The 114331-nt window shown below is 46.0% G+C and overlaps 4 protein-coding genes across 14 annotated transcripts in view; 1 reads left to right on the top strand and 3 right to left on the bottom strand.

The window, feature by feature from the left end:
* Positions 1-28120, bottom strand: part of NCMAP (non-compact myelin associated protein) — a 31129-nt gene extending 3009 nt beyond the window's left edge. The window contains exons 1-4 of one of the 7 annotated variants that reach the window (XM_014605731.3): positions 27933-28120; positions 3290-3384; positions 1961-2045; positions 1-1586 (exon numbers count right to left, since the gene is read on the bottom strand). The exon at positions 1-1586 is cut by the window's left edge and continues 582 nt beyond it. In XM_014605731.3, coding sequence (XP_014461217.1) covers positions 1445-1586; positions 1961-2045; positions 3290-3377 — 315 coding nt within the window. In that variant the 5' untranslated portion in view covers positions 3378-3384; positions 27933-28120 and the 3' untranslated portion in view covers positions 1-1444. Of the gene's footprint in view, positions 1587-1960; positions 2046-3289; positions 3389-17356; positions 17462-25775; positions 26005-26047; positions 26439-26616; positions 26886-27473; positions 27789-27932 lie in introns of those variants that run through there. The other 6 variants (XM_014605727.3, XM_019498866.2, XM_019498865.2 and 3 more) reach the window with 6 other exon arrangements.
* Positions 28121-46654: 18534 nt separating this feature from the next.
* On the bottom strand, positions 46655-69411 carry RCAN3 (RCAN family member 3). The gene is made up of 5 exons (XM_006267983.4): positions 69268-69411; positions 62291-62532; positions 51823-51996; positions 50828-50999; positions 46655-49865 (listed from the first exon to the last, which is right to left on the bottom strand). Exons 2-5 carry the CDS (start codon positions 62483-62485, stop codon positions 49657-49659), a joined length of 750 nt encoding a protein of 249 aa, XP_006268045.1. The 5' UTR covers positions 62486-62532; positions 69268-69411; the 3' UTR covers positions 46655-49656.
* Positions 69412-73658: 4247 nt separating this feature from the next.
* NIPAL3 (NIPA like domain containing 3) lies at positions 73659-92137 on the bottom strand. Of its 5 annotated transcripts, none has more exons than XM_019498905.2 (13): positions 92006-92137; positions 91591-91759; positions 90242-90670; positions 87966-88034; positions 87695-87866; positions 87531-87590; positions 86698-86819; positions 85824-85920; positions 83946-84081; positions 82730-82818; positions 81594-81657; positions 80118-80212; positions 73659-78191 (listed from the first exon to the last, which is right to left on the bottom strand). In XM_019498905.2, the coding sequence occupies exons 3-13, from the start codon at positions 90338-90340 to the stop codon at positions 77992-77994; spliced, it is 1203 nt and encodes a 400-aa protein (XP_019354450.1). In that variant the 5' UTR covers positions 90341-90670; positions 91591-91759; positions 92006-92137; the 3' UTR covers positions 73659-77991. The 5 variants fall into 5 exon arrangements, with proteins under 5 accessions (XP_019354450.1, XP_019354447.1, XP_019354448.1 ...); XM_019498902.2 differs by having other exon boundaries at positions 86698-86843; positions 92006-92136; XM_019498903.2 differs by lacking the exon at positions 92006-92137 and adding an exon at positions 91913-91996 and having other exon boundaries at positions 86698-86843.
* Positions 92138-93725: 1588 nt separating this feature from the next.
* STPG1 (sperm tail PG-rich repeat containing 1) lies at positions 93726-111473 on the top strand. Its single transcript, XM_014605753.3, has 9 exons — positions 93726-93904; positions 95673-95819; positions 96651-96754; positions 101024-101125; positions 101957-102130; positions 106634-106745; positions 108518-108683; positions 109712-109902; positions 111222-111473. The coding sequence occupies exons 2-9, from the start codon at positions 95738-95740 to the stop codon at positions 111296-111298; spliced, it is 1008 nt and encodes a 335-aa protein (XP_014461239.1). The 5' UTR covers positions 93726-93904; positions 95673-95737; the 3' UTR covers positions 111299-111473.
* The last annotated feature ends 2858 nt before the right edge of the window (positions 111474-114331 follow it).

Here is a 114331-nt window from a genome sequence, read left to right on the forward strand (position 1 = left end):
GTGGCCTGCTAGCTAACTATACACCTGGATCGGTACTAATACAAACTCCAAAGTGTAATTTAAACTTGCAGAAGCAAGCAAATTCAGAGGTAGAGATTATGCTTTATTCAGTTCATTCTCTGTTGTGCCTAGGTCTTCAAGCATGTGATGCATTGTTATATGTAGACTGGGTGCGGAAGGGAAGAGGTTGCCGTTCTTTAGGACTCTACCACATACATCAATGTCTAGAGGCTTTTTGCACAAGGTGGATATTAGATGAACAGGCTATACAGCTTTCTTCCAAACCATTATCATCTATGCTGTCTGCCAGCATTTAGGCATGCTTTAATATCTGGACACAATGGACCATAGAGTATGTGACAAAGCAGCTGCTGTGTGTGCTAAGCCAGTGGGCCTGCAAAATATCCTTGGGAGATTTTTGCTGAATTATTGGACACCCACAACAGGCACTCCTGCAAAGCCCAGGCACTTGCGGTTGCTTTGAAAAAAAACTATTTTTACTCCAAAAAAAATAGCTGAAGTGTAATCCGCGTTACAGACAACAGGAAATTCAGGGGTGTGTGGGGGGTTAAATTACAGAAAAGTGCACGCGCGCACACACACATACATGCACACACACAGAAAGTATCACTCACTTTCCATTCCCATCCTCTCTTGCCCTGTTAATTTAAAAATAGAAGATTCCCCTGCCGCCACCATTCTGGGAGTTTGTAAAAAACATATATAAATAAAATAGTTCCCAAGCCAAGAGCGGTTTCAGCTGCTACCTTAAAACCCCCATAAAAAGGGGGGTTCAGGTGGATACTGATAGAATGATCATAAGAGTTTTCTTTTCTTTACAGAAAATATCACATGTGCACCCTCTTATCTGAATCCTTCTGTGTTTGATTAGAAATAGGAGAGACAAACCGAGTTTGTATGCAACCGTTACTTCACATTACTACCCCTCATGCTTAATACACAAAATAACATACAAGCAAATTCACAAGTAAGTCTTAATGCATCCAAGCATAAAGTACAACCATAACATCTTCACCTGCAGATCTTTCTGCTTCCCCACTGCCAATCACTACAGGAGAAGCAGCGGCCCAAACTCCTCAAAGTAATCAAGGCTACAGGAAATGTATAAAGATATTTTTGGCACTTAATTGTTTTCTATCCAATTGGAGATGTTAAGTCTTTTCCTGGTAGCTTGTGTCCACCACAGTGTTAGATCAGCCACATAAAAATGGTACTCAGGCCTTTTATTTTTCCTTGGAAAGAAAGGCAACATGGCTAATTCCTTCCTGTTTGGTTTTGGCTTCATAGGCAAAAATCTTGAACAATGATTATTCCAATGCCAATCCTCCTCCACTCGAGTCACAAGCCTGCGTGAATAAAGGGTCTATCTTAGTTTTCATTCTTCCAGGAAAGCAGTCTTTTGTAGGCAAGATAAAACATCCAGTCATCTGTTCTGCATGTGGATATCCACTGGTATAAAAGTTACTGTTGTGGGCTGCTTTATGCTGTTGCTATTTGGTCCTAAAGGAGGTGGAGTTGTGGCTTTGGAGCTCTTGGGTTCCAGCTCCCGTTTTACTCTCATGCGCCTGCAAAGAGAAATATGGTTAAAATCTCATAGTCATTTGTTGCTTAAAGGGACGTAGCCTCTCCTAATCTCAGTGTAAGGAAGGACTGCCAAAGCACATAACATCCACTGAAGAGGGCGCAGCCAGATTTCATCTCAACATCACTAATGACCAAGCAACATGGACCTGAGAGTCGCATTATCTGATGGATCGATAGATCCTTATCTCTCCCAGTTTTTCCCACGGAAGTTTTGACACAGCGTAGTTTGGATTGCCCTTGGGATTTCAGCCATTAAGTACTGACGTGGCATGATAACAGCTGACATGATGACAGTCTTTGATTTATCCTGTTTAAATATAGCAAAGTAAAGGACATGAGGAACAAAGTCCTGTACCTGTTATACGTTTTCAACAGGAGCAGAACCACTGTAAAAATAATAATCACTCCAACTACGATGGCAGCTACTATTGCTCCAGAACCTAAGGTGGGGGGGAGAAAGAAAGAGTCTTGTTTAAATTAGTCTTGCAAAATTCTTTTCACATAGAGCACAACAATTATCAAATTTAAACTTATTTAAAAAAAAAACCCCACAAAAATTAAACTTGCTGCTACGATCTGTTTTCACCAGAAAAGCAGTTTGAAATCCTGGGGTGGGGAGGGGGCAGGTTACCAGCAAATACCGAAGCACTTAGCCAGTGTATAAGAACTCCTCATCCTGAATTATATACAGTAAGTAAAAAAAACAACAAAAAACACTGAGAGGGGGATTCTCACATCACTTGGCTTTCATTTGTGGCTTGTCTACTTTGCTGTGAGACAACGGGCCAGCCTTTTTTGTTTCTATTTTTCCTTCCACTCTTTGTCTAATTTGTATGTCTGCGGGGCAGAGACCATCTCACAATGACTGTATAGGTGCCTAGCTCAAGGTGGCTTGTACTCTAGGTTGGAGCCTCTAGGCATTAACTTCACACAAATAATAGACAGCTTCTCATCATGCCTGTGGTTAGACACATATGTCACTTTTGCAGGATCAGGCTCTATGGATCAGATGTTCTTAATTAAGTGATCTTCATCCTAAGTGTAGGGGAAAGCTCTGTGCCTGGGCTAGTCATTTTTTATTCCACTTCTACAAAATTAAGCTTTTAAAATTCTATTCTATTAAATTAAGGACTTATCTAAATAAGAGAGTCAGGAAAGTCTGCCGGAATTAACTTGTAAGCAGATTAGTTACAACCGAGTTAAACAGCTGTATGGACACTTACTCAGAATTCGAGTGGTTTGAATGCAAGGTAGCTTTATTCACTTTCAAAGTTATATAAAACGCTCATCTTTAGTTAATTCAGATGAACTTTCCTAAATGGCTCAGTGTATTTTAACCTAGAAGTTATCAGTAAACGTTTCCCCCACTAATTTTAAACTACCAACATCTGTTTAATGGCCAAAAGCATCAAAATAAAACTGGACTAGTTGGACTATATTCCTGCTGGAATACCAGAAGGATGCTGAGAAGCACGTGTTCACCAGAAGCCATGATCTTACTCTATCGAATACTGAGTCTCTCAAGATGAATTTTCAAGCTGTTAACAAGGGAGCTTGCTTAATTCCATTGTTTAACAGTATTTACACATTGGAATATTTTCAGGAGTCTTTTCAAAATCCAACATAGATGCATGGCATTTTAAATAGTTTAATAAAAATAATCAATCACAATAAGTTTTCTTACTCTGATAAAGAATTTGGTCTCGAGACTTTGTAGTCACATTTCCTGGAAACTGGGGATCAACACTGACTGCTGGTGCAGCTGTCGTCATCTTGATTCTGGCTAGACACACAGAAAGAAGACTGATTTTACAAAACACTGAACTAGCAATTGTTACCCCCCATTTGTAATAACTGGACAATTGCCAACCAGCTATTTTGATCCTAAAGAGCCGTTTGCGATTGTGTTACAACATGAGTGCTTCCATTGAAACAAATGGGTGAAATCCAGGCACCGAGGAAGTTTTGCCAAGGACTTTCATTGAGGCAGGATTTCACCCGCAATAAGTAGAGGTATCAATCTAGTCCTAAGCAATTGATCTGCTTATAAACGTACAGCATGTAGCACCAGAGATGCATGGGATGAAGTAAGCAATTCCAGGCACTTGAAAAATGTGTTATTGCCATTTCACAGTACGAGCTTCAGAAAAGAAGTTACAGCACTAACAGGAAGCAAGCAGCAGTAGTCAAGCAAACTGTTGCCATGTGGCACAGTAAAAGCATCAGACAGACTATAGCTCTGGCATGGGACATAACATTTTGCCCTTGAAAGTGAAAATATAGTAAATCCCATATGAGAACCAACAATATCCTACTTGTCCAGCGCACAGCCGATGGTAATGACGATACTCCAATGTCTGGGGCTTTGCTTTAGAAGTCAAATAACAGAAGCTTTTTAAGGACAATTGTATTACACACACCTGCACAATACTGAAAGATACCCTCCAGGATGACAGATTTTTTTTCAACTTCTAAGCCAGTAAATAAGACAGATTTGAAAATGAATCAAGGGCACAGCATCTCAAGCATAATGGCTAAGTACAGTCAAAAAGCCTGAGGCTGAATCGATTCAGTCTTTACAGGCTAGTCTAAGATGCAGAGATGAAACTGAGAAACAACTGGACACACATTTACTTTTGATTCAGGAAATGCAGCTGCATGCCTGCGGTTACCAAAGCTAGTTTCTTCTTCCATTACAGCTTGGGCCTGCTATTACTGGAAGTTAAGTCACCTTACATTGAAAATCTTGCCAAGTACTTAAAATAAAGAGCCAGACGCTGGGCTCCCAAACTAGCACTGTGATTTTCAGAAGTAATAGGACACCCAGATCCAACAGGAACTGCTGGGTACTTGGCCCTTTAGAAAAAAAATAATCAGACGACTTCTGTGGAAACTTCAACACAGAATGAATCCCAGCCCTAAGGTAATGGCCAAACTCCCACTGATTTCACTGGGGCAAGGATGTCACCCTAATTTTGAAAACTTTGCCCCTCAGATGGTGGAACAGGAGGATCTGACCCCTGTCTCTGCCACTGTGAAGTGCTATGTGGTCTGCCTGCACCATAGCAACAGTGCCTCATCCTAAATTTATGACAGTAATAACTCGTTCTGTTAATTGATATCAACTAATGGGAAGAGGAATTCAGACTGTTACTGGCAGGAAGGGAAACAGACCCTCTTCCCAGTGTCTGTCCCAGGGTATCGCAAGGTTGATTCGGTTAAATGGCTCAACTCTTTAGTTTAGAAAAAAAATTGAAAATAACTCTCTCCCGGAATCTGTAACTGGGTCATTCTCCTCCGACTGAATGATTCCTTTGTATAACTGAGGCCAAGTTACTTTTGTAACATGATGATCTACTCTGGTCATAGATCTTTTCCCCCTGAAAAGATTTTTTGGATCGTAAGCTCCTCCAGCCCTAGACCATGGCATTTAGCAAAGAGCTCACGGTGCTCATAAAACCTATAACTTGGTGTCGAAGATACCGCAGCTTCTCCACAAAGCTGCATTGTCATCATCCCCCACCACCCGCTGCAGTTGAAAGACCACCGTGGAGCATGGTGCGTGCACCCAGTGAATGAACACAGTCAAAAAGACATCTCAATTCTTCTGGATGGCAGCGATAAGATAGAGCACGGGGCGATGCTGACCAGGTCCTCGAGTGACACAGCAACTGCTCAGCTCTGTGCGACTCACGACAGCAGTCCCCGGTGTCGCCAGAAAGTTTTAAGGATGGAGGGGCCCTGTCCCCTCCTTCACCCACCATATCCACCCCAATGAGGCTTTACAGGCTGGGGAAGGCTGAGCAAATATTTCCTTTAGGGGCCTGAATCAGGGAAAAATATGCTGAGCTTTCAACCTGCACCTGACTCTTCACTGGATGCAGAAGCACATGCTTCAGATCCTAGCTCTTCCTAAGGACTAATTAATAGGTTATTAAACCTTTCACTTCCTTGTCCTTGGTTCAAACTAAGTTACCACCTGGATCAGTAGCATAACAAAGAATGGCTGAGAGTAGGGTGGTTTTGATTTAAATCAAATCGAGCTAAATCATGATTCAAATCACTGGTCAGGAAGCCTTGATTTAAATCATTGTTTTCTACAAGAAGTGCATTCTTGTTGAATAAAGGACATCAAACACTTAACTTTTTGAAACCTCGCACTTTTGGAGAAAGGCAAAGGTTTGACAAACTTGCATTCACCCAATAGGGCTGATGGATGGGTAATCATCAGGTCTGTCATCTCTCATCTCCATATACTGCTCTTAACAAGGTTGTCATCTCTGGAGACAACAGACTCTCCCTATGCCTGAAGAAGGGCGTTTGTGCCCGAACGCTTGCAAAGAACAAGTTTCCCAACTATTCATTTGGTCTAATAAAAGATCTCACATCTACCCAAAGAACCTTGTCTGTCTACGATCTCTAGAGACACAAATCCACAGTTTGAGAACTGAGACTAAGCATAATGGAGATGCTTAATGGGATCTTCTAGAGTGAGCACTCAATCCCACTGGATAGAGTGGTTTTCTTTAATCTTTACTTTAATCTAATCTATAGAGGAGCCTCTGGGAACCCCATAAGATTAGGCCTCTAGTCCATGGCCACTTGTGACCTACTTATAACACTTCTAAAAAGGTTACATTAATATTTTGTCTCAAATAGTATATAATTAGACATTATAATCCCTATTCCAGGATGATATCTCTGAGTTTTAATTTATCTTAAATTAGAACTATCTTTATATATACTTTTTTTAAAAGCATCTTAACAATAAAACCAAAACATTCAATTAAATAAAAACAACTTTAAATTTAAAAAAATCCATTCTTAAAATTAAAAAACATCATCGATTTTTATCCACCCTGGTTGGGGAGAGGGGAGGAAGGGTGATCATCATGGCAGGAGCCACGGATGCCAACATAGGTGGGGGGAGTTGCATAAAAATAGCAGATTTGGCTCCTGCTTTCCTGGTTGCCACACTGCCACCAACAGCCTAGTTGGGGTTGCTGCCCCGTAGCGATTCAGGGTGCAGAACTGCCCAGCTGTGTCTCTGGTCTGGCTATGCTAATAGCAGCTGGTGCACTGACATTTCTGCCCTAGAAGCCTGTAATCTCACCTGAAGTCATAGATACATAGGTTAGAGGAAGGATGAGTTTGGTCTGCAGACTAGGACTGGCTTTGAAACAGCCAGCTTGGGAAAGTTGAATGCGTTGCAAGTTCCTTTTCATAACGCTATCATAAACCTCATGGACATGAAGTTGGGGCAGCTTTTGAGAACTGAGACTGGGAGCGAGGAGCAATGAGGAGTATTGGTCTCAGCCTCGCCCCTGTGCCTTGGGTAAGCCTCTCTGCTTGGTTTCTCACTTGTGAAACTGGGAGAGCTGCATGTTGCAAGGATAAATCACAATGGAGTCAGTGAAAAATATCCTGTCAGCTCCAGTGGGCTTGGGATCGCATTCTCCTTTGCTTGAAAAAAGTGTTTTAAAACTAACACCACTGAGTAGATGCTACATAACAAGGGTTGTATGGTTTACAGCCTTCAAATCCACTTGAAACACTCCCTCCAGGTTACACACAGCACTGTACTTTACTCTGTGTACACACACCTGCTCTCGACCCTGAAAGCTGCTAATTTATGTGTAATTTGAGACATAAGGGGACCTGAGCCTGGGGAAATATTTCGAGGTGGATGCAAACATAGCCAAAAGAGTTATGCCTTGGGCACATTTCCATTTAAAACACCTTTGCAGATACAGTATGTTGGTTATTTTGGCACCCCTTCCCTGCACCCCTCAATCCCGGGGACTTCAATCTGAAGGGACATGGCTCAGTTGCCAGAGAGACCAGGGTTGAAATTAAGTAGACAAACAGCTCCTGCTACTGCCTGAAACACCTGGCAATTATAGAGGAGGGTGGTGGCAGTGGTAGAGAAGAGATAGGGATGGATCGTGTTTTTCCATCAGAGCTCAAATTCAAGCGTTTACTTTCTGCCATGGGAGGCAGGTGCTGCTCGGGGAGAAATGTAGACTTCAGTGTTGAGTAGCCTAGAAAAAGGGGTCTTTTATGTCATGAATTAATACTGGGAAAATTCAAGAGAGACTATTGGCATCAATTCCCAGTTTAAATGCTGGGTTATAACGGTAGCCAGTTTTAGCTGAATATCAAGCCAGCCATTGTGTCACCTGCAATAATATTGATACTTCTATCGCAGCTGCCCTCTGTCTCCAAGCACAATGAAGTAATTGTTCCGGCTCCATGGAGACATGGTTAAGAATAATATCATTCCTGTTTTCCAAGTGGGGAAATAGATGTTGAAAGAATAAGTGATTTGCCTTCCCCCATTTACACTACCGGTCAGTAGCAAGGTAGGGCTTTCGGCTCTTGCTTCTATTTCTCTTGACTATCACTCTGCTCTCATCAACCCCAGCTGGCAAAACCCATCACCTAACCTCTGGACCACATTCTCCAGTAATGCACAGGACAAACTACGAGCCCTGAAAGCACTGGATAAAACTAAACAGCCTATGTAATTAATTCATTTCTTCATTAAGAAAACTGAATCAATGGCCATGTTAGCTGTTAGCAAGGGAAATACTCCGTGACTTTCAAACTTAAGGGCCTAATTTACTTTTCAAAAATGGAATTTGGGGTCCTATGTCACTTGGATCACTTCACCAGAGGGTATCAGCAATCTCAAAGCAGCGATCAGCAGGCAGCCTGCGAAGGCGGTGTTATAACACGCACCGGCTGAGCAATTCCAGGGATATAAAGAGTTAAGTGTTCAAATCTCAGATTTTCAGTGAGATTTCTGGGGCTTCTCTAAGGCCCTTTTAAAGTCCCCACCTTACACACGGAGTTGTTCCTTTCTAATGGCTATTGGGTGGTTGAAAGACAGACGTTTAGTCTCAATCCAATTTTCTTTAGCAAAAGATCAAGGTCCAAGACTGCCACCACACTCCAGAAGAGAGGCCAAGGACTCAAATCCAACTCCCCTTTCTCTATTGGAGATGCTCCCTCCAGGTCAGTGCTGAGAAGCATTGTTGGTCGAGACTCACATTGCTGTTAAAAGACTCCAGTTCCCATCAAGTCAGGGCCTTTTGAAGCTACAAAATTCACTTGCGCTCAAAAAGGAAGAAAAGTCACAACTTTTAATGCAATTGGGAATTTTCCTCTTCTCCAGGTTCAAACTAACTACAGACAAATGACCTGCTCCTGTCTGCACTGCACGTGACACTCTCCAGCTCCTTGCCTGCCCCTCCAATAGCCTCGGGGGTGCTGGCTGCAGCCGTGTTGGTCTAAGGACGTAGGCAGACCAGGTGCTTTGGGCAAATGTGATATCTTTTATTAGACCAGCTAAATTGTTGGGAAAATTGTTCTTTGCAAGGTTTTGGACACAAACAACCTCCTTCAGACAGAGTGTGCTGGTGTGTGCGCTCTCCTGGGTGGCACAGACACCAGCATGCAAAATGCAGGTCTGAAAATGCAGATGCATGGCAGTGAAGATCAGAGGCAATGGGACAATAACCTGGCAATCACCATTACTAGCTAAATTACAGAAAACCTCCAAGTTTTATCTTGTTGGATCATAGTGAATGTAGAATTGATCCCTCACACACATTTATGGCGCTCTGTGACTTTTCAAGGGTGAGGGAATCAACCAAGTATTCATGGCAGGACACAGAGAGGGAAAATGCATTTGTTTAAAAATCATAAAATTCAGTTCAGTCCCCCAAAGCTGACAGGTCATCCAGACTCAACCCAAACAGACTCAACAGCCAGTTCAGTCATGTACTACCGGGGTCGTAGCATAACAATGAAAAGGAAGCTACGAGAGCTCTAAGAACACGGCCTTAAAACTCAGGCAAACTGTCTTTTTCAAACAAAATAAAATAAAGAAAATGTGGCTCGGTAAGCTTTGAATGTGCCTGAATTTACCTTGCAAGGTTCTCAGGAGGAGGCCGAAATCCAGGTTCAAACTGGCTGGCAGGCAATCTTGCACAAATGTGGCTGCAGGCAAAAATAACAAAGCTCTGTATGGAGTGTGTGTATGAAGTGTGGATTCTGATGTCAGACCAGCGCCTTTATGCAAGTATTTGTCTCCTCCTGGCTCTGGCTCTTCGCCCTCCGGGTTTAGCTGTTGTTAACACACACACATTAAGGAGCACTGTGTTTCCTTGCTGAGGCTGGGTGATAATCACATAAAAGCTACAGACCGTTTCTGCGTCCAGCCGACAGCAGCTGCAGCCAAAGGAAAAAACAAACCCGAGCCTACAGGTGGAAGGCCAGATCCTGCAAAGAGCTAAGAGCCCCCAGCTCCTACCAACTGCAAACACTAATTGAAATGCTCAGCCTTCCTGAAGAACCTGACCCACATTTTCCTCTTCTGGCCCTCAGGAAGGGCCTTATTTCCCCTTCTTGGGTTTGAGTCATCATTACGGCTGGGATTTTCAAAAGGAGCCCAACTCCCACATTTCATCAAGATCTGGCCTCCTAAATCCCTTGGCTCTTTGAAAACTCAACCTTGATTACTAAGAGCTGAAAGCTCAAAAAGCTGAGGGTGCTCCTTTGGAAATCTGCATATTTCCATAATGGCACCATTACTCTAGTTGCCAGACTCCACATGCATAGTTCAAGAGATGCAGTGAGTGCATCTACACGTGCACTAATGCACTTTAGTTAATATACATTGAATCTAGTACCTCTGGGTGCCTATACAGGAGCGCGAAGGCTGTTCTGACACACTGTAATTACAGCGTGTCGGAGCAGACTCGAATAATAGAGTCTGCTGGAGTGTGATAATTGCTATGCTCCAGCAGCCTCCCGTGTCTCATGCATCAGCATCCCTGCACTTCAGTATGGTGGTAGGCGTGCTTGAACTAAAGTTCCTCAAATGAGCTGTCAGAGCCACTCTAATTAAAGCAGTGCAGCCCCCACACACACATAAAAGTGTCTTCCATTGCGAACTACTGAGAAAACATGCATTAGCCTATCTTAATGCGCATTAACTAAAGAGCACAGGGCATTTTTACACGTGCAAGTGCTGCAGCGCTGGGTGCTTTGAAAAGCGCCCGGCGCTGCGATGCTTGCAGTTGTGTAAGTGGCAAAATGCACACAAGCGCTGAGAAAATGGTAGTGGCGCGCTTTTGAACTATCAGAGGTGCTTTAGTTCAAAACTGCACCACCACCATTTTCTGCACCCTGACATGCATTTTGCCACTCATACAACTGCATGCAGCGCAGCGCAGTGCACATCAGCTTGTGTGCAGAGCAGACTCAATGAACGGAGTCTGCTCCGAAGCAGTGGCTCTCCGGCGCAGCGCAGGATGAAAAAGTATGTGTATAAATGCCCACAGTTTTCAAATAAGGCTTAATGCACATTAACCTATTTTAATGCACATTAACTAAACAGCACGTTTTGTGACACTTGAATGTACATTAAAATAGACTAATGCTCATTAAAGCACACATGTAGACATGCCCAGAGTCACCTGCTCACATGCCAAGCATGTATGCTGCTTTCTAAAGAGTTCTCGTCTGGCAATGGTGTCTTTCATCTGTCTGGAATCCATGGCAAGCGGCGTATGGGAACCTGTGTAATGATGACACACACTTATACATCTCCTGAAGTGTCTAGATCCACAGCGTTATGGGCACAATCCAGAGGAAGTTAGCAGCGTTCTGGGATAATTAGGTCTCCGGGAGTTGTGTGGTAGACAGAAGTAGTCTCAGGAGGAGTCCAGTTTGGCATCACCGATCCAGTATGCAGAGGGCTGAGTGTCCTCAACTCCCCTTGGGGTCCACGGGAGGCTCAAAGACTCAGCTTCTTTAACAGAACAGGCCAGAGACTTAAAGGACACTTCTGAAAATTTGGGTCCAATTGCCTTGCCCCAAAAGGCTGAAAGAGTGTGCATCAAGGCTGGATTGGAAATCATGATTGCTCAAAAGTTCAGACTTCTGCCTAAACCAAGGGACCATAGGCTCCTTCCCTCCTCCCTGCTGTTGTGAACACACTGTTTCTGCTACAAAACACCCTAGAAACCCCAGCATGCTATCTATGCCCTTTACATAGTCGTAATAAGAAACAGTCCCTGCCCTGAAGAGCTCACAGCTTAAACAGACCAGACAGAGGTTGGGAGAATGGCGTTTTTATCTCTGCTGTACAGATTAGGATCCAAAGCGCAGACAGATGAAGTGACTCAGTCAAATTCACAAAGGAAATCTATGGCAAGGCTGGGAAGGGAACCCAAGTCTTTCCAGTTCAAGACCATCCTTCATCTCTCAGGATACAAAGCTCACACAGTTCAAATACTCCTTCTGTTCCAAATGAGACTTCCATTTCCGAGATAAACTAGCACACTGAGTAGTTTATGCTGAGCTCTGGTGCCTTTTGCTGAAAGAGCGTTTTAAAAAAAGAACCACAGTAGGGGAAGAAAGTCCTGGATAAACTCTCATTGAAAGCTAAAGCCATCCAAAGAAGAAAATCTGCTCAGTTCAGGGTGTGTTTCGTTATATAGTACAGCTCTTCAAGAGTCATTTACCAGAAATTGTTTGCTCTCAATGGCTGGATTTCCAGAAGGTTGACTTACTTCATTGTTTAAGCTTAAAAATGATTCATTTTTTAAAAATCCCAGAATCCTTTGCTTTTTAAACAAAACTGCCTATTTAGATGCAATAGCTGAATGCTGTGTCAAATATCAGTGGATATCTGGGAACCATTTTGTAGTATATTCCTGACATTAATGATGGAGGTTTTCCTTTATTGTCAACACTTTTTAATTAGAAGGCTCCTTTAAAACATTGGCTCTTTGTCCAGACCTACTGTATGTATTTAGCTTATGAAAGGACACACGAGAAACACTAAACCAACTGTCCACGGGTCTCGTGTCAGTCAGAGTCGCAAAATGGATGGTATGGTCAGAGGTCTCAGAGTGCTTTAATCAATCCCCACTGATATAAAGAAGCATGATACATTTTACAGTAGGACGAGGAGATGAGAGCAAGAGATTTGTTATAAAATATAACCCACTTGTGTACATCTCAGCTGGGACAGCCCTCAGCACGATGCCAGAACAGGAATAAGAACCTGGTGTCCCAGTTTCAAGTCCCCTCCGCTAACAACTGGATTGATCTTTGGTGAATTAAACAGGCCTCCTTGGTGCTGTTCTGATATATAATAGGCAAGCCATAGGAGGATGAATGCTTTATTCTTGCTCGTACATTTGCTTTCCTTCTTTAAAAAAAAAGAACAAAAAAACCAGCTTTGAAGAGTGAAAGGTTTGATCAACTCTTACCTGAACTCAGAAATAAAGGTTAACCTGGATTTTCTGTGATTCTGAAGTCAAGACAAGCTATGATGGCTGAGAAATCCTCTTCTACAAGACCCAACAAAGCATTAAATGTAAGACTCGAGTGATAAAACCAGTACCTACCTATATACCTTAAATTGATGTAAAACAGTGAACCAGTCAACGATTCAAGGACGTGTTCAGCCTTAAAGGTGACATAACTTCATCTCACAAAAAGGGAATTTTGAGCACTGACAGAGTCAAGCATTTATAGGTCACTCCAGCAGTGGGGGATGTGTATTTTCCAGTTAAAGATTATCTTGAGAAATTGATTCAGGCTGGAGCCAGAAAAAGGAAAAAAAATGCCCTACAGTATCAAGCTGGGCTCAGCGAGGCAATGCCTCCTGTGGGATAAGGAAAAATCAGGGTGCTATTTAGAAATCACCAGCTGCCTCTCAAAGGGAAAGCAGGATTGGAGAATAGGATACATGTCTACATTTAAGCCTAAATTAAACTTTTTTAACCAAGCCTGGTTTGGCAATCGACTTTGAAGTCAGAACGGTTAAGTGTTTGTCTCTACTGCCAGCACAAGGGTGACCAAGGAAACCCGAGTTAAGTTGCATGTTGGTGGGAATTGATCTGAGTGTCACTTGAGCTACAAGGGCAGCCAGCCCTGGACCAAGCCCTGCTACCTCCAGATCTGGCTTTTGTTGGCAGGAAAGGGCTGGAATAATGCAAAACATCCCCACTTTTTATGAAATTCTAGGTTTTGCAGAAGGGTTCAGCCAGCCTCCACCTACTTCTGCTCACTCAAGTACAAGCACTCTCGGGCTCCACAACGTGCGAGACAGAGACCAGTGCTACCAGTGCTAAGTGTCCAGAACAGCAGCGGGCTGCAAAGGACCGCGACAGGAACCCTTAACGTTCCTTCTACAAACTACAGAAATAATAAAGCCAATGCCCCTTCTGCTTCCTCCTCCCACCATCCTGATCTCTGACCATCCAGATTCCAGATGAAGCAGGAAGCATTAGTGAGGTGGGAACAACAGCACCCCGGGAGATTTCTAACCCAGCTCCGCGGAGGCAAGGATCAGAGGTTTTGGTGCCTCCAAACCCACTCTCAGTGTCCTGTGTCAGTTCTTCTGCAGCAGTTTTCTACCACAGAAGAGCACTTGGACCCTGAAATCTCAGGAATTAAACCACTGGCTTAAACTGGAATTCAGACTAAGAATAGAAGCATTGACTAAAAAGTCTTTTTTGGCCAAGCAAAAGAAACTCAGATTTTACAAACAATCTTACTCAGCAACAGATTGTAGCAAACACTATAATAAATCCAAAAGAGATTAGGAAACCAAACAGAAGTACTGCAGTCTCAGACACGGCCAGCTTTGAAGGCTATATTTGGATCCAAATCTAAACAGGCTCAGAGCTGGGATCCAATCTCTCGGTCCCCATTTTAGTTTCAAAAGCACCTGTGGGAGAAATACCTCCTGGTTGTTTGTCTAAATAGAGAGTGGATTGTCGTCTTCTGATATTGCTACAGCACCTTGCACATCATGAGCTCTACTATCCTGAAAGTAACAGTTCTCAGTATGGGGAGACCACGTAAGGCTTGTGCTTTATACTGTAAGCGAAGGATAGGGTGGGTGGGCACTGAGGAGATGCCAGTTAGGAGCTGCATGTAAACCGTGGATGAATTCACTGCTAAGATACAGAAGGGCAAATTCTAGTCTGGTGGCTTTGGGTGCTACCAGGTTGAGGCCAGGGCTGTCTGCTGATGAGAAGCCTTCATCTGGTCCAATGGGAGTAGAAAATCCAAGAAAAGGACTTTATCAAGACAGGCTTCTTTACTGCAGGAGATTCAGGTATGACCCTCTCTGCAGAGCTTCCCCTTTTATTCCCAGATCAACTGTTCTTTCCTTTTTGCATCATCCTTTTCTGTAGGACTAGTCTACACCATGGTAGTGGCAAGTCGCAGTGTGGAGAGGGCTGTAGCCCTCTTGCACCCTACGCACCTGCGTTACCTAGGCAGGCTCCAAGCCTGGGAATTTACTAGGGAAGCAGCCCTTTACCCCACTCTCCAGCCCTCAGTCTAAGGTGTGCCCAAAGGCAGCTACTAAAGACAAGCCCAGCATGGCCTCACTGCCAAACTTCTGGGTTTGGAGTGTGCTGGCAAGGGTGGAGGAGCAGGGCATAGGGTGGGTGCACTCAGGGTAGGGTGCACATTCTCCGTGAGATCTCTTGTGGCTTGTCTATACCGTGGTGGCAACAGGTCCCAGCAAAGAGACGGCTGTGGTTCAATCCAGCAAAGAGTCGGCTGTCTCTTTGCCAGGACCTGTTGCCACCACGGGGTAGACAAGCCACAAGAGATCTCACAGAGAACATGGTCCCTACCATACTAGGTGCTGCCCACACACACACAGTAAGAGGCAGCCCAAGTCCTGACAATTGTACACTCTAAATACAGACGGCAGGTAGGTGACAGGTAGCCTCATGTATCCCTTTGACAGAGAGATTTAAAGGCCCTATTTTCAGATATGATTGCTCTTCTGAGTGCTGAGCTCTTTTGACGCCGTAGCTCCAATGGGCTTGCCCCAAGGTCACACAAGAACTCTGTGGTAAAGCTGGATTGAACCACGGTCTCCAGGGTCCCAGACCAGCGCCTGGACTATCAGAAGACATCCCGCAGGGGTAAATCCGGGGTCAGATGCAGTGGTGCAGCTGCACCCCTCTGATTCCAGCTCCACCCAGACTTTAAAATCAACTACCTGGGAGGGGCAGCAGCATTTCTGTTTAAGTAAGGCTGAGCAAGTCAATTGACTTTATGTCTCATTCTGACCCTGATCCTTGTTAATCTCTCTCCACATCACAGGTGTTAACACACCTCTCTCCTTTTTAATGGCATTGATCTTCCACTATTCAAACTATTCTTTCTTCCGCAATGTTGCTGTCCATTCCTGGTAATGTCTCGTGTTCATTTTATAGCCCTGCAGACTGTTTTTAGCTCTAGTTAAAAACATTACCACACCCAAGTTGAGGTTAACTCCCATACATAGAAATGGCTGCGTGAAGCATTGGAGATGCTCAGGAAGGCTAGATTTGGTTTCATGAATTTGATTAAGAGATGTACATTTAATTGTAATGACCACAATGATACAATATCCTTTGAATACTTTTTGCCTAGTTTGTTGTGGTTTTTTTAAACTTTGCATACACTCTAGCAAATTAGTGTGCATTCCAATATTTATATTTGGGTGCCTATACAAGTGCTCTGACATGTTTTAATTAAAATGCAATTAATCGAGTCAGCTGGAGTGTTCCAATTAGAACGTTCCAGCCTGCTGCAGTGTCACGTGTATTCAGCATCCTGCATTTCCAAATGGCAGTGGGGGGGCTTTAACTAAAACTCGTTAAATGAGTTTTAGTTAAAGCTCCACACAGCCATTTCAAAATGTGGGATGCTGAATACATGTGACGCATCAGTGTTTGAGAGCTGCTCTAATTAAAATGCCCCCTCCACCCCAGAGCACAGGTATAGACACCCTTTGTTTTTTTTCGCTTTGATATTAAGCTAAATAATATAGTGCCAGCCCCCTACCATATTAGTAAAGCGTCTCGTTTCTCTTTAACTGGAGAAAAGTGCGTTATATGTGATGACATGCTACACCCCTCTTTTCAGAGCCCTAGATCTGCCCGCGCACCCAAGTTACAGAGAACTACATGCAAAACAATTTTCAATTCCAGTAAGAGACTGAATAGCCCAATCTCAAAACCTGCCAGAACCAAGTTGCAGTTAAACCTGTAAATCAAGAATGTCCCAAAGATTACACTGAAGAGCTGAAATAATAATAATAGTAATAAATAATAATTTGTCCTTCTCTGTTTCCCATCCAATGATCTGAAATCCCATTACAGACATTAACCCTAACAGCAGTTCTCAGCAGCAGGTATTAACCTGATTTTAAGAGGAAGGGAGAAGCAATTTGCCCACAGGCTGTCACAGCTTGGCAGCATTTGGGTGCAGAATGCACCCCAACTCCCAGCTCCTCCAGGTAAGGATCTGGTCATGTTCCCTCCCGGCAGTCAAGACACAGCTTGTAAAAAACAGCTGAGGTCAGAGGTGCATTTCAAACATAGTAGGAAGCAGCATTTTACAAGGCAGTTTAGTTTAGTTTAGTCAAAGATGTGTTTCTAGTCCATGAATATTTCCAAAGATGAATTTAAAAAGTCAACACAGACACAGTTGCTTTGATCTCTGGCCCTTTGCCACTTAAAACTGCTGAGTTTTTAAACAGCCAGCAGCCATGGTGCAACTTCCTAGCAGATAAGTGGAGAATATAGCAGGAGTTTAAGGACGGAAACAAGGGCAAGGGGCCTCACAGAGACCAGCGCATGCAGTGCCCCAGCCCGTGAGAGGGTTTTTGTGCACGAGAACAAGCCTTTCCTAGCATGGAACAGTATCAACTCACAGGTGGATCCCTCCTCCTTACACTCCCTGCAGGTGAGTCAGTCTCCGCTGCTCAGTACATTGTTGGAGGCTGCATGTCCCAGCACGAAGGTTGAAACTGCTTTGGTTTCAGCTCAGGCACACGTAAAGCTGGGATCCTGTGCCTGGCATTTAGCCGCTTGACATGTTCAGTAATGGGTTTGAAAGAATGATTAACACGAGCTGTATAACCACAGAGAGGGGGCCATTTCCTGAAAGGCAGCAGCGGTTTGGTATTGGTCATAGCTGCACAAAGCTTGCCCTGGCGAGGTTTCCTTTCACAAGCATCTCCCCTGCTAGCTAGTCATGATTCCTGAATGCTTCATTCAGACCCCAGCAATGCAGCCGGAGAAAGAATGACAACCTTCATCCTTAGCACGTGCAGCACTGCACCAGCACCTGGGCTCTGGGGGCAGGAGGGAGAGTTTACAACCAGCATTTGCCATCACCCTGCCCGTCCAGTATTGTTAATGTGGGAAAGAGTCCTTACAGTTAGATACAAGGGGAATCCCACAGGTGGCCTGGTATGGAAAAGCTAGCTAATAATAACCGCTTGACACATGCAGCTGGTTAATGCTTCCCATGACTTTAACAAAGTGTGTCACCTCAACAGAGAAATCGGGTAACAAAAACGTGTTCCACTGTAGTCAGGTTTCTGATCCTGAAACGTCTGCACCTACCTCACCTACGCACGTGCCACAAGGGTCGGAGCTATCTCTGATCTACATCCCTTCGCTCTAGCATAACCCTCTACTGCTGAAGATGCTCTCTCTCTTCCCCACTCCCTCCTTTGGAGAAACGCAACGTTAATCAAAATAACGTGGAATGAGACTGACCCGGAGCAGAACTGAAGAAAGAGGCATGGGACATAAAGGGAAATACCTTCTTGTGGCCCCAGTCAATCCTGTATCTTGTGTAGGCTGGAACCCATGTCCAGAAGCCAGGCTGACACACGGTGGATGCACCCTGCAATATCTGGTGCAGATCACAAAAATGCACCCCCATTTTACAGATGGAGAAACTGAGGTGCAGAGATGAAGGAACTTGCCCAGCATGAGGAAGTCAGATCTGGCAGATCTGGCAGATCTGGCAGATCTGGGAACAAAACCTGCCTCTCCCAGTCCCTGTTTGTGGAGTGTATCATTACCCTTCTCCCTTGCTAAAGGGAGTGAGTAGGGCAATGAATGGGAGGCCCTGAGTACTTATTGTGCAAGGGCTGCTATACAGACCCAAGTCAATTATGCCTTTGGACACATTTCCACACCCATTCGCTTCAGAGACTGCACACACAGGCTCTCAAGGGCAAACACAACCCTTTTGACAAGGGCACTTTTAGCCCCTTCATACATAGACGTTCCAGCTGTCCTTTCCTGCTCTGGACAGAGAAGGACTTCTCTCTGCTCAGCACAGACAGCTCAGTCCCAAGCAGGCACAGATCACTGGCAGTACATACAGCAAGTGTGAATGGGCTTGTAACATCAAGCAGCACGAACATGCAAGACGGCCTCATGTATTAGCCAGGAATCTGCAGCGCCCAGAGAGGATAAGGGGGTGGCTGGCAGGTGGAGTCAGAACCAGAGAGGCCTCGATGAAGAGATGGGTTTAGGCTGGAAGAGCAATTTACACCCGGCAGCCAAAGACTGGAAACGCTCCTCTGACTCGGACACTAATAATCACACAGGGGGGCCAGCCTGCATCTTGTTTTATGGGACAACAGCTGGGGAGGCAGATTTCAGTGTGTGTTTTAAGAAGGTCAGGGGATGTTAGTGGGGTTACAAGGCTGATCTAGTCCAACCTGGTCTCTCAGCATCAGCTCCCAGCCAGAAGTCACAATATCATGAGAATGGAGACACAGAGCTCTATAATCAATCAACTGAAAACACAGCTACTCCAGCTCTCACCCGGAGAGTTGCATTTCATGCCCACGATCTATCCTGGCCTTGGAGGCTGATGGAAGGGGTGGAGAGAGGAAGAGTGGTGTATTGCCACCCACCCACACTTCACTTGCCACAGTTCAAGTTGATCAGCGGATCAGGAGTCCAAACTCCTGAATCCCCAGCTCGGGCGCTGGTCCCCTGTGCACCCTTAGGCAAGTGAATCTAGGTTTCCTTTCCCCTCGCCCCCAACTACAAAATGCACATTATTTTCCCTGCCTCTGAAAAGCACTGAAAGATGGTTTGATAACACAGGGCTCCTCATCTGGATCAGAGCAAACGTAGTGCTGAAGAAAAACACTGGACAGACAACCCTGGTGTCTGATATCCATTTTAATCAGGTAACAGCAACTGCACCCAAAGCAGCGGTGCAAGCGTGTCCCTATCCTGCCCCACCCCTGCCCGGGGGTGATCACTTTTAGGTGCAACAACAAAATTTGTTCTCCACGGCCTATTTCATCTTTGACCTTTTAGACCAATCTGTTCATTAGTGCCAGTAGCACCACTGTTGTGATTTGGACACTTGTTTCCAAGGACATTATTGTGACCCAAATTCACTTTATGCTTGGCTACAGAAGAGTCAGACTAACGAATATGAACCACAGCTAAGCAACGTCCTGCCACCTCAATGCCAGAGACGAAATTAGTTAATATACGCTCCAAGGATCCTAGGAATAGTACTCTGCCCCATGCTATGGAGAAGGGCAAAGACCCCCAGTCCTAGCCATTCTGACCTAGGAGACAAATTTCTTCTTGGACTCAAATTGAGCCAGCAGTTTGACCCTGAGCAACAGAACAAGACCCTCCAGCCAAAGCAGCGGTTCAAGCAGCGTCCACATTAGAAACTAGACTTTTAGAAACAGTCATGCTTTTGCACACCCGCTGTCGTAGCCACAACCCCAGATCCGTTTGCTCAAATAGCAAAGTGCACAGACAAATCGGAAGCTTTGGAGTTCAGCGTACCCAAAAGGACTCGAGCAGCTTTGCCTACGTGCTTCTGAAACCGCACCTCTAAGTGCAGGCAGCTTGCAAAATGTTTCCTTGTGTTGTCACAATGACTGATAAACACAACTATCGCAAGGCCCGTTTAGAGTACGGGAAAGCCATTCAAATCCAATCCCTCTCGCACGCACACATGCCCCTTCCCCACTCTCCCACGCAAAATAAACTATGGCTAAGGGCTCAGTCCTGGTTCCTGCAGGAGCTTACGGAGTATCAGCAGTGCCCACGCTGGCACTGGGCACCAAGGCTGTTAAGCACGGCACTTCTCCTGCCTCCGATCACCCCGCAGGCCGCTCTGATCCCTTATGAGGTCCAGATTGCTGCCAGCAGCCCGGTGCCTGTGGAGAACCCCCTTGCACAAGGGCACGTACAGATTTGCACTCTGCATGCACACAACCATGCTCCCGCACATCTCTTGCACAATTTGTTTACTAACCAATTTACTTTACTGAAGCTCAGAATAAGGCTACACCCCGAGCCGCCTTTGATGTCCGGTCAGCCAGGCTCTCCAAGTAACATCTTCCCTCTATATTGTATTTTTGCAAATCAAAGAGGTTGAGTCAACAGAGCCACGGCTTGCCAGAGGAGGGATCTTTCTAGTTCGGGAGTGGCTTGCCCCAAGTGGTATGGGCACACATCAGACCGGGGAGGCAGCAGGGAGCAGAAAGCAGAGCAGCAGACTGGGCAGGGGAAGGGGATCGGAGTGGCATGCAGGGAGGGCACAGGGCTTGACTTGTGACAAGCCTGCCAAAAAGGTTGCCCCCCTCTGCACCCCCCATTCTAATCCACGATCATGTAAAAGGTTAAGGCCTCCACCAGAGGCCAATACACACGAGCCAGGAACCACTCTCCGCCCTGATGAGCCACGTGCAAAACTCAAGAGATGCCAAGCAGCTCTGCGGGGCTTTCACACAGTTCACATTAAGATCTGAAATGCCAGCTCCCCGCGCACACCACTGAGGGCTGCAGCTCTGTACACCAGCAAGGCAAATCCAAGGGGCAGTGAGGAAGCCACAGTCGATGTAGGCTTTGCACATAAACCCCATCGCCGCAGTGCGCTGGCTTTGCTACATCACAGAGGAGGCTGCAAGGACAATGAACTTTGTATATTGACGGGAAACTAGACGATTCCAATAGCTTTTCCCTTGTGTGGGTCACTGACTATTCCATTTGATATTTTTTCCATCTCTCATTTCATTCCTGTCATTGTGGGAAGCTGAGGGGCTCTATAGTTTGTGGCTGTATTTCCTGATTCTTTGGACTCTCAATAGGAGCAACGTAGTCAGTGCCAGCTAGATGTTTCCCTCGCCTCACATAGCCAAGGTCAAAGTTTTAGCCATCTAAGCCAAATCCCATGCTAACTGGGCAGAGGAATTAACACCCCACTTTCAGGAATCTCCATCCCAGGCGCATGCCTGGTTCATGAGAACACAACACATCTCTCTCTCCCCTGGGAACAAGGACCGTCCTCCCGGGCAGACGCCAGTGTTTTGCACTCTGTTCAGGGTCTGCTCTGCTGTACAAAGACAGTTCAAAGGATTTCTGGTTTGCAACTAGGCTCTCTTCCTCCCCCCAACATTTCTCACCTCTCTCTACCCATTTCCTCACTGTACTGTTCGCAGGGTCCTCTAGCTTTGTTGTGTTTCCTGGCTTTGCCTTCTGGGAGCAGCAAACAGTGCATGAGAGAGCAGGACATTCATCAGCTGGACCCTTGCTACCAACATGGAGAGCCATGGGGGCACAGAACTAAACCTCTCTGTTTTGTTGGATAATGTTGCAGGATTTGTTTCCATATTTTTCTGTTTCTAAAAATATAGAAGTGTTTCACTTAAGGTTCCTGATTCCATTTAAAATGCCTCGAAGACAACAATTGGAGACTGTTAACAAACAAAATAGCTTTGATTTGACTTCTAAGCCCCGCAGTTCAGGATTGGAGGAGATGGGGTCTGTTGTGCAAAGCAGAAGCACAGCTCTGGTCCTCGTCTTTAAAAATTCCAAGTTTCGGTTAGTAGTGTTAGGTGGGAAATACTATTCATGTCCAGTGACATTTTCTTTTTAGGTTTTAAAAAAAATATCCTGTCCCAAACTGGGCAGAAGTCAGTCTTGGACATTTCTGCAGCCAAAACACACACCTACGTATGGTGGGAGCGGGGGCGGGGGGGGAAATAATCTTAGGCCATTGAAAATGTTTAAATTTTGATAATATCAAAATATTTCCTCCCAACTCCACCGGTTTTCACTTTTAGTGCAGAGTTAGTCTTATTTCAAAGTAAAGAGCTGTTTCAAAACAAAACTTGTTTCATTTAAAAAATATACTGAAAGTGGAAATTGATGATTTCTAAGCCCTTTTCCTTCAAGCAACAATTTTAAGTCAGGAATTTAATTGGAAAAAATAACAATCTTGTCCCACAACTTTCCATTAATTACATTTCTAATTCACCCCCCCCCCCAAAAAAAATCCCATAAAAAAAATTCTCATCCAATTCCACAATTCTTTAACTTTCTTCTTAGGCAACAGTTAGAAGCCTAGATGACCACAGTCCTGCAAACACTGGAGTAAGCAAAGAAGTTACAGTGCACGTGTTCATCGGTGTTTGCACCCCAGATCTTTACAAATACAATCCTTCTGCAGAAAAGAGCCAGAAGTGGGGCTTTTTCTCCCACTTTAGTGTCCACTACCTGCCACTGCACAAAGGCAGAATATCTGTGCTCACAAAAGGTACTAGATTAACAGCTCGGAGAAACAAAATCCTCTCTACAGAACAAGCACAGTTCAGGCTATGGATGTAAATGTCCCTCTCTGCAGGTGCATCTACACATGCGTTAAGAAGCTTTAATGTGCATTAAATCTAGTACCTCTGGGCACTTTTACACGAGCTCTGGGGGTAGGAGGGTGGTGCTTTCCTTAGAGCGGCTCCGAGAGCTGCTCTAATCAAAGAGCCTCCATGTGTCATGTATCAGTGTCCCCGCTCTTGAAAATGGTGGTGGGGGCAATTGAACTAAAGCTTGTTTAATGAGCTTTAGTTCAAGTGTCCCTGCCATCATTTTCAAGCGCGGGGATGCTGATACACAAGATGCCGGAGGCTGCTGGAGCGCAGCAATTGCCATGCTCCAGACTTGATTAATCCAGTCTGCTCCAATGCAATGGAATTCCAGCGTGTTGGAGCAGCCTCCATGCTGGTCCATAGGCACCCTCCATGGTGCAGTACTAGGAAAATGTGCATTAGCCTGTCTTAATGCACATTAACTAAACAGCATGGTTTTTAAGTGCTGTTTAATGTGCATTAGCCTATTTTAACGCACGTTAACTAAATCACACAGGACATTTATACACACATCTTTTTGTCCTGCGATGTGCCGGAGATCTGCCGCTACAGAGCAGACTCAATCAAGTCTGCTCCGCACGCAAGCTGACGTGCACTGTGCTGCACTGCGTGCAGTTGTGTACGTGGTGAAAAGCACGCCAGCGCACAGAAAATGGCTGCGGTGCGCTTTTGAACTAAAGCACCTCTGACGTGTTTTAGTTCAAATGTGCACTGCTGTCATTTTCTCAGTGCTGATGCACATTTCACCACTTATACAATGGGAAGCATTGCAGCGCTGGGTGCTTTTCAAAGTGCCCAGCACTTGCATGTGCAAAAATGCCCACTGTTTTTAGTGACACTTTAATAGGCATTAAAATAGGCTAATGCACATTAAAGCCCACCTGTAGACATGCACTTCAAACCTGATCCTAAAAGGACCATCTGTAAGGTAGAAAGCAGAACTAAGCCTCAACGCTCTATTCATTTCTTAGCACTCTGTTTGGACACCAATAGACGAGGAGAATGCTGTCAACAACCGGTGACAGCGTGTGTGACGTGCGCTTTCTCTACACAAGCTCCAGCAGCCCCCACTCTCATGCTAGTTTGAACCACAGCAGCAGGTACTGTTCTGCCTCCACCCCAGTATGCACGTCACTGGGGTTTTTGCTTTAAGGGCCCCACTTTTCTACAAGATTCAGGAGCTAACATTTAGCTGCTTAAGCAATCTTCAAATGTCCATTGGTATTTTAAGAGACAGTCTCACAGTGCACTGGATTGGGGATTCAGCTAAGCAAAAACTCATTCCAGAGCCTCCAATTTCCCCCATCTCCACAAGGATTTTTTACTGGATAGACAGACAAAGCCGATTTCCACGTGCAGTACAGAAGTCTGGCAACTCCTTTTGCCAGCGAACAAAAGGATGAAGCCATAGTGAAAAGATTTCCCCAACTACTGCACATTTAAACTCATACAACAACCTCACCTATAGAGGGGCACACTGCATTTGAACCCATCCACACATCACATAATACTTTGCCCTTTGTGCCCCCTTCATCCAAGAAGATTCTCATAATGCTTTGCAGGCACTCATTCACATCCCCTGAAAATTAAATAGTATTATATCTATTTTATAGGAGGTGACCGGCCCACCCAACAAGTCACTAGCAGAGGGGAGCATAGTACCTTCACCACAACTTGAGTTGCAGAAAGTAACCCGCCGTCCCTGCTAATACACCATCTAGTACAATGGACGGCATTAGTGCAATTGCATTCACAGAATACCTTCTTTTAGTCACTTCCTGGAGCATGAACTATATTAGTAACCATGAAAAACGAGAAGTCACAGTTCAAGTTTGTTAACTTCACGTTCCCAGAGTCATGAAGTTAACACGCGTTCCTATGCGCTGAATCAACTATACATTAGGGTGACAACAACAATATGTTCCAAGTCTTTAATCTCACATCACATTAAGTGATCGTCTGCCAGTCCGAATGATTGAATTTTATGTGTTAGGACTGGCAATCTTGAGGAAACACCTTCTTATTGTGCTGGGGGTACGCAAACTAGAATGACAGGCTCGGTGCACTCGCCGCTGAGTGAAGATTGTTAATCAAAGACTTCTCTTTCTTGTAGACATTTCAAACTCCCTAGGGATACAATAACTTCCTCCTAGATTACTCTCAAACATTATAACATAATGGTTTTTAGATTAATGAAACAAGTACCTGCTAATGTAATAACTTGGCAGAAAAATCTCTCCCCATCGACATCAGGTTTCTTTCCTGTTTACGGGCAGTGTACAACGAGCTTAGTATGTTCAACTACTAGCAGTCTGCATTCTGCCATCATTTAAACTGGGCTGACGCCAGAGTAAGTCAAGTGAAGTGATTGTGTACTCGGAGCTACGCGCACACCAATTGACAGCAGAATGTGACTGACAGCTCATGAAACAGAAAAGGCCACTCTCGTGACACCCTTAGACAACTTTTTTAACCTTTTAAATATTGGAACGCAGCACAAATACAACACCAGTACAAATACAACACCGGTAGCAACCGGACTAACGGATGACAATTCACTGCTGGAAACTTCCCTAGGGCCTCAGCTCTGAGCGCATTTACACATATACTTAAATGGGTTTTTACACACGAGACGACTCACGTGGAGATACAGAAGCCTGTAAATCTCTACGGGATCCGGCCCCAGGGTAACACTGCAAACAACTTTCCGGGTGTCCTGCGCCCCTCGCATCGCTTTTGTTCCATCTTCTTTCAAGAAGCAAAGACTGTACAAGCCACCACGTTAATCTAAAGAGGTGCCTCTGCCAGGGGCCAGCACAATCAAGTGACTAAAGCTGGTTTAATGGCTCTTGAGCAGCCAAGGATTGTTGCCTCCCTCCCATTTATGATTTTAAAGCCGTGCCCCACTCGTACCCAAGCGTGCCCAAGATCGCCAACACTTCAGAAATTCCCCCGGTCGGTAAACAGCAAGAAAAGGAGAGGATTGCACGCTGCCCGCACACGGGAGGGGAGATGCATGCAATTTTTCCAGGTGACTGGTGTTTCCCAAGCTGCGTGAAACCCTGCTGCGGGTCCGGACAGACGGGCTCTCGCTTTCTAACTGGAGCAAAGTTCTTTGCAAGCTTTCAGGTGCGAACACCCTTCTTCCGCCATAGGGATGAAAGTGAGACAGGTCGGTGAGAAATGAGGAAAGCAACAGGAGGAGAAGGGGGGGGAGGACAAGGGCGAAGCAATGCCGCAGGTAAGCACAGAAGCGCAGGCTCATCTCACTCATCTGCGTCCCCCCAGACAGGACTCCGCACGCCACTTACGAGGTTTCTGTGCCAGGTCCCTCCCGGCAGCCGGCCCGCGGGGCACTCACCTGCTCCGCGCCCCGGCCCTCCTCCTCCTCCTCCTCCTCCTCCGCCCCAGGTGCTCCGCGCATCGCCCGCCCCCGGCGCCAGGTGCCCGCAGCCCCGGCCCCGCCGCGCACCGCACCGCACCTCTGGCACCGGCTCGCGCTCCCCCCAGACGCCCCGCAGCTGCAGCTGCAGCTCCTGCCCGGCTGCAGACTGGGGCTGTGCCGGTGCTTCGGCAGCAAGATCCGGGTGCCCGGCCCCGGTCCGATGCGGAGCTGCGCTGGAAGCCGTGCCGGGAGCCTGCTGCCCGCTGCCGACGGACGGCAGGACAGTCTGCGAACTGGAAATCTCCCCGACAAGAGACACTGGCTGTGCGGTAGCCCAGTAACACCATGCAGCAGTGTGCCGGGCAAACCCACCCCCCACCCCGGGCTGATATGCTCCTGGGGTTGTCAGCTGCATACCCCGGGGGCCCAGGGATGCGGTGGCAGCGCAGAAAAGTTCCCTCCTATCTTGGGGGGCTTCAAAAGGACGGTAGGTATTCACCTAGCCGGGGTTATTTGATCCCAGCATTCATTCCCACCCAGGGCAGGGGGTCGGACTTGATCTGCTCAGGTCCCTTTCGACCCTAACAACTATGAAAAGTGGGGCCACTGCTGCCATCCAGCACTTTGTGCCACCCCCACACCTAAATCCAGCTGGCTGGCCGTTCAGGGACCGGCCGCCGGGGGACCCCCTGCTTCTCGACCGGCCACCGGGGGTACACTGACCAAAAAAGGTTGAAAACCCCTGTATTAGGCTACTGCGCAGTTAGCGTCACTAAAAAGCCGTGCGCAGGCACTACTGTGCAGTAGCACCGCTTACTGCGCATTGATTTATCGCTTGGTTATGCAAGCACTAAACTTAACGTGCAGTAACTACTGCTCATTAATGAACGCGTAGATGCACCCTGGGTGCTAACCGTACCCCAGGTGTTACGGCACAGAGACCAGAAGGCTTACGTGAAGTTTGTAAAGCAGTCACCAGACAGGACCTCAGGCTGTTACTCTGCATCTGGCATGTAGGATCTAGATCCCACGCTTCTCCTCATCCCCTTTTGTAATGCAAGGACGGGTGAGGGGGATGTTCAGTGGCAGATTTAAAACAGGTAAAACACAGTCCTTGTTCGCACAATGGATAATTAGCACATGGAGCTGACTGCTACAAGATGCAGAAGACAAGACCTTAGCAGGATACGACAAGGAGTGACTGACTGGCCAGAGAATAAATACCGAGTCACAGCAATAAGGAATTTTAAAAGCAAACAGGCCAGCCCCTGTTCCATGTTTTAACATATTTTAGTGGCACACAGCAATTCAATGCCATCTTTCTCGAGTGCAGGGAAAACCATTCATGCTTGCTTTCATCTTAGCCTTACAGATCTATCACCAAAGAAGGGAGGAAGAGGAGGACCCACCTACCTTTTGCCTAGTAGGTGTCTTAGGATCCAGACCCAGGAGTTTTGGAAAGGATTTAATCTTCCAGTAGCTATTGAGGGTTGGGGGGGAAGCTTTCCCCGTGCATGTTATTCCATAATTGCCCGCTGCAGAACTCAGCCTGCCTTTCTCTTAAACAGCACACATTGGCCACCATCAAGAGAAAAGATAATAGATTCATAAATTAGACGAGGTCTGGTTATTTGTTAACCAATTCTCCACCCCCATCATCTGCCAGCCTGTCAGTGGCAGTCTCAGCTTCAGAAAACCCAGGACCCAGATGGCTGTCCAGGTGTACAGCCTATGCAGGCCCCTCACTTACAAATGCAATATATTCACCTACATAGCATAGCTGAATGAAGGGTTTAGTACGGGAGTGGTGTCTGACAATGAAAGGTACATTCATAAGCATGAAAATGCTACTGAAAAAAAGGGGAAAGAACTAGGAAAAAAGTGGATGATTCTACACCGAGCAATACAGGACATAGACACTGAAGAGTTCAGGTGCCCACATGCCACTGATCCTCAGCAGGGAGTTTGGGTCCTTGGAAAATCCCAGCTGAGCCATCAACCATCAACTCTGACCTTACCGATAGCTGGCACAAATTGCACAGACAACGTGCTGGTTCAGCTTGTGTTAAAGAGCAGTTGATGCCTTGTGTAAAATTGAACTAGATCCTTTTAGGAAAAAAACAGTTTTTTCTGTTTGCTGCACTTCTCTTCTTTTGTTCCTTATTGTTAGGGGAAGTTTTACAGAAGGAAGATCTGTGTATCATCAGCTGCTGCTACTTTTAAGCTTCCTTCAGTCATAAGCTTCAGGCTTCTGTAGGAACAGGTCTAACAGTGGCTTTTCAAAGTCACGGCAGGGTCAGCAAGAAGAGGTGGAGCCCCTGCCTGCCCCCACCTTAATGAGGGACAAACAAGGAGGAGCCTCCATGGTACAAGCCAGAACTGGCTTGCTAGCTGGTCAGTGAATGCAGCTTCAGCAGCATGTCCTGCATTTGGTTTGTGAGTTCTGTGCCCAATAATGCTGCCCTAGCCTTGACCCGGCTCCTAGGTGCTAGTGACAGAGGCAGTGTGAGCTAGCGGGCAGGTCAGGGGACTGGGACTAAAATCAGGGTTCAGTTCATTTCTGCACCACTAGTTTCCTGGATGACCTTAGGGCAGGGGTGGGCAAAGTGAGGCCCGTGGGCTGGATGCGGCCCGCCAGGCCATTCTATCTGGCCCGTGGGACTGCTAAAAAAATTAGACAATTAATATATATCTCCCCCTGGCTTCCTGTCATGCGGCCCTTGGTGGCTTGCCAAAACTCAGTAAGTGGCCCTCCCCCTGGAATAATTGCCTGCCCCTGCCTTAGGGCAAGAAGTCACTTCCCCTCTCTGTGCTTCAGTTTTACGTATAAACAAGCAATCGTTATACTATCCTCCTTTCTAAAGCACTCCGAGATCTCTGAATGAGAATACTATTCTATTAAAGAGTGAGGTTTTGATTATGATGCTGTCAATGCAAATACAGAGTAAGGGTTTCTGTAGTCTATAAGTGATCTCAGCAAGTCTACAGGAAGAACTGAAACCAAAGCATAGTTAATCCCTGCTCTGGGACAACACCTGGTTCCAGTGATGCCTCTCTGATTTCAGCAGGACCACATCTTGCTGCAAGAAAACACCGTGAATATGCCATGCAGCTCTGGGGACGACGTGAAGGCATGTGCCCAGTCAGGCTTCTTCTTGCAGGATGGTACAGATGCTTAGATCAGATATCCCACATGACACCCAGAGACTTCCTCATTTCTTTGAGTTGCTTTACAGCGAGGAGGTAAATCTGTTACTACTTTCCTACGTAACATGATAAATTTCTCCGCTTGTTTGCTAATACACACATCAGAACATGGGATTTCCTGAAGTCCACATCCCGTGGGACTGCAATCTCTCACTGTAGCAGGGTTCCCCAGCCCAAGGCTGCCCACATTGTTGTCCACATGATGAAACAAGGTTGGTGGGTTGAATATGGACTGATGGCTTGAATAGGGTTCTGGTTTAGCTCAAAAAAGATGGAAACTAACCTCTTAAGTTCTCACCTGCAACAGGATCCAGATCCAGAATTTTCCACTATTTGTAGTTGTTTGAATCCAGGCCTTTTGCTGCTCCTGTTACCCTTGGGGCAAGTGTTTATGACCCACAGGCAAATCTGGGGCTTCCTTCAAAGACTTGGAGTGAAGCTCAGCCTCAGACTTATTTCTTGTGCCAGCTAGGTAGGGAGGGGAGGTAGAGGAAGAGGAGTAATATCCAGAAGTGGCGCATACATTTGTGTTAACAGTTAGGGTACTGCAATTGGAGGTCTCCTGTTAAATATGAACAGGAAACCTCTGATGTACCCCAGCAGGGCTGGGAGAAAGCAGATCATCCCAGTACCCTAAAAGACCCACCATTTGTTCCCACAGAGCTCACAGTCAGCACAGAGCAGCTTGGGTTGACACACGGGCTCAGATCACTCCCTGTTCCTGCTGTGGTTGGATCCTATATAAGCCCAGGGCCTCCAGCAGTTGCAAGCTGGGCAGGATCCACTGAACCAGCTCTGATTTGCACCTCAGCCAGCACACTCAAAGCATTCCAGTGCATTACTAAGAATCAATTCCACAGACCCGGGGGCCGAAACATGTGAAGGCTGGCCTTACAGGAGAAGTGTCTGCTACAGCTCACCACCCCTGGGGAGCCCTGCTCATAATGACCTATTACAGTCCCTGCAGAATGGGACCACAGATTTCTTGGCCTTGTTTCCTTTCCTACCGTCCTGTTATTTTTCTGCCTCCAGGGTGAGGCGGTTTTCTTCAGCGTAAGATGCACCTTCTCTCACAAGGTGTCCCCATGTAGAGCCCTGTCCTGGGCTAGTTTTTCCCAATTCGTGGTGTCAATGCCATGCTTGTTAATGTTTGCCTTGAGGGAATCCTTGAAGCATTTCCTCTGGTGTAACTTATGCAGTAAAAGAGTGGGGTACACATGGGGGAAAAGTGCTTACAGGAGGGTGTAAAATAAAGGCATATGTGTGAGTGGGTGGAGTTTTCTTATCGTACACTCTTGCTAGGTTAATTTTCCTGCTACCTGCACCACTCCCAGCCCTTTGGCATGTAACTACCACCAGATTTCTCACGCCCACTTACTAATGTGCAACAAATATTAGCGTTCACTTCACCATTGCACGTGGCCCAGGTGCTGAGAATCACTGAGTTTCCTCAGATCTGGCATAGAAAAGAGAAATGACTTCATGCACAAAAGCTTTTAAAAAATTATTATGATTATTTCTATTACCAGCAGCCAGGAACACTGGATCAGCTGGAGCAGGGCATAAATCAGGCACCCATGCTGATTCATATTGTTGCTGTAGCAATCCCAGGGGAGAAGGGGGTGTCTTTGTGCTGGACACTGCAGACCCAGGCACCACAGTCCCTGACCTGAGGGGCCTTCACTATAAACATTGATGGATGAGGGCAAAGGCGATGGAAACCGAGTCCCAGACTGGAGAAGGGACTTACCCAGGGTCACACAGCAGGCCAGCTGGGAACAGAACGCAGATACCCGACTTCCAGCACGGTGCCTGTAGCGCTTTATCTTCAGCCATCCTCAGCATAGCCCTGCTTCCTTAGTCCTATTTGAGAGAGAGAGAAGTCCTATTTGAAGCTAGGAGAAGTATTGCCAACTTCAAGAATTCAGAATCATGCATCAGGCCCCAAACTCAACAAACTGGCTTGAAACCACAAGATTAGAAATGCGGAGGTTTTCTTTGTTTGCTCAATGGCTTTGGCACTGCTGGGAGGCACTCAGGTGACATCTTCCATTTCTGTATGCACAGTCACAAGCTTACTCTTTCAGAAGTCATGGAAGCTGCAGTCTTCAGAAGCAGATTTGTTTCCAGGACCTGGGCCTTTAAGGAGAGCCCAGAAATGGAGAGTCACAACAGCACAGAAGATGGCAACACCATGAGAAGAACTTGTCTGAGGTTGCAGTCAGTCAGCAGGGGACAGGACAACAGGTAAAAAAGATCAAGTTTCCTGCCCCCTCAGTATGGATCCATTTGCTACACACTTTCAGCTCCCTCACTTTTGTAGGGCAAATGCATCTTTACATCACTCAAAGAAACTGTCTCAGTCCACATGTGAAACTACCAAACTAGGATCCTCTTAGCTTGCTCGGCTTAGAGACTTTGGTTTCCTTCACCTGGCTTCCTGCTCAGAGCATGAATATCGGTGTCTAAAGGAACAGCTGCTGTCATGCAACGCTTTGAAGCATGATATGAGAAACACTGGGACCAGGACATGTGAATAAGTATACTTGATTCAAAATGCAGCTTTCCACTTCCTAAAAATGCTCAGTGAGACTACAAGGTGTCTTGTCATAAGCTAATTCAGCACACCGCGTGTACACGTTAACAGAATATGCAGAAGGCAGACAGGCTCAACTGCTGGACTTCCAGGAGACCCATCTTACCATGGGGCCAGCCCTTGCTGATTTTCTGATCCACTGCTCTGGTGGCCCGAACAGAAAGAACGCTGCAAGCCAGGTCCGAGTCCTCGTCAATTTGCTATTCGGCTGGGTGGGAGAAGAGGAGATAGAGCAGCAAATGTCCAGAACTGATATCTCACATTATCTAATCTAACATGGAAATAAGAATGCTGGCCCAGCAAATTGTGATGTATAGAGTATTTTAAAGGATCTCTGAATAGAAGTGGCTAAATAAGTGAAGGCAGTCATATCATTAGGTCTCTGTCACTTCACAAGCCTTCTGGTTTAGTGCCAGGAATCTGGGTGAGGCCAAGGGAGCAGTTTTGTTTTCTTTAAAGTCGGTTCTTCAGTCCCAGGCAAGGATTATGTTCATTTGGTGAGGCATGGACAGCATGGCGTATTATCGCTGCTGCAAACAGTAATTCAACTCCCTGTGGGAATGCTTTTATTTTATTAGCCTGGCAAGATAATTACAGGAAGTATTTAGGAGGCTAATTTAGATTTGGTGTTGGTAGGGTAGCTGATTTGAAGTTTATCACACTGATCCAGTGGATCAAAACATGAACATTTTTACAGTGGAGAGTCTCCAGAGGAAATTAGAGTTTCAAAATATAGCTGCTTTGCCATTGTTTTTCATTTGTAGAAAAATCTGGCATTACTATTTTCAGGTGAGTTGCAATGGCTTACTGACCCGAGAATCCTTGCCTTGTGCAGAGATTCCCTAAAGCTACAGATTCGTATCTCAGTGAGGCTGACTTTGCCCTTCATCTTTTCATGAACAATAAATTCATGATAAGTCCCCCATCCATCATGGCTATGAAGAGCATGAGACAGTTGGATCAGGAGAGAGGTATTTTTAGCTCATGTTTCTCCTTCCTGGTGTTCCTGTGCTGGGTAGCCCCACTCCAGGCCCAAGGGACCTGCATTTCAGCATGGCTGTGCATTACGGCTGTGCAAAATTTCACCAGCCACTTTATTCTGACACTGTTTCGACCAATTTCAAGGTCGAAACAGCAAAATCAGAATGAAACAAAGGCTGTCGAAATAGCCTCGAAACAAAATGAGGCTGGTCAAAACGTTTTGAAAGTCGAAACGTTTCGACCATAGGCTGGGGATGAAAAGTCAGTCCAGCTGGGCTGACTTCCCATCCCCAGCACAAGATCCAGCAGGGGGTGGAAGGCAGCCCAGCTGGGCTGCTTCCTGGTGCCCTGTGCTACGTCGCGCTGGGGATGGCAGCCCAACTGGGCTGCTTTCCAGTGCCCCATGCTAGAAATTGGGCCGGGGTTGGGAGGCAGCCCAGCTGTGCTGATTCCTCATCCCCTGCGCTAAATTGTGCCTCCCAGCCCCGACGCAATCTAGCACGGGACACCAGAAAGCAGCCCACCTGGGCTGCCTCCTGTCCCCAGTGCGATCCAGTGCGGGGCACTGGGAAGCAGCTCAGCTGGGCTGACTTCCCGTCCCCAGCAAAACTCGAAACAATGTCGAAATAGCCTTTTTGTTTCGCCAGAACAGAACAGCTGTTTCAACTTGAAATGAAATTCGAGACAAAACACTGTTCCCTTGAACTGTGGAAACTCAAGGCAAAGTGTAACGGTGCCATTTCGCGCAGCCCTACTGTGCATGTAGCATGTGAAAAGGGCTAGGTGCTTTCTCCCTGATCAGGGTGGTGTCTTTGGAGATGCCCAGAGGATCTCAAGTGACCATGCTTCTGCCTTCTGCTTGGCAGCCCTCCAGCTCTGCACAGGGCCTGCTGGGTACATGGGGCTTTGTGCCACATCTCCCTTATCTTGGTAATAAAAAACTTTAGAAATGTTTATGGTGTTGTATGTACGTGCAAAACATCGCACACCCCTCCCAAGCTGCCAACCCTCAGGGACTAGATTGATACAGCAGGGTTGGCTCTTACCTCCACCTTAGTTCCCAGTTCTGCTGGCTACTTCTAGTTGCGACTTAGTTCAGGTGAAATCACAAAGAAGGATTGAACTTCAGAGACCACCATAAGCTTGGCCTTTGTCATGTCCTACAAGCTGTTCATGGGACTTCTTGTTTGACACTCTTTAGCTTTCCCTGCAAAGGGCTTCTCAGCCCATCGCTGGCTAGGAGCTAATGAGACCCATTTGGTCTAGCTATGGATGGCATAGCTGGAAGCCAACGGTAGCTCTGCACCACCCCTTGTGCTTTGGCTTGTAAAATGAGGAAGAAGGTGATCCAGGCATAAGAGTGTCCAAGCTTTGGGACCCTAAAAAGAAAACATTCTGCCATAAACACTTTTCTGGGAGGATCAAGTAAAGTACTAGGATGACAATATTCAGCAGAGAATGAGTGTTACTTACAAGCCATGGATCACCCAGGATGAGACAAGCCTCATAAAGGAGAGGGCTCACAGGTCAGAAGAAAAGCGGCAGGATTCACGTATAACATGTGTGAAAGCGGCTCTTTGCTGTGATCACCGCACAAACAGGAGTCTGCACCGGTCTCCACAGCCTTTTTTCCACATTTTCTCCACAACCAGTAGTTAAAGCTGGTCAGAAAATTTTGTTGTAACCGTTTTTGCAGGCCAACTTTTTCAACAAAAACCTCTCTTTCCAACTGCAAAATTGAATCAATTCCAATTAAAATGTCCATGGGAAAATATTTTGTAATTAATAAAACAAATCCCTTTAGTAAAATTTTCATTCTGGAAAATTTTGAAATTTGTTTTCAAATTGTGAGCTTTCACTTTGAATTGTATCTTATGAGTATTATCTCACATTTATATTATGTGCACATTATTTCATGACATCCATTATAGCTGACATGGCAAATATCAGATTTGAAATGTTTTACATTTTACATCACAAAGGGTAGCGGTCACTTAGTATTGACTAAAATGGTTTTTTTCTAGAGCAAAGCATCTCCCGTTTGTGTCGTAATGACGTAGCATTGCATTAATGATTCAAAAACAGTAGAGCTCTTCAACAATGATACTATGAGTAGTGCATGTAATATAATATGCACCGCTCCTACTGACGAGGCAGAAAGTAGACATGTTTTAAAAAATATATAATATACACATTTGAACCAAAATTCCGAATTAATATTTTTCAGATTCAGTTTTTGGGGGAATTTCCCTTTTGCAAGAAATCTACACTATATTTGCTATCATTCAAAATTCAGCAGAAGAAACAGAAGTTCAAAATGTTGAAATTCCCCGTGAAATGGAAATTCCAAGCGAGTACCAGGTTTGTTACAGCACCTATATGCTGCAAGCACAAGTGTTTACTGGCCAACCTTATTTTAACATATTGCTCCATAACCCTGTTCAGAGAAGCCAACAGTTAGAACACCACCCACCTCCACAGCTGAGTTACTATTAACCTGGTCAAGGTACTAGAGAATAATTTCTGGAATAGGTCAGTACTGGTTGGCTGGGAGGGCATTAAGGCCCCTACAAGCCTCTCATATTTGCACAGTGCTCTATTTTATTTGCTGTTGGTATTTTCCTAGAGAACCAATTCTCAGAACTAAGAGCCAGCCCTACCTTTGAAATATGGTTGCTCTGCGTAAGCAGAAAATTGAGCGCAGCACAGGACCTTGTGCTCCTGGGTCTGACGTGACAGTTTGCAGAACAAGACCTATTCGACCTTGATGTTCTAAATGTCACTTCTCTCTCATGGAGAGAAACAGCCCCCCCCAGGAAGCAGGTATTTAGCACAACCCTTGCCCCAGGATCTGTCAGACAGTTCTGAATTGATTGCTACTATCACGACAGTGCAAATTTGCAAAAGCGTTAACAGTCAAATGAACCAATGAGGGAATCCAGACAACCAAAAAAGTGCAAACACATTTGTGGCAGTATAGTGCTCTGCAGCTGAACCTGTGTCCGCTCTGAACTGCAGAGGGGCTGGAACACTCCTTCGAGAGTGCAGGCCTTTATCGTTTCAGCTAAAGAAAAGTTTCCAGGAATGGTCAGCAGCAGAATGGGACCCATGACCCAGAGCACAGGAGCCAGGACGTAGCAGTTGTGCCTAAGGGTGAAGCTGGTCCTTGGAGAACCATGCATAAGGGTGTGTGTGTATAGCTTCCACAGTGGCCTTGGGGACACTGCTCTTGAACATGCCAGCTCACCCACTGCAGCTCTGCATGTACCAAATCCACTCTCAAGCACACCAGCATGTTTTGAAATGCAGTTTATACACATGATACTGCAGCCATTTCTGCTAGAGCTCCATATAGAGCCCCCATAGGAAAATGGCACAGAACTAGTACACATCCTCATGTCCGTGGCCTAAAGTTATTATACATCTTCAACTTCTGTCATTTGCCAACACACTGATCATCACCTGAGTCTACTCATGCTGGGACACAACAGGACCTCTGCTGTCAAGGTCATTTACTTTATTCTCAAGCCCTTGACTGCCAATGCCAGAATAACTTTGGACAATCTCCGCATCAAACTCGGTGTTGTAGCCTTAGGGATGTTTTTATGTAGGGTCAAACTCTGTCTTGTGATACACAAGAGCAATTCATAACAAAGTCAATGGGAGTTGTACGTGCACATAAGACAGAACATAACCCTTGTTCAGAAACATTCAGCCCAATAACGTCAAGTGCTGAACACTTGCTCCTACTGCAGACCCAACAGTGCCTTCCATGGGGGTGCACAGCATCTTGAGGTTGGGACCAGGCACTGTTCTCTGTGTACTAAATTGCTTAAGATTAATGTACTACCTTTAACTACAGACAGTAAGCGGACATAATGAACAAACATTGCTTATTAATTGCAGCACATGTCATCACGTATAAATATTATGTTTCTGCTTTCAAGCAAGTTTCCAGTCTTTTTTTGAGCATCAGGTGTGTTAAGGATAATGCTGATTTTGAGTATGCCTGACCTAACTGCAGAGCACGGGGCAGAGCGGAAATAAACTTGAACAGAATGAAGACTGTGTATTGCAACAAGTTTCGTGATTATTACAAGTTCCTATTCTCCATTATATAGTGCCCTCACAAAGTTCAGTTGAGGATGATTTTCAGCACCTCACAAGCTCTGCTTTTATGTACTGAGAATAGAGAAGGTAGAAGGATACATTACAGGTGCTATCAAGGTCCATGAAGAAATGGAAATCCACAGAACCAGTCAGGTGTGCACATCACGTTTGAATTAACAAAGGAGGAAACAAGTATTTCCGTATTTTCCCCATGACCCCTTTCCACACTGGGGAGCACACAGGAGCATGGAACCTTCCAACATAGGTTTCCAAAGTGCTAAAGTGGTCCATGCAAACACACCCAGACAAGCATAAGAGAGTGAACGGATAAGGCCCAGGAGTCACCAGAAATCAAAAGATAGATGGGAAAGGAAGGGTTAGCATAACCTCCCTTGGAATAATCAATTGGGCAGGACGTTTTCTGCTCAAGGCCTTTTCTAGAGAGATGGCTCAGACATAGGCTGGAAATAGACCCTGAAGCAGCAAAGGAACCCAGACTCCGTGTTTAGAGATTTAAAAAAAAAAATGTAAATAAAACTCCAACCCTGCTTTTTTCCCCCTTTTCCCAAGCTACACTTTGTAAATGTTGGGCAGTTATTTATAAAGAAAATAATTCCTCAAGGATATGGGAGAGCAGGTTTGCTTCTCAAAAACAGGGTCATCCGAAAGGACTGTTCCTGTACAGACCCACTCATTCCAAAATGGCCTTTCTAACTTCAGCAGGTGTGCCAAGTGCAAGAAATGGAGGATCAAAACAGAGGAGACACTCATCATCAAACCAGAACACATACAATTAGTTAATCATGTCTGAATTTCATTGGCCTACATGGCAGTCTGCTTGGCCTTGTTTCTAGGCTCAGGGAGAGACAAGGGGTCTAGCCCTGACTCTGCTCTGGATGTGTCATCCACCTCTGCGTTGCTTTTCACTGTCTTGTCTTAGAATCCTATTTTCAAAGAAGCTTCAACTTCAGAAGGAGCTGACCCCAAAGTCCCTTTAACCATTTTGAAATTCCCCGAGTAAGAAAACTCTGAAGCCAAGGCTGTCTCTTATTAAGTCTGTATCTTGCTAACGCAATGCAGCAGTTGCTGTGAGTGGGGGTCCCTCTGCTGGCTAACACAAAACATTTTGGTTTTCAAAACTATTAAATAGTTCAATTACGGTAAAAGCATTTGGTAAGACTAAATACATGGAATTAAAAATGTTTGAACTGAAAACTAAGTCTCTTAATGTACACACAGGAAACAAATACTGTACATCTAAACAGGAGGGTGTCCTGCTAAGGGCCTGTGTTTCCATTGCCAGTTTTAACATGAATCGCGTTTTCCTCCCTACGCTGTTGGAATGGTTACGTTTTCCTCATGGCTCTATTAAGATCAGTAAGCAAATCTGATTCCCAGGAGGCTTTGAGTCCTTATTAGCTAGCGTAATGACACCCAGCTCTTATGTAACACCTTTTAGTCAGGAGATTTTCAAGTGCTTTACAAAGGACATGAGTAGGATTGCTGAATACATTATTTTCAGATTAGTTTTATTCCTCAAAAAGGCCCACCAAAACCACGTTCAAAGTCAAAAAGCAAATCTGATCAAACCATGAAAAAATGGATGTTTTTAAATGCTTCATTTTGATTTTTTGCTTTTATTTCTTGCTTCAAAATTAAATGTTCATTTAAAAAAATATCTTAAATTTATTTAAGAAAGGATCGTTAAAGCTCAGAACCCCCAAGCCCCAAACTATGCTTTTGGTTTAGCTAAGAACAGTTGAAAATGTCAGTTATTCACATAGGTCAAGTACGTTCCAGCCTCCTTCCCCATTTCTTCTTTTTTATATTTACACATGCACCCTTTCCTGCTTTTCTGAGTTTGGCTTTGGGGAGATTTTTTTTAAAGACCAAAATAGCAATTTATTATCATCTGTGTTACTGTAGCACGTAGGAGCCAAATGACGTGACTCTGCACTGTGCACACAGTAAGAGACAGTTGCATCCTAAATCATTTACAATCTAAATTAGACACCACATCCCCCTGTAAGTCAATGGGAATGTCATCTGTGCCTCTGAAACTTTCTTCTTTATTGGTCACCTGAGATACATTTAAAGAAATCTTGGCCTCAGCTTCCTTCCTAGAAATTCCCTGCAGGGTCTTCTTCAATGTAGTTGCTAGCTCCTGCCTCACCAGAGGAGCACAACCCAGCTGGATCTAACACCATTCACCTTGCAGTAGGTGATAGAGTTGCTCCGCATCCTTTATCAGGGCTGTAGCACCTGTGCTTTCAGTAGCTGGGAGGAGCTCTGCATCCCTATACAAAGGCCTTAAAGTACCCAGACAATTCGACATCATGCCCTGTGTTCTCTTGTATCGTGATCTACTTAAGAGTGTGATTCTCTCCATCCGGGACCTTGCCCCTTCCCCTGACAGCAAAGGGGAGCTTGGTTCCATGAAAGTAGTAGAAAAAAGGAGTATTAAGGAGGCAGAATAGTTGCAACTCCCACTTACACATGAGTGTGATGGATGGAGCTACTTGGCAACAGTCCCTTTTTTCTTCCCTGCTTAGATCTGTGCTCTCTCTCTCTCTCTCTCATGTGTAGGATCTAATTTTATTAGGAATGAGGCTCCTGTCATCATGTGCAGTCTTCACTGTTCTGATCTTTCTGGATCCCTTTGCAGAGTGGTTTCATCCTTCCATAGGAAAGCTGCTTCTGCCAGTTTTGGTGCTGTCAGGAGAGACAGTCAGACAGAGCAAAGTCAAATGTCCTGATGCAAATCCAGGGTGCAGCAAGGTACTTGCTTGTTTCTGTTTAGTTGTTCAGAAAAAGCTCTGGAGATAAAGAACCCTGGCCTAGCAGGAGAATAATTTTGATGTTAGCAAGAACTTAATATCCTTAAGTGTTAAAGTGAAGCTGAACCACACAATTTAACTGCTGTACATGTCTACATTTAATTTGGTTTTGTTTGCTGTAAACATGACACCAGTTACACTTGTCCATTTGAACCAACTTGCTTCCTTGGGACAGTATCACAGTGTGTGCAGAGGGGCCACAGTACCTAAATCACTGCCTTTACCTGGTGAGCTAAACTGTTCCTCTGTTCTCATCACAAGAAAGTCTTGTGGTATTTGCTTTCCACGTTTTCTTAGGCAGTAAACAGAAGCTGGCAATGGGTGAAAGAAGGGAAGTCCAAGTTATTTTCTTTTCTAGATTTTCTGAACTAGGTACTGAACAATTAGTTCGCGCTCAAAAGCTGACACACCTGGGAAGGAGGCTTCACACACTTTGCAGAGCGTATTCAAGGGAAAGTGTTGTTCAGTTTTAATGCCCATTCATATAGCTTTGATCTATTCCTAGACCAGGGGGTCTCAACATTTTTAGATTCATGGCAACCCTTGGAAAATGCCAGGTCTTCATTTTCACTTGGGGTTTTTTTGACTGCTCTTAGAGCAAATATTCTGTTCTGGAGGTTTTTAAGACCTAGAAAGACCGCAACTACAGATTTCTATTTCATGTCTCTGGGTTAATCTCATGGACCCTATTTGTAAACTTAACAGCAATACCATTGTGTGGCACCCTGTGATATCCTGATTGAGAATCAGTGCCCTAGCATCTCAGTTAATACCAAGTCTAACAGAGAATTTCCATCTCTTGATTCTACCGGTTCTAGTTATCAAATGACTACATATCAAAAAACGCCAACCGCAGCACTGGACATGCAATGGACACTGTCACATTTCTGCTTGCAAACCTCCTTTTATATTATCACAACAATACCTGATCTGATATTACTGTAAGAGAGATGAGGAAATACCGTTTTTGTACCCATCATAGCTCTTTGTAGATAGTATCACTGCAGTCTGCTTCCCTTTGCCTGTGGGTTTTTCAAACAGCAACATTGGAGAAAAAAAAAAGGCTAATTGTGGCTGTGAAGTCATAAAAATTGGCAGGGGAACACACACGACCTGAAATAACTTCACTCTGTTGGAGGCGAGTAGATTTCTGTCTTGTTGTTATTTATTCAGACTTAACATATGTAAGGCCATCTATCGTGCTCTCAGCACCCTGGCCATCTGTTAAACACAGGCAACAAAAATCATTAAAACCATAACAGCGGCATGTTCTTGCCCAGCCACTTCCAGCACACAGCTGCTAGAGGCTGCAGAACAGGTGAAATCAAATCAAAAGGTCAAAACGAAACTTAAATTCAAACCCTGTAGCCAGCGAGCATCCTCTAGACCCCGGGGCTCTGGCTGTGCACACGTGGTAGGATATTCTGCTCAAGTTGCCTGGGCCTTTGGTTCTTGCCATCCAGTCCCAGCTGTTCCCCTCCTGAGGTTAAAGCTTGGGGTGGTTCTCACTCAACCTCATGGACCCTTGTACCTTGACAGCACTAGTTTTTATACCCTTAAAGGGAACCTAAATCTCTACCAGTCTCAGGTGCATCTAATTTGCACAAAAAGAACGACGCTACCTAACCAACCTGTTGCAGCTCTCTGGCCACAGGGCTCAACAAAAGGCCAAGGGCCAGTGAAATGAAGCAGGAAAACCCCATTTTGGTACCTCCAGCCCCACAGGAAGAACCATTGACAGATCATGGCATTTCCTCAACAAGATGCATTCAGACACAACCCTTCATTCCTTCAGAAGAGTATCATCTCTCTCCTCCAGCCCTGCACCTCAGTCCAGCCAGACCCAGATTCCTCAGCCTCCCGTTCCTGTTTAATGTCACCCTGCACCTGCGCAAGTAAATGACTCCTCAACCCACCTAGTCCGAGATCTGCTTCCTGCTACTTTTAATATCTACGGTTGTGCATGCTTTATTTATTTATACAGACATTAAAATAAAGGTATCCAAACCTTTATGAGCCTTTCCCATATATTAACAATTTGACAGGTTATCCCCAGCATTCCCATATCAGAAGGCTACACCATCAATAGCATTTATATGTTCCTTAGTACAGTAATCTGAGCCCCACCCCATCTTGAATATGTTCACTCTCTCAGAAGCCTTTTGAGGTTAAGTGCTATTTTCCCCATTTCACCAACACCGTACAGAAGCTAAGTGACTTGCCAAAGGTCTTGCAGTCTGCAGTAAAGGCAACGTGAACTGAATGCCTTAATCACTGCACTCTCCTTCCTCCTTTAGCAGCTAAAAAGAGGTTATCCATTCCGACTGCTGCATGTACACAAGAGATACACTTACGGAGCAACACCATATGGAAACAATGCTGATACTTAATCCTGGAGCTGTCTGATGCAGGGAAACCAGCAATGTCATGCACCTGTGAGTACAAACATTGATTTTTTATTTTTTTTTTTTAAAGAAATTAACTTTATTCATTACAATTTTGAAAAACAAAAAATTTGTCAGGAATCCCAAGTTTCCAAACAACACATTCTGCTTTGCTATTTTCACAGAACATTACACGCCACGTTATCAGAGCAGTGCCAAGACGGCATGGCCAGGCTGAATGGTTACGCTGAGTACAAGAGAAGATGGAGAGCACGTTATTGCATTCTGCCTTACAAATACTGAGAAATACCACGTAGCAGGCAGAGCAGACAAATGGTAACGTACACGACAAGACAGTACATACCTAAACATTTGCATCTAGGAAAAAGGATTATACTCTCAATTAATGAAGAACATCATTGAATAAATGGTTGCACACCAACATGGAAGCAAGGGAAGGTTCAGACAAACCAAACCATGCAGAGATCAAATGCAAGAGAAACAAGAACATCATGGGTCGACGGGGAGAATTGACTACAATCCTTCCTGAAGCTGCGAACTTTCTCATCAAGCAGCAGGAAGCAGGAACCAATTATAACAGACAGCAGCTCTTCAACTGTTATATTTCCCTTGATTCTCAAGTGCAGTCCTTTTTACTGCAACATTTAGGTGTCAAAATAGATCAGATTCTCTTTATAGTCGATCCACAGTCAACATTTAAATGGAGACAAATGCATCTGCCATAAGAAGTGAGGCATTAGTCCACAGAAGATATTGAAAAGTCCAGCAGTTGCACAGGTTATAGTGGTTTCGCTGGCGGCTGCACAAACATTGCATGAAATGTCAAGTTGGCCCGCAGACCGCATAAATGTACCATCACAGAGCACAAGTTAACACTACTGTGAGCCTGTTCCAGCTTCCAAACTTAAAACCACTGCAGTGTGCTTGTACACCTGCAGCCCAGCTGTTGGTTTCCAATGGGAGAAAAGACTGTTTGGAGCTGGGCTGTTCTCAGTGGGGGCTGATGACAGAACAAGGAGCAATGGGTTGTAGTTGCAGCAAGGGAAGTTTAGGTTAGATAGGAGGAAAAAACTCTCACATAAGGAAGGTAATAAAGCACTGGAACAGGTTCCCCAGAGAGTTTGCAGAATCTCCATCCCTCGAGGTTTTTAAGACCTGGGTAGACAAAGCCTTGGCTGGGCTGATAGTTGGGGCTGGTCCTGCTTGGAGCAGGTGTTGGACTAGATGTGACCTGAGGTCTCTTCCCACCCTTATTTTCTATGATTCTGTGAAAAGGATTGTGCAGCACCTGTACATTTTCACAGCTTCTGAGTACTGCTTTGTGAGGAAGTAACTCATTTTAGTGTTGAAACAAAGCAAAAAAAGGTCTAAATGAAACAGTATAGATAGTTGAAGGGGCAATTTCTAGGGCATAAAGAAAAATTGCCAGTGTGTCAGTTGTGAGCAGTGGCAGATGCGAAGAACTGACAAAGAATCTAGTCTCCCACTTATGTCAAAATATGAGAAAAAATGTGTCATCCAAAAGCATCATCTTAGAAAGACGACGTCCATTAGAAAGACAACATCCTTGGCTGCCTCAGACATCAGACACCTCCAGGGAAGACGACAGCCTAATCTGCACATCACAGAGCAACACTCTCACAAAGGGACTCTGATTCCCCGGGGAATACAGGTCAGGCCTCTACCTCCTCTGTGCAAGATGGAGTTTATTTCTAGTTAGGGGGACTTTTACAATCTTTGAATTCTCCTCAGCCTGATGAAGGACATATGTGCCTGAAAGCCTGCAAAGAAAGGATTTTTTTTGCTACTATTTAGTTGGTCTAATAAAAGATATTGCCTCTGACCCAAGAGCTTTGTGTAGCTCTTTTTTTCCTCAGACCAACACAGCTACAAAATAGATCCCTAAAGCATCCATTAATGGCACTCAGATACTGTGATAAGACTCATACAAATGCCACACATTTAGGGGACTGAAGTTTTAAACTTTCCATTCTGTAGTCCTATTGTAAAAAATAATTTGGGGATGAACTCTGTGCAGATACCCATCAAGGCAAATGGGAGATCAGGCAATTTAATTCTGTCAACCTATCACTCTCGCATTGCCTCTTACAAAACATACGTAGTCTGTTGCATTAAATGCCAAACAAAAATTAAAAGGGAGTCCCAGGTGCTGAAGAGAAGAAAAGAAGAAAGGTGAATTTATTGCATGAATTATGCAGGCTACAATTAATTAGTTACTCGCATCAAAGCCAGATGAGAAGTGCATTTCTCATGCTGAGACACTAAAATGCATCTCATCACTCAGTGAGCCTCAACAACTGTCCATATTTTCTAGCAGTTACTTTTGCAGGGTGAAGACAGAACCTAAAACTACTTTCAAGTGTGCTCACCCTGTAGATGGACCAGATTCTCAGCTAACAGTATAGCTCCACTACCAATGGAGCTGTGCTAATTTACACCAGCTAAGGATGTGACCTAATAAGTCTACTCCAACCACGTCTCGTTCTCTTAGACTAGGTGTACAGGACGGTGAGAGCTCTCTCTGAGGTCAAGCGGTCAATCTGACTGCTACCAAGAGTAGTCGATATGCTTTAAATCAAGCACTTTACCATTAGCATAATGAAGTCAGCTGCTGCCTCTGCTGTTTAGGAATATGTACCAAGAGTAAACTGAAGTATTAAAGAGCTTCCCCCCCCCCCGCCATGTTCTGAAAGAAGAGGCCATTTTTCAATTAACTTGGCTCGCTCTCAATTCAGGTATCACACAAGCCACAAAGAGGGATAAAATGCTTCAAAGGCTTAAGATGCTGTAAAATGGAAGATTTGAGAGGAATACGTTCCCAGGGTAGAGGTTGAAAGGAGGAAGTGTGCAAGACATTTAAGTCTGTTGGGTTTAAGTTGCTCTTTAATTCTATTTTAGTAACTGGTACTGGGGTACTCAGAACTTTTGGACAGGAACCTATTTTTTTCTATAGATACAAACTCATTTTCAAGACTCCCAATCAAACTTAATAATCCTCTTAACTGATAATCAGAACAGCATTCAAAATAGATAGGGTCCAGCTAAGTCTTGGTGCAACACCACTGATAGATAATACTGTACTGAGGAATGAATTTGTCCTAATTTACAGGGGCTTCCAATGCGAATCCTTCTTAAGCTAGATATACTATACCAAATACACAGAGTATATGGCTTACTAGTAGGCCCCCAGGCCAAATGATTGACCTTTACTGGATGTATACTCATGAGCTTAACAAGATGGATTTAGTCCAAGTACGGCAATGTCAACCAATGCCAGTGGAAGTATCTATTACATACTCAACAGGTGTTTTAGACTTGGTGTAAAAGCATCTTGGCTTGCATGATCAGATGCACTTTTTCATATCTTTCACCATGATCTCTTTTCTTTCTACAGTTATCTTAAGAATAACTTATTTTCCACAATCATGATGGAAGACATTTAAATTTGACAGTTGACAAAAAGTTACCTTGAATTCTGCTGCAAACAGAAGTATCGGCTTGCCTGACCAACCCAGCTGAAGAAAGTTTTAATTAAAACACCACCACAACAAGGACTTCACATGTTTTCCAAGAGTGTTCTCATCAGCCACAAGGAAATGGGATGTGGGCAGAGTTTCCAGTTTTAGGGTAAAAAGATACATCCTCACAGAAAAAGATTTGCCATATGCTTTAGATATTTTTTTCTGGGTTAAAAATGGGTGAAGGTATGTACTAACAGGTTATTAATGCTCCCTGGCAGTTTTATTAAGGAGCTTAGAGCTTCAGAAGGAGGACAATTTTATACTGAATTCAAGGTAATTTTATGAAGTCAGCAAGTGTTTTTTCACTCCTCATTTGTTTTTAAACCGGCTGACGGGAAAACCTATCGCAACCCAAAATCCTTAAATATGCATAATTGTTAGAATACTAGCAACTAAAAAAAGACAAAGTTACATAGTCCAAGTGGGCACACATCTATTACAGTTAGTGGAAAATATCTGAATGGCACGGCTTTATTTTTATTTTATGACTTTTTACACAATGAATCTTTTATGTTGAAACACAAACTGTCATACGTTTTATACAAGATACATTCACAACAACATGACTGAATTAGTCTGTTTTATAAAACTGCATTTTTGAAGGTTTTCCACTTTATCCTACTTATATCAATGTTTACAATGGGGAAGAAATTGAACAACGAACAAAAATGTAACACGACAAAGTCCACAATGAATTCCTGGCATTTTAAAGTGCACAAAAATTGAACTGATGACACTGAAACTGTATGGCTGGACAGGGCACTGTGGAAAAGAAAAGTCAGACTCTGAATGGCTCATCAGCTAGTCACATAAACGTATGCCTATGCAGGTAAGACACAAGAAGAAAGATTTTTTTCCTTTTTTTTTTTCTTTTTTAATATCTGTGATTCCTGCCTCCAGAATGAGGACCTGCCTGCAGGATCCCATTTTGCAACCTGAAGCTGATGGCAAGAAAAGATCAATAGCTGGCACAATACCAAGCTTTTATCTACTGCGCCAACACCAATTCATCACCATTAATTTTTTTTCACTGACAATCAAGTCAAAATACTTTGCAGAGTTCAATAAGCACTTTATACAGAGTTAAAAAAAGAAACATATTAAATGATCAGGGAAAGGCCAATTTCAGAGTGATTTATGTACAGAAATCAAATAGGTACCCAGGTAGCTTAGTTTGTTCACAAACAATTTAGCTTTTTTTAATACAAAAAAGATGAATCTGTGTAGACTAAAAAAGGTAGTTTATAAAAGAGCATAAACTATAGGAGCATGTGCCACTATACTGAGGCATATTTCCTCCTAATGAAATACTTAACACAAATTCACTAAACCACAGGTGTCCATTTTAAAAGATGCATCCTATCTCCAAAGTCACAGATGAGTTATCATACATACAGGATGCCATGAAAAATACCATGGTTTTAATAAAAAACGTAAATTTGGGTTAAACTGCATAAAAACAGGGTGGGGACTGGCTAAGCCACCCTGGCAACTGACTGTCTTTAAAAGAAATATATAAAGGAAGCAAGCTTTAAAACCTCAAGTAAAAACTCACCTTGGACCTCATATTCCCAAACACCATTTAACCGTACACTATATGTAAATGCAGAGATCATTAGATTAGAGAGTCTCCAGAATAGGGGGGGAATATTATAACATTTTTAAAGACTGGAGATTAAACATTCAATACGCGAAACCACGTTTCACCCTACCTACTCCAATTTTTTTCTGTTTTAATTAACTGTCAGTGCAAACAATCCTAATCAGTGTAACATCATACTACAGCAGCAGCAGCAGCTTTGGAGGCAGAAGCTGTCAGGAGTCTACCTCCTAAGTGGTCGGTGGTTCCCATCTGCCTCTTGTTTTTCTAGGAGTAACTAGCAGAACCATAAATGCATATAATTCTGCACAGGTATGTGCCCCTTGTGTCAAATCATACAGGTACCTTTAAATAAGAAATATTTGGCATTTCTGAGAAAGATAAATGGAACAGGTTCACAAATGGATCAGTCTGCTCTCATTCATCCCAAAACAGACTACTACCTGTAAAGGAATTTCAGCATACACTGTATATTACACTTATATATACTCAATATATTAGTTGAAGCTGTTGTACTAGTACAAAAGTAGAGGTGCACCGATACATTGGTCCGATATCGGATCGGCACTGATATAAAGAAAATTGAATGCATCGGAAATCGGCCTGATGTGACCGATAATTTGGCGAATAAATGCCCGTGCATGCAGGCAGCTGCAACACAGCATGTAGGCAGCGAAGAGCACAGTCCAGCAGCTTGAAGAGTTATGTGCAGCTGGTATGTCTATTGTAGTGGAAGGGGAGGGGGGAGAGAAGGGGCATGGGGGGCAATTCAAGGCCCTCACAGTGAGGGAGGGAGTGGGGCTGGGACAGGTGCTGCACAGCCAGGGCAGGGTGGGGTGCAAGAGAGAGCCGCAGCCCATCCAGGGGCCATGGAGCGGGAGAAAGCTCCTGCTGCTGCGTGCACCCTGGGAGTGCACAGGGGCATAGGGGGGTGCATGTGCCCCCAGATCTGTGCAGGGTGGGGTGGGCTGCAGCTCCAGGCTGGGGCTGGACTCGGGGTAGGTGGTGGTGCTGGGAGGGGGGCTACAACGAATTTTAGGGTGGCTAGAGCCCCCCCCCCATTATCCCCCTCCCAGTGCTGCTGCTGCACACCCTAAGTGCAGCCTGGCCCAGCCCCCGCTGGGAAGAGCCTGGTGCTGGCGCTGCCCCAGTTCCAGCCTGCAGCTGCAGCCCGCCCCACCCCGATTCAGGGGCATGCGCCTCCTGTGCCTTCCTGGGGTGCACGCAGTGGAAGGAGACACTCCTCCCCCTCAGACAAGCTGTGGCTCCGTCCTGCACCCTGCCCCGGCTGGGCAGCACGTATCCCAGCCCGTCCCACTCCTCCCTCACTGCAGGGTCCTTGATCTACCCCCCACCCACGCTCCTTCCATCACAACAGACGTACCAGCCACACACAGCTCTTCAAGCTGCTGGGCTGCATATTGGAAATCAGATTGGTATTGGCCGATATGCCTCCATAAAAATCGGCTATCGGTATCGGCCCCAAAAATCTCTATCAGTGCACCCCATACAAAAGATAGCCACGTTTGATTACTATACAACAAACTATTTTGAAAATAATATACAGATGGTTACTTTAAGATATTGTTTTAGCATTTAGTGCACCATGCTACACAATATCATGAAAAACCTCCTATTTTGTCACTATTTTAAATTCACTGGATTTTGCTACATTTGGGGGAGTTAGTCCTTAAAATTAAAGTGCTGTTTGAAATATTGGCATCCAAAATCTTTAACATGAGAGAGAACTACCTACAAGTAAAATCTGCCACTGCCATATATAATGCAGCAATGCAGACATCAATACACATCTTAATTTAGCATCTCATTACAGACACTGCTTATATCACCACAAGATCTTAACGGTGCATGATACCCCCTACCTCTGGTGTACAATCAAATGTTTTAGGTTCATTTAGTATTGTCTGAGGTGGTTCTGGGCGCCTTGTCTGCGCGATTTTCTGTTTGGGATTTTTCATGTCATCATCATCTTCTGTTTCACTTTCACAAACATGGACAACTACACTAGGAGTAGACTCTGTTCCTGCATGAAGTTCATATTTCTCCCCTAGAAAATATAATAAAAAAGGAAAGTGTTATTGCAACAACACCCCCAGAAAAAAAAAGTTCCTAAATAACTTTTACTCAAAACATTATTACTGTGAATATTAACTGAATTGTGCTAACAAAGAGCAATTTAATTCCTTCTCATGTTCAATTTGGTCTCCTTCCACAAGTCTTTAACACTTAGCATGACATGGTTTGAAACATACTACCAGTGTATATGGTACATGGTACTCTTTGAATACTAATAATACCTATTTACAAATTAGTTTCCATCTGCTCCTCTGAAGTACGTGCAGCATTAAAGCATGCATAGCTGACCACGTTATATTTAAGTGGTGTAAAAAACTTGAAATGATACGATTTGCCCTACAAACTTCTTCAGCATCTTCAAAAATGTATGAAAAGTGCTTTGCAAACTTGAAGCCTCAATTCACAGCTCACAAGGTAAGCAGTGTTATTGCTGTATCCAGTTAACAAGTTAAAAGGTAAATCAGTAGTAGGTCAGAGCATATCATGCCCTGAACTTAAAAAAAGGAGTTTCCATTTTCAGGGGAGAACAAAGAGAAAAGCTCTAGGAAAGGTCAAATGGAAGATTTGATACTTTAGATGCATGGTGTCCAGAACTAAATACTGCAGTGACTGGTACCTTACTAACTGGAAAGGGAATTTCAACTGAATAAACCTTCCTCCCTTTTCTTGTCTTCTCTCCCCAACCCCCTTTTTTTTTTTTGTTATGTAAATTATACATTGATTATTTCCATAGCAAAATTGAAGAAACTCAAGAGCATCAAAATCCACTGCTAAACTGTGGAAACTCTCTCAAATGAACTGGCAATCCAGCAAAAGAGGTAATGAACTATTTTATTTGAACCTTGTAGGGACATGGGAGGTGTGCATCTGTATGCCAGTTTTTCTAGTTACACTAGTGATGGTGAACAACAAAATACTAGGAAACAGTCTTACCTGGCCCCAATTTGGAAACAGCACAAAGCAAGTCATAGTTTATAAGAGGAGTGGCATCCTCACTCTGTTTCCATCCAACCGGTGGAGATGCAGGTGGTGATATCAGGAACTGTTTGACAGGTTGTGGTGGAAGGAGATAGGATTTGTCTCCCACTTCACTGGACATCTGGACCTAAAAAATTAAATCCCACCATGATAACACCACTAACATCAAGTCTCTTCTCTGTTAGACGATCTAGTCCAGAGGTGGCAGGGGACAGAAAGCACAGTGCAACAGGGAGCAGAAAGCAGAGCAGCAGATGAGGCAAGGGAAAGGAATCAGAATGGCACTTGGGGAGGGTGCAGGGTTAATTTGTGGCATGCTTGCCAAAAAAGGTTGGGACTACATCTGTAGGGGCATTGCCCTAATCATTTAAGATGGTTTTTCATATATTTCTAGCATTTTATCCAGCCTAGCTTCAAAAGTTACAAGTGACAAAAGTTTATCCCACTTTCTTTAAGACAATACAACAGGATAAGGTCTCTCCTAGTTGCAATGTGTGTTTTTTTCCCAAATGTCAATATTTTCCCAAACCTCTTTCCATTATTATTTATTTACGGTGACAATGACCTTGGCAACATACATACCACATGCTGAGACATAATCCAACAGAAAATTCATAAACAGATACAGGATATGCAGAGAAGAGGTTCTGGAATGCATTCAAAGAAAAGGAGTACATTTTGTCTGAGAGGGGCGGGAAGCTTTTTGCCACTTAAGAGTGATCATAGCAGCCAATTATGGATCTGTAGGATTTGCAGCTATGGGGAAAAAAGAAAAAAAAAAGAAAAAAAGAGAGTCCCTGATGCGTGCATGTCCATTAAAGCAGAGAGGAGGACAACACGTGTGATATCAGAGGTCACTTCAGAACTCTACTGGGGATGAGGCCACGGCTCCATATAAAAGACAGCAGAAAAAAGAAAACCTTTAGACCATGTTTTATATTTCATCATACCTGTGCAAAATAAAGCTTCAGCTTTTTTCCATTGAAGTCAGTCTCATGTAGTTCTATCCGCGCTCTTGCTGCTGCCTCTGGATTGCTGAAGTTTATTCTTACTCGTCTGAAGCTTTTAAACAACTGGAATGTAACTTGGTTGTCATAGACTGTGAAAAGTGCTTCAAATCTTTCCTAGAGATGAAATAAAAAGATTCTCTAAATAAACAAAAATGAAGATTTTCATTCAGTGAAAAACAATTTCAGTTTCTTTCCCCAAGTAATTTTCTTTAAAAAATAAACCATTTCCTTGACTGTGTAGTTTTATTAAAGATTAGATTATAGATTTGTATAGGATGGTTTGGATAGACATGGTTCTGCCTCAGGTAGGTGACTGGACTACACAACCCCTTCCCTCCATACTTCTCTACGATTCCTCCAGAACGGAAAATGCTATCGGTCCCTGACATCCCGCTTAAGTGAATGTAGTGTTGTACAGCCTTATCTTACTGCCTCTTCTCTGCTTTTCAATTTAACACTTCAGTGAACAAAGGGATACAGAGCTCGATATAGTGCCATCCAGTGACAGCTATCCAAAATTGCAGAGCTGAAAAAATATTTGCACTTGGTAAGCATCTCTCTCTTAAGGATCTCTGAACTGCTACATAAAGGTAATAATCCCATTTTGCAGCTGGGATGCTAATACAGAGCAATTTAGTTGTTTTTCAAAACTCTCAACAAGACTCAATGAAATTAGTCAGGAACAGAAACAATTTGTCCTTAACTCCTGGTCACAATATTTTCTATCGACAGGACCGTATTGCCAAGCAGAACAAAATTAATTAAATTAACATTCTGTAGAGTATCTGAATCCTGTCTTACATAACATCTTATTTGATAAGGCTTTAAAAAGAATGGCATCGTGAAAACAAATTTGTTACCATTCTCTAATCCTCCAATGTGCAAGAATCCAGATCTGTACATATTTTAGATACAAATACAATAAATAAATGTTATAAAATTTTTTTTTTTTCCAGGATTAAACATGGGCTTTTTGTTCTTTATAGGCTGCTGCATTAGAATTACAAGACGAGCCTTTTATCAACTGTGCTGTAATGTTTGGCAATTTTATCAAAGTAGTTGGAGCTCTGGATGGGCCCTTCAGCTGCTGAGTAAGGAAAGTAAGCTAAGAGAAATGACTTCTGCATTAATTATACATTGTCAGGACCCTTCCTGAGCATTTGTTAACGCATTTGGCTACAAAACACCATGTCCTCAACACACAAATCCTACGTCTTTGTGGAAATAATTCAAAAGACAGAAAACTACGACAGGTTTTCATTTTTGCTAAATACCATCACTTATGCACAGTTCTTTCATGAGGCAAGATGTCCCAAAAGAATTGCCAAGTGTTCTACACCAATGTGCACCCTCAAAATCTCAGTTAAACCCAAACTCTTTGTTGGTCTTTTCCACTCGTTTAATTTTACACGGCTACGGTGAAGTTATGATCTAAGTGGATTCAATTTGGGACTTGGGGGGGGGGGGGGGGAATAAAATTCAGATCTGGGCTCTTTTCCTAATATTACCAATTAATCACTAAGGCTGTGTCTACAGCAGACTGACTGCACAGTTGTTACTGCGCAGTCATTTAGTACGTGCATACCCAAGCATTAAATGACTGCGCAGTAACTGGCATTAAAGCGCAGTAGCATCCCCGAACGGTTTCTTGGTGGTGCCGACTCTGCAGTAACACGTTGCTACTGAGCAGTAGCATCACGTCACGCTTTGTGCTGTGCAGCACTGCTGTGCGATCGTAACGAGCTACTGCGCGGTCAACATTTTGTGTAAATGCGGCCTAAGTCACCTTGGGAAAGTTAATTCTAGGAACAACAGTTGTCACGTCCTATTTTTTTTAAACTTCCTTCTGTTGAATTTAACACCCATGATTAAACTCTTTCAGTTACAACTGAGTAAAAATTCTGAAGAGGCATACGCTCTTTTGCACATTAACCTTTTCTGTAAGTATATAATTTATGCCTTTGCTTTTTAAAGCTGAAATAAAATAGTTCACTAAGTAATCGACTATGTAGTTACTGCAATACATTTGGGTGGAGTTAACACAGCAAAATTGGAAAGAAACACAGAAAGGAAAATGTCACCAACACCAAAAAATTGGTAAGAGGACTAAGGCAGGGATAGTACCTGAAAGTACAATTTTAAAACAAAAGTTTAATATCTAGAATTCAAATTAATAGCGTATAACCTATGCTTCCATCAATAAGACGAAAATAATAATCATTATTCACCTATGTAAAGTGCTTTGGATAGCTACAGATGAAAAGCGACAAAACATATTTAAAATATTTATATTTGTATCCACCTGTGCAAAATACGTGTGCACATATAATACCGTGCATAGTGTTTGTTTACAGTTGTAACCACTAAAACATAAGGAGGAAAGCTTGTTATATTTTAATCCGGATATAGTCTGCTGGTGTTTAGACTCCAGGTGTGTCAATATAGCACCTTGCACAAGTACTGAACAAACTAGAAAAGTCAGAATGAAAAAAATAAAAAAGATGGATGAGATAAACCCTAAAAGCCCCACCAAAATAGCCAATTTTTAGATGCATTTTCAATACGTGCACACAGCATATTTTCCATTTTATTCATAAGAGTCTGCTGTGCATCCACCCTTTAAAAAATGCAGGCAGAAGTAAAGCAAGTCATTGAAATGTATGTCCAGAGGCTGACAAAGCAGAATTTCATAAAACAGATAAAAGCCAAGTAATACATCAAAGCAGCTCTGTTCTTCCAAGCATTAAGAATAAGCCTGCATAATAAGTTTTCCATTTATAGACATAACACACAATTCTGACCTGTTCTAAACTGATGTCTTGGCTACCATAATTAATCAGCTTAGATGAGCTTGCTGACAGGCCAATTGATATGGCTCACAAACTACACTTGGAGAGAGAGAAGAAAAAAAAAAGTCTAATGCTATCCTATAATATACTAGCTGAAAAGAAAGCCTTGTGATTTTATATAAGAACTCCAGTTGCATTCTGAAGGCACACTTGACCAATACATCACAAGATAATCTCACATGGTAGCAATTATCCAAGTGTCATTAGCTCCAGAGCTAGCATGTCTTCATACATTAACCTCATGTACCAGATAAGGCAGTGAAATCCTTGCATGGAAAGAGTGAAATGTGTATGGTGACAAATCACACAGACGTGCGTGAAATAAGTCAGAAAGTCCCTATCACACACACTTTTTAGCATTATTCTTAATTGGTCTTTTACTACATTATGAAAAGGTAAAAAGAAGTACTGAAACTACTGGTGTATCTACAGTCGTGTGTGAACATGCACAAGTTAAAAATAGAGAAGGAAGGTAATATTTTAAAAGGTACTCCCTGTAGAAACAGAAATATTTTAATATTGGTCCAATTCAAAAGATACAAATGACAATCTCTCTCTAAATCAGCTTGCAAACTGCTAATACACTAATAACAATGTATTTCTGTCCACTGATGACTTGTATATAATTATATTTGTGAATCACTGAATTCATTGTTAGCAGAAATTAGTGCCAACGGATAGCTAGAAATGAGCTTTTCCAGGGACCTACACAGTCTGATCTAGGATTCTGAAAAGGGGGGTGCAAATGGTATAGCACATTGTCATATATGAACAACACATTTTTCTCCAATTAAACAGAAACTAGGAGTTTTATTAGTATGCTAGGGGTCTAATATTACATTATTCAGTTTAAGATCAAAGCAAAAACAAATATAAATGTATTGAAATGTCCACTAACTTGCTAGATTATGTATAAAACTTACAACAAATTAGGCAAAAATAGTCAGAAGATATTGTTTCATTAGTCCTGTAGTCTTTATAGTTAAATGTACATTTCTTATTCAAATATGTAAAACAAAATCTGGTCTTCTTGAGTGTCTTGACAGTGCCTCCAACACTTCACTGTCAGCCATTTCTACATCTGGGGTTAATATTATCCCACCCAAGTTAAGGATTTTAGCTAGAGCTAAAAACAATCTGCAGGGCTGGGAAATAGAACAGAGACATCACCAGGAATGGGTAACAAATAGCAAAATTGCAGAAGAAAAGATGGTTTGAATAGCAGAACATCAAGACCATTAAAAAGGAGAGAGGCTAACGGAGTGAAGAGAGATTAGCAGTTATAGGGTAGATTATAATGAGCCATGAAATCAGCTGACTCTCTCAGCACTGCCTGAATAGAAATGCCGCTGCCAGTCAGTAGGCAGTATGGGTAAAGCAAGAATCAAAAGGGGTATGCAAGTGTATACTACACCCCACCTCCTCCTGATCTGCCCCTGGACCTTGCAAAAATCCATGCTCCTACTCAATTGAGCAACTGTATGCAACAATATGAAGGCAGCGACACCTAATGAACTGGGTGGTGATCGCTCCAAGAGAAGGGAAAAGAAAAACATAAGCACTGCCTCCGAAAGACTCAGGCTTGTTTTGGCACCTTTTCTCTTACAGCCACAGGAATGTGATTATAGCAGGCTGCTAGAGGAATAGCTCTTGTTATATAACATCCCCTCCCTTATCCAGTACAGATCCATAAGCTGCTTTAAAAATTATGTATACACTTCTGATTTATGATTCATTGCCAGTCTACCTGTTTCTGGTTCTTGGCTTCTGGTTGCTTCAATAGTACATATTTTTATAAATGTTTATAGTTTGTGTTGTAAGGTTGACTTTAAATGCATTAAGCAGTGATAAAGTAGATGCAAACAACAGAAAAGCATAAAAGTGGCTGTGACTTCCTCTTTCAGAGGGGCTGCATCTTCCCTTCGCTTACTCTCTGCAGTAGGGTCTTAAGAACTCTCCCCACTATATTTGCCCTTGTTAGGGTCAATGAGGCAAGGAAATACTATTGTGTGGATGCCTGAGGCTACCCAATGCCAAAAATAGAAACATTTGTAATGTCATTAACCCCCTACAAGCTTTCAGCTCCAGAGCTCCTGGCATTAGCACCAAGGATCTCCAAGGTCGGTAGCTGTAATATATTGTAATTGAGAAAGGGCAATTAAAATTGAATTGCAAAGGGGCTTAGAGGTAAGAAACAGCAGCTAGTGATAAAAGAAAAATGTAAAGCATGCAGAGAGGCAAAAAAACTAATTCAATATCGAGCTCACTCGGGCTGACCTCGTATGTAAATGATTTTTGAAATGCCAGTTTCATAAGTTACAACATTTTCACAGGGTGTAAAATGAAACACACAGAGGCAGCAAATGCTGTAAAAATAAAGTAAACAAATCTGGAATAATATGAGTTGATAAAGCTTACAGGATAAAGGCTCAGGCAGCTACTGGAGATATGATAATGAGGATTAAAGAAAACAAAACAAATCATCATATTGTAGATATCCTACAGTGACAGCCACTGGGTAGGTCCTTGTAGCTACTGCAGTATCCGCAGGGAACACAGTACACTGCACCAGGAGGAATAATTGTAAGATGCTTCACTAGAATGCAAAATGACTTCCACGCAACGCATGTGCCAGCCTATAGCATTTAATGGCATCGGCACAAGCAGCAGCTAAGAACAAATATCTTCCATTAGCAAGGAGTAAAAAACAACTCTTCTATGCCTTCTAACATCTCCGACCCCGGACCACCACTGTATCCAAAGAATGATTCACAGAAAAACAGGCAGCAGGGAGCAGCCACTGTCCAGATTTTCTAGAAACCTAGGGTGTCAGCCATTACAGAGCAGGCACAACGTAGCTCAACTTTTCCTATAGGTTGGAAGAACGATGAGCTTTGTTTGCCACTACAACTAATACTGGTGAGGCCAAGGAGCAAAGGACTTTTGGGGTGTACAGATTGAAATTCCCACCCCCTGAAGTTGCTTCTGTAGGCTGTTTAATGAGCAGAGAGGGGACAAGCAGTGCAGGGATAGTCCCTCCGTTCAAGGAACTCTTTAATGGCTTCATGTTTTGCCAGTGTATTATGAGCTTCGCTGAGTACAGAAAAAAGGGGCTAGCGTCCTTTTTTTCCTATCTGAATTCACTCTTCTTGGTTTAAGGACACACTAAATCCATTTCCAAAAAAGGAAATTTAAGTTATCCTCCCTTCTTTTGGCACAATCGCATTCCCAGAAAGAGTTTTAAAAATGCTTTTACAAACTATTTCCCTTAACACAGGGGGAAATGCAGAGCGAGAAAACCCAAGATGTATTCCTTTAGAAGTAATGGTCTTGAGGGGAAAAAAATTACTTGGAAGGAACTGGGATCAAAAGCAAGCAGAGACTTGCCGCTGAAAGGGTTCTATGGTTTTCTTGGTCATTACAGACAGAGATAAGATTACACCTAACTTGCACAGAGAGCCAATATGAAGAATGACTTGGTGTCCGTCCATCTGTCTGTCTGTCTGTCTGTCTTCTATTCCGGTTAAGGAAGTCATTCCAGAAAGCTGTTAGCCAGAGCCACGTGCACACAATCGTCTCACCTCAGCATGGATGAGCCCTTCCTCTTAACAATTAAAGTGCTAATGGACAGATAATAATAATGTGGTTTAGTACTTACAAAAATATATGAAGGGAACTAACTTAATTATTGTTTTTATTCAGGACACAGCTTTGAAGACTGGCTCCTCTGAAAAGTTACTTTAGACATAGACCTCATGTAGCTTATCTGAAGTGCAAAAGAAGACACATTACTTTAGAAATTGATAGTGAACACTAACTAACAGAACTTCTACCCATGGGCCCATAGTCTTTTAGGATTTTTCTTCTTTTTCAGTGTCCTTTAGAGAATAAAAGAATAAGGAATAAAATCATCCTCACCTCACGGGCTAAATATAGTTCACTATGAGTTATAAAAAAGATGCCAAAAACGCCAGTGTAATATTTTAATAGGCAACAATACTGTTGCTAAAAGTGATCCCTCTAAGCAACTCAGCCTAAAATTAGAGCTAGAATACTTGCTGTGTTTCTATTTGGGGACAGAAGCCCATGCTGAGTACACATACCTACACTGCACTGTCCTTCTCCTTTCTTAGGAACAGGAGACTTAACCCCGACTCTAGTCTAATGGGCAGTGAAAGTTTGTTATTTAAGCCATGCTGTAAAAAAAAATTGATGATCTGCCAAGGCTCCCTGGAACGAGATGTTCACACCTGGGAGAGGATGGCTCAGCCCTTCATTTTATCAGGGCAGATAAATTGAATTCCATGCTGTTTACTGCCTATAGGTCTTTTGACCTGAGGGTTTGTCTGCTGTACATAGACATCAGAGTTCCCAGAAGTCTTAACAGTACTCTGGCATCCCTGCAGCCATCTACTTTTCGTGTCATAGCTCAGTTAATTACACATATGCCATGTGACTGCTGCCCACCGTCCAAAGATGGGAGCATTACGGTGGTGGCACATGCATCTTTGTTGAGTGCTTCAGAATGAACAGCAAACATTTCATACAAAAAGCCTGGGCTAGCAGAAAAACCTTTCCAGCAAACTGCTTTGATGGTAAAAAGATGATATGCAAGAAAATCATTCAGAAGTACTGTAAGACCTTCCTATTGGGGCAGGCATTTAACAAAGACAGCTAGGCTGGGATATTGTTTGCGGGGGGGGGAGGATTCTGTTTTATGTTGATACTCTAGTTGCCTTAAGTTTTTTATTGTTTTTGTTTGTCCTATTTGTTCTCCTGTTTTATAAATGGCTCTGTTCTCTTAGTGTAAGCTGCTCTAAGCCTTCATTGGGAAGAGTGCCATATAAATCAAATAAATAAAACTGCTCTAAAACCTGTTTTCTTTCTGTAGAATTTTTCTTCAGTTTTTATGAAAAACAAACGTGTGAAGACTGAAGCTGAGTTTTAGCCTCAGAACAAATATTTCAATCACACATCAAAAAAATGTTGATCCAGAGATGACAGGCTATTGGGAGTTGTGGTTCGACTGCCTCAAACCCATTCCTGTCTCTGGCCCAGCAAGCGCCCCTGCCACACTGCATCTTCTGTGATGCACTGCCTCTCTGCAGGGGTAGAGACCTGGGCGCATCAAGGTAGATGTACACCAACAAGAGAGCACAGCCTATGGAGGAAAAGGGGAACATGGAAAAGGGGAAGAGCATTTCCAAAGCAAATTATTTTGGTTTTGATTTTCCGGCAAAAAGTCAAAATTTTCTGCGGGGAAAAAAAAGCCATCTTCCAACTATCTCTAAATAGACATTTATTATTACCAAGACGGTTAGAATCCTTCACTGTGGCTCCAACACTGATCAGCCACAGAAATTAATAGATACAGGGACAGAAGTAGCAGTCTCACTACAGGGACCTTTAAAAACTTATCCCTATTCCAAACATGGCTTGTTGTATGGTTTTGATCAACTTTCCACATCAATATCTATGCCTTAGTTTTCCTAACTAAGAAATGGGGATAATGCTGACTACCTACCTTTGGGGTGTTGTATTTCCAACACTATATGTGACATCCTGCCACACTTTTAGCTTCTTGCATTCCTTGGAGTCTCAGAACAGCAGACTCCCAATGCCCAAAGAAGGGTGATTGTGCCCAAAAGCTTGCGAAGAACGTTTTTCCCCCAACTGCTCAGTGGGTCTAATAAAAGATATCACATCTACTCAAAGAACCTTCCCTGCATATATATTCAGGTAATTAAGTTTTACCTGTAATATCTTATGGACAGACATTTTTGAAGAATGAACCTCTGGATGTGTATCTTTTTTTATCTGAATTTTAGATTTGTGGATAGACCTGGCATCACCTACCTCATGACATACTACGTAGTTTCCAGTGACCCAACGTGGCCAAGAACCAAGAAAAGAGAGGACATGTACTTGAGCCATTATATTACTTTACTTTTAATAAATAAAAATACTTTATCTACAGAAGAAGCTACTAAAAATTCTTCACTTTGTTTTTTTTTCAAGTAAGTGCAGATATAATTGATTTCCCACTCTCAGAGCTTATGAAATCTGCCAGTACCTCCGTGTTTGATATAAATAAATAGGATGTTTTGGCAGAAGTGTGACAGGTTAAAATCAGAATTTTAATTCTTTTAGAAATATATCTAAGCTGCCCTTGCACAAAACTATCATTAAAGTACATCCATCCATACGCAAAACCTATTTGTCTGTTGTTTGCCACAATGAAAAAGCTACTAATGGATTTTTATTTATTTATTTATTAAAGAAAACCCCCTATTTATTATGGGAAAGTAAACAACCAAGCAGATTTTTCCAAGACATCCCTAATCACCTTGATACTTTATTGGCACCATTAATTATGAGCCAGATACAACAGCCCTTAACTCTGGAAAGGAAAGTAATACTGTTATATGCTGCATTCAGATCATATACTGTTAAGCTGTTGCTCCACAGATCCTCACCTCAGGAATTGGAAATTGTAGGTGTCTAAGGAGAGCTACAGGCAGAGCACTCTCAATGCTGATGTCCTACACTGAGAAACACTCTCTGTATGAGATCTGCCCAGCTTCAGACCCCACTGCAACAAGTGCATTTTGGCAGAAGTTTCCTTATAACGACAGAGAGAAGAGAAGACAAAAGGTATGAGAAAGAAGAAGAAGGGAAAGAAGGAAGAGTGAGTTTAAACAGCCAAAACCTAGGGTGACAAGAGTAATATCTTATTTGATGACTTTGATAGTTATCTGTTGTACCTTGTAGCTAGGGCAGGGGGACTCCTGTAAGTGTCTTCAGCAGACTTTCATTGGCTTTCTTTGCTATGAATGCTACTTTAGGAATGCAGTTTGCTGTCCCTCAGCTTAATTTTGAGGGGCACCACTTAGCACCCCTGCTTTCCAGAACAGTGTTTCTCAAGTGATACCATCACCTTCCCTCAGGCAACATACAGAATTTAGGAGAGAATTAGAGGCTTTGCAAATGTTGTTGTAAATCAAAATTGGAAGGAAGTTATAAAATCAAACTCTCCTCCCTTATATGAATCACCCACAAATAATCCATAATTTTTGGGGGTGTTTTTTTTGGTTTTTGGTTTTTTAACTCATACTTCCTGACAGTCAATGGAAACAAAAAAGAACTACAAATCTGACTAAATAAAAATGTTAGTGGTTCAGAAAAAGACGCTCTGCAGCAGAAATTGCAAACCACTTCCAAAAATACCATTAATTATTAAGATCAGCCAATGACTATTGAGAACAAATACCACAGTATTTAACAATGGTTTTCATCCCAGATTTAAATTTTAAATCCTGCTCAGAAGAGTAGCACACAGACATACTGTGAAGAGTGTCACAGCCATGCTACCACTCTGCATGCCAGAGATTTACTCTTACCTGCTGCCTGGTAGCAACACCAATTCCAATTTGGTTGTACTGGCAAAGGTTTTCATTTTTTCCCCGTTAAATCAAGTAGTATCACTTGGCAAATCTAAACAAGGCACACTCCTACCTAGAACATTCATATAACTCATTATACTTCATAAGTACCCTTACCTTCTCCCCTTGTGCCTCAAACACAGCTTCATGTACGCTGCAGGCAAACAATGAGGTAGGCAAGTCACTTAAATCCATCATCTCTTCCAAATCATCTTCATTTTCACCAAAGATCATCTCTTCTTCCTCTTCCTGATCACTGCTGTAAAGGTCTGACTGGCCGTCGCTCCAGGACTTCATAGTGTCTCTTAGCATTGTCTGCCAAAAGCAACTCTTTATGTTCCAGGGTTTCCAGCAGGAATCTGTTCAGAGAGGAAACAGTCCAATTATTTGCCAATAAATCATATTTTCCTGCTACACTTTTCTTTGAGATGAATACTTTTATATAGGAAAAGAAATCAATTTGAAAATTGCCTCCTGTCCACAGTACAGAAGCACATCATCTCATTTTTGTAAACCTTAGATTCACCTGTCTGAACTCTGAAAAGGAACGAGAGAAACTATCCAGTTAGATAAACAGAAACTAACGTATTTCATTCTGACAAAAATTAAGCATTAGCAATTTCTTACAGCCCGAACAGTTTCCTATCCAAGAGCAAAGTCTTATGAATATTCAAAGCAATTTACAAAAAATTAAGCTTCAAAAACTTCTCAGGTATGTATCATCTCAATTTTGTAAAAGTAAGCACAGATACACAGTATGATTAGGCAATTTGCCCAAGGTCCTTGCAAATCAATGGCAGAAATATGAACAGACTCAGAATTCAAATTCTTGACTCCATGGCCCCTTGTTCCAGACATTAGAAAACAGCATCTTCTACAAAAAGCACTGCATGAATAGAAGAATTACTCTTAGCTTTAAAAGCTGCCTGCACAGAATAATACATGCTGCCCTTAAGTGTGGAGATGACAATAAAATGTGACACAAACAGGGTATCATGTAGAATACGAGTGACACTACAAAAGGCTGTATTTGATGTAACATTTTGCCAAGTGTTGCTCATAAAGGGCAACACTTGCAGTGAGAAAGAGAGAAGTGGAGGAAATTATCACATCATTGTATAGATCAAATATTAATATACACGAGGCATGCAAATTTGCAAACCATTTGGTGATCTGTTTTGGGGTTTTAAATTTGTGTAAAAAACTGGAAAGGTTGGTAGACAATGTTTGCCTTCAGCAATTATTTGGTTTGAAATTTTAATTGCTCAACTTATTACTTTGAAGCAGTCAGTTAAAAATGCCATTAACTGTAACCAATATGGGGAAAAATAATCTATGCTCTCTCATGTGAATACTTTTAAAATCAGTAATATAATTAATAAGAACTAACTACCCTAAGTTCCTTGTATTTTTAGGAAGAAATGATTTCTGGAAATAAGGAAAAATGTATCTGATATCCACAGTTATTTCTCCAAGTATTTCTAACATCCTCCGTCACGGCAGCACCTAAGTTCTATGCTCATCCCCTCCCTACACTTGTAAATAAACACCGACCTTTTCAAATACACAAATGCTAATATCACAATTTACATTAAAGCATTAAAGACCTTATATAACTAACCCTGTCTACACATACAAGTTAATACTTGGCATGAAAACAGAAAAGGTAAATTGATGGTGAGCATCAGGAGATAGACAGCAGGCCTGCGTGAAGCCTCAGTTGCCCATTCGATTTGGAGGAGATTCCACCCGATTTGGCGGCCGAATCTCCAAATCTGAAGACCCATTAATCTCTCCGGATCAAATCGGAACCCTCCAATTCGATTTGGAGAGATTCGATGATTCAGTCATAGACAGCTTTACATGTTTTTTCTACGTACCTCAAGGTACCAGGTGGCTCGAGAACGCTGTGATGGTGGGGTAGATGGAGAATCCCACGGACGCATGGGGTGGGGGTCCCCCGTGTGCTCAGTGGCGGACCCAGAAGTGTACCAGAAGTACTTCCAGTCCACTTCCGGGTCTGCCGCGGAACGCGTGGGGGACCCCCTGCCCCACCCGGCTTGGCATCTAACATCTCCTGGGTCTGGGAGGACAACTGGGGTCCCTCTCCCCCGCATGCTCAGCAGCGGACCCACCCCTGCGCTCTGTGGGATGCTCCGTCCACCCCACCATCTCTGCATTCAAGAGCCGCACCTGGTACCTCGAGGTATGTAAAAAAACCCCACATGTAAAGCTGTGTCTATGACTGAATCGCTGATTCTCCAAATCAGACTCGAATCTTCAGATTCAGCTATATCGAATTGGGACAGTGATCCAAATCAGCAAATCGAATCACTGTCCCCCGAATTGGGCCGAATCCGAATCAAATACTGCCTGCTTTGCACACCGCTAACAGACAGCGTGCCATATGCACTGGTATATAGCTATTCAGAGCTTTAAAAAAGGTCAAGGAATTTTAACTTGATACAGAAGAAAAGGAAGGCAGGAAAGAGGGTTGGGGGAAGGCAAAGAGGATGAAAAAGAAAGATGAAGTCATTACTAGAACTTACACCCTGCCTTCAGCCCTTCTCTTCTCCATTTTTCATGCCATTAAAAAGCAGTATGGAAACCACCAACAGACGGGTAATACAGAACAGTACTTCATACCGTGGGTCCTCACCCCCCAACCATCAGGCCAGATCTGGCTTGCAAAGGTGTGCTATCTGGCTTGAAAGGCTCCCCCACGAGTCCAAAACCTTGGCTGCAGGGGCGCAGTGGCAGCACTAATTGCTGCTCCTCTGCTGCCAAATTTCCAGATCTGTGGGGAGCCCAGTGGGCCTGACCCTGAACATTAAACCAGGCATGTGGGGCTGGGGCAGCATGGAGTCAGACTGATAGCTGCAGGACCCAATCCTGGTGCACGGGGGTCAGGCCATGGTGCCAACCCATGGCAAAAGGTTGAGCACACCACTGCTTTACTCCATGGATTGTCAAGACCAGTCTACTACAGCTCCTTCAAAGTTGTTATCCTCTGGTGTGGCATTTAAGGAGCTCTAATCTGCAGACTGGAGTCACTGCAGGGTTTGGTGCTGGGAAAGGAGATGGAGTATTCCAGGTTATGCTATGTAATAAGGACACTGTGCACAGGTATGTTTACCCAGCATATGGATGTGTCACACTGGGAGGAGACGTGCACAAACAGGCATGGGACTAAGCAATAGGGAGCATGTACTCTCGCTCAGCATATGGGTACATCACACTGGGAAGACACGTGCACAGAGAAGCATGAGACTGAGCAATAAAAGATGTGGATCCTACTCCTATTTATGTTAAATATCACTGTGCTTCTTTAAGCAAGTCACTTTAAGGATGTGCCTCAGATTGTTATTCTGAAAATGAGGATTTATAAAGAATTTCAGTAAGTCTCTTCAAATTAAAATACATTGCCTACATTTCCAATCCTTGCAGGGTTTTTTTTTACTTTTATAAATCCTTATTTTAATAAGTTTTATAAGCGGCACTGCATTTTAAGGAAGTCAACATTCAAGAAAAATAAACTGTATCTACCTAAGATCAAAGATACCAGTAAAGCAAGCTAAAAAAAAACAACACATGGTAAAATACAGCCTACAGAAGCTGAAAAGGTGCATTTGAGGGGGGGAAAAAATAAAAAATAAAAATCCCACCCTCACACACCAAGAACAATCTATTCAGAATTAGGCCAAATTCCAATTTCCAACACAAAGTTGGGATTTGGTAACCAAAATAATGGCTAACCCTCTACAACACTGAAGTTATCAAGTGCTTTAATAAATTGTATAGCTAACACAGAGTAACTCAAATTAGGCACACTGTCACTAGGATACATAACATCATTTAAAAACAATCAACACTATCTAAACAATGTAAGTAGAGACTGCAAGCAACAAACTACCATGTCATCCAATTTAAAAACAGTATAGTATGTGACAATGTACAGTAATGTGGCTCAAAATAGTATGAAGTAGTTCGGCTAATATACAATGCAGACAGAGATAAAAAGTAGTATCAGACACAGATGCAAGTAGTAGAGAGAGGCTGAAAGTCGTAGTGACCTTGCATGGTGCCTAAACTGGTTTGACAGAGTTTGGTAATACTGTATAATAAGCAACCTTGAAATGGGTCCATGATTCTATGACAGATCATTTAGCACTGCACATCTTCAAACATTTCATTTTCACTACTGCTGCTGCAAGGCAGGCGATCATCATCCACCCTTTTGCAGATGGGAAGACATGCACATGCATACTAAAGCAAAGTGTCCAAGGGCTCAGCCAGCATTGGAGCTGAGAGACGAGCCCTGGTGCTTCTGGTTTGCAGATCTGTGCTCAGTCCACTGTGTAATGATGATCCCAATATTCTCAATATCCTATCTACATGTATAGCATAAGGGCCTGTACAGAGGGGAAAAAGCTATTTTTTGGCTGAACAATATAAGGCGTTATGAGCTACATTCATGCTAGAGAGGTATACACTTCTGCCCAAAAAAGAGGCTGTTATCTAGAACGAAACTTCCTAGACAGTTTCCAATTCTGCTACTTGCTAAACTGAAACGCCACCTTGTTACTTAACTTTGATTGTCCTCATTCCCACAACTACAAAGTGAAGTTATTCCTTCCTTACCTTTGTAAAACATTCTAAGATCCTTAATGGCAGATACTATAATGCAAAGCCCTGATCCTGGAAAAGCAAAGAAGCCACCCCCCATAGGCTCAGCCTTGCACACTGCAAGCAATCCCACAGGCTTCAAATACAAAAGAACTTCAACATGTTGCAAACAGACTGGAGCAATAACAGCCACCAATTATTATAAAACTTTACCTGATTTGTGAAATGACAGCTTGGCTCTGCAAAATGCTTTGGAAGAAGTACAACGGGGGAGGGAAGCAATGAAGGATGGTAGCAGTTAGTCATCTTATTGCCATGACGCCTTTTTCTCTCAACCAGTGAGGAAAATTGGTTTACCAGAGATATGTTTTTGTTCCTTTATGGTATAAAAAAGGAAGCATGAGTAGTGGTAAGCAGCGGAGGCATGTGTGGCTTTCCCTTCAGCTTCTGCAAGCTGAACCAAGATTTAGCACCTAATCTTGTGCCTATCCTAGCCAAAGATGTTTTTAATAAATCTTTTCTTTGTGGTTAGATGAACCAAGAAGTAAGCTCCTAACAGCAACATTTACAGCACTGCATAACTTACACCAAAACACTCCTTGCAAATGTAAAAAAAAAAAAATCTGAAAGGCTGTGGTCAAGTAGCTCACAGATGCATCTGTCGCTACTTTTTTTGTGGAAAAAGCACAATGTACTCCCAATTCCAATGTCAGAACAGAGCTACAATTCTAGCATTTAGTTTTTAGAAGGTGTCTGTGTTTGAAAAATTTCCAATAAATAAATAAATAAATATATATATATCAGTACTTGATCACCATTCTGGCTTTGCAGTAACCATTACATTTTACTACCAGAACATTTCAAAGCTGTGGAGTGCTCCACTAAATTTAGAATGGGCCAGACAAATAAAAACGATGCATACATTTTACTTAAGAAATATCACTACACATGATATCCAGGGGAAGTTACATTTTAAGCTTACAAGAGAATTATTTGGCAAGGTCTTTTAAAGATATTAGTAAAAATAGGAAAGAGGAGCACAGTCTAGTGGTCCGAGCCCTGGACCGGGCTCAGCAGAGCTCTCTCCCGCACTCCACTTCACATCGCGATTTGAAGCAAATCACAATCTTTATCTACATGAGGGTTTCTGCAGTCATCATCTAGATCAACATCAAATAGCAATTATGATGCTTCAATGGGCTTCGACATCCAAATGAAACAATTAGTCTAGAAATGCAGAAACAAACAAATCCATTTTGTGCGTGACACATCACCAGGCAATTATTCTTTGCTAACGTGTTGTTTGAGCCTGTGCTCAGTCTCTATCCTTCTCAGTCACATTGAGATCCTTAAGTGGCCTGATGTGCTCTGAGACAGCATGACGACGTGGATCTTGCAAAGCATCCGCCTTAGTCACTTCATCGCTCCAACCTCTTACTAATTTCTTTATTCTGCTGAAATATAGTATTCTGTTTTAACACTTAAACACCTTGGAAATACCAAAAAAAATGTTGTTTTTCCCCCCAAACTTCAGACCATTATGAGGTGCTGCATCACACTGTCAGCAGTGAGGATTTGGGGAGATCCTCATACTCCTGCTCTGGCACCAGGGCGAGAATTGATAGGAGGCCACCGGTGTTTTTATCGTCACCAGCGGCTCTCAACCTTTGGCACCTTGCGTCCCACCAACCCACTCAGTCAAATAACCCTGGTCCCACCACAATAAAAACAAAACCCTGCTTTTGCACCGTTGGAGGGATCTGTCCATTCATCCATCTGAAGTGCAAACAACTTTGATTTTATTTCAATCCGGCAACCAGTAGAAATCCCACCTACACGATCTTCGCGTCCCACCGGCTCAGAAACACGCGTCTAGGCTGGCTTTGAGTACCGGGAGCCAACAGCGAGGAAAAAACACCGCCGACTCACCGGCCTACGGCTAAATACGTCTGTTAACATCTCCTTTCCGGGATAGTGCAATCATCCAACATTTCTCCAAAACCTCTAGCGTTGAGCTCACCGCGTGTTTACAAACAACCCCGGATTGCAATGTGCGGACTCACCCCGACAGGTGTTTATGTGCCCGCATTGAGAGAGAAGAAGACGCGGGGAGTCAAGAAGGGGTGGGCGCACAACGGGGCGGGGGGCGGCGGCCCCTGCCAAACCACTCGTTACTGATCGAAGGGACGTGCCGGTGTGAGCCGCGGGGGGCGGGGGAACGGGAGCCAGTCCTCAAGACACGAGCACTTGGTGCTGGCAGGGATGCGCGGCGGGGAAGAGGGGTGAATCCCCCGGGAAGGAGTGATGCGCGCTGAGGAAGCCCTCAGGGGAGCGCACGTGCAGCCGGGCGGCCGGAGGGGGGCAGGGCCCGAGGCCGGACCGCGGGACGGGGCGAGGCGGCGGGTTCGGGACACGGGCCCGGGCAGGGGGACATGCCGGTGGGGCCCCCCGTCCCCGGCAGCACTCACCGTGCCCGGCCGTGGCGCAGGCCCGTCCCGTCCCGGAGCCGGTAGCGATGGCGGCTGCTGAGGGAGCCGCCGCCGCCGCCGCCCCTCCCCCGCCGGCTCTCCCGGGGGGGAGGGGGGGGGATGCGCGCGGCTCCGCGCACCGCGTCGCCAGGGGAGGGGAGGGACCCGGATGTATGGGGCTGTGCGCATGCGCCGCGCCTGGGCGGAGTGGAGGACAAGCCCCGCCCACCGCAGGGCTGGGAAGGGGCGGGGCAGTGAGGGGAGCTGCACGTGGGGTCCTGGGCTGCACAGATAGCTTGCCGGGGTCACGTGTGACCTGTACACACACACACACACACACACACACACGCTATGCAGAAGTAGTAGGAAAACACACACACACACACACACACTATGCAGAAGTAATAGGAAAACAGAATAAAGAGTGTCAGGAGTGAGGGAGGCTGCCTAGGCTGTGTGTGCAAGAAAGTTTGCAAAGAACATTTCCCCCCACCTCCCATTTAATAAATACCCACCCAAAAACTTCATCCGGGAAAGGTTTTTCAACCCGAAAGCTCGCTAAGAAAGCGTTTTTCCAATTATTGAAGTCGGTCTAATAGAAGATATCGGATCCACCCAAAGAACCGTGTCGCCCTGACGAGCCTTTCGAAGAATGGGAGGTTTGGCGCCACGGAAATGGGGGGCCACGTTGCTGTGGCACGTCTCAAGCTGCAGAGCCCCTCCACTGTGGGCACGGTTTTGTCCGGCTCCCTCGCTCATAGCGTCTGTGTCAGGACAGGGATCAAATGGCAGGATCCGGGAGCTGCAGGAGCCTCTTAACCAAACGCAAAACTGGTCCTGCCATGAGATCCAACCAGTGGGTCTCAACCTTTTTAGACCTGAGGACCCCCTGGGAAAATGCCAGCTGCTTACCTCCGCCCCTTGCCCCTGACACGCGGCCGGGGGAGCTGCAGCGTGGCCCGTGCCCTGCCCACGTGTGTGGTGGATGGAGGCACCAGGTAAGGCCCTGCACGGAGCTGGGAGCGCCTCGGGGCCAGGACGGGGCTGCGGGGCGCGCAGTTGCTGGAGCCGGGCTGGGCAGGAGGCAGGAGGAGCCCAGCCCAGAGGCGCTCTATGTCCAGCCGCCTCCCTGGCGGTTCAGGCGGAGCAATGGGTTCAAGACTTCCTGTTACTGGTTAACTGTTTTCTTCTAAAATTAAGACCACAGTAAAGTTAAATACTTGCATATAACACCAAGGGACGTCCTTGATTTAGCACAACATGCTTGTTTTCAAGGATGAATGCAGCTGGAGCCATAGGGGGAAGTTTGTGCTGTCCATTTCTGCCAACATAAAGTGTGTGCAAGTGTCCTTTACTAACTTGATCATGGTCATTGTGGTTAATTAAATAGAAATTGTAGGCATATACCGCAGAGACGTGGAAGAGATCTCAGGCATAAGCTAGTCCAGGGCTGTTCAGATCTGGTGAGGCTGCGGGCCCCAGAAGACATCAGCATGTGTTGCACAGACTTGTACACATTGTTTTTACACTGTTTTTGTACACTTACAGTGTGCATTGGAGCATGCTTGTTTTCTTGAGCCTTGACAACAGTTGTATTGCCACCGGTCTCTTTTTTTGCCTGGATAGTTCCTGTTGTAACAGAATGTCCCCAGTTATGAACCTCACTGGATAACTGTACTATATGCTTGTTTAAGACTGAACAATATGCTCAAGAACAGATCATGAACGATCTGGGCTCCAACATAAATTTGGAGCAGGGAAAAATACTGTCCAGTGTTTGGATTGTGTTTGCTTCTGTTTCTCTTTGCGCGGGATTGGGGGTTCAACTTGTTACTACTTGTTAAAGGTGTGTTACTAACAAGTTATTAATTCAATAAAAGTAAATCTTCTTGAAGATTATTCTTAAAAATGCCCATATTTTGTTGCTTTGATTAGTTTCCACTCTGGCTGATCTCTTTTCCACATTTGATCTGTCGACTGGCATTGTGCTTCTTCCGTTCATTGAGAAGTGAGTAGAAGCGAAAGTGTTTATTTTGGTCGAGTGTTTGGTATTATTTCTTTGTTGCTTTTCTTTTGTTTTTATTTTGGATTTTAAACCACATTTCCAGACCCATTTCATTGTCACTTCCTGCAACTTCATTGTCACTTCCTGATGTGATACCACTTCCTGTGACGTCTTTGACTATGGCTCGCCGGCCCACTGGGTGACAAAAAGTTCGTGATCCGGCCCCACATTCAAAAAGGTTGGGCACCTCTGGGTTAGACGATCCCAGCCACATGCATGTCCAGCCTCCTCTCAAAGACCCCCAAAATAGAGGAGAGCACCACCTCCCTTGGGAGCCCAGTCCAGATTTTGGCAACCCTTACCATAAAGAAGTTCTTCCTGATGCCTAACCTAAATCCGCTCTCTGCCAATTTGTGGAGAAATGTTTGGAAACTGAAGGATGCTAACACTGCATGGATGTATGCGGTAGCCGTGTTGGTCTGAGATGAAAAGAAATGCAAAAATCTAGAACCCTTGGTTCCAAAATGATACCTTTTATTAAACTGACTGAGAAATTGCACGAAAAAATAGAATTTTCTGCAAGCTTTTGGGCATTTGCAGAATTTTTTTTATTTTTTTTTTTTGCAGTTTCTTAGTTGGTCTAATAAAAAATTTCATTTTGGAGCCAAGAGTTCTAGATTTTTGCATTTCTAACATTGCATGGCACTCCACAGCACCCTTGAAAGGATCTCAAGGCACCCCAGGGTGTCACAACTCCCTGGTTGAGACCCAGGTGCCCAACCCCTGTGATATACTGTGGATACACAGTAGATAGATGGATAGCTAAACTAACTGGAGGCAGTATTTAGCTGTGAAAGGCAAATAATACATAGCCATGATAGGCACATAAAACTGTTGATTGCTTCATTTCAGCAACCCTAAAACCTATTTTTTTATCAGCTTTGTTCTCAGCCAGGAGCCACAGGGGGGAGAGAGCAGCTGGGATTTGATCCCGTAGGCTAAAACTTGGTTTAAATACTTTCTTCTATATAGCCAATGGCAAAAAGGAATGTAAGTATGATCTTCCCTACTAGTTTCCCCATTTATGTGTGCTCAAAGAATGGCCTTTCTTCTGTGACAGAAGGCACAAATGATAAGAAAGTGTTTTTCAGAATGGCAATCCTAATCTCACTCCTCTACACATGGGATTTTGCAGTTTAGATGCTGCATGAACCAGGGCAGTAACTGGTTATTCTTAATTATCCTAGCCTTTTTGGCTATGATCACATGCAGCTTTTAATTTAATATGCGCTTCCTCTTCCAGGGACACCAATACATTCTGCACTGGTATGCAGACTAATAAATCTAACTTTTTTCCTCCATTTCTCAACTGATTTTATGAGGGCATGTCTATATATATATCTACAGTATTCCTGAATAGAACTGGATCCTGAATATCTTTATAATACAGATAACAGAGTTATATTACTAGAAGAATTGACCGCATACAGCAACACCCTGTTGAACAACAATATTGTATCCAACTGATGCCCAAGGAATTGGTCCTATATATTTTAATATGACATGCAATGCTCTCTGTCAAATGCCTTTTCACCACCGAGGCATGTGGTTCCCATTGTTTTTTCTGCTTGCATTTGGGTCCCCAAAGGCTATATTTAATTAAGAATATTCTCACGGTTCTCTTCTGTTCATCCTCCTGGAATAAAACCCATATGGTCAGTGTTAATTAGGTTGGCAAGCACTCGATTAAGCCACATTGCCAGGATTCTAAATTTATGATCATCCACCTTTCATAATGGCACTAGTGGAAAATTCCCAGAAGCCATCAAATCCTTCTAGACTGGAAATCAGAGACATGATATGCTAGATCTGAAAGGTGGCTTCCGGCCGCAGTATGGTGTTCCTCATCATTACAGTGAGGTAATGGGTTGGTACTGACTCATAGGGAAGTGTACTACTGTCGCAGCGTTGGTATTGCCAAATCATGAGTCAGGTTGCCAAAATAATAAAATAAAATAAAATAAAAGGAGAGGGTTGTTTTTTTTTTTAATCTTTGCAGCACACTTAGATCACATTTTCAAACATTTCTCTGCCAACTGAGGCTAGGGATTTTCTTCGTTTAACCTGTAAACCAAGGTTCTTCTGTAATCACACAATTCCCAGAGCTGGGCTTTTCAGTCGGTACTAAATATTGTGAGACTTGCAATAGAACAGGGAGAGTTGATACCACTGCAGTTCCCCAAACAAGCTTCAGCTCTTTGTATTTCTGTAATAGCAAACTGTCCAGCAGGAGATTTTCCTCGCTGAGCATGTGATAAATCTATTGTTATACACCTGAACCCTGTCTTCACTATTCCTAATTCAGTCATACTTAATGATCAAGCAATTTGTAGATCGTTACCAGAAGGTTTTATTGAGTTTTATTTTTAAAGAGCTCACCGAAAAGACAAGTATTTAAATAAACATGCAACACGGCTTATGAAAAAACAAGCCGTTATCCTCATATTCCATAATGTAAAGCTCAGTTTATTTACATGTTTTAACGTGAACAAACGAACATGGTAGGCAAATCATGTTGTACATTCAGCCAACATCAGACCTGTACTCCACAGCATAAAGTTACATGTGAATTATGCATTTAGCATATATGTAAGTGCCCCGGTGCATTGAAAAGCCACACAGTGCAAAGACAATGGATGTGTCTCACCTTCTATAACGCAGCTAGGAAAAGAGTTGAGGGTGATGGGAACAACATTATTCCCTCACCCCATCATTTCAGTCAAAGAGGCAATAGTCAATTGGTTTCCATGCATGCTTGGGAGACAAGCTCTGAAGCTCCAGCTGCAACCAGTGAGTTTTGACAGTGCTGTATAGTTTTCAAAATCAAGCCCTGAATAAATTGAAGCTTAGATGCTTAAAAATGCCATGAAAACTCTGCTTTGGACAAGAGATTACGTGAGCTATTGCAAGGAGGATTAGGGCATGCGCAAGAAGAAAGTAGGCTGGGGCTGCACCCTCTCCAAACCCTCACATTTAGCTTAGCTGCAGTCTGAATCTTGGCCTTTGTCACTTCAGCCCCAAGAACATTTTTAAAGAGTAGTAATTGAGACTAAAAACACTGCAGGTCTGCAGGTCCTGGCCTTGTCTAGATGCTCTGGGCTGCTGAGGGGCAGGGAACGAATTTGGTTCAATACCTATCTGTGGCCTGTGACTACAGGGGATAGGGAAGTTAAGCCAAGTGCTTGAATTCTTCAAACAGGTGTCGGTGGCATGTGAGGGAATCCCATCTGTTTCTCATCAACGACAGGGACAGTGTGTAGCGGCTGTAAAACAGCCTTGTGGAACGGCACAGGAAAAAAACCCGTTGGGAACGAGCAGCAGGGCGGCCAAGTGTGAAATACAACACTTATTACATTTCAGGTGTTGAGCAGACATAGCAGGTAGCAATGAAGCACAGTCTGGTGACCATGTCACAAGTGGCAGCAGGATGGGCTTCAAAGGCAGACAGGACTAAGCGGTGCTTCCATATTAGCGCATGTAGGTCGTGAGTCTGCATGCTAATCAGAACACCCCAGGCTGCGTGGACCCGGCAGACTGGAGCAGTCCCAAACTACCGTGTCCATATATCTAAATAAAACTAACAGCACTCTGCTGGGCCCATCTGTTAGAAAGTTTTCAAAAGCGAGTCTCACTGAAAGCAAATGCTGTGAACACTGTTAGTTCTGAACATCTAAAGCTAAAACAAAAAACCCTTTAGCATGCTATTAACTCTTAGCATGAGGCAGGACTGCCTAAGTCTTTGGAGTGAGATCCTCACCTCTAGACCTCTGACAGCCTTTGCCAAGATGGGATTAAGATCTATGCCGAGGATCTGGCTGTTGGAAGATTCCCAATGAGCAGAAGACAATTTATGTGCTGCCTTCTCAGGGCCGTTAGCAAGCCCTAGCATAGGCAGGAGGGACATGTCAGGGTGGGAACTACAGGATTGTGGAGATTCGTGGGAGTAAGATGCCATAACTCTTATGGAGGGAGCCACAGAGCTGCTCAAATAGCAGAACCTGGGAGGGCCGGTGCTCTGCCTCTCTGTTGGCCATGCTGCATCTCTCAGAAGCACGGTGCGGGATACCAACCTTGATGTTGGGATTAAATAAAATAAGCATGTATGAAAGAGCCTAAATATTTGCTAGCCAGGCAGCTTGCATATCCTTCCACAGCAAATTTTAAACACCAATAAGAAAGCCTAGAAGCTGAAAAAACAACATTCAAGTAACACAGAGGGCTGCACTACGTGGTGGATCAGGAACCCAAAACACTGAAGCCAGCGGGCAGCCAACATTCGTGGTTCCAGGGTGGGATCAGGACCTTTAGGTCAGACATTCACTTAGATGCTGGTGACCTCTGCAGGAACTAGACAGAGAATCTTAAAAACAGGATTTCTATGTGTTTGGGTTTAAAGTAGATCTGCTTTGAAGTAACATGTTTTTGTGGTTTAATCGCAGTGTCAAAACACCTACTCCCTCTCTGATTAAAAGGGAAGAGATAAGAAAAGCCAGCATCCTCACATCTCCCCCCCACCCTACTCACTCTCCTCTTTACCATTCTGCCGTGTATCTTTAATGAACAAAAGCTGGGCATAAATTCACAAACAATTGACTACTGGGGATCCAAAGCCAATGGTAGTAAATCAGTGTCACGGAGACGGCGACAAGATTAATGTTCCGGCAGTACTAGTCCATTAACATTGTTATCTTACTTAAACACAGACAGTTTTGTGGGCAAAGGAAAAGCAGCCATTTCTCCAGGTTTCATAAGCCTGAATGTACAGGATGCCACTGATAAGATCTAAATTGTCAGACATGCCAAGCTAGTGAGGAAACTAAGCAGAGGGAAGTATGTAGAAACCGGGCATCCATTCTTTGCTAGGTTCTCATACACATTTTATTCCCCCAAGCTGCACAAAAATACCAAAGCAGTCTCAAGTATTTCCAGGTAAAATCAGTATTCCTAGCAAAAAAAGCAAAACATTGTATGTAGACAGACCAACTGTGTTTTCAGTTACCACGTTATGAATCTAGAATAACTACATTTGAATCAATATAATCCCTGTGCATTTTTGCTAGTAAGAGGAAAATTTGGCCATAAATATATAAATACACAAGCCTACTTTTGCAAATCCTAGGTCCTCGCAAACTGCTTTGCATTGGAGTAACCACCTACAGTGCACAGAAAGCAATTGCTATTGATGTCAACGAAAATTCCTTAAGTTTAGTCAGCCAGTTTGTTACGAGTATGGGCCAAAATACACCAAGCAGACTTAACATTTCTTTCCTGGGTGAAAAAATGTGTTTAGAAAGGGAGGAGGGACAACAGGATGCCACAGCACAATTGCCTCGAAAGCAGATGTACCTTGCATGCAGCAGTAAACGTTGTTGACATGTGTTGATCATTTGTCCCTTTAATCTGACAAATTCCACATCACCCATTTTTATCTACCTTTTCAAAGAAAATATATTTTCCTTTTTATCATAGGTGCACATGACTACATTTCCACTATTCTGCTCAGAAGTTCTGGACTGCTCACATTCATTTATTCTTGACAGGTTGCTCACAAGTGATGGACTGGTTCCCTTTTGCTGTTGAAAACAGAAGAAGAAATCCAACCTACAACGCTGAGGCTGAGATTTGCAAAGCTGCCTGAGAGATCTGGATGCCACTGAGCCTTGAAATCTGTTATGCAGCTTTGGAAAATCTGAGCCATGATTCAAAGTGGAAAATAACTAAATTCAGGCCTCACAAAGAAACGACATGAATCGAATACCAACATATTGGTCACATTTCAGATCTACTAAATACAATGTTTTCATTTCTCCCTGTCCTTGCCCTTTACTGTTTTCATTTCTTCCTGTCCTTGCCCTTTACTGTTAATGTTTGTACCATCTCATCCAATCTGTGGATCCTTCTGTGAAATCAAAAAACTGGCAGCCACAATCTCTGTCCTAAGCTGGCATGTGATCTAACACAACAGTGCTACAAAAAAACCATTAACCCGCACATCTTGCTCGTAACACTAATCAGATAATAGCTCTGTTACTGAACATGTGCAGCAGATTTACTATGTAAGAAAGTGAATCACATGCCTATTCCTGTCTCCTATGCTATTTCCAAGGCACGACATGAGCCAACATTCGTTTTAGTTCAGTAATATCTTCACAGAACATTAAATCCACGTGGTGGTTTCCTCAAACGTAAACGTGTGTCTTTTGAATCCTTCACACTTTATCTGTGATAGATCCGTTTTTGTCCTTCCTTCAATAGGTGCAATTTCTGAAGACTTCAGTTTGGTTTGCACATATTGTGGCAGGACTGGAAAATGGCACAGTCACCTTATTTCACGCAGACATGCATCTTCACAGTGCTGGCTATCAGATCAGTTTTGTATTGCCACAATACTGCACTCATCATTTTATGTTTGCAGTGAGCATCCTTGAAAGGAGGACTCTGATTTACTGCTAGCTTAGGACAAATGCTTTCAAGTTCACAGCTGTGCTAAAGTCCTTTATTAAAATAATCAGTCTTGGGAATTAAATTTGAAACTAGCTTTAAATCAGATCAAGCTTGGCTTTAAACTTATTTATATTTTAAATAGATCTAAAAAAACAGAGCGATAAATAAATAAAGACCATACTCTCGGTGCCTTAGGCCAGTCCTTTGAAGAGCGCTCACTCCTTTTTACTGTGCTCCAGGATGCGGTAGGGTGGTGCAGAGACCCCTTTGGAGCCATGCTGCTCCTGCACTATGGGCAGTGTGGCTGGAGTATAAATTTCTGGCATGCTGTCATTGTTCTCGAGGGCACCATAGGAAAAGGAAGCTTTGAGGTCAGGCTGAACTGCAATCCCTTTGTCGTGCATATTCTGCATGCCTGCAACAGAGGTGGGAAAAGACCATGAATAACAGATTATACACTCCCAGGCTTAGCAAGATGCCCAGTCAGTTGCTTGAGTGTTAAATGAAAGAAATAAATATTATGCTCCTATTTAACACTGAAGCAAGTGATCGGGAAAATGCCTTGGAAAACTGCAGTTGCTTTACTCCTTGCATTAATTTGCATATCTTCTAAGCAGCCCATCAGAAAGGTCATTTAATACACTTCCTGCTTCCCCATGAGTCTATTTTTAACGATTCTTTGAATTGCTGGGGCACCTTTTACCAGAAGTGTTTGACACGTCATTTATATTCAGGACCTGAAAACTGTGTGTATTATACTGTGAGGTCCAGATGACATCCCCTGTATGTGCAATTGGTGGGAGAGGCAGTGCAAGGCACTTGGTAGAACTGAGCCTCTGCTCTCTGTCTCCTCTCCTGGAGGACAGAGCCTCTCATTAATCAAGTGTTTGTGAAGTGTCTGAAGATGAACAATACTGATTTTTATTAAGACTGGTTCAGACTTTAGGCCTGATTCTTCTTTATACCAAAGCTCTGTTACACCCTTCTGGTACCATAGAAGGGGCCTTAAAATGGGAGTAAATATTACCCTTTTATACAACTAGATCAGTGTGAAGAGTCCTTGCTGGAGGTGAGGATCTGGCTCTTTGCATTCATTTTTAAATGATTTCCAAAACAGCCGCGACATTCATCCTATCAGCTGCACAGTGAGAACAGCCACTCATCTGACCGTTTATGCTGTTGACCATCGAAGGCAGAGGCACAGCTCACCACAGCGTAAAAGAGCCGTGGAGACCTGTGGCTACTCCCTCTCCATGTACACTGCTGGCATAGCAGAGTACAACAATGCCCTGGCAATACCTTTCCCTCCTGGTTTTCCAGAGGGTGCCCCAGCCCTATATAAGTCATATAGAAGTACCACCTCTTTCAAAATAACCAGACTTTTTCACCACACAGGCAAAGGTCAGGCTTAGTCTGTCACCAGGCCTGGCCTGCAAAGAAGTTGGATGGTGGAGCTTTGCAGCACAGTTCAGCTGCCCGTGGGCACACAGTAAATCAATGCTAGTCCGTGCTAGAGTATCCCACAGGCCACCCTTCATTTGCCCTAGAGCAAGAGCATGCACTGGCAGTTGCTGCAAAGAAGCTGCCATCTCCAGCCAGGCCAAACCTAAGAGGCTCTTTCTAGGAGTAGCCTTTTGTGGTTACTGGCTTCATCTACTAGCCTGCTGTCCCATGAGAGGTCCATTTGAGCATCCTAGCTAGAAGTCAGCTGCACTGGACTTTTTTTTCTTCCTATCTTCCTTCAAGCCTAACACCTGCCTCAGGTCTTGCAGGACCCAGACCGATTAGGTCCCCGGCAGCACAGTGACTCTCTCTTGACTTGTGTCAAGTCTGCACACACTGTGAGAAGGCACATCCTGCTGTAGCTCCAGCAGGCAAGAGTTTGAAGCCTTAATTCAGGCTGTCCCTAGTCAACCCAGTTGTGAGTGAATACCTGCTCATCCAGCCTGAGGAGTCAAAGGCACCCAGACATAATGCTAGCCACACTACACATCACTGGCTAGTTGGTGTAAGCCAGAGGCGTAATAAGTAGTTTCTCTACCCTGGGCCACCACTACTATTCTCGTGTCCCCTCAAAATTGGTGCCCAGGGCTGACACCCCAGTCTCCCATCCGTAGTTACACTGCTGGTTCTAGCCCAATGAGCTGCTATTATTAGGTAGACCTTTGGTCATAAGGCACAGACGGTGTAATAAAAAAAGAACAAGAGGAAGAAAATACTGTAGCCCCCCAAGAGGTTGGCGTGTTCAGTTATGTTAGCATCTGCTGAGAGATCAAACCATGACTTTTCATTCTGAAAATTGACATTTAAGAGGTTCAAAATGTTGGATTTTTATAGCTACCTGGCATGGCATCCATTGAGATATAGGGTTCAAATGGTATTGATTTCTTCCTGTTTCTTGTGATCAAGAAGACACCTAAAAATGCGATGAGGCACCTGGGACAGAGACAGCGAGAAAGAGAGAGAGAGAGAGAGGTTCTAGTGAAGTTCATGAGCCAAGGTTGTTGCTTTTCTGAATGTCTGTCACGCAAGAGAAGACTCAGAGCTGGAAGACAGAGAAGCTGTGGGGCTGAGTTACAACACTGCTCACTGGGGAGCAATGTGTCTTAAATGAATAATCACTGTGTTCACAAAATTGGGATCCATGCCATGCGCTACAAGCAGTAACAGCAAGTCCACCTTTTCCTTAGTAATACACGTAGTTTCATAGAAGGTCGGGTCGGAAGGGACCTGAGCAGATCATCAAGTCTGACCCCCTGCCATGGCAGGAAAGGATGCTGGGGTCAAATGACCCCAGCTAGGTGTCTATCTAGCCTCCTTTTGAAACCCCCAGGGTAGGAGCGAGCACCACAAAGAATTATTAATTTACTTATGTGAAGACATTAAGTCTTGGCTAATCACAGGGGATTGGTAACAGCCCTCAATTTAATTCACTCTTACAAAATGTCAGGATTCCAGTCTGTTCAGGAATTTCTCTACATAAATTCACTAACAGTTGTCAGCCTTGATTTTTGCAGTATGCTAATTAGAAAAGGCAAGGTTAATTACACTAAGCCCTGACTGTTCCTTCTGTATTAATTTCTAAATTAGCCTTGTGTGTCCCTTGCTTATAGGGAGTGAGTTACATCCAGACACCGTACCGCGACTCAATACCGAGACATTCCTGAGAGCTTTACTGAGTATCTGTGCAGTGACTGACTGGACTCCCAAAGTCCTGTCCCAGCCCAGTGTAATGTAAGATCAGCATAAAACCTGAGGTGGGTGACCTAGAAACAGCCCTTTCTTTGATCAGTCTAAAGCCCAGCTCGAAAATGAAAAGGGACATCTTTAGGACTTTGCAATATATTCTAAAGGGGATAAAAATATTTTTAGACAATCCTGGTACCAAGATACATGCTTCAGGATATAAAGTGATTTCCATGAGAGTCAGGAAGGCATCTGCCCACATGGTATACCTTGCACAATTATGTGCCCTGTGGAGTAACACAATCCCACACAAAGTGAAGGCAGGGCAAGATCCTGCACTCCACAGGCTATTGCACAATCGAAAGTCATTCACATGACTTTAGAAGTTAATGCATGTTCACCTTACAAAACAATGCACTAAAATATGCAACCCCAGATGAGTTTCAATACAAGGTTGCCCCCACTCCTCCCCTCCTTTTTAGGTTTAGGAGGAATACCTTTAATTTTCTAACAATGTAAGGGTGAAGGATGAGTTTCTCATTTCATGTAAATCAGTAAAGTTCTGATTTCACCAGCTCTGTGCTGACTTCCCCAAACAGATAATCTAGCTTGGTGTTTTTAAAACACTTACCCTAGTGCAAACATGCATATGTGGAGAACATCTTCACCAATGAAGTCCAAGTAGAAGGTTGCGCCTGAGAAAGGAAGAAATAGCATGGACAGGTTTTGCTGTGTTTAACTTCTTTTCCCCTCACTGCTTGTTCAAGCAAGGGGAGCTAAATCTTAAGTAAATCGCTTCAAGGAATCAAAACCAATATAAAAATCATGAAAGATCTCACATTTTACATGCTTTTTTTAACAGAGAAGCTCTTAAAGACTATTAAAGGAAGTTTATCAGTAGAGCAATGCTGATTGGGGATTTGATAGTGAAGATTAAGAACCTTCATGACAATATGCAATTTGAGAGGCCTTGTCTACCTGTCAAAATGTTACTGGTTATAAAGGTATAACCATTATAGCTATGCAGGTATAAACCCCCTTGCGTGGAAACTCTTTTTCTAGCATAAGATACACCAAAAAAGCCATTCTTGAAATCCTTCCCAAGTGACAAAAGCTGCACCTCACAAAGCCACTCTCCAGTTGCACTAAGATTGTCCATAAGGGCTGGAGGAGTGGGATGATCTCCCTAGAGTAGTTTGGGGTTAAATTCCCACCTTTGGTTATATTGAAAAAGAACCCTCTGGTAGATCAGAGCTGACCAGGAAGGATTTGCTCAGAGAGACAAGTGCCTGCAAGGATGTGAGGAGCTGCCTTCTCCATGCCACAAAAACAGAAGTTTCTGGCACAGAATTGCAAAAGGCTGTTCTGGAGAATACAAAAGCATTTATCTATAGCATCAGACCTGCTTTGTCAAGCATCTGCATCAGCTGGATGGTGCTTCACAGGGAGAGAACTTTTAGCTGTTTTCCTGTGTTATATGTCTAGCAAGGATGGACATGTTAAGCAGGAGTGAGCAACGCTGTCTCAATCAGAAACAGCAGGAGCATCAAACCAGCTGCCGGATCTTAACAGAAAACTTTAGCAAATCTAGTGGGATAATTCACACTTGAAAAATGAATCTGACCTTAGAGGAGGGCAAGAAAATACAAGACATCTTCAGCAAGGCTGTCATTCTTCCCTAGCTACAAGTCAGGAATATGCTTCACCACATTTTGCTCTTTTGTTTTTAAATTACAACGAACTTGATGCATGTCTGGGCAATGTTACCTGCTGTAATTGCTATTGTCGTGGACAAGATGTACCCGATGCTGGCGATCTGGGACGAGTCATACAGCTGTGAGGCTTGAGCTAAAAATCTGCAATACAGGGACAGACAATGCAATCTGGTTTTCTTTGAGACGGGCTCTCAAAATTGATTTAGAAGTTGTTGCAGAATGAGATGGTTCCCTCTCTTCTTTAGGACATGTCTCCAAAGAATAGCACCCACATAAATATCAGCAATGAGACTCCTTTCTTCTCTCTACCTTCAATGTGCTTAATGGGGATATGCAATAGTTTGAATGAGGGGAGGGTCCGACCCCAGGGTGCAACCCAGGCCGCGCTAGAGCCAATGGAAGTTTTACCAGCTGACATCAAACAGGGCCAGAAATGCTCCCAGATTAAGACATTCTTATCCATGCTGCCAACAACATTTGAGATGATAAAAGCAACAAATTCAAGAAACACTTTTTTCAGCAATTCTCTATAATCTCTGCATTTCTATTAGTTCGTTCAATGAACTACAAGCTGCCAGTTTCACTTTCTGTATCTATTCATTCATTCCCACTTGCCTTTCAGGCTCTTGAGTACAAACAAAGGACTGTTCTGTTTGGGTTGCCAATACTAGGGAAGAAAAAAGAGCAGGCACATTTACATCTCTCCCAGGCTTTGTAAATCCCGTTTTTAACTGAATGTATATTTTAAATACAAAGGACTTGTCAGCATCGCTGTAAGGGAGAGACACAAGAATACCAGTCTGAGCTCCTGCACTAAGGATTTCAGATGCCAATCACTCCTTTGTGGTGTATAGCAAGTAGGGCCAACATACTTAACAATGTTAACACAGGGTCCAATAGTCTGCCCATCAAAAGGTTCTCATAGGAGCTGGAACTGGGCTTTCTAGGTGAAACCTGGCTTAAGGGGACTGGCATACTGTTGCAGCATCAAATGTTCATTATCCTACATCATCAAGTTAAGGGCATGCAATTCCACTACTCCTTGCAACCCAGTCCCTTTTTTTTTTGTTTGCTTAATACAATCATAATGTATTGTTTAAATAGCAACGAGGTGAAGATTTTTAACAAGAACTCCCTCTGTCTGGGCCAGGCAGAAAGCAAGATATTTAATGATCTAATCTTGCCAGGTTAGGTGAACGTGTAAAAGGCAGTTCTTTTTTACCCCATGACATGGCGTGCAGTTGAAGACCAGAAGACAGTCGACTTACGTTGCCTGAAAGACCGCTGTTGCTACCATGCAGACGAACATGATATAAAAGATTGGGTAGTCAAGTTGGAGGCTTCCTTGTATCGAGACAAAAATCATGCCTGCAACTGCCTTCACGGTCACGACAGTCATGGAACCTGTGAATAGTGGACAAGGCTCAGCTGCAACATTGCAGCCTGCAGCGGTGGAGGGCCAGCTGTGCAAAACACATCAGGAGGCAGCAAACAAAGAAAAAGGGTGGTAAGAGCCCAAGTCTTCCTTTGGCCGAAGACAGAACCAGGCCCAGCAAGTCCTGAGCTTGACTTGCTAGAACACAGGAACCGAAGGGCTGTCTTGGCTCACTGAATCCCAGCCCCTGCTAATGCAGGCAATGACATCATATAATCCCATTCACAAACTAATCATACTCCAGCTTCTCATGCTGAGACTGCGGGTAAATTGCTTCAGTGCTCTGGAACTCAGTTTTCCCCATCTGCAAAATGGGGGTATTTACTAATTATCTGTAATTAGTATATTTGAACAGCACTTTAAGATCAAGCCAATATGCATAACTTCCAGGTAACAAAACTGCGAGTATCTCTTACCCATCCCAAAGATTAGAACTGAGAAAATCCTGCTCCCCTCTCTGCTCTTGGAGCCCAAGTCAAGGACATTTAGAGGTCAGGGAGTCTCACTGTTTCATGATTTCCCCACCCTGGGAGGCCCCTGCTTACAGCAGCAGTCTCCTGCAGCTCAGTGAAACCCCACAGTGAAGGATGCCACATAAAAAGCAACACTGGAGTACGGTGGCATGTAGTTTTCAAAGCTCAGCACAAGAGATCCCATTAGGCACCAGAAGGGCATGTCTGCAGTGCATTATGCAGCACTATGGAGAGATAAGCTATCGCAGGGGCTGGAAGAGGTGCAGCAGGACACTGAAGAAGCAAGGCACTTGGCTGTGGCAGGGCACTATGCTAATGGGCTACGTGAACTAATGCGCTTGGAGCTGGCTTGGAGTGGTATCTCTACACCACACCTCTCTGCACCTGGTAAACACACACCCCGGTGTCGGCTTTCACTTTGAATTCTTCAGCGCATCGGTGTGCATCTCCGCCTTCTCGTTATTTAACTCAGGTTGTTTAAGTAAACAGATTAACCAAAAAGATGACATTGGGTGAAATCATAGCCCCACGGAAGGCAGAAACAAGGTTGCACTGAAGTCAATGGGAATAGCTAAACAGAGACCTGTTGAACCTGTATTGTGCTGTTTGCTTCTCTGGGCTGGAGACAACTGCTGTGAGTGTTTACCTACTTCCTTTACAGCTGCAGGGGCTAACTGCAGTCACTGTAAAAATCCTCCACCTTTCTCTAGCACCATTCAGCTCCCAGTTTTGAATATTTATAATATTAATATTCACTTTCTAGTATACCTTTGACGAGCCTCATTTGACAGATGAAGAAAGTGGAAGCAAAGGGTGGTCAGCTCCTGTGCCCACAGTCACCCACTGTCAGAGCCAAGCAGCTCCCTGGCACCAAATCACATTTTCACCAAACAACGATCTTTCCGGTTCACCTGACGTCATGAGACGCTTTGCAGTGTTTACAGACTATGCGCGGGGAGTTGAGAACCACATACTCCCTTCTCTCTGGGCCACTGTGTCCTACCCCTGGGCAAAAAGGACCCAGTAGTTGGATAGCTCTTTCCCATCTTTACCTCCTATGACCCTATCTTGCCCTAGCAAGATACAGACTTCCTCTACTTTTCAGGAACACTTATGGCATTATATTATTGACATGGTTAAAGAGATAAAATGCACTAAATGTACTCCCCCTATCACTCATGATGTAGTTTGCCATGACAGACGTGGTTAGACACATTTATATGCACAAGTGAACTTACCCAGCAATGCTACCAGCAGAAGAATAACTACTATGTAATTGGCATTTCTCTCCTTGTAAAAATACAGCAGCAGGCAGAACAGTATGATCTCCACAAGCTACAGAAATGCAGAAAGAAGGACATTAAAAACAGGATGAAGAGGAATCCCTTTTCTTGTAGCGGATGGGGCTCTGGGGTACTTGGAGGTTGGGTTCACAGTAGATTATGCTTTTATTTGACGATACAAAACTTCCTGGTGCTCTGAAACTTGACAGACACCGCTAAGGTCTTTTCAAATTGTGATGCTGTGAACATCCATCAGGGTGTAGGCAGGATCTGGCAAGATTACATATCAAACTCAGCTGCGATCTGAACAAACAAGACTTAATTGCTTCTCCAGGAACAGCCAAATGACCCTTTCTGGGAGATTTCATTGGTGACCTAAAGTGACAGGCCAGACAACCCCAACCATACACCCTGGCCCCAGATCTTAATCCATTTTTTCCTAAAGTGCTTTCCAGAAAGCACATTCCACCATCCGTTGAAGGCAATGGTAATCTTTCAGCTGGTTTTACTGGGGGCTGGATGAAGTTCTGATCTGAGCAGCTATGGGTACAGTATTTGAACATCTAGGGAACATTTATTGCCCAACCTCCTTGTGACTATTGCCATGGAGTGATACTGGAAGGTTTGGAACAAGGAACGGAGGACGAAGAAGATCAATCTTAGGTATACACTCTGCGCTTTAAAATCATACTCCCACAGACACACACAGAGCAGAGGAACAGTAACATGCTCAAAAATGTAGCCAATGACTACGAAAAACCATTTTCAAATGAAAGCCCCAGCTAGGCATATGTCAGAAAACCAAGCCACATTTTATGGGCCATCTTACCATATACAAAAGAAATGGCCAGCTGACTAAATGTTTAGTGATATTGTCTCCTGTCATTGCCTCATGACTATTAGGTCCGAACGTTATCAGCAGGTAAGTTCCAACGACTGCCAAACCACAGCCTACAAAGGATAAAACATAGCGCCCTTCGGCAAACAAAGGACAAGAGAGAGAAGGCTTTAGTGGGTTAGTACAGATATGTGTGGTATCTATTGCGCATGCAGTGACTGTTATCAATGAGACCGTGCTTCCCACTGGAGATGATTCACTCCTCCACCCTCCCTGCCCCATTTTCAACATCTTAAAGAAAATAAGCAGTGTGTGGTTAGCTGAGAAACTGAGAGTTAACTCAAGCTCGAGTCTTCTACACAACGAGAAGGCTGCAAGGTCTGATGTCTGGGTTCAGACAACCTGACAACGGCTCTCTAACACTACATAGAGTTCACTTTCTACGCCCCAATCCTGCACACACTTGCACATACATGTAGTCCTGCCAAACTCAGTTGCCTACAGAATTGAGGGCTTGAGCTGGGGCATCAGCCTGGAAAACTACCATTGGCAGGGAGGCCACCTTAGCTGATTTCTACAATTAGCCAACAAGGAGAGGACCTTACTGGGTCAACTTCAATGGTCACCCTGAGAAATAGAAAATCCATTTGCAACAACAATAGACGAAACTTTGCAGAGAGAAGTGTCATTTTAACAACTAATGGATTCTCTTTAATCGCAGGTCTCAACAGTCCATGCCATCCATACGCAGCCTGAGGCAGTGGGAACAAAGCAGCATTCAAAGCAGAAATTAAGACATACAGAAAAACAGAATTCAGACTTACTCAAAAATTCCTTGGGCTTCCATTTCTCTTTAATGAATATAATGCCGATGATTGCGCTAGCTAATGAAAAAAGAAAACAGGAGGAGTTCTGTATCGTGTGCTCTGATAAGCAATCTCAACTCGGTGTGTACACAAGCCTGTGTGACACAGACATTCTCTCTTACCTATAACCGACACAGCACTGAGTGGCACGATCAGAGAAAGAGGGGCAAAAGCATAGGACGAAAACACTCCCAGTTCCCCCAGCAGCAGGAGCAGCACACCACACCACCAGATCTTGGTCCTGAAGTAGGCCCGGGGATCCTTCGATCCTGCCAGCCGGATGTGGCTATATTTCTGGAAGGGAAAACAAAGCAACAGAAACCTCAGCATGCTGCCTGGTTTTCAAGCACAGGATGCTTGGGGCAGGGTCAGTATTCCTTTCGTGATACTCACCTGGAGGTTGAGTGCAATACTGATGACAAGGTGTCCAAAAATAGCCAGTAATGCGCCGATCAAATTTTCCTGTAAAGCAGAGCAAGTATGTAGCTATTAGGTTTGACCGCAGGAAACTGCCGGTGGCTGACAGAAAGCAGATCTTTAATATCTATTGCTGATTAGGTTGCCTCTCTCTCCGTCTCTTAGTTCTGTTCCCAGATCTGCCACCCTTCCTTTGGATATCGGGAAACTCAGGGACAAGGGGGTTAACTGGAAAAAGGCTTACGTTAACACTTGTAGAGTTCTTTGGTCTCCTTAGAAGGGAAGTGACTGAGCCACGTGCAAGGCTCTTGTCCCCTAAATGTGACACTTGGAAAAGCCATTTCCTCTGGGGACCCTGGCAAGTCATAAAGTCAGAGTTCACCGGGGTACACACAGCTTGGTTCAGAGTCTAACAGACTGGCCGACCATGATTAGAACAGCAGCTAAGGAAGGGGCTAATCTCTACCATCCTATAGGGCAGCCAGCCTGTAGGAGAAGACTTCCAATGTGCCTTTTACGCAAACCATTTATTCCACCCAAAGCAGAGGCTAAGGGATAGGGACCCCTGGAAAACATCTCCTCCCTCCCTGCCCCACCACAGACAAGCCTTTAGTAAGCAGCAGCTTTAACAATGTCAAGGCAGGATTCGGAGTAAATGGAAAAGAGTCAATGGATCACAAAATAAATGTACATTAGGAACTCTCAGAAGAGCCTGAAGGACCAGACGGCCATTTGGCCTTTGTGTTCTTTTGGCATGTCTAAATCTCACTAGGTGCATCTACACGTTGCCCTACAGCGACACAGCAACGTGCTATGTTGCTGTACGGCACGCTACGGCGATGTAGCAATCACGTGGGTCTACATGTGATCGCCAGCTCCGTCACGGTCACAGCACGCTCCCTGGTTACAGCGCGCCACTATGGCGATGTAGCGGCGAAAACTAACCATGCATCACGTGCACAGCGCAGTAACCGCCCACACGGCACCATGCTTTAGTAATCCCAAAAGGAAGTACTAAAGCACGGTGCTGTAGCAACGTTGCCGTATGGTGACATGTAGACACACTCATTAGGTATCATTAACACTTCAGATTTCAATGTAGATATTCAAGATACGGTGCGGTGTTCGGGTTATTTGGGATAGCAGAGCCCATGGCTCCCTCCCTCTCCTGTCATTAAAGAAACTGTTTTTCCTGTGCATGATCCATACATGATTAAAGCAACACATTAATATATGCATGGCAGAAAGTTCTCTGACAGGCTGAAATGATCAGGATGCAAGCAAAGTTCACTGAGCGATGAATCTCATCAAGGCAGCTTCACCTGAAGTACCCAAGAGAAATTCCTGCAGCAGGCAGCAGGAGAGGGAGGGAAGACCTTTACAACCGGCCATGCAACCCCGGTTGTTGGAGTTCAGCAGGTTCTGCTGGATTATTAACCAAACCCAGGGTAGCAGGGCAGGCCTGGCCTCTCCTGAACAGCACCTGAAGTACAGCAGAGTTGGGGCTGGCTACTGAACTGAGTGGGCTGCCAGTATGGAAGCGTGTCCATGTTGGTTTTCTCCATAGCGCTTAGCCTTATACTGCACCCAGGCCCTTTTTCTCAGGGAAGTGCCTGTTCAGGTGCACACAGTCATTTAGACTGATGTTCAAAGGAGCCCTGGGTTGAGGAGCGTGATAAAAGTCCGGGGGAATTATGCACCTCACCCTATCAGGCTCCTTGCGAAGAGCCAGCTCCCCCCCGCAGCGAGGAAGGGTGCTTGTCAGGTGAAAGCCCAGGGTTCAGTTCCCATCTCTGCTGCCCACTCTCCATCTGACCTTGGACACGTAATTGTTAAGGTCGTGAAGTACCTGAAGAGAGGCTCGGAGGGGAATTCACAGAGCACCGAGGCACCTGCTTCCCAACGAGAATGGCAAGGGGAGTCAGACGGGCGATGCATCTTAGGGCCCCTCAACACCTGTGAACATCTGTCCCTTGATATTTTTGAGCCTCAAACAGGGAGTAACAACCCTCCCTTCCTTTGTCTGTCTTGTCTAAGTCTCCAAGATGGGGACTCTCCCTCCCTGGGCATGTTCACAGCAAGTGGCACACCTGGGCTTACAGTACTACAGCCGTGCGTTACCCACACGGCTCAGATCACTCGAGAAAACAGTTCATTTCCCAGCTTCAGTGTCAACCTCAACTTAAAACCTCACACAAGAATGGGCAGGTGTGTTAGGGCCAACTTCACAGTGTCTCCGGTGCAAATCTGACCTTGTAGGAAAAGGACTCTGCGTGGGGCTGCACAGACACAGCTGGTGTTGCCAGCGGAAGCTGCTGGAGCTGCAGGTCTGGGCCGTTTCCTCCCTCCATTTTGGTTCATTTGTGCATCTCCTCTTCCGCTGCCTTTGCAACCACAACTGCTGCTTAGAGAAGAGACTCGGACACTGCTGCCCCTTGGCCCATCACTTTGCACCACCTCTTCCTGTCCATCTTGCCACGCCTGGACAAAGGACCGGCCGGTCAGCAGAGGCAGGGCATCCCCATCCGCACCCGCTCCTCCTTTGCACAGTTGAGCAGAAGTGGGCGCCTCAGTCCTTGCAGGAAAGGGGTGCCTCACTCCAGACGAGGCATGGATTCACCCTCATTTCCAACGAGTCAATCTCGTGGTAGTTTATATTTCCTGAGATGACACTTTAGACACTAGAAGAGATTTCAAAGGAAAAAGCAGGTAACTCAATGACTAACAATCACATTTGCTCTGAAATTCTGGCCAAGAATACCAGGAAATCTCTGGGCTCATACATGATTCCCTGTGATCAAATTCATTTCCACGTAGATGAAAGCTCAGTGGTCCAGGATTGTATCAGAAGACGCACATGCCTAGAAATGCACCAAGCGCAGTTTATCCAGCCACACAAACCAGACTGGGTCTGAACGGTGAACTTTCTCTAGGCTGACTTTCAGTACTAAGATTTTCCTGCTCGAGAGGCCTATCTGAAAAGCCTGCTGTTCTCCAAGCCCTGTTTTATCCTTCCCTAACATCTAGTGACCTTGTGTGATCGACCCAGAACAAACACCTAATCTCTACCATCCTAGGGCAGCCAGCTTGCAGGAGAAGGCTTTCAACGTGCCTTTTATGCAAACCATTTATTCAACCCGAAGCGGAGGCTAAGGGGTAGGGACCCCTGGAAAACATCTCCCCTGGCACAGGCAAGCCTTCAGGAAGCACCAGCTTTAACAATGCCAAGGCAGGATTCAGAGTAAATGGAAGAGAGTCAATGAATCACAAAATATAAGTACATTGGGAACTCTCAGAAGAGCCTGAAGGACTTGCACATGCATGTGCATCTGCTTGCTACAGATGGGAAGATACGGTGCCTCTTTTCATAGGAGTGACACCTGCTCTTGCTTTGCTCTGATCCTGCGCCTGTTTTCATCCCTGGCAACACTCCCACTGACTTCGGTGTCAGCAGGATCGAGCCCTGACAACTGCAGGCTCCTTCGAGCAAGACGAAATGGTCCTTCTGAGAAAAGGAGGCACAGAGTTAGGGACCCGATTCTCCGAGGGGCTCGGCACCCCTCAAAATCAGGATCTACATGAACGCGAGCCAGACACCCACCTCAGCCTGCTCAAGCAAGCGCAGGGTTGCGGTTTCTTGTAAAAATTAAATCGCTACCCAGTTGCGAGACAAATCCAGAGCCGATCTCGCCGGCCGAGAAACTTCTTTCATGTCACTTCCTGCTCGAGGCGGCAGCCCGCTCTGAGCACCGACAAACGAGGCAGGGGGGCTGAGCAATAATATCCCGTGGCAAAATAATCCCAGCAAGGCACGTAACACAAGCACAGAGGAGCGGGAAGGAAAAAAAAAGGAAATTCATGAACTTCCTCCAGCCCTTGCAAAGTCATGTCAGTCGTTCGCCCACTCCCAGCTGCAAACTCACCACCAGCTCGCCACAGACCCCGGCCAACTCCTTGCCCCCAGACGTGCAGATTTACCCCAACCGCTTGTAATGTTTTTTTCCAGCTGAACTTACGTCTCCCGGCCGGCTGCAGTGGTTTGTGTTTTGCTCTTTCCGAGGCCCTGCAATTTGAGCCTGCACCTGCCAGTCACCTGCCTGGGCGCAGGGCGGATGACAGCGACTGGCTGTTTGGTGGCTGCCGCAGTGCATTGGCTGGGCAGGGTAAAGCTTGTTTGAAGTGCACAGAGCCGGGGATGCGGAGAAGGGAAGCAGGTTTTTGTGGGGTGGCCTCTAGTGGCTGCAGTTTTGCACTGAGCAGAACCCGCTTCTGTGCCGTCCTGACAAGCAACCGGCTTCCCTGCAAGCGGCCAAGCCACCTGGGCACATCAAACCAGCAGCGCTGGGCCCATCCCCACAAAACCAGGCAGTGTCCTCTGATGGGCCTGGTCCTGCGTGATGCTGAGCGCCCGCGCAATCCGCAAAACCAGCGAGAGATGCCGGCCTCAGCACCGCTCCTATTGCAAACTCCTTTCATGGGGCTGCTTTGGATTTAGTCTCCGGTGCCGCCGAGCAGAAAGGCTTCTGCTGGCAACGGCAATCATCACTTTTCTAATTAAACGTCCCCAAAGTGTTGTTATCCGATGCCTCTTCATGTCAGGCACTGCGTTGCAGGTTTTCACTGCCCGGGCCACATTTTCAACCAAGCTGAGGTCCCAGATGAGGAGGCGATTATTCGTGAGGGGCATGCGACTATGGTCAAGACACCCCAGAGAAAGGAGGAGGTGCGGATTCGCCTATAAAAGCCCGGACAGAGACGAGGCCTGCGGGATCTCCACCCCAAAGCCTAAGAAGACCTGCGGGCTCCCCAGGACTTTCTGAATGCCTGGCTGGAGGGAGACACTGTGCCCTAGGGATGACATAAGACTCACGCATGGCTTTCTGTTGTCTTTTGGGCTTATTATAAGAAAGAACAGTAAATAAATAATAGATAAATAGCCTCTGGCTTCTTTGCTATTCCTTCCATCCCGGAAGTGCACACACCAACTGCAGATGCTTCCTCAGCCTGACGAAGGGCGTTTGTACCCAAAAGCTTGCAAAGAAGAATTTCCCCAACTATTTGAGTTGGTCTAATAAAAGACATCAGATTTACCCAAAGAACCTTGTCTGGTTTATTATATTGCATTTTTGATTAGACTAAATTGTGTGCAATGTCACTGTGCGGTACTGGGCTGCATCTTAGCGTAGGTGAAGTTTTCTGTTGTTATTTGTCGCATGCTTGCAGTCGCCCATCGCTACGCTCGATCAATGCTCCCTCCAGAAAACGGACTCTACTCATCCGAGCGTTCGTTAATTCAGTGCCACTATCTAAAGTCTGCTATTGGAAAATCCAGCCCCCGTTTGGATCCTGAACACTGGCTTATTCGTACGGCAGTAGCACCAAGAGGTCCCAAGCAAAATCAGGGCTGCATTGCCGCAGGACCTGCGTAGATATTTAACGGACACTAATGAGATTGCAAATCTAAATAGCCCAGGAGCCGGAGAGGGATGGAGGTGGGGTGTGTTTGCAAGGCTGGGAGTGCACCACATGCTGGACACGGGAGCAGGCCGGTTCCCTGCGGCCCAGCACAGAGTCCTGCTCACATGCAGGGCAGCCCCTCCGTCCTGCAGCCCCTGCCACCAGAACCCCTGCAGCCCCAGCTACCTTAAGACGCATGCGCAGACAAGACCGCCCCGAGCCACCTTAACCAGCAGCGAAGCCTAACCTGCTGACATCAGTCCTACTTTCAAGCTCGGTTTCCGCCACCGTGGAACACAGAGAGACCCGCGATGAATTTGAATGCCCACCTGTGATTGGCCAAGGATAGAATGCGCGAGGATTCCGAGTATTGTGACGGCGGGTGGCGGGTTCTGCTGTTGCCCCGGCAACCGGATGTAAACTGTCTCCGCGTTCCATCCGGCGGGTGCGGGAGGCAGGTAGGCGGAGGGCGGGGCTGGGCTCCCTGCCGCTGTCCCGGGGCAGCGGGGAGGGAGCCCGCGGCAGTGCCCGCGACCGCCCCGCTCCGCCTTTCCCCGCCACCCCGTAGCGAGGTCCCAGCTGCCCCGCAGGTTCCCGGGGAGGCTGCACAAGAACCTCCTTTCTGGTCTCCATCTCCCCCCGCCCCGCTTCGCCCCGGGCATCCCCATCCTCTCTCCGCAGGGGACAGACGGGGGGACCCAGGTGCATTACAGGAGCCCCCGCCTGCAGCCTTCGCTCACCCAAGTAGGATCATGGAAAATGAGGGTTAGGAGGTCACATCTAGTCCAGCCCTCTGCGCCAAGCAGGACCAGCCCCAGCTACATCATCCCAGCCAAGGCTTTGTCTACCCGGGGCTTAAACACCTCCAAGTATGGAGAGTCCACAGCCTCTCTGGGGAGCCTGTTCCAGTGCTTCACCACCTTCCTAGTGAGAAATTTCTTCCTAATATCCAACCTCAACTTCCCTGGCTGCAGCTTGAGCCCATTGCTCCTTGTTCTGTCGTCTGCCCCCACCGAGAACAGTCCAGCTCCCTCCTCTTTGCAACCCCCCTGCAGGGAGTTGAAGGCTGCTATCAAATCCCCTCTCTGTCTTTTCTTCTCCAGATCAAATAACCCCAGCTCCCTCAGCTTCCTCTCACAAGTCAAGTGCCCCAATCCCCGAACCATTTTTGATGCCCTCTCTCCAACTTGTCCACGTCCTGTCTGTAGTGGGGGCCCCCAAACCATAAAATGACCATAAAATTAATATGATCCACCAGTGTGATGCTACACTCAGCAGAGCAAACAATATGCTGGCGTGCATCAACCGATGCATCTCAAGCAAAACGAAGGGAGTTACTCTCTTGCTTGACTCGCATTGGAGAGGCTGCAGCTGGAGTGCTGTGTCCAGTTCTGGGCACTGCACTTTAAGAAGGATGTGGAGAAGGTCCAGAGAGTCCAGAGAAGAGCCATTCATATAATTAGAGGCCTGAAGAGCAAGCCATATGAGGAAAGGCTGACAGATATGGGACTGTTCAGCCTAGAAAAGAGAAGACTTTATGGGGATTTGGTGGCATCTTACAAATATATCGGGGGAGAGCATCGGGGCTAGGCAAACAACTTCACCAGTGTGCCCCAGGGACAAACCAAGATCAATGGTCATAAATTCCTAGAAGGAGATTTCAGACTGGATATAAGGAAAAACTTCTTCACCATTTGTGTGACCAGACTCTGGAATAGACTGCAGGCACATTCCTTGGAGATCTTCAAAAGGAGACTGGACGCACACCTCACTGGGGTTATTTGACCCAGCCGTCTTTCCTGCTCAGAGCAGGGGGGCTAGACCTGATGATCTCACAAGGTCCCTTCCAACCCTAAACTTTGGTGAATCTGTAAAAACTGGACACAGAACTCCAGATGTAGCCTCACCAGTGCAGAATAGAGGGGAATAATTACTCCCCTCAGTCTGCTGGCAGTGCTCCTACTAATGCAGCCCAGTATGCTGTTAGCCTTCTTGGCAACAAGGGGACACTGCTGACTCATATCCAGCTGATGAGCATCACTGAAATTGGTTGCAGGGAGTTGGGGAATCCCTCCTAGTGAAGGATTCTGTATAGAACAGCATGCACAGAGTGGAAAGGAAGTCCCCATTGTTGGTAAGCTTTGCCATTCCAGTCTCGTGTTGAACTTGCAGCCTCTTTGGACTCTAAATCCACGTTCATTTTTATATTTCTGACCGGTGTTTTAGAAACAAAATGGTGAGCCACCGAAGAAGAGTCACTCCTGCTGTTGGAGCAGTAGGTAGTGTGTAACATGGAAGCCTGCTCTGAGAGCCTGCCTCGAGCTTCCAGCATTGAGAGAACATACCCTGTGCACACTGGAAAAGTGTTGAAAGGTAGAGTACCACGAACTAGAACAGCGTCTCAATAGCTGCTTCGTTTGAGGACAGGAAAATATAGCTATGCAAATGTCATCTTTTCAAAGCACAGCGGGGAGCCAGTAGTGAAGCTGATCAGTAGAAAGTGAGATCCAGTACAGTTTATATCCACAGCTGGTTTCAGTTATTTCAGGCTCCATTTCTGCATTGCTGTCTTTGGGCTGTTTAGACTACTGCAAAATGAATACAGCTACGGTCGTGAAGCAGACAAGTCACTGGTGCTTTTTCCATGATGCCATTTAATGGTGCTCAATCAATTTAGGAGTAAAAGCATCAGTGGCTGCTGGTGTCCGTCTGCTGTAATCCCCGACCTTGTTGTAGACGAGGTGTTTGATCCTAATGCTGGAAAGCACTGGCTTTCTACCATGAGGTACTGAGCAACCTAAACTGTCACTGAGATCAATGGGAAGTAAAGGTGACAGCATCTTCCAGGATATGTCCAACCTTTCATACTATTAGCCCTCTGTGGTGGGCTAAAAAAATGCCTGATTTAAGCATGCCTCTTAGTAAGGCTTTCTATTACATGCTGTAATAGTGACTTTGCAGCAGTTCCCAAAGCCTGATATCAGTCCTGAAGCACCATTCAGCAATGTTTTTTTTCTTTGTACCATAAATAAAACAGGGACATTACATGCAAAACCAAATGCTGATTTCCTAACCTAAACACGTTCTTAATGTTAGATTTGCATTTAATTGATGCATCCTACAGAAAATGGAATCTGGTGCTGTAATTACATGTTTCCCATATCTGCATATTCAGGATCTTGTTTGATTAACTCTACCTTTTAGGTTATACAGGCCCCACCGTTCCCTATAAACACAATGCAAGAGTGATCCCAAACTCAGAAAAGAAGGGGTTTAATTCTCAAGCAAAGAGATTTCAGTATAACAAGGTAGGTTAATTAAAATGTTTGAGATGTACGACTTCTGCTCTGAATTTTCTATTTATCTCTGACATCTCATCCTGTAATTGAGCACAGAAGCTTGGTTGGGACAAACTGGATTTGCTTGCTTGTATGCTTGATTTATATAATATTCTGTAGATTGGTCATGGGGAAAAGAGCAAACAGCAAAGCAAAAGAGAAGAGTTAGAAATGAGCTAGGAAACGAGTTTTCTTTAGTGAAAAGGAGCAATATGTTCCTGCTGACAGAGCCCTGCAACCGCACCTGTAGTGCTCAGCCTGATTCACCACTAAGTTATGCCGTGCAAGGCCAGTGGACTGCAGCTGAATGCCAATAGGACTCGGGTGCCTAATTCTCGGAAACTTCTTTGAAAATTTGCCTTTGTATCACTTCTCCATCCCAGCCTCCCTGCCCACAGTGCTGCGGCCAAATGAGTTGAGAGCTCATTGCAGCTTTTTGTCAGTTTGTATTGCAGCCGAAACGGCATGGGAGTATACCCTTTTGTGCTGAGTCTAATACAACTGGCCCAAGAAGAGCCTCATTGTGTGCTCATTTATACCACTGCCACCCAGGAGTAAACGCACGGACGTGAATGGAGCTAGTCTGGATTTGCACCTTTGTAATGAGAGCAGAATATGTCTAAACGTCTCCGGTCCCCTTCCTTTACCTGATTCCTCTCTCCATATAACTGCTTGCGGAGCACCAGGGTGTTCTGCCATCAGAGCGGCAGGGGGCAGCAGAAAGATACTAGAAACCCACATGGATTACCCAGATTTGCCACGGGGCCTTTTCCCCGGCAGGTGAAATTGCAGGCGTGTATGTATAAGGAACCTCTGGGGCTTTGGGGTCCTAGCTTTCCAGCTTCTTCCCCTCCTCGTGGCAGGAGGATGAACCATGCCATGGCTCCTGTCACAAGCTCCCTGCTCTGGATCTAGTGACCAACCCCATTCTGGCTCTCTTTGGAAATCGCATCCATTGATTTCTGTAGCTTCGAGCACACTTTTCAGAGAGGGGGAGGGCAGGAGGCTATTTGGCATCTCCTCTTTTTCCCCCCTGCCTTTGATCTCTGCCTCCTTGCTTGTCTCTCCCATCTCAGTGATATCAGGAGCACATTATCTCGGGCCTGAATACTAATAACGACCATAGACGTAAAGGACAAAAGATGAGGGGGAACATTTAAGGTGGGGACGTTGCTTAACTGCTTCTTGCAGGCGCCGTCTGTCTGTCTGGGGAGGCTCCAGGAGTTCCCCATGACCCATGCTAAGCGCTGCCTAAAAGAGATGAAGTAGAGCCGTGAGGTACCTCCCCAAAGCACCTCCCTGCTCTGAGCGTTTCCTGCTTGAAGGACTGAGTGGGCAGGGGTCCAAACCACAAGCGACACTAGGGCTGGGCAGAAGCTCTCTTAAGCTTTATCCATAGAGAAAGGTTACTGCAGTGGGTGCGGGGAGAAGGATCAGTTCCACAACAGAGGAGCTCTTTCTGGGGCTCCCCGCTTTATACCATGTCCCGAAACACACCTGGCCGTGTGTCCTGAACTCTTCGGCACAGCTGTTGTAGAGGAATCCCCTATGGGATAGAAAGCCAGATTGTGCATGAGTGCCTTTGTGGGGGGACTTAGACCACCCAAAATGCCATTTGGGTGACCAGACCTGGATCCTTGGATGACCAGAAAGGAACAGAGTGCCCCCTGAGGTGCCCGCCACCATGCCTCTGACAGTCTCTTCTTACGTGTCCTGTAAGAGGAATGCCTGTCACGTAGGGGCAAACTGCAACCTGGTATAACCTGGAGCAACTCCTCAGGGAAGTGACTGCTCAGAGATCGGCGCTCAGCTTGAACTGTCTTAGTAGCACTTGAAGAAATGCATGGGGAAAAGTCACCTGTGTGGTCATCGGTGCTGTGGCTTCCATGGCATTTTTATAAGGCAGGCGGAGGCTTCTGGGATGGTGTAAGTAAATAGTAAGAACTGAGGATGATTCACCATAGCGTCAGTCCTGCCTTAACACTAGTACTGCTTTTTGGGGTTTTTTTAATTTCTTCTAAGCATTACGGGAGCATTCGCTGTGACTGGGACCCCACTGACTTAGGCCCTGTACAAAGATTGAGTGAAAGACAAACCTGCCTCCATATGCATTGTCTGGCAGGGGAAATGGGTGAATGGAGAAGCAATAGGACTCACTCGTGGTCACGCAGCAGGTCCGTGACGAAGCCAGAGACAGACGCCAGTGTTCTGACTCCCCGGCTAGTGCTCTTTCCACTAGGCAACGCCACCTGTCATTGCTTTCCTAGGATGACACCAAGCATGCAACTGGAACAACGCAGTGCTGAGCGAGGATCCTCCTGTAGCCTCCCTTCCTCCCTTTATTTAAAATCCGGGTGATGCTGTTCCCTTTGCCTCAGAGCTCGTCTAACATACAACTAGACAGTCAGGCCGATAACAGATATCACCAAGAAACCCCTTGTTCCTCGCATAGCTCCAGGACCACCATGGCTACAACATTACTTCACCACTATCTTTGCTCAGCCCATCAAGGGCAAAGCCCATCATCATGAGGCCCGTCAGGGCATTCAGACTTCTTCACTAAAAATGGGCCTGAGCCTGCTGGTGCCTCTCGAGCAGCCAGCTGTCAGTCCGTCCGGGTTTCGTTACTGCTCGCTGCAGCCACGTTTGACCTGGTGATCTCATCAGGCTCCTCCATCTCCCTGCCATCACCTGGCACGCCTCGTCTCCAATAGCATGGTCTTCCTCACCACTGTCTTACCCTTTCCTTTGCACCCCTCTCCCATAGAGCTCGCTGTGATGCTGCTCAGCCGTGTAGGTGGGGAGAAGCTGTCGGTGCCAGCCCCAAACCAGACGCAAAGAATCTCCCTTCATTTTCCCCCGGGCTCGGTGCATCGCACGTGGTGTATCTCTGTTTGAGTCTGATGGCATGCTCCTCAGGACAGGAAACAAATGCCTTATCCATGTCTGATACTCTCTCCAAAATACTTTCCATTGGTGACTGGCAGACAAGATAACCAGCCAAGGCCACATGATGGTGAATTACTCTCGGGGGTCAAGAGCCTCATGTATGTCCAGCCCTAAATACCAGTCTAATGTTTGATACCAAGCTGCATTTCTCAAAGAGCCTCGTCCCTCCTGCCTGCTGAGCCTCCACAAATTGTGCAGCTTTTACTTGGCTGGCAGGAGATCAGCACCTTTAGAGAAGATGTTTAGCACCTCACAGGATTAAGCCCCAAAGCTTAATGCTCCACTGCTCGGGATCTAGGCTGGTTTGGTTTTATATTGCTCTATAAACAGAATCCCGCCCAGTTCTCTTTCTGAGAAGCCCAGGAGGGGACCTGAGTCAGGATGGGTGCGGTGGCTACAAATAATACATTCTGCCTACATGCCAAATTAATTCAGTCAAAGTCAGAAGCATAGATGAGATTTTAGGCTTGCCGTGGCTCTGAACCTGCACAAATTGCCTGGTAGGCGCTAAGGAAATTTAATCTCCAATTTTATACTCATTTTTCCATGCAATTTGAGACTTGCATTAAAATCAGATTATTATTTTGAAACAATGAAAACATCTGCTCAATGCACAATGACAATTACAAGCAATATATTCAGAGACATGAGGAGTGGGATGGAAAAACGATACTGAAAATACAATGATGCTTTTATCTGTGTTGATGGTTCGCTGTCACCTGGAGTGTTGCGTTCGGTTCATCCCAGCTCAGGGGAGAAAAAGCTGGGGCAGAAATAGAACCTGTTCAGAAATACGCACGAAGGTCATGAGAGCCCTACAAAGAGTTGGAAAACATGGGAGGGAGAGGGGATTTAGGTTTGCTAGGAGGTGAATAAGATTTGTCCCTGCAAAAACTAGGAAAGCGAAAGTAAACAAAGCAACATTCAGTGGGATTGAGAAACAACCAATGTAAAACTGAAAGAAGGAAAGAACCGGGTGCACAATGCACGTTGCGTGCGTGTGCAGTCGCCAGCCCAGGGCCGGTGCTCCCAGAAGCAGGAGTCAAACAAATGATTCATAGAATAACAATATCAGACTGGGGAAACTCATTGCCAAAAGACACCACCAAGACCAAAGCATTAGATTTTACATGGGGAACAATCATCAAGGGTTTTATTGTGCTGGCTGCCACATGTCTAAGGGGTATAAACCCCTCACCCTGAAATGACAGACAAACCCGCTGTGTGAGTGTTCAGAGGGTGATTGTAGCTAATGCAACGTTGTCACAGCATTTTATGGTTTCTTATTAGGACGAAAGTCCCGGTCCAGGATTCTACAGTGTCATTCACCGGTCTCCAGAGTTCAACAGCACCTCTCTGTCAAAGAAAGGAACCGGCTACTTTCCTTCAGGGGTAAGAGGAAGGGGTCGTATTATGTAGGTGCTGACCTGAAGCCTGATGAAATCAATTCTTGGCTTTCTCTTGACTTCAGTGGGCTGTGTAAGAATCATGTCTTGTTTTTTGCTGCCTAAGTCTGGGCCATCTAGAGACTACTGTGATGAGCACAAACACCTAAGCCAGATGGATATAGTTTGCAGCCATGGGCAGGCACTGCTATATTAGTAAGGTTGAGTTCCATCCTCTACCTGTGCTCCTAACTTTTAAAACATAATCCTTTGGGACTGGAATTTTATAGGCTTAATCACTCCCAGAAGTGATTTTCACTTACATTCTGGATGGACAATTGAAGTCCAATTGGTTGAGCTGTTTTTCTGTTGCATAAGGCAAAGGAGAAAAAAAGCCATTTCACTCCTATGCATTCAGTAGAAATTCTGCACTCGGCTCCCTTGGGAATTCGTAAGATGACAGCCTCCAAGGCAGCTCTTCTGTCCACCTCAGTGAGGCTGAAGAAGCCTTGAGCCTGCCTGGTCATGTCATGCAACACCTTTGAGCTTTCAACCCATTTCAAAGAGCACAGTTAAGGCCCTCCTGGGCTCTGATCAGGCTAGAAGAACACAACAGGTTTCTAAGCCAAGCTGACGACCATCTTCATTTCCAAGGAAGTCAGTGGATATTAATGGTGCCTAGCCCCTCCAGCCTGGTCAGCCCCTATGACATATTTGCAGCCCCTAACACAACACAGCTGTATGTAAGGCACAGGGGGTGTTTTCCCCCTGTTAGCAATTGGGAAAGTGCAGCCTACAGCTTCCCTGCTGTGCGTTTCTGTCCTGTGTCTCTTTCCAGGATACCCGGATCGCACGCAACCAAATCCCCAGCTACCCAGCCGCAAATGCCTACAGCATTGCATCTTGCTTCCAGTCCAAGAGAGACTTCGGTACAGGCAACTCCAGCATGTTTCAGCAACCTATCGCTAGGAAGCTAAAGAAGATGCCTACCCCAGCACCCAACCAGTACAATGTAAGAGGGGGTGGGAACAAGGAGCCATTCAAGAACTGTTGCACCCTAAAACACATGGAGTGTAGCTGCCTCTGAGCCACGCAGGGCACACACCAAAAAATACACTTAAAGCAAGCACATCTCTGTGCCCGCTGTTGCACTCCAGCAGCTATGTTCCCTCTGCTCTGGTGGATCAGATGGTCTGTGCTTCACAGCAACACATCTTTGCATGCTCCTTTGACTACAGATGCACCATGCGTCTTGCAATTGGTATCAAAGAAACAGGGTCCATGCACAATGTAAGGAGCAACCCAAGAGTTGGGGTCTACTGCCCTCAGAGGGGTGGCTGCAGCTACTACAGACACCTTTGTGCCAGCCTGAAGCTACCCGGTTTGGATACAGCTGGCAGGGGAGATGCAGTGGCAAAGACCTCAGCATAGGCCATCTCCCAGGTGTCTGCCGAGCATCTCAGGCTGGTTCTGCAGCCCACACTGAGCTCCCTGGAGTTAGTGCTCCCTGCCAGTGAGCTGAAAGCAATCTCCGCTGTGTCTACACAAGCTGCAGTCACTGCAGTGGCCACAGAGCAGGTGCACCCCAAGTCACTGTGTATCTGGGTGCCCTGGGCCACTGCACATAATAGCGTGCTTCTAGGACCTGTTCCTGTGGCATCCCTTCCTCCCCGCCACAAAGCAGGCTGTATAACAACAGTCCCACTAAAATCCATGGGTCAAATTCCAGCTGCACCAGCTCCAGCGGAATCACTGCCACGGATGTTGGCTTAGCTGGGATAGGCCCATTTCTGCTTTTGGTTCAATAGATAGCTGGTCTCATGGTGGGACCTGTGGCCGGGTCCTCAGCTGATGGAAACCAGCACGCTGCCACGGCTTTCGCAGAGCCGCAGTGATTTCTCCCCGTGAGGGAGCTTGCCCTGGGGTTCTGCTTGTGGCTCAGCCATTAACTCACCCCGGTCTTGGGTAAGTCGCCTCGGACAGGAAAGAGGCGGCACAGAAAAGTGATTTGTCACGGGCTGACAGTGCTTCGCTGCAGGTTTATGAGCCTCAGCCAGGAATGTTTACAACATGCTTGAGATTGTTGAATGGAAAAGGTTATGAGAAATGCAAAGTACCTTTAATAGTTATCGCACACATCGGAATATTCTGTCTATTGCTGATGAGTTTCCTTCTTCCCTCAGGAGCGCTGTGCCAACGGTGCTGTATTTGTCAGCTTTCAGATCGTTGGTATGCGCCATCCAGAACTTGCTTTCTATAAGCCACCTTTGCTTCAGTTCCCTCGATCTCTCTGGCACTCTTACATAGAAGTATATAATGGCCTCTCATCAACAGTTCTCCATATTCTGTACTGCACTTCAGGGTGATACACATCCACGGGGGCCTGGGGTCATATGTGGCGCCTGCTTTACAGCACGTAGTAACTGCAACAGTTTAGGATCGGGCGTGGAGAAGAGGACAGAAGCCAATTAAAACTGCAAAGAGTTTCAGGTGATTTCCAATCACACAAGAAGTCTGCGGCAGCACTGGGAAGGATTCCATCTCCTCTCTCCCAGTCCAGCGCCTTGTCCACAGACCATCAGGACTCGTAGTGGAGATGATATCTTTTATTAGACCAACAAGATTTTTGCAAACTAATGTCTTTAATTGCAAGCTTTTGGGCACAAACACCCTTCTTCAGGCATTGGAGAAAAGATTGTAAAAGTTCTCCTGGGTAGAAATGAAAGTTCATATTTCATAGGATTTCACAGAGGAGTCAATAGATGGAAAACTCTGGGCAGGTGGTTCATAGCTGGTAATGAAGCCTCTTTTACAGTCTTTTCTCCAATGCCTGATGAAGGGTGTTTGTACTCAAAACCTTGCAATTAGATCATTTTTTTTGCAAAATTCTTGTTGGTCTAATAAAAGATATTATTTTACTATGAGTCCTGATTGCCTTTTCCGCTAGACCAATACGGCTACAACCTGGATACCTTATCCATAGATCATCCTTCTTGGAAAGAGGTCCCCCGCCAGGGGCAACCCAGTCCCCAGGCTGGGGCACTGGCTCAGGATTCACTCCTGGGACAATACTGTCATCATCCAAAGTGCCTCTTCGCTCTCCCACCCAAGCAACGGCCCTGCTTGGTTCTCCATAACACTCACAAGATCTGGCAAAAGCCCCACAGAAGGCAACAGAGCGCCAGGTTGGAAACACACAAGTTTCTCTTTGTGCCACACGTTTCTGAGCTGGGTCACAACGCGTGAAAGCGCCCTGCATAGCGTGCAAAGGCTTGGGGTCTTTGGTGGTGCAGATCAGATCTCTGGCTTGGAGCCCCCCTGGCGAAGCTGTCCTTCCCTGGCGAAGGGCTCTCTGCCCTTCTCTGCACCCGCACACCAGCATCGGGACCTTGCAGTCATCTTTCCAAAGCACCTGTGTTTCAGGCACTGGATTTCCTTCCAGTGACTCACACCCGGGGTGTATCTGCCCCATCATTAAGCTAGTTTCCAGGTCACGGTAACTTTATACCTCATATTCTAAGGGTTTTAAGTCACATTATTTCTCAAATGGGAAGAATTTACTTCTGGGAGCAGCCCTCCTGAAGTCATCGCTGACTCGTGATTTACTGTAAGACAGTGTCCTGCTTCCAGAAAGCAAAGCAGGAAACTTTTTTTAAAAGATGGCAGCGCCCGATAATTTATGACCATAGGCAAAGAGAAATTGTGAGATGAAACAGAGGGCCTAGTTGTGCAGATGTCCACAGGTGAAACTCCCACTCGGGTCAGGAAGGAGGGTCACGCGCGGCGCAATCACAGCTACAGATGAATATGAGCTGGGGAGGAAAAGCAGGCTAGAGCAGGAATGAAGCTGAAGCGACATCCTGAACTCTGCAGTGCTCACCTCAGCTTTGGGCCCAACTCAGGCTTGAGCTGCTGATGTCCACAGGAGGGCTGGATTTGCTTTGCAAAAGAACTTGCCTAGCATCCACAGATGAAGAGGGACAAGTACGGTGATCGCTGTAGCCGCGGATGCCTTTTTATTTGCATACCATGAATTAATGATGTGTATCCCATGATCAACAGCATGACCACCACTGCCAGGGAAGCGTTTTGTCTAGGTAGTTTATCATTCTCTCCCCTTTTTTAACACGTTCATCAGTTAATTAGCCTTTTACCAGCTCTTTTTATATGCTGCTCTAGACATCCAGCCTGATTACAGCAGGTGAACAACATCAGGCAAGGAGAAATAGTCTGAAGGATGTAGCGCGGAGCAGTGGTCAGGGCAGCAAGCTGGGAGTCCAAACCCCCCTGTCTACAATGGCTTGTGTGTGACCTTGGGCTAAGCCCCCCCCCCCCCCCCTCCACGCCCCATGCAAGACAGACAGAACTGTACCAGCTCCTAGGGAAAAAACCTTTGAAGATGGAGGGACGAAAAGCTGTTTGCATAAAAGAGCTGAATATTCATTATCTGGGAAATTCTGGGCAGCGCTTTCTCCCTGCTCTGAAGAGGGATCATCCGCCCTCACGTGCTGCCTTGCTACAGGATAAGGAAACAGAAGGGTTTGGAGGAGAGCTTGTGCTTGCTGCAGCCTGGTGAGATGCAGCGGATCTGGGCTGCACATCACTGTTTCCTGCTGGACTGAGGCATTAATCCAGCGCCCGTTCGAATCAAGAGTCTGGCCCTTGACTGGAGCAGGGTTGCAGCTGGCTCGATATGACTTTCCAGCCTGTTCCCATCAAAGTCAATGGGAATTTTTGCCATTGATTTTAGTGCCTTGAGAACTGAATCCCCAAGTGATCACCTAGGGCTTTCTGAACAGTGCTGGGGGCTGGTTTCTACATCTCTGCAGCGCTCGCCTGCCCTGCAGGGCCAAGTCGGGCCAGTTTGCATGCGCCTGTGTCACCGAGACTGCAGACGTGCCCCAGCTATCATGAGACTAGCTCAGTCCGGGAGTGAGATCAGAGGAGCTCCGGCAGCACGGAGCCCCACATGGGCTGCAAAACTCCCGAGAAGCTGGGTAAATACCTAGCTCCCTGCTATACCCGCGACACGGTTGTCTGTACCCAAGCTAGCTACTCTAGCATCAGCTTGCTGCTTATCTTCATGACACTGGTACGCCTTCAGTCACAATGGAGACACCCTTTGCTTCCTCTGTTCCTACGGGAGCTGTTGATGAACTGGAAGGCCCGTTCCGAATTCCTGGCTTGTGCAATGACGTGAAACCTGTTGGGCACTCTTAGCTCAAGCCGATGTGAGCAGCAGTTCAACACACGCAGCCAACCTGCCCTGGGCACGCCAGCTCCCTAGCAGCTCTGACACGGGACACCCGAAGCCCCCGTAGACCAGGCAGTCTGGAACGGGCCTCTGTAAAGCCAGCGACCCCACCTACAAGCTTGTTGCTTCTGGCTCATCCGTCTGGACCATGAGGTTTATTGGGATTCCTAATGATTCGAAGCTGAGATTGTGCCATGCTAATAATAACCTGTGAGTAAAGTTAATGTAAAGAAATTCATAGGGTTTTTCCCACCCCTCCAGGCCTCTACAGATTTCTGCAAGCAAAGCAACAACGTCTGCGCCTGGGCTGCATTCGTGTCCAAAACCGCGAGAGGACTAAGTTCTGTTACAGCAGAAAAATGGCCTTCTCCATGTAAGTGAGCTGGGATGAGACATCCCTGGTGGCTCTGGGGCAGGCTCCCAGGGGCCAAGCACTGTGACTGGAGCCGATGCTCATCCAGGGCACTCGGTGCTGGAAACCTTGGAGAGTTGAGCCCCATGTGACACTTTGGGCAGGTCACAGGACATTAGCTGGTGCCACCTCCTTTGGGATTTACCTCCTCCAGGTTGTGCCGTGCCCGGGTTTTTCTTTGCACCCGCAGGCAGTGGCGGGAGCGCGCTGGGGCTCTGCTGTGGTGCCCGAAGATGGTGTGACGCTCCATAGTTTCATAGTTTCATACTTGTTTGGGTCAGAAGGGACCTGAGCCGATCATCAAGTCTGACCCCCTGCCATGGCAGGAAAGGATGCTGGGGTCAAATGACCCCAGCTAGGTGAGTATCTAGCCTCCTGTTAAAGACCCCCAGGGTAGGAGCCAGCACCACTTCCCTGGGAAGTTGGTTCCAGATCCTAGCCGCCCTGACAGTGAAGCAGCGCCTCCTGACGTCTAGTCTGAATCTACTCTCCGTCAACTTATGGCCGTTATTCCTTGTTACTCCGGGAGGCACTCGGGGTACAAGGTCTCTCCCAATCCCTGCTAGTCTCCCCTAGTAAGTTTATAGATGGCCACCAGGTCCCCCTCAGCCTTCTCTTGCGGAGGCTGAACAGGTTCAGGTCCCGTCGCCTCTCCTCGTAGGGCCTGCCCTGCTGCCCCCTGACCATACGAGTGGCCCTCCTCTGGACCCTCTCCGTGCTGTCCACATCCCTCCTGAAGTGCAGCGCCCAGAACTGGACGCAGTACTCCAGCTGTGGCCTGACCAGTGCCGCATGGAGGGGGAGGATCACCTCCTTGGACCTGCTTGTGATACATCTGTGGATGCACAAGGCGCGGTTGGCCTTCCTGACCACGTCCTCACACTGTCCGCCCATGTTCATCTTGGAGCCTATAATGACTCCAAGATCCTTTTCTGCCTCTGCACTGACGAGAAGGGCGTTCCCCAGCCTGTAGGTCTGCTGCTGGTTCTTCCTCCCCAGGTGCAGCACCTTGCGCTTGTCAGTGTTGAATCCCATCTTATTCTTATCCGCCCACCCCTATAACCTGTCTAGGTCTGATTGCAGCCTATTCCTCCCTTGTAGCGTGCCCACTTCTCCCCACATCTTAGTGTCATCTGCAAATTTGAACAAGGTGCTTTTCACCCCCTTGTCCAAGACGCTGATGAAGGTGTTGAACAGTGCGGGCCCGAGGACCAAGCCCTGGGGGACCCCACTGCCCACATCTCCCCAGGTCAAAAATGACCCGTCCAGCACCACACTCCAGGTGCGGCCCTCCACCCGATTGGCGACCCATGTGACTCTTTGAGCTCCGTTGTAACACATCCCAGTCTGCCCTGCTTGAGTCAGGAAGGAAATACTGGTATTTCCCTGGCCCCGTCGCCACACAGAGCTTGAGCTTGAGGGTGGACGGCTCTGGCTGCTCTTATCTGACGTGCTGTCTCTGCAACCGCCACTCGCATACAACATTTCACCTGGGTTTTGAATGGTGAATTCCCCCCATGGCGCCTCCCAGATGCCCCTGTGCCTGGGGTTGCCACTCGTGGGCTGTGCCCCAGAGGCAGCTTTTGCCATCAGCTGAGGAAGCAATTCTCCCCCGTGACGCCCTCCAGGTCGCATCCTTCGCTCATCCCTCTCCCCCCAATACTGGACTTGCATGCCTGGCACTGGTCAGACACAGCTTGGTGCCCACCTCCCTTCCCCTGTCTCCTTCCCAGGTCATTACAGCATCAACGTCTCCCTCACCCAGCGGTCTCCCAATAACGTCATGTCCTGCTTCAAGTCCAAGACCCCGCGGGAAGTAAAGGTGGACTCCTGTGGCCCAGGGCCCGCCGCCTACTCTCTGAGAGACCTTCCCAAAGTAGCCAAGAAGACCTGTGGCCTGTGAGTCCGGACCAGGAGGGTGTTGGCTTTACATGCATTGGTTGCAGGAAGGTCCTGCAGCACTTGAGACGCGTTCCCCCATTTCCAGGGTGTCCGTGGGAGCGGGGCCCATGCGCTGGCTGGGACGCTGCCCCGGGGGCTTCCTTGGCTGCTGCTCTCGGAGGCAGCCCCCCAACCTTGGGGCGTGTGGAGCTGGGTGTGGGGGAGGCACCGTCTCAGCTCAAGGTGCCCATGGAAAACGGAGCCCCAGAGCTCAGTGCTGCTGCAGAGGAGCTCGCCTCCCGCCCACCTTGTGCTCTGCACAGCTCTTGCCCCAGGGCATGGCCAAGCGGGGGCCCAGGCGCCGCTGGAGGCTCCCGGGCTGGCCCTGTGAGTTATGCAGACACCACGGGCTGGGCCCAGGGGCACATCCGGCAACAGCAATACTGAGAATTTCCCATCGGCTGGGCCCATGCAAGGGGCAGAGGGTGCCCCATACCCCCGTGGCCCCTGCACCTCAGCTGCGCCTCGCACCCAGCCCCGTCAGGATGCAGCACGGCTAAGTCTTTGACCCTCGCCAAAGCAGATCTGGGAACAGGCCTCTCTGTCCCCTTCAGTTCAAGCCAGAAAGCACTTCCCCGCACACCCAGTCTCTCCCACGGGCTCCGAGGAGGGAGGGAAAACCCCTTCTGGCCAAGCGGATAGATCTGCCTATCAGCAGGTTAGCCGAGTAGATTTATTGTGACCACCCTGTGCCGGGGACACCGGTTCGCCCCAGATAAGATTAAGATCGACAGTAAATTCTTGACCAGTGGATGGTGTGGGGCCCGGCCTGCAGCTCTCCGCGCAAGGGTGTATCTTTACAGCATGGTCAGGTTGTGCAAAAGGAGCAGAAAGCCGCAGGGGGACCAGCCGTGATAAAGCCAGGGGCCCGAGGGAAAAGCTGGATGGAGCCGGAAGCGGGAAGCTCCTCTGTGCGGGGTATCAGTCAGTGCCAGTATCACCAGCCTGGGCATCACCAGTCTCTCAACCCTCTTTTCCCCTGGCAGGTGCAAGTACGGCCTGAACTTCTCAGCTGCAGCCATCCCACCCCCGAAGGATCCCCCACTGCCAGGCCCGGGGCAGTATGATGTGGTGGACTACAAGGACCCCCCGAAGCAGTGCATTTCCAGTGCCGTGTTTGTCTCCAACACGGGGCGCTGGGCAGGAGACCAGTCTCGGGAAGGGCTGCCTGGGCCAGGTACGAGCAGCAGCCCTGTGGGCCACAGCCTTGCACTGACACAGCTGTCTCCCACCTCCGCTCTCTGTAGGGATCGGAGCTTTGCCCTGTGCTTGCCAGGACTGGCCCTGCCTGCTAGCGGGTCGGACAGGCGGGCTCTGGGTGCTCCATGGCCTTGGGCAAACTGTCCCTCAAGTCTAGAGGTGGTCACAGCAGAGAGGTTCATGCACTGGGCAGCTGGAGGTGGAGAAGGAAAGCACCTGACTTCTGGCACCCCCCAGTGCAGCTGGGAAGTGCCCAGCACGGGGCAGCAGAGCCCGGGGCCCTCTGCCTCCTGCCCCTTTGAGAGCAGGAGCGAGAGGCGCTTTTCCCGGTGCATGTATGCAAAGGCCCCGTAACCGTATCCAGACAAGGCTGGTGGGGGACAGCCAGGGCCTGCTCTCAGCGATTGATGGGCTCAGCATGGCACACTCAGCATGGCACACTCTAGGTTGCCTCCCAACATAGCCATGGGGCACTGGAGGCATTGAGCTAGTGCCACCCTTACACCGGGGGCACTTCCACATCTGGGTAGGGCCTCTGAGCTCAAAGGAGTCACTCCGAGTCAGGGTCATTGCTGTGATCACATCCAGGTTGGCCTCCGAGGGAGGGACTAAGCAAAGGGCTGGACCCAGCCTCCACCCTCTCATGCCAGACTGTCTTTCTCCCTCCTTCCTGCATGGCACAACTCAGGGAGTGCCTTGGTGAGTAAGCGCTGGGGCATCTGGCCCCAAGCGTCACTGATGGCAGCCACGGGTAACACTGTTTTCCTTGAGGGAGCAAGGTGGTGCGTGACAGGCCAGACGCATGCCCCCGGGTCCCTCGGCCAGATTCCTGTGTGGTTGGATGGGCAGACCACAGCAATTTCACAACTCTTTTAGTTGTCAGTAGACTCGTTATCCCCAGGGGGACGGGGGCCCTGGCGGAGAGGGCACCATGTGTTCCCAGAGTCCCAGGGCCACCATCGCCCACGTGACACCTGCCACCTTCAGCAGACTGAGGGCTTGGGCACAAACACGCCGCACGCGAGGTGTTAGACCTCCGCTGGTGTTAGTCAGGGAGGCTCGGTGGCAGGCAGCAGCGATGCGCCACATCAGGATTTGGCCCTGCCACCATAGAGTTCATTTGCCGTCCGTGCAGAAGTGCCATTTGTTTGCAGCACGGGTGAGAGACCTGCTGTGATCACAACGCCCCGGTCTTGGGGATGGAGATCCACCAGGCATTACCTCTAGTTGTGAAGACAGGCAGGAGATCTCCAGGGGGCCAAACTCAAGAGCTGTCCTGCACCTCTCTCCTGGCAGGGACATACTGGCCCCACGTGCCGGAGAAGCAGTCCTTTCTCTGCAACGCTGACAAGAAGTGGGTGCCGGTGCTGTGAGCGTCAGAGTCCAGGTGCCATGGGAGGAAGCCTGCAGGGACCAGACTTCATTTGGGGGCCGCAAGGATCATGAACGAGACCCAGCCTCCCCCTCACCTGTTTCTAGCGATCCTGGTAATTCAGTAGCTGGCACTGGCATTTTGCACACGTGAATTAAAAAATAATCATGAAGCTGCTGCTGACCTCAGGCTTTCTGCCATGGTTGATGTCAAATAATTCCTACAAATGCCAGTTTGAGCGGGTTGTTCTTAAGCCTTTAAAGTTACTGGGGCTGTATCTTGGGTGCTGCTCGATGATGGTGATGGACCTGCCAGCCAGGGGCAGTGCACACATCCACATCCACATCCTCCACCCACCGGTCCCCACGTGCTCAGAGCCGTCACCGGTACCCAAAGAGGTGCCCATTACCAGCCGTTTGATCTGAGGTTTGGAGAGAAGGCACCTGCCCCTTTTATACTTTATGCAGGAGCAAATCAGGAAAGATGCCATTGAATGTAATGAAGCAGTGAGGATTTACACCCACACGTGGTCTGGCCCCACATAGCACAGTATTTCCCTGGGCACAGGTGCTGGTCTCATGCCTCTAGTCCAGCCACGTGGGACTGAGGGGAGCCCGGGTCCCAGGCAATCAAGAGGCTTAATGTGAACGACTGCGATGACACGACTGCAGACCCCGGTTGGCGGCGAGGCCACGTGGCAGGTACGTGTCACAAAATTGGTTGCTTATAAGCAAACAGCAGCGATGGTTACAGTCACGCGTCGGCCTCTGCCGAGGAGCTGCAAGCCCTGGAGCCCGAAGTGGGGGAGAGCCTGCAGCGCTGCAAAGTCCCCGATCCAGGGTCAAGGACTTCACAGCAGCTCCTGATGCAGGCGCAGCGGGAAAGGTGCAGTGGACACAGTTAGACAACAGGCTTCCCAGCCCTGGCCCCCAGGGTGCCCAGGACTGCTCTGATAGCGAAGGCAAGTCAGTACCAGTCACGTCAACCGGCTTTCGGCCCGAGCAGCCCAGCTGCCGCCGGATGTGGCAGGGCAGCGCTCCGGAGGAAGCTTTCCCGCCCCTCGGCCTGACCCCTGCAGACTCGGGCAGGTTCATACTTTCACACGACCTCTCTCAGCCCGGAGGACCAGCTGCCCGTTGCCTCGGCTGCCTGACCCTAACCTTCGACGGGGGAAGACGGCCCCGGGTGCAGAGGCAGGAATGCCCTGCATACCTGCGTGCCGCGCTGCGCCCAGTCTCCCGGCTGCATCCGTCGCGCTGGCAGGGACGAGCCGGTCGCATCCGCAAAGCCCCTGTCCGCCTCCGAGCATCAGAGCAGGCCGCGTCTGCTCTCGGGCTGCTGGGAAGCGGCTGGCGTCTCTCCGAAGGCATCAGCCATCTCCGTGTGAAACAACCGTGCGAGGCCAGGCTCCTGTTCTGCCAGCACCTCGCTGCCCCTGGTTCCCCACCGCCACCCGCACCTGTGCAAAGCGAGTGGAAAGGCCTGGAGGAGAACGGTGGGGCCTCAAAGGGGATGAGCAGCTCCTGTCGGGCCCCTTCCCTCCCTGCACAACTCGGGGCCAAGCTCTGGGCTGGTGTAAAGGGGGGGGGGTTCCATCAAAAGGCTGCTCAGCTGCATTTGTCCCCTAGACGTAGATCACCTGGTTCTGCACTGACTGGCGCAGATCAGGAACAGCCCCCTGCAATCGGGTGAATCGTACTGGTGCAAAGGAGAAGGGACTCTGATTTCTTCATCCTCTGCCCCAGCTACAAACCAGGGTGGGGCAGATCCTGCCCTTCTTGCCATGCCCCAAGAGACTGGGTCCCCACCGCCTCCCCACTGCCACCCGGGGACTGCGCAGCACACGGGCACCTGCGGCAGGGGATGCGCGGCGTGGCCTCCCCCCAGCCCTTCCAGAGGGGGCAAAACCGGCCTCTCCAGCACGACAACTAACAGAGGGACCCACGACCACTGCCGTGTCCCACGTGGCCATGGAAGGAAACATGCGGATGGGTCTTCTTGCAGCCTGTGCAGGTTTCCATCGCAGGCCTCAGCTCAGCCCCTCCCGCGGCCAGGCAGCTCTCAAGCCCCCCGCATCCCTGAGTCCTGGGGGTGCACACAGCACTGACTTTGCCCACGGAAATCACAGGTGGAAGGTGGCTGCTGAATGCAGCGGCCCGGGGAATGTCAGTGCTCCCGGATTGCCCCAGGCCTCAGTAAACCACCCTGGAGAAGGCTCGGTACCAGGGGCCTTCCCTGGGTGTGCCCAGCCGGCACATGCTGTGTGTGCATCCAGCTCTCTGCCCCCTTGCTGTCCCACTGCCTGCAGGACCCGGCCCACCTTCAGCAAACCAGAGCCACCCCCTGCCCCTGCCGTGGTCCTCGCATGTCCCACTGCCTCCTCCCCGACCTCGTGCCTCTAGCTCCAGCCCCTTCCCTCACTCAGGTTTCCACAAGTCCAAGTGCAAGTCCAGGCATCAGCATTTCCTGCACCATTTGGAGTTGCCCCATCTCCCAGGGGCACCCACGCCCCAGGCACTAAAGGGCACGTCTCCCCCTTCATCTGGCTGGGGCAGGGGCTGGAGAACCCACCTATGGACAGGCAGGTTGGGCTGTGCCCGGAGGGGCTGTTTGGGCTCCTTGGAGCAAGGGGTCCTCCGCTGAGCATCAGCACTGGAGACCAAGCTTCCCCTTCCCTGCCGCAAGCTTCAAGCCCACCGGCTGCCCATCAGGAAGGCTGCCCACCACAGTCCCACTGCCCAGCCCTTCCCCATCCTACTCCTGTCTCTACCGCCTGTGACCCAGAGCCCAGCGCAGGTGGGCTGCGTCCTAGAAGGGCTCTGAGCTAGCCTCTGCAGGGCCCAGGTGCTGGGGGCACAGCTGCTGGAGGCCACACAGCTGGGGACAGGTGGCTCATGTGGGCTGATTAGAGATGCTGAGCTGCCCCGGATGGGAGATTCCCACATGGGGAGGGTCCCCACCCCGTGCTGGTGGGTGGGCAATGGCAGGGATCCCCTCTCTTTGAATGGGGCAGACATGCAGGCAACTTTCAGAG

Source organism: Alligator mississippiensis, chromosome 6 (assembly GCF_030867095.1).
Source record: "Alligator mississippiensis isolate rAllMis1 chromosome 6, rAllMis1, whole genome shotgun sequence".
Taxonomy (NCBI): domain Eukaryota; kingdom Metazoa; phylum Chordata; order Crocodylia; family Alligatoridae; genus Alligator; species Alligator mississippiensis.

Excerpts from the sequence above, each read along its gene's own strand:
- NIPAL3 (XM_006267982.4), bottom strand. The coding sequence starts at position 90,340 with ATGGAGGGAGGAAACGGCCCAGACCTGCAGCTCCAGCAGCTTCCGCTG. Across the intron at positions 85,921-86,697 it reads GGCCATTTCTTTTGTATATG|CTTGTGGAGATCATACTGTT; the intron begins GTAAGATGGCCC and ends GCATTTCTGTAG. Across the intron at positions 80,213-81,593 it reads ATATGCATGTTTGCACTAGG|GTGCCTCATCGCATTTTTAG; the intron begins GTAAGTGTTTTA and ends TCTCTGTCCCAG.
- RCAN3 (XM_006267983.4), bottom strand. The coding sequence starts at position 62,485 with ATGCTAAGAGACACTATGAAGTCCTGGAGCGACGGCCAGTCAGACCTT. Across the intron at positions 51,000-51,822 it reads TGAAGCTTTATTTTGCACAG|GTCCAGATGTCCAGTGAAGT; the intron begins GTATGATGAAAT and ends TTAATTTTTTAG. Across the intron at positions 49,866-50,827 it reads TGTTTCCAAATTGGGGCCAG|GGGAGAAATATGAACTTCAT; the intron begins GTAAGACTGTTT and ends TATATTTTCTAG.
- STPG1 (XM_014605753.3), top strand. The coding sequence starts at position 95,738 with ATGGAAGCCTGCTCTGAGAGCCTGCCTCGAGCTTCCAGCATTGAGAGA. Across the intron at positions 106,746-108,517 it reads AGAAAAATGGCCTTCTCCAT|GTCATTACAGCATCAACGTC; the intron begins GTAAGTGAGCTG and ends TCTCCTTCCCAG. Across the intron at positions 108,684-109,711 it reads GCCAAGAAGACCTGTGGCCT|GTGCAAGTACGGCCTGAACT; the intron begins GTGAGTCCGGAC and ends TTCCCCTGGCAG.